Here is a 144179-nt window from a genome sequence, read left to right on the forward strand (position 1 = left end):
CCTCAGGAAAGCCTTCCTCCATCCTCTGCCCTAAAGCTGTCATCCAAACGCCACTTGCTGCTAATCATGGTTTTTAACTCACCACGGGGCACCCATCACTCCCTGATCATTCTTTTAGTTATTTTCAATGTGCTTATTTTTCTGTTGTTTTTCCCCAAGAAGAACCTAAGCTTGAAGATAACTAAAGTCTTATTAGTATTTTTCACCACTGTATCCCTCATACCAGAACAGTGTCCAGAAGATAGTAGGTGCTCAATGAGTATGTGTTAAGTGAATGAAGGAGACATATTTATAAAGGAAAAGAGACAGACATGTTAAATATCACATACCAATAAGTGAACTTATGTATATTTATGTGTCTATTTATCTGTATATACACAAATAAATACAAGCATATATATTCATATGAAATGAAGGAGAAAGTGAAGAGGAAGACAAGAAAAAAGAACAATCCAGACAGAGAAAAAAACATACTTCAGACAGTGAGATGTACACAGATTTGAGGCAGTGTATCATACATAGGAGATAGAAATAGTTACACACTGAATTTTGGTCAACAACACACCACATGAATGATGGTTCCACAAGATTATAACAGAGGTGAAATTTTCTTGTTGCTGGTGACATCACAGCAATGCTAATACTCACCTGCCTGTGGCAATGCTGGGGTAAACACACCTACTATGCAGCCAGCTGGTTAAAAGTTTAGTGTGCACAATTTACAATGCATAGCATTTGAATATGATAAAAATGACTGAATTATTCATTTATGTATTTGCTACACTACAATTCATCATGTTTATTTTAGTGTGCTCCTACTTATTGTAAAAAAAAATTGACATGCAGCCTGCTACATGTCACATTGACCATATCTTAGGAGAGCATCAAGAGGCCACGTGGAGTGAAAGACCCACACTGTCCCAGTGTGTGTTAGTGCACCCCATGGTGTCCGTGCAATGATGAAATCACCTACAATGCACTTCTCTGAATGAATCCCTGTCATTAAACATGAGTGTACTTCAATACTGCCAAAGTTGGGACCAGAGGATAGAGGATATTTTGAGGGGTAGAGGAATGATGAATGTGGGACATGAGGCTGGGCAAGTGGAGAGAGGTCAGGTCTTTAAGAGAGAAATATAAAATATTAAAGAGCTGAGTCTTCTCCCTTTTATGACCAGGTGTCACTGGAGATTTCAGGTAGAGAACTTAGATTTTCTCTTTATAATTCCCTCTGGGAAAAGCAGTGAGGACAGACAATAGTGCAAAGAGACCAGAAGCAAGAAGAGAGGTGAGCAGCTCTGCAGGGAGTCCAGATGGAAGAGGTTCTAGGCATGAAATTCAAGGTAAGGGAGAGATTGAGCAAGAGGTAGCTGGTGACAGCGAAATGGAGGAAGCAGAAAAAGCATAGGCTTCCACTAGACCAGGTGGATGAGAGAGAGCAAAAGGTCAAATATGAGTCCCAGGGGACAGGCAAAATCATGCTACCATCTCCCAAGGCAAGGTTTATGGATCAGGGAGAAGATAAGAAATCTTCTCTGGGGGGAGGTGAGTTTGGGGTACCTATGGGATAACAAGAGGTGTAAATCTAGTAAGTGTTTGGATTTGCAGTTGGACCTTGCCAGAGACACAATTTGGGCACCACTGCTGTTCAGATGATCCTTAAAACCACTAATGCACATCACTTTCCTTGAGGAGATGAACTGGATCTGCCACTCGGAAACTGCTTACCCAGTCTAGGTTGTGAGACTGAGTTTTAACCAAGGTTGTAAAGAGCATTCATTCATTTCAAGGCAGTCTGAGCTGCAAACCAAAGTTACCTTGACATTGGAGTTCAGTCTCCTCACTAGATGTGTACCATGTGGTCTCAAGCACAGTTTCAGTACCTTTGATTACCACCAGACTAAACCATATGTTTCATTAGGCTTCATATGCTGGCATAAAATTCCATGAGAAACTGCTACCTCCACCTGCAATGTGCACGTTCTAAACCACTACTAAGCTTCAGAAAGCAGCCATGCAATTAATTCTTAGCAGAGATGCACTATTAGCAGCCCATCATGGGTAGCAGGCCTGAAAGGCACACATTTTACATTTGCCAGAGAGAACATATTGCTGTCCATATTTTAATCATCTGTCTTCAGAGGATTAGAAAATTTTGTAAGTTATTTAAGGCAGAAATGTGATTTAAATTTGTTCATGACTGGAATGGTTCACATGACCCTAGAATCATCTGCTTTTTAAAAACCATTGGCTGTTTATCCACTGATGGTCATTTATTGCCCAGAGACTGGGACACCAAAAGACAGAGTTGGGCAACTTCTTTTTTGTTTTATGTTGAGCTTAGCTCTCATGCAGGAGTTCAATGAGAAAAATTTGGAATAGATGGTCATTTCTGTCATTTTAAGACAAAGCAAGCAACTACTAATACTTACTATGCATTTGCATTGGGCCAAAAACCAGTGCCAAACACTGCATGCACGTCTCATTGAATTAACCCAAATCTTATGGGTAGCTCTTCTTGTCTCATTTTACAGATGGTGAGACTTGTTCAACCTAGCTTAAAATATTCAGACAATTGAATTTTTCCAGTTATATTTATTTTGAGAGAACTAAACCCATGCTTCCTCCATGATTAGTTTCATAATAGTCCTAAAATGGTACATAAGGTGCAGAACACTGTAATAACAATCTAATATCTTTCCCTTGTATTTTTAAGCTGCCCCCTTTTTGGTCAAATAGCTCTTCTCATTCAGGAGCATGCCCTTTCCACTCCATATGATACCAGGTGAGGTATCAGCTAACTAATTTACCTAATTTCTCCCCATAGGTCTGGGCACAGGTGCTAACCTGCTTGGTCAGAAATCCCTATCCCTGAAACCAAGAATTGGCCCAGGACAAGTCTGTTACCCAAGAGAGACAGATAGATCTTGTGAATAGTGACATTGTCAAAAGCCATCCATGGACTATGAATGGAACTTTCCAGCATTGGAGCCAGCATTGGGATAGATCTGGTATTTGGGAACTTATAGTGGCAATCCCACTATTAAGACCACCCTTTACATATGAATTTGCTCTGCTCAAAAAGGTCCCAACACAGCTCCAAAAATGGGGTGACCCACTGCAGCCATATAGCCACACAGTCTCTCAGAGATGGAAGTATCCTGCCAAGATGCTAATCAAATTGTTGACTGCAAGACATTATGAAGCAAGACTCTTCCCCTGAAATCTTATCTCTGCCTTTGACGTACCACTTAAATAAACCACCGGAGCCATTTTTAAACTGTTCAGCTCCATTTCCTATGTGGGCTGGACCTATCAGATGCTCTGCTTTAAAAACTTATTCTCTGATTCTGTTGCTCATTTCTTCATTAATTATTTCAGACTTTAATTCTCTCATGTGACCACACCCTCTTGGGCAGGAAAAATGACCCCTGGCGAGTTGCTGGCCACTTCATGATAACACATGAAGAGAGTCCTGTTTATTGACCTGCCTTCACCATTTCTGAGGACAAGTGACCCTAGAATGTTTTGGGGGGAAAGAATATGCCAGAGACTAAAGTCAACACAGCAACATAGAGAAAAGCAGATTCGAGGGGCATCAGAGCCTAAGAAACAGTTCTGACACCACCATTCAAGGTCTGCCATCCAGCCTCCCCTGGGACTCCCCAGCTACGTGAGTCATAAGTTCCCCTTTTTGCTAATGCTGGTGATTTGAGTCAGTCTCTGTTGCTTAAATCCATAAAAACAGATTTGTCAGAAAATAAAATGCTAAAGATCTACAAAACATGGTCTGAAAGAGTTATGGTCATTGACTTCACACTTCACCCACTGAAAGAGATACATTTGTAAATTAGACATTAACTAAAAAAAAACTAGTAATGAAATTATTTCAGATATACTCATTGGAAAGCTACAGTTTATAAGAAAGTTATAGAATTTTAGGAAGATTTTAGCTACTGAATGCAATATAATAATGACATAATGACATAACCAGTTCCTAGAAACTTTCTTACAGTTAGCTTACTTTAGACAAACCACAAAGCCAAATGACACTAATAATCAGTTCTACCCTCTACCCAAACATCCAGGGCCTCTGCCCTAGGCCTAATACTAAGATTACTCCACTCTGAATACAATCTTTTAGATAGCTACATCCTGGGTTACCATATCATTATTATCCTCTAAATCTCCACAGTTTGTAATAACATTTTTTTTTCAAATTTATGAATTAATCATTATGAAATGCAGGGTAAGAATCTTATATTCTGCACAATTTATCTGAGGCATCTTGGGCCATTAACTTCTCTGGATCCAAGTTCATCATGTAACAAAATGACAGAATACCTGGCCTGCCGGCAGGGTTGAGAACATCTGCTATTTCAAGAGACACAAAGCAACCTAGTATGGTGGCAAACCCCTATAATCCCAGCAACTCAGGAGGCTGAGGCAGGAGGATCACAAGTTCAAAACCAGCCTCAGCAGCTTAGAAAGGCACTTAGCAACTCATCGAGATCCACCTCTAAATAAATTATGATAAAAGAGGTGGGGATGTGTAATCCAGTGGTTAAGTGTCTCTTGGTTCAATCCCTGGTAGCAAAAATGAAAGAAAAGAAAAGAAAAGAAAAGAAAGAAAGAAAGAAAGAAAGAAAGAAAGAAAGAGTCAAAGCACTTTGAAAAATATAAAAATTACTAATATTAACTCAAAAACAAGATTTATCAAGATAGAAATCAATGTTATTCTATGTCTTTTGTCATTTGGAATCTGACAAGATCCACTAAAAACTCCAAAGAGAGTCTGGTCAAATATAGAGGAAAATTAGATTAAAGTAATAAAACTAAAGAACATGCTCATACCCCACCTGCTTTCAGACCTTGCAACCATTTGTCATCAACAGGAAATCTGTCCAAACCAGTAAACTCTTCATCTTCCAAATAGTCCAAAATCTGATGTAACAACCATGCTCCTTACCTTAATTCTGCTCTTTTGACACCTCCATCCTCCAACTCCTTACCTATGCTTCAAGAATCTCTTTCTGGTTGTGGCTCAGTGGTAGAGCACTTGGGTTGCATGTGTGAGGCACTGGGTTCAATCCTCAGTACCACATATAAATAAATAAAGGTATTGTGTTCATCTACAACTAAAATAATAATAATAATAATAATAATAATAATAATAATAATAATAATAATAAAGAACCCCTTTCTCAATTCTGAGTATGCTCCAAGGCTCACTTGATTACAGTTGTCATGTGATCCTCTGCATTGTCTCTACTTTTCTAATTGAAAGGAGTGGAATTATAGTTCCCATCTACCTCCATCTTCTCTGTCCAATTAAATCATACAAGTTGGTGACTGGCTTGTATATTTTTTATATGGAACAGATATTAGATGGATGGATCTAATTAACAGCAAATATGTGTTAATTAGAAAGGAAAATGTCCAAATGAGGAAAATGACTGAGGAAAAGAGAATTTGCTTTTAGTTTTTTTTTCTTTTTTTTTCCTGGCACAGGGCATTGAATGCAAGGCCTTCTGAAAGTTAGGCAAATGTTCTACCACTTCCTAGCCTTCCCAGTCACCTTCCCAGGCCAGAATGAAAATTATGATGAAGCAAAATGATGGAGATAAAGTTATACAACAGAAAGTTATCAAATGGACACTTTTAAAAATAGACCAGGCAGCTAGTATATTCAAAATAAGCTTAAAAGTAAGAAATAGAATTTTCACAATGGAAAGCACCTTCAGAGTCATCTAGTTCACATACTTAATTCATTACAAATAATCACCCACTAGTTTCTCTAATTTGTGAATTGGAGTTTTTACATATTAAATTTCCCTATTGTAAAACACAACTATTGGCAACGTCCTAGAAGCACAGTCAAAAAAAAAAAAAAAAAAGAGAGAGAGATACCTAATAAAATGCAACAAGTCCTTTATGAATATAAAACAATTTCTATGCACCAGAATCAAACCAGACATCTTGACCTAGACTTGTGGTATCGTTTTTAGTTTACCCTTCAATATAGAAAATAATAGGTGATAAACAGGAAGACAGTATTATCTAACTAGAAACCTAGAAAATGCAAAATGGCTCAGAGTTGAGGGTCATCCAAAGTGCTAGGGGGTCCTGGGAATTAAGCACTTGAGTTTTGACATGTAGCAGGAAAAATATTGGCCTGGCACTCAGAGAACCATTTTGAGACATCAATTTCAGCCATAACCATTGACATATTTCCAAATTCTGATATCTATTTTTTTTACTTAAAAATAAGTCCTGGAAGGAATTACATTAGTTAATGTATGTAAAGACACTCTATTTACAGAAAAGCATAATTTGCATTATTATCTAGCTAGCTGACTTAAATTAGAAGCTATTTTAATCTAGCTGTCCCAAAGATCTGTGTTTTGAGAATCTAAGAAATAAAAAGGCATAACCACCTTAGTAGCTCCTTAACTCTGCAATATCCACTCTGGATTTAAAGAAATGAGCAAGAAATCCTGAGCCCTAGGACACTTCAGTCCTTGCAGTTTGCCGAAACACATGTGATTTCAACAAGTGACACACAACCAAGAGCTTCCTACTCTGGGATTAGTCACATCCAGCTGAGGGCTCCCTACACCATAGTGAATACACTGGTATCTTCTTTTGCCTCAGATTCCTACTATGATGTGGGATGAGGGCTGTTTGGGGGCATGTGAGACCATCTCCATCTTCTCTTTAAGTCCACCATTCATTGGTCATTGGGGGACCCCACCTTGCTCTTCAGGCCCATTGCTACTCTCTACAAACAAACATAAGGTCCTCCCACCTTGAAGGGGTCAAGACATGCTCTTAGCCCAACCTTCCCAGATGACCCAAACCCAGCTTGGAAAGATACCTTAGGCACCATTCAAAGGTCACCAGTTCCCTACAATAGGACTCTTGACAGCAGAGCCTGAAAAAACCATGATCATCCATTTAGTTAATAGCATGAAATATACTCACCCTGGCAGAAGAGCCATATGGGCCAGATAAATCCCACCATTCTGAAGACATTGCTGGTCACATGGTAGGTTGGAAATTCAGACAAAATTCTGAATGAGAGTTCAAGTTGGCTACCAGGAGCCCTTTTCTAGACAGCATTCTTCAACATCATAAATTGTGTTCCACAATATAAAAGGGACCCTAGAGATTAGTACAACCCTCTCAGCAAGTGGCAGAACTGAGGCAGAGAGAGGGAGTGACCTACACAAGATGACCCAACAAGTGGCAAAGCTGGAGACAGAACACAGGGCTCTCCAAACCTCCAGACTCTGTGGCCACTTCCAGAACCACACAAACATATTTTTCCTAGCATTATTTCTGAATTAAATATAACTTTGGCTCTGCCTCCTTATCCAAAACCAAGGGGCATGGCTAGATGATCTTCCCCATTTGTCTTCAGAATAAGGACTCCATAGTACAAAAACATAATTACAACTAGCCTACCAGGTATTGACTCCCCCCCAAATGTACTTTGTGAGATCTGGCTCGCTATTACAACACACTACTTTCTCCAGTGAGCTCGATAAATGCTGAGAACTGATCAGCTGATTAATGAGCTTAATAAATAATAATGTTTACAATTTCCTTCCTGAACTCACAGCCAAAGTAGTTCCACTAAATGGCTTTTTTCCTCTTTTCTTTTCTCTTCCACTTGCTTATAAATTTTGAGACCCATCATGCAATGTGTCAGGGAAGCAATTACCTTGGGGTTTACCCTTTAAAAAGAACACCAAAGTCCATAGGGGAAAATTTTCGCAAACCAAACATGAACCAGAAAAATGTACAGTGCCTCCAATTACACACGTTGCTCCAGGGTGCTCTCATCTAATGGTCAGTCCGTGTCAAGAGCCACCTCTCCAGCTTCCAAGAGAGAGGAGAACCCCATCCTTTAATCCAAGCAGGAGTTGAGTTCTAGGGAGACATCTCAGGGCAGAGGCCACTGATAAATGAAGGATAAGATCATAGTGGCAGAAACCACCAGCACAGCAACCATAATATTCGGGAGCTTGAGGCAGTTAGAGACAAGCAGGCCCAACTCTTTCTGGAGCTATTTTTCAAGAAAACTTTTCCTTTATATGAACGTCCTGGATACCATGTAGGTGCATGAATGCACATCAGTGCAGTGCACATAACCCAGACTTCCAAGACCCTATCAGTCCCTGCTTCTCACAAATAGTACATTTGAAGTGAGTAGGCTGTAGAAGATAAGGTGTCTCGACAGCAGTGTTAGTGAGGAAGAAAGATGGATAAAGAGCAAACTCCAGAAAATGACTCTTATTCTTTCTACTTCTCCCCAAGTGAAACCCAAAGGCTCATACAATTTCAACAATTCAAATGCCTCTGTGGGCCAAATGACATTCTGAGTAACAGCATCAGGATATCTGTTCCTCTTAAGTGGCTCATTCCCTGCAAGGCAGGCTCCCCACTGCCTGCTCCTCCAAGTCACCCTAATAAACTCATCAGGCCTCACCAAGCTGAATTTCCCTTCTCAGTTAGAAAACAGATCAATAAGCCCAGCAGAAGCACTTTCTATAGTCTCTTGTGTAAATGTTGGGAGCATTCCTGTGCCAAGCTGATGCATGCTACTTTCAGCAACATTTTACCCTGACCTGTGAGCTACATGGCAGAGCAGGAGAGAGAGAGCAAAATGACAGCAAAAGCAAACTCTTAGCCTTGGGTCAGGCAAAAGAAAAAGCCAATCAGATTAGAACCAGATGATGCCCTGGTCTGTTTTTGATTTAAAATGCTAAGAGCCAAGGCTTCCTTAACATGATGGAAATCATGCTGGGGGAAGTGAAGTAGGTCAGTGGTTCACACACATATAAATGTCTAGGCACGTCAGCCAACACCTCCTGTCAATCATAGATGGAAGAGGAGTTTCCTCCAACTCCGTAGCCCAAGTGTCACAAGGGCAACAGTGAACCTCTTCAGGTTCTGCTGGGAAATCTGAGAAGACACATGGGCCCCTGGAGGGAAGAGACTATACAATCACTCTGTGGAAAAAATTCCACAGCTTTCATGAGAAGAAAACAAACAAACAACAAACAAACAAACAAAGTTCTCCAGATTTTAATTTAGAAGACCAGGGGCAAAGGATACAGGAGCCCCACGGGGAGACACCCTAGTGATCTATTTTGAGGGGCTCTTAGCACCTGTTTGCAAGCCAGTCTCTCAAAATAGCATTCAGCAACAATTTTCTAAAATGGCAAACCCACTGCATCTTTTCCCTGGGAATGCTTATTCATGCTGATACTCTGACCAAGAAATCATTTCAAAAGAGGCTGCAGGATAAAGCAGAGCAATGTTTGACCTGTCCACAGCCATTGCAGCAACTGCAGCAGTGGCCACCAGTGCAGGCAGGGGAGACTGGAGTTGGAGCTGCCTGAGCCCCACCTCCTCCCCAGCACACTCATCATCAGCAGGCTGAGAGCAGAGTACAGCACCAGCTGCACTGCCCTGATCTCGGATGCCAGATGCTGATTCCCATGCACAAACACTCCTGCTGAGTCAGTCCACCTGGGCCAGGGCAGCTGCAGAGTATCCACAAACACCTACAGTAAACCAGCCGGGAATCCAGACTTAGGGTGCAAAAGGCTCAAGGTGAAACTGGGCCACATTTCCCATGGGGTGGGAGGAGTGCAGGGGGATGTTGAGAGGATGGGGTGGGAGCTGGGGAGCTGTGCTTAGGGAGGGAGGGAGAGAGAGAGAGAGAGAGAGAGAGAGAGAGAGAGAGAGAGAGAGAGAGAGAGAAATAGGAAGCTGCAGGTTTTTTAAAAGTGAGCCCTTGCTAGCTTCTCTAAACTGCACAAACACCGAAACCACATCAAACACAAATGTAAAAGCTCAGAGCACAGAATTTTTTACTGCTACCTTAGCCTCAGCAACAATTCTTTTTTTAACTGACAATTAAAATAAAACATTCCCTATTGCAGATAAATCAGCCAGCCCAAGCATACACACACACAACCCTGCATCTCCCAGCAATTCTGTTGCATAAACATGCTGAATCTCACAACCTACCACTTGCAATCTGGTAAGTGTCTTCTTTCCTGCAGATAGGTGTGTCCCTTTCACAAAATCAAGTATCTGGGAGGGACAGAGTCCAATCTGACCAGGAGGTACCAGACAGTCACTGGAGATCAGCAAAGGCTCTTATCATAGCTAAGGAAGAAGTCACTTTATGAACTGATCCCTTCCACCTTCCCCAAATATACTTTTCCTTTCCAAGTAGACTGGCCATCACAGTTCCCCACAGGGCTAACATACTTACTAGAAACATAGAATTACATTGCCTTTAAATTAGTGTTCTGATCTCCCTGCCTGTACCACATGTATGTAGCATAGACACCTTCTACCTCTCCCTCCCTCCTTCTTCCCTCCTTCCTCCCTCACTTTCCTCCCTCCCTTCCATCTCTCCACAGGGCTGTCAGTTAGGGATTTTGAAGGATCCTCTCTAGCTCAGGGAAGGGAGGGCATAGGAAGCTAATTTGTAGTAATGAACACTGCGAAGACAAAAAGGCAAATTAGCCTTGAAAGTCATATTGTGTAGCATTTTCCCTGGAAGATGTCAATGGAAAGAAGAAGAAGAAGAAAAAAAGAAAGGCTGCCCAATCTTTTCATATATATGAGTGGTTCAAAAGGCTGCCCAGAGATTGAAGTAAATCCAGACATCTTTTTTATGAACACGGCTGAACATGTTGTGTTCTTATGGAGTCCACATACTCAACTAAAATGGTGATAATGGATATTTCTGGAAAGAGTTTTCATGTCCTTCTCTGATTTCTTCCTTCACTCACTTGTTATAATGACTCCAAAGTTTCTTAAAATTAACTGGACAGTGTTAAAGGTAGGAACCAGAAAATCGACTTTCTAAATGAGAAACTGGGGGAAGAAATCAACAACCTTTAAATCTTTCTTGGCACAGTACAGTTGTTGTCCCTGTAAACTTTATACTTTTAAAAATATTTATTTGATCATCACAGTGCTTGACAGAGTAAGTGCTAGAAAATGTTTGACCTTGAACCTTTTTACCATGTGATCTGATTGGATTCTACTACTACTAACCTCGGGAACCTTAGAGCATATCACTTCCTGATATCAGGTGCCTGGAGATTCAAAATCAAGTTGCCTGTGTGTCACTTTGCACAAAGCTGTGGGCACATTCCACACAGGTGGGTGGGTGTCATATTAATATTCAAAAAGCAATACTGATGTTCATATTTTATAAATCATAAGGGTGGTTTAATGCACATGTCTATGATACTTCCTTAAGGAACCCAAGCCTAACTCAACCTTACAGGTAGATCTCTAAATGTAACCTTCTGACTTCTGTAGAGCATCTACATTGTCCCTCCAACATCAAGGGACTTTTAATACAGTTTCCGTGATGAGAAGGCTACAAGAATCATGTGTGATACAAGATGTGACAAACGCTATAATGTGACTTAAAAACCAAACCCTTACGGTGGCACAGAGACAGGAGAGTCTACTTTGACTTTCAGAACTTCATAATTCTTGAGCTGAATCTTGAGGAAGAGCAGGACAGGTTTGTATGTTTTTATGACTTTTTGTTTTCTGATTTTATATGCACTGTGTAACTAGAAAGTACGGAAAGCCTAAGGAAAATAAACTGTGGGAGAGCTATTGCAAGGGATGACTACTGTGGGCAGAGGGTGGGCATATCTTTCAGAGAGACAGACAGGTCAGGTGTGGAGCAGGTTGCAGGGGTCAGCCTGAGAGATTCTGAGTTGACCACAACTCCAGTTTTTCTAAATTTCTCTTGACACAGGGTCTCACTAAGTTGCTTGGGGGCCTCAATAAATTGCTAAGGCTGACTCGGAACTTGTGATCCTCCTACCTCAGCCTCCCAAGCCTCTGGGATGATAAGGATGTGTCACTGTGCCCAGCTCATGCTTTCTTTTTGCTTGGAAAACCTAACTCCACATGTGTGTGAAACATAGCCACAATTACCTCAAAACTCAGGCCTTCAGCAAATCTCTTGTAGAAAGACCTCAGTTTCCACCTTGAGGACAAAAGGGAGGTGAGGCAGGATGGCACCAGGGCAGGCAGGAGGAGCTCAGTCATGAGCAATGGCTTCCAGACAGGTGTGGAACCTCCCCTCATAGGATGACCCATCATGGAGAGGAAATCAGCAGCCCACTACCAAGAGACCACTGCTGCCCACTTGGTGACCAGTGTTGGTCAAATCAACTCTATATGACACTCAATCCCTGGTGCTCAAGGCTATTACCAACTCCTTTTGGTAGCCAAGAAAAGCACAGCATCTGGGCCGAGAAGTGGAGGCAGAGACCACAGGCTTTGTGAGTCTGGGCACTGGAGTGCTAAGGCTGTTCCCCCAGTGTGCCCATGGAAATCATCCCAAGGCTGGCCACACTGGTGGAAGCTGGAACATCCATCAGTGGCTGGAGTTGAAATGACAGCAACTGAACTACACGAGGACTCCATCTCACTTCAGTCAGAATGGCAGTTACAATGAATACAAGTAACAATAAATGTTGGCAAAGATGTGGGGAAAATGTACTCTCACAGATTGCTGGTGGGACTGAAAATTGGTGCACCCCCTCTGAAAATCAGTTTGGAGATTTCTCAGAACTTGGAATGGAACCATCATTTGACCCAGTTATCCCACTCCTTGATATATACCCAAAGGTCTTAAAATTAGCATACTATAGTGATGCAGTCCCATCAATGTTTACAGCAGCTCAATTCACAATAGCTAAAGTATGTAACCAGACTAGGTGTCCTTCAACAGAGGAACTGATAAAGAAAATGTGGTATACATACACAATGGAATATTATTCAGCTGTAAAGAAGATGAAATTATGGCATTTTCTGGTAAATGGATAGAACTGGAGACTATCATACTAAGTGAGATAACCCAGTCCCAAAAACAAAGGCCAAATATTCTAATATGTGGATGCTAACACACAATAAGGGAGGTTGGAGGGAAGAAAAGTAGTTCATTGGATTGGAAAAAGGGGAATGAAGGGAAGGGAAGTAGGTGAAAATAGGAAAGACAGTAGAATGCATCGGACATCACCTTCCTATGTTCATACGTGAATACATTACCAGGGAAATTCCACATCATGTTCAACCACAAAAATGGGATTCTAGTTAGGATAAATTATACCCCATATGTGCATAATATGTCCAAATGCATTCTGCTGTCATGTCGATATAAAAATGATTTTTAACAAAAGAAATGACACCAACTGGGATCCCCAAGAATCAAGTAGCAAGAGGAGCCAAGTAAATCTGGAAAGTAAATCAACTGAGTTTGATAAAAGCATATGTGTTGTTTGTGTAACTTTCAATGTCAAAAGTTATGTACTTCAAGAAATGTTTCCCTAATTTTTCAATTTGAGCATTCATATTTGCTTTGTTGGTAAAACTTTTTTTAATATTTATTTTTTAGAAGTAGTTGGACACAATAGCTTAATTTTGTTTATTTATTTTTATGTGGTGCTGAGGATCGAACCCAGGGCCTCACATGTGCAAGTGAGCGCTCTACTGCTGAGCCACAATCCCAGCCCCTGTTGGTACAACTTTTAAGTTATTTTTAAATAATTATGGTTACTCCCTTTTCTCTATTATTCCCCTTCTGGAGAGGAATGACTGGATGTTAGAACTAGGTAAGCTGATGTCTCTGTTTACACCTGCAGCTCTAAGCATCCAGCACTAGCAGCAGCAGGTACAGGAGGAGGAGGAGGAGGAGGAGGAGGAGGAGGAGGGGGAGGAGAAGGAGGAGGAGGAGGAGGAGAAGGAGGAGAGCCTAGAATTCAAGTGGAGTTAGTTATGATCAAAGAAGTCAAGCTGCAAGAAATCATAGGGCAGTGTGTGGAAAAGAGGAAGGAATGAATTTATATAAATAGACCCCTATTCAAAAGCAATAAAACATGAATTATCTGCACCCTTTCACAAACTTATTCAAAAGCAAATAAGGTCACAGAAGGTAGAAGGTGTGGGTGATGCAATCCATTCCTCTTAGCAACTAAGTTCCATTCTTGGTTAGTTTTATATTTCAAAAAACCTGCACACATAATTCATTTCAGTTAGTTCTTCCTGCAACTCCTCAAATGAAGGGTAGTCAAATATCACACCCATCAAAAACCATTACAAAGAATAATCATTGCATACTTCTTGTGTATTTGGCATGAGGCTGTTGTTAAGAATCCGTCCTAGGATCACTACCTATGTAAATTGCCCCGTGGAAGAGATTAGTCACAGAATGTAGCACACCCAAATGTCTGTCCTCCTGAGGTGACCGGTATGAGGAGAGCTTTGGCCTCAAAATTCCTGCTGTACCATTTTAGTCTTGGAAATCTGAATCTGTATCCTGTCCTTTGCTTTCTGATCCAGGGCAAGTATCACGAGAATGAGAAAACATTATATGCTATACCTTGTGTTAAGCTGCACATGGTAGATGTTAGGGTTGACAAGAAGAGTTTCCTAAAAGCTTCTGTGTGAGATAATGCAAGAAAGTTTAGAGGTGAAATGATTAGAATATGAGAGCCTACACCTAATCTGTGTAATAATCCAGTGGATTAACTGTATGGTAACTGTAGGCAGGTATCTGTAGGCATAGGAAAGTGGATAGGGGGGCCTTTGGGGTATATATTTTTATCCCTGGTGAGCTGAACTCTCTCTGCTTACTGGTACCATTCCTGAGCTGCTTTCCTCCTCTACACCCTTCTGCCCTGAATAATCTGCCTTAACTCAGGCCAAGAGTTACAGTCATCCATCTATAACTATGACCTCTGAAACTTGTGAGCCAAAACTTTCTTCCTCTAAAGTGGTTCTTGTAAAGTCTTTTCATCACAGCAGTGAAAAATCTAACTAAAAAAGTAAGCTTTCAATATCAGTCCCCTTTGCATTCTGAGGAGAATAATGTGACTAATCACAATTGGCACAGCTGATGGCCAGAATGCTCGAAGCCTAGATTTACCTTCACTTACAGTAGATATTAGCATCATTGGCATTATTGTTATTCTCAGTTTGTCTTAACATTTTTTCCTTTTAATTCATATTGCATTACTCTTATTTAGCAGGCTTTTTTGTCAGTAAGCCATCAGAAATTCTGTGCTGAAAAGAGAGCATGAATCATTCTTTAATATATGAGCTGGTCTTCAGTAAAATCTGGCACACTTAAAATATTTTTCAAGATATTAAAATGGCAATTATGAAGCTTTTTAGAAATATGGGAAATGTCTGAAATGTAATGTTTATAAGACCATAAAATGAGGCATATATACTAATTGCAACCACATAAATATGTGTATTTCAAGAGGATATAGGGTCAAGATTTACCCTGCCACATGAAATAAACAAAAAATGCATAAAATAAATGTAACAATACTTTTCAAGATAAAGGCTGTAAGATAACAAAGTATAACAATGCCTAAGAGGTAAAAGTAAATGAGACTTACCTCTCAGTTGTCCCAACTGAATTACAATTATTCCCAGGCTACAGAAGAGAGGGGAATCAGATAGAGTAAGTGGTCTTCCTAAATCAAGAACAGAGATTAGAGTCAGGGAAGACCAAGATGGACAGAATTCACAAAAGAGTGCCAACGAGGAGACTGGTAGATAGAACTTTAGAGACCTTCAACGGGTTCCCTTGGGCATTCAGTTGAGTACCTGATCTCCATATGCATGTGAGGAAAACTACACAGGGTTTGGATGGCAAGTGTCCCACAAAGGTCTGAGTGTAAAGGTCTGGTCCCCAGGGTGGCCAACTAGGAGGTGCTGCAGGCCTTTAAGAGGCGGGGCCTACTGGCAGGTCCTGGGATTATTGGAGGGGGGTAGGAAAGAGGACTGTGGGATCCAAGCCTTTTTTTCCCCTCTCTCTCCCCAACAAACTCTCTGGCAATTCAAGATATGACTGTTCCTGCATTAGCTTCCACCATGATGTGCCACCACCTGTTTTCTCAGCAGAGGCCAAACAAATGGTGCCGCTGATCTTGATTTGAACCTCTCAAATTGTGAGATAAACAAACAGCTCTTAACTTCAGATAGAAATTAAGTATGACCTGCATCAGGTATTTCATTATTAGTGATGGAAAGCTGACTAATACGATGGGCTCGGTTGGGGGAAGAACTGTGTACAAGGCCCAGAAGGACTATGAGCAGGGCTTACACTGGGCAAGAATGGTGCCTGTTCTCACCAGACAGACTGTGAAACCTCATAAATCATGACCCATCAGAACACTCAGAAGCCTCCAGCCTCATTTGTAAGGAATCAATAACTAGAGATTGTTCACTTTTCTGAATCTAACAAATCTGACAAATAAAGACCTAAAAGGATTAACTGTCTCCACACAACTTAGCTGCTTTCCAAAACAAACTTAAAGAATATTTATAAAAATACAAAAATATTCAGCACCCTACAAAGATAAAATTTACTATGGCTGGCACCTAATAAAAATGACCAGGTATGAAAAGAAACAGGAAAATATGATCACCAAAAAGAAAACAATCAAAATTACCCAGATCTAATGTACATGTTAAGACTAGCAAAAATGCCATTAAAATAGTTATTATAATTGTATTCAACATGTTAAAAACATATGACATGAAAGATCAAAAAATTTTTAATGCTGAAGAATAATCAAATTTCCCCAAATTTTATGTATAATGAAGAATCTCTAAGCATAATAAAAAAAAACAAACATGAAGAAAATGAGACAAAGGCACATCATCAGTTTGCTCAATAGTGATGATGAAGAGAATATTCTGCAAGCAACCAGAAGAAGAAACACATATGTCACATACAGGAGAACAAAGATAAGGATGAGAGCAGATTTTTTGTTGAAAGTAATATAAACAAGATTATAGTGCAGGAACATCTTTTAAAATTTGTAAGAAAAGCTATCAATATAGGATTCTATGCACTACAAAAATGTTTCAAAAGTGAAAAACAACTAGAGACTTTTCAAAGCCCTACAAACTTAGCAAAAGGCAAACAGATTGGAAAGAAGTAAAATTTCCCACAAAGAAGACTCCAGGCTTTGATGGCTTCACTGGTAAAGTAAATCCTAGCAAATATTTAAGGAAGAAATAATATCAATTTTATGTAAATCCCTTGAAAATACTGGAGAAGAAAACTATATTTCTGAATACATTTGGCAAAACCCTTCACCGAAGAGTAAAACTTAATGTGATAAAGAGCCAATACTCACCAAATGAACCTGTGGATTTAACAGAATCCTGATCACTATCTTGATCTGAGTGGTTATTTATTTATGTTTGTAGAAATTAGTGAGCTGATTCTACATTTAAATGGGAATGAAAAGGAAATATAGAAGCCAAGTAACCTTGAAAAAGAAAAATTTGGATTATTAATACTAAGTTCAAGATATTCTAGTTAATAGGGTACATATTGTGAAGATAGACACATAGTTCAACAAACCCAACTGAGAGTTCAGAAGGAGACTGCACATATACTGACAAGTGGAAAGCAGTCTTTTTAACAAATGTTGCAGGGACAACAGGACATTCATATGCAAATGCATGAACTTCATCCATATGCTGTAACACATCACAGAACTGCAAAACCTAGGGCCTTAAAACTGTGTAGATGAAAACATGAGAGAGAAAATCCTGTGACTTTAAGAAAAGCAAAAATTCTTATATATAGCATCCAAATCACATTTAATTAACAATTAATTAAAATTTCTGTATTGTGAAAAACACTTTTAAGAGAATAAAAGTACAGCCCTAACCCTAACACTCATTCTAACCCCTAACCCTAACCCTAACCCTAACCCTAACCCTAACCCTAGCCCTAGCCCTAGCCCTAGCCCTAGCCCTAACACTAACACTAACCCTAACCCTAACCCATAAAATAGCAAATATTTGCAAAGCTTTCATTTGATACAGGTATTGTATCCGGAATAAAGAACTCTCACTTGATAATAAGAAAATAAATGACCTAATGAAAAATGCAGATTTAAGTAAGCACTTCACCAATTTTTTATCTATATGTGTTTATATAGATATAAAATATATATTATGTATAGCAGATAAGTATATAAAAAGGTGTAAACATCATTGATCATTAGAAAAAGTGTAAATTAAAATCATAAAAGGATACCACAGCACAACTATTAGATAGCTACAATTAAAATGATCACTCATACTAAGTGTCAGTATGTGGGAATATAAAACAACATACAGTATCCACCTTGCTGCCTTTGTTACAGTGCTTCAGCAATGACTTTCCCCTTCCCTGGATTTATTTTTTGTGAACTTTCAAGTATAAAAATAAGGCTGGGCAAAGTATTAAATAAAAATATCCACCTTATCCTTGATAACCTTATATTTACTCAGCATCAATTAACAAGTTTGGGAAACTAAATAACTTCTGTATGAGTATATTCTCCATATTTAGAAAACGTCAATTATCCATGATATTACTTCCATGAATTAGCTATGCACTAGCAAAGCCTGATAGTAAATAGCAGTTGGTGACACCAAAGATTCTTTAAGGAACATTAGAAATAATATTTCTCCTTTCCATACATTGCAGGGTGTAGTTATTTTTAATGCATTCTGGTTTTTCCTTTTTTCTACATTTACATTAGTTGTCTTGGATATTATTCATTTAGATAACTTTCAAGAAATATAGAAGTCTAAGTTTCCATTACCCATTAGAAGATATTGCATTATATTGTTTTGATTTTTACTGGGCAAAATATTTTACCCCAAAGAAGGTAGGTAGTACTCAAGAGAAATTGAGAATTGGGGACCAGGCTGTGTGGATTTAAATTTTGGCAATGACCTCCACTAGTTGTGTGATGTAGGGCAGTTTCTCTCTACTTCATTTCCTTATGTATAATGCATGTACTAATTTTAGATGGTTGTTGTGAGGATTAAATGAGATAGATAACCTGTGCAATGTGTAGCTCATTAGCTAGTGAAAGACAGCATGACTTCTTCATCTACCAACCTTCAAACAGGCTCCCAATTAGGGAGCCTTTCCAAGTAGGCCACTGTATGCTTATTCCATGTGCCTAGGTATTCAGTAGCTTTTTCTTTAAAATAAAAGAAGACCTTGGGAGTTCAAACCCACAAAAGGAAATCTGAAAATATTTGTGTGTGATTTAAGAAATTTATGGAAATCATGAAAGAACAGTTCTGTGATTCCCTTTCATGTCTGACTTCCAAAAAAATAACTGTCTATTGTATGATGTCTGGTCTGGGATGTTTATATGAGTTTCTTTTTAGTTTCATTTGTTTCATTCTGTCCTTGAAATATAGATTCAGAAACCAGCAGGGTTTATGTTGTGTTGCCCTTAGATACTATTAGCACTGGAACTGTGTCTTGGCCTTTAACCAGGCTTCAGAGGAGTTCAGTGCTTCACTGTAATACTGGGATACAGGATTTTTAGAATACACATTCAAGGGGAAGTTTAAAAAATATTACTTGTTGGAAATACTGTTAATTTATGTATTTTATGATAGTGTAAGTAATGATATAGATCAATCTTGTAAAATACAATTGATTCAAATTGTTATTTTCTGAGAAAATGCTATTAAAAATTGTCCAAAGAGCTGTTTTCATAAAATCTGCCATGTCCTATGATAGATGCCACCACTTTTGTCCATGTATACCATGTATGCCATTTCTTATTCCATGTTTGAATAACCAGTTACCTTATTTACAATTAGTGCTTATTTTAGTGCCAGGGTAGCCAAGCCACATCCACACTTATTAGCATCACATCCCACCCTACTCTTATCCTCATTTAACTTGGAGGGTTAAACATTGACTCTGGAAAGCTGCGTCTTCCCTTGCAAAACTTACAGGTTGATCGAGAAGAAGGAATAGAAATACCTGAAGCTTTTCTAGTAAGCCAGAAAACAACATCCTTTGTTTATGGACAATTCCAAGGCAGCATAGAGTGGTGGAATGTTCTAACTGTGAGTTAGAATGATGAGCTGTTTGGTGTTTCATTATGGTGGTCAGCATCATGAATTCTATAAGAGATTGGAGAGCATATGTCAATGAGAAGAAGAGAATCAGACACATGCAGGTGGCAAGGATTGTCAGGCTGATTATCAGGAACTAGAAGCACATTGAGCTGATGAAATCACACACATGTGGCAGTCAGGAAGGGGAGAAGTGCGTTATTGATGACAGGAACCAGTAATCCTGAAGAGAGATTTTCTATATTTAATTTAGGGCACATTGAGAAATGGAATCCTTTTAGTCATCAAAGGAAACTCTTGCTGAAGACGCAATGGGTTTTAAAGGAAAAAATACTGGCTTTGGAACTAAATAGGGTCATATTTTTTCTCTGCTGATTGCTGGTATTAACTCTGACGGTTGGCAACCATTATGAATATTGTTTCTTTCATTGGTAAAATCAGTGAAAAAATATAAAGCCCACAGGTTCCCTTGAGAGGACACATTGGAGTCTGTTGAACAGGTTTGCTTTCTTGAAGCCTTTCAGTCCATGAGCTGTGAGACCTCATTATTTGGCTTATACATTCTTATGTCCTTGTTTCCTGCTCATCCTAAAAATTTGTTTCCCAGGATTTTGCTTTTTGTCCTTCTTCCTTCTACGGTGATTTTTCTCCCTGACTTTAAATACCCTCTGATGTTCATGGCTTCGTGTTCCATCTCTCCATCTGAGCGCTCTCTTTGTGCACATCTTTCTCATACTTCTTCCTGTCCCTTGCATGATCTCTGTGTGATATTCTTCCACAGAGATTTCAAGCAAAGGATGTCTGAAAAGGAAACTAACTACCTTTTCCTTCACTCTCATTTGCCCACCTTCATTCCTTCTTGACATCTTTCTCAGTGAATGTCACTGATGTCTGTCTGCTCAGTCCCAAGAAACAAATGAACCAGTAGGTAATTGAACCCCTCCTCAAGTCCTGCCAACCCTTTCCACACACAAACACGAATACCAACTACTTGACTAGTTCAGTAGAGTTTGTCTCAGGAATATTTCTGAATTTGTCTCAGAATCCCTTCTATTTTATCCTCTTGTATTTCATTTGCTCATTGCCTCACATCTACATGGGTAGTAGAGTTTTCCACCTGCCTAGCATACCAATCTGTTCTTAATTTATTTCTGACTTAATCCACCCTCCTCCCTTTTAGGAAAACTGACATTTTCATTAAACAAATATATGCTCGTCACTCACCTATACTCTTGTCTCCTCCTAGCAAACTCCTATTTATCCCTCAAGACTAAGTTGAAACATTCTTTCCTATGATGTTTTCTTTGGTGTATTGATTTCCTTACCCTGCTCCTAAAGCACTTCATTGTAGCCTGTTAATAGTATTTAAGTTTCATTGCAATAAAATATTTGCCTCTCTGTTTTCCTTTCCTAGAACATTAGGGATCATACCTTATTTATCTTTAGCATCCAATGCTTGGTGCATAGAAGAGGTATTCAGTAAGTGTTTGTTAATTAAATGCTCAGTAAATATGTGCTGAATGAAGGGATGGATAAAAGAACAAGTAAGATTATATGTGGGATAGCTAAGAAGGTCAGGTAATAAGAATTAAAATTATTATTAAATAATTAAAGTTCTGGAAGAAAGAATATTACCAACACCAGAGACACTGAATGGAAAATAGAAACAACTTGAGAAGAAGGCATAAATACTTCAGATAATTCAGAACCCCTCAAAATTTGTTTTTTCAGATACTCAGGGGATGCTAAAAATTATCAAGTGTCCTGGAACTTAAATAGCAAAAAGTAGTAATGGGTATTTGCATCTTGTTAACACATTTTTTAACATGTGTTCTCTTAAAACATTATATAGATCAACTAAAATCTAAAATCATTTACTATTGTACAAAGTGCAGCTATGTCTAGAATGTGCCTTAGAAATCAAGCGCTTGACCTAAAAACGACACACTGCCCAATTATATAAACCATTTTCTGCTATTACTACTGTTTCCATGTCTTCCTGAGACCTGTTGGCAGACATCTGGGAGAGTTGATGGCTGGATGTGTTTACTCTCATCTCAAATGTGGGTGAGGATATGGGCAGAAGCTTGGCAGGACTGTATTCCAAATGTGAACAAAATACCACTGAAGGCCTCTCCTTTTGCTAAACAACCGGAGGCTGTGAACCCAGTGGTACTTTCAATGTGCAGTGTGTGATGAGGCAAACAGTGGCTTGGTTCCAGTGTGTCCCTTGCATTCTTTCTAAGGCCATGCTTAAAATTGGAAATTGGGTTTTTTCCTTATGTGTTTCATAGCACATAATTCCAGAAACTTAACATGGGGCAGCCTTGTTTTTTGAACAGGGTAATGCTAATCTGGGATGTACAAATGATGTGCAAAAGTCTCTAGCTGTGGGTTGCTGTTTGCTATCATAAATCTCTTATTTGCCCTCAGCAACATATATCTAAAATAAATGCAGATGAACACGTGATGGCTTTAGACTCATTGACCCATAACTCGGTGTTTACACATTTCTTACTCTAAAATAGTATCCTCAGTTTATCACAATGAAAGTTTCATTGTAATTCTTGATTCCTAATGCAATAGTTTTCTGTGAATAGTGCTTCTCCGGTTATTTTCAAAATTTAAATATTGTTAACTTTATGCAGTACCTACATGCACTTAAAGGTACATGAAATCTCCTTTATGTTTCATATAATATTATTATTTAAAGTAACTAAAATATCTTTATTCTAAATTTAAAATAGCTTTTTTTAATATATATACCAGGATTGAACTCAGGGGCACTTGATAACTGAGCCACATTCCCAGACCTATTTTGTATTTTATTTAGAGATGGGTCTGAGTTGCTCAGTACCTTGCTTTTTGCTGAGGCTGGCTTTGAACTCACCATCCTCCTGTCTCAGCCTCCTAAGCCACGGGATTACACACATGCGCCACCATATCCACATGAAATAGCTTCTTTGATTTTCCCAAAGTGTTATTTCACTTCAGTAATGCTTAAAATAATAAAACATATATATATATATATATATATATATATATATATTTAAGGAAAATAATATTTTGATTTAAGTATCTTCACTTACAAGATTTTAAAGTTTATGAAAATTGTATTTGAAAAATGCATTGACACTTTAAATTTTTTTTTCTTTGGAAATTGCTATTGCTTGTAGAAATAAAGTGACCTTATAGCCCAGTTCTACTGAACTTTATAATAACTGTAGAGGAATTCCCTGGAGTTCTGGGAGTTACTAAATGTAAGCAACTGAAGTAGGGCTTTAGACAGGCAAGACATGGCATGGAGTTACAATGAAATAATCAGAGTTAGAAGAATACCACAAAATTCTGCAATTGCAATAATATTAATTCTTTTGTTCAATATATGTTGGTGTTTACCATGCACTGTTTGAGGCCCAGCACTGAGCCCAGCAAGTGTTCTTCCTAGCAAGGAATAGATGTGAAGCCCCTGAGTGTGAATATCAACAAGGTTCCAAACGGAAATTAAAAGTTTATATTAATTACAGCAGATTCTTAGAGTCTTGTTATTCTTAGAGTAATAGGAAGAAGAAAACATTTATTAAGATCTAGTATGTGTCAAATAATATGTTAGACGGTTTGCTGATAAAATTTTGAGATCCTTTTATACTCAGATATTTGTTTCTCAGGAAACAAATGATACATTAATATGTGCTCTACAGAAAAAGAATAATAAAGAGAGGTCTATAGGCAGAGTGTGGACTGGGTTAAGGTGAGAGATGTACAGGAGATGGTTGAATGTCCAGCCTTGAGTGGTGGAGCCACAACCTAATGGGACTGAAACCTGGAACCTGGAACACCATCACCACGGACAGGCAGAGAGGAGAGGACTCAGAAGGCATAATCAGTACTTAAATTGCCCTGATTTGTCATCCGTGTCTTCCATTGACCAAAAACAACCAGAAGCCAGAGAGCCTGAGGGGACTCTAGGTAGTTGAGCCTTTTGAAGCATAGTACATGACATCGGGGGCTGAGATGACTGTATGGGGACAAATGAAGAATAACATAAAGTTTATTTCTCAGGTTTTCAGAATAAGACTTTGGAAAGCTGTATGTGCATATTTACCATCATGATAGTCATTGTTTTAAATGTCAGGAAGAGGATGGTGTAGGCATATTCCCCAGTAAAGTGAAGAATCTGATAGAAATGCTATTGTTATTAAAATAACTTTCAGCTTCTTAGCAGTCAAGAAAACAGAAGACATAGAGTTTGCATGGCTTTCTCTTGAAGCATAGCAACCTGTCATTCCTGAGGCAAGAATCTTTGATAATAACACAGAATTCTCAATACAGTGAGACAGGTAAAATGAATAGTGTTATACTGGAGTTTCAAAATATGTAACATGCATTTAATGTTTCTTATATTAGTCATTGATTTAAGTGGGAAATTTGATGTTAAATTGTAGTGTCTGTTTCTATCTGTCCAACTTTTTCTTTTACAAAATTGTCATGTTAATGTTTGGTTTTAAAGTAGGCATCTCTAAGTGCAGTAAATTGAAGCAAGTTTTAATTAGTTTCAAACCCTGTTACTATTATTTTGATATTAAAATATAAAATATATGAAATATTAAAAACTGAATACTGAGGTCTCCTCAGATCTTGAGAGCTTAGTCCTGAAGAGTAAACGACTCTTCTCTTTACATGACAATGAACAGAGTAATGGCATTACTGTAGCCTTTATCAGAAAGTCTATAAAAAGTTATGACATTTACAGAGAAATTCAACTTCAACTGATAGGGACTTACCCTTATGTAACGGACGTCCTTCCACCTAAATTTAAATCATCATGTACGTCTGAGGCTGGGAACTTAGGTTCTTGTATATCTGACCTAAGTTATTGCCCAGTCTCAGGCACATAGGTGCCATGGAAAAAAAGTATAAGGCACAAATTTTGAGTTAAAATTCTGGTTTGGTAAGACTCAAAGCAATAGAGAGAATTAGGAGAATATGTAGTGTGGTAGACAGCTTTTCATTCATGTGATAAATATTTGAGAAAATCAACTGACAGGAGGAAAAATTTATATTGGCTCATGGTTTCAGAGGATTCAGGCCATTGTGTGCTGACTCCAGTGCAAAAACATCATGGTGAAAGGAAAACTGTTCAGCTAGCTCATGGTGGCCATGAAGCAGAGAGCAAGAGAGTGAAAGAGACAGATAGACAGTGATAGGAAAAAAAGAGAGTGTGTGAGAGGGCGTGGGAAAAGGGGACACGAGACATGATATACCCTTCCAGGACATGTCCACACTGACCTACTTCCTCCTACTAGGCTTCATTTTCTATACAGTTTCCACCACACCACCTCCCAATAAAACCTTCAAATTATGAATCTGTCAATAAATTAATCCACTGGTGAGATGAGAGCCTTCACAATCCTGTCCTATCTCCAGACATCCACTATTGAATGTTGCTTCATGGGGACCATGCCTATAATACATGCGCCTTGGGGGACACTTGAGATCTAAACCACAGCACATACAAGCCATAACATATAGTAATAGGTAACTTATATGTTTAAAAAAGATTCAGAGGAGGGTGAGATAAAGGGAGTTTTGTGGTTGCAGTTGGTTCCAAGAGAAGGGACTTTCCAAGAGGAAAAAGGATAAGGTTTAAGTAGTTAAGGAAGATAGAGAGAACAGTCCTGTTGAAGATAACCTGTGGTTATCTCTGGTGTGACCAAGAAATATGAATGGACAGGTGTTAGAACCTTACTACTGAAAGCATGGATTCTCAGCACGGTCCTGGCACCAGGTGAGACTTAGCATTTCTCTCCTGACCAACTGAGTCAGAATCTATATTTTGACAGAATTCCCTAGTGGTTTCTAAGCATGGTTATCTAAGGCTGGGAACTCAGGTTCTGGTACATCTGACCTAAGCTATTGCTCAGTCCCAGGCCAAATGTGAGACTAGAAATAATCAATAAGTGTTTATTTGTGATCTATTCTAAGCCAAATTTTATATTTGGAGCCATCGTAAAAGTTTATTAGAGCAGCTGTAAAGGGCCCATGTTGAGAATGGTTGAGCCACAAGGGCCTCAATGGTACAATGAGATGAGGTTAATTAATAGAAATGCTGGACAAAATGTAATGTAAGTGTTGTTTCAGATTAATGGCTCTATTGCACCATGAGGAAAGTCTGCCCTATATTATGCATCTGTTATAATATTAAATATAGTACCTGTGGACCCAGTGGTATGTGCCTATAATCCAAGTGGCTCAGGATGCTGAGGCAGGATGGTGAGTTCAAAGCCAGCCTCAGCAAAAGCAGGGTGCTAAGCAACTCAGTGAGACTCTGTCTCTAAATAAAATACAAAATCGAGCTGGAGATGTGGCTCAATGGTCAAGTGTCCCTGAGTTCAATCCCCTGATAACTCCCCCTCCCCCCAGAAAAAATATATGTATATGTATAGTATTAGTATAATATTAAAACATGGGTGTTTAATTGGAATTCAGATTTCCATATCAGAAATTAATTAATTTTAGGCATCTCTCTCAGGGGTTACATACTTTTCTTTTAGTGATGTGGCTTTGTTTTAGAGTCAATTTTAAAGGAACCTTGCCTGGCCTGCCTCACAGTCTCTGCAGTTTCCTGGAGACCTTAGTGTGTGCATGGCCTTGAGGTGATCCTTCTCTCTTAGAAGCTGGCAGTGCCTCTGTGCTGGTGTCTTAAGTGCTTCCTTTGAAACCTGAGCCTTGTGCATTTTCCCCACAACTATAAAGTCTTCTCAGGACAGGTGAAACAGAGCAGTTGAATACCTGCAGTAACCTCAAATGGCCAGGGGCACATTGCGGCTCTTTTCCATAGTGCTTTTTAATACCAGGTGACTCGCTAACTAAAATATCAGATGCCTTTTCAGCACAGAATTATTTATTTATTTATTTCGCTGATGTCTGTTTGGAAGAAAAGAAAGTTGCCTTGAAGACTTAGAATGAAGAGTTGTATTTGGAATTTGAATACAGTGACTTTTAAACTGTCTGATGTTGCTTCCATAGAATAATGAATTGTTGGGATATCTGGGTGATCCAGTTAAAGAAAGGATCACATGGACAACACATTTCATCAGATTATTTTTATTGCAGTTTCTGATTTAAATAAGAAAAAACAAGTGATTTGAGGAGGTATTTAATTTTTGAAGTAAGATGATTAATTTAAGAACCTGCCTTTTAGAAGTGGTGAGATATCAAAAATAATCTTGTAAAGGTGTTATTATAAAAGATAATTATATATATATATAATATTATATATATATATGTATTTAAATTACTTTGATATTCATGAGTTGACACAAAAATCACTGTGTTCCTGTTAACTTTCAGAAAAATTACACAAAGAGGACTGTGCCTTATTTCAAATATATTACCATTGTGTTTTCAGAACAAGGCTAAAGAGAGGCCTGGTTTTAACTTCTTGATTAAAAATATCTTCTTACTCCCTTAATTGGAAATTCGTACCTTTTGTTATATATATCTATTTTGAACAGTGTTAATACAAGTGGCTCAGAAACCATTGAGCTCTGCTTTAATAATTACTCATAATTAGAACATCTGAAGTCTACTTGATTATGTGATCTTGGAAGTCACAAAACTGCTTTTGCCCCTTAGTTAAGAGAATCTCTTTATTGTCAGCAGAAGTATTATTTTACTGTTATTATGTTCTTATGGGTGCTGCAAAGTACTACAGGGCATTTACAAGGGAACATAAGTCCAAATAATAGCATTTAAAGCTAAAAGGAAGGAAAAAAATATTTTCCATTTCTCTGATGTTACAGATAAGAAAAACAGAAACCAAACTTGACATAATCAAAGGGATAGAGATGAAAAGCTACAATTTTAATAGTATTTGTTTTATGGGGTATTTAATTACCTATGGTTGAGTAGTTTTTACCTTGGTCTCAGCCTATACAATAAAATGGGAGGAAAGTGTGTTACTCATGCCCTTGAGGTATTTGTCCAGAACACGGAGCCCTCAGGAAGGGACATTTTAGCCTCACAGAAAGCTGCTCTCATTGATTCATATGGAAAAATAAAAGACCCAGAATAGCAAAAGCAAGTCTAAGCAGGAAGTGTGAATCAGGCAGTATAGCAATACCAGATTTCAAAGTATACTACAGAGCAATAGTAACAAAAACATCATGGTAATGGTACCAAAACAGTCGGGTGGACCAATGGTACAGAATAGAGGACACAGAGACCAATCCACAAAATTACAACTTTCTTATATTTAATAAAGGGGCTAAAGGCATGCAATGGAGGAAGGATAGCATCTTCAACAAATGGTGCTGGGAAAACTGGAAATCCATATGCAACAAAATGAAACTGAATCCCTTTTTCTCGCCATGAACAAAAGTTAACTCAAAATGGATCAAAGAGCTTGATATCAAATCAGAGACTCTGCATCTGATAGAAGAAAAAGTTGGCTCCAAATTCCTTAATGGACCAAGCTGTTCTTGATCTCCATCTCTGTGTTGTCTCTCCACATTGTCTTTCCAGCTATCTCTTTGCTCTCGCTCAACTTTTAAATTATTGGCTCAGGTATTCAAGATGTTTCTTAAAATTGAAAATAAATATAAACCAAAAGCAGATCGAAGCTCTGTTTCCCAACCTAGCCTTAAAAGTCTTACAACCTCATTCTGTTTATTAGAAGTCACTATGCAGCTCAGACTGAAGGAGAGAGGGGGGAATTCATCTATACCTTGTGTGGGGAGAGCATTTTAAAACATCACTAGGCATTTTTTTCCTAGCCATATGTATCTGTGTGTGATCTTCCTCCAATTCCTGTCTGTTCCTGACAGGAGGTTGCTGGACTGGACACCTTAGGATAAGTGTAGTTTTGTGGTATGACTTAACAAGATGCAAGTCCCTGATTTCCAACATTGTGGACAATTTGTCCCTTAAGGAGAACATATTTCTTAGTTCTACTTGGAAACATGAGAGGTGATTATTTCTTCAACATTCTAGAAACAAAAGGAAAATCAGCATTTTGCCCATTTTCTGGGACTTTAGCCGAATTCGTTAGTTTTAACCTAAATTTTGTTTAGACAGATAACTATAGCAACTTGCATTATATTTTCATATAATAGATAAAATATGTAATTATAAAGTTAAGTCAAACAAATTAATTAGTAGTTACAAGTTAATGAATAGTATGCCCATATTAGCAAAGAGTACATCTCTGATAGATATTTATTTGTAGCATGCATTTCTCATATTTGTCATAAAACTGGTTATCTTGAATATTTGACATTAATTAACAGTAAAATTTAAGTTTTTATGAAAGTCTTACAGCTCCTAAGATTTTAGTTGCATGTAAACATATGTCCCTGTGTATTTTTCTGGTTAATAAAAGTGTTCAATAATAGGAATATACTTATTCTAACTTTGATTATATTTTACTTTGTGACTTTGAAAACATGATTTTCTTTATGTTTTCATAACATAAAGGGAGGAATTATTATCTAGGGAAATTATATGAATGAATTATGAGACTGTTCCTCACACTGCTGTGTGTGTGTGTTTGTGTGTGTCTGTCTGTCTGTCTATCTGTCTCCATGGTTTCTTTCATTTTTTAAAATCAAAGTAACAAATTCTCCCCACACCCTGGCATCCTCCCTTCTTCAACTTCTACCTCACCTCTCTTCCTTCTGTGCAAAGAATTAATTCACCCATACTTGCTTTTCCCCACTTTCTTTCCACTTAACTTATTAAGATTTCTCCCCATCACTGATCTGAAATTGCTCTTAATCCTGAATGGGTACTTAGCAAACCTCATATTTCTCAACCTTTATATGGCACTGGGCCTCATTGCCCATTTGTGATTCCTTAAATCTCTTGTTCTGTCATTCCTGTAATCTAGTCCTTTTTAGATTCTCTCAATTTTCTGATCATTTTTCTGTCACAATGTACAATCTTAATTGTTCTTCCTCCCTTTTGATTTTGGTAACCCTATAATTTTTTTTAATTATGCTTATCATTCTACATCATTTTTCCTGAATAAATCAATCTTTGGGTGAATAACTGCATAATTCTTCACATAGAACTCCAGAACTCCAATTATATATTTCTGTGCTCTAATTGGCAGATATATAGTCCTTGTACTGCCTGCTGAGATTCTGCCAGGGAAATCCACAGACACATACTTCTATTTCTCTTTCCCTTTTTTCCTTTCTCATAACATGTCAGTCTTCACCTTTTCTTTTTCTTTACCATTTACTTTCAGTCTCCCATCAACTTTGAGGAATTTAGATTCCTAAATGTCATTTCAGTTCATCTACTCTCTGAAATCTCCTTGCTAGTCCTTTAGTTGTGCTCATGTTCTCTTCCCTGAACTCTTTCCCTGTCTTCATAACACTGAAGTGGTAGTGCCAAGATCAAACCCCTTTCTACCTGAATTAGTTCCTTTACTATCATGTTTAGCACACTGCCTATTTTTCAAATTAATACCAAGTTGAATTCTAAACCCAGAGCTTGAAAAGTTATTTCTGTAATCATTTTATAATTTTAATAATTTCCTTATAGATTATTTTTAAATGAATTGGTTGTCATTTAATTTAATGTATAAAAATCATATATATTTTATAGGAATCAAATTCATTATTCATTCATGTTTTCAACCAGCATTTATTGACAGACTCAGAAAATGCATGAGGTAAACTGCCTTGTGACAACTTTATGTCTCAGGAAAATGATCAGACATGCAATTAGACATTAATACTATAGTGTCATAGGTGCTAAATAAAGAGTCTTTGAGAGCTTCAATTTCTAAAAGAATTGAAAAGGTATCACAGAGACTGTGTTATGTAAGGTAGGATAGGAAAAAAAGAGTAGGGGTGCATATGACCAATAACTGAAATTTAAGGCAAAGGAAACAATACGAGCAAGGAATAGCATGTCATCATAAGGAACAAAGACCATGGGTTTTATGTGTATGGGAATTTATTGGGTGTGTTTAAGCAGAAAAATGTATTTGTGATCACTTTGGTAGCTCTCAACATTTGTAAGACAAATTGGCTGGAGGAAATACATAGTCAAGGAGATTAATTAGATGACTAATACAAAAGTCTAGATAAGAAAATCAAGATGATAAGACCAAGATGTTGACTTTGTAGAGAAGGAAGAAATCCTAAGGACTAAATAACGAATGTTATAAGCCTAAGAAATGTCCACACTCTCTATATGCACACTGTATTCTTGTAACTTTATTTTATTTCTGTTTTGAATTGTAGACATGGGATGTGGAGCTGGAAAGATCTGCAGAATCCTGGGCTGAAACTTGTTTGTGGGAGCACGGACCTGCAAGCCTGCTGCCATCCATCGGACAAAACTTGGGAGCACATTGGGGAAGGTAGCTTAAAAATGTGAATTTTTGTTTTCAAAAACATAAGTGCTAGAAATGAAATACTTATTTATTTATCATTGCAGACTTTCAAAGCCTTGATGCTTAAAAGAATAAAATATCATAAAATAAATAACAAAAATGAAATATCATACCAGAATTGTCAGCAGGTTTTTAGGCTTGTTTTAAATAATTGATACAATATAATGGACAGAAGTGCTTAAAATGTGCAACTTACACAGAACTATCTTTCTACCAAGTTTTATATATCTATTTTGCCATATTTTGTTTTGAAATTTTTCCAACTTTACTTATTATTTGTGGCTATTTGCTTCTAATAGGTATAGACCCCCAATGTTTCATGTGCAAGCATGGTATGATGAAGTGAGAGACTTTAGCTACCCATATGAACATGAATATAACCCGTATTGTCCATTCAGATGTTCTGGCCCTGTATTTACTCATTATACGCAGGTATGTTTGGGGTATGTTTCTCTCTATTTTTTTCAAATTTAATTAAGCAACAGGAGGAGAACAAAGTTTACTGAGTATGTGTCTTTATTATGTTATTTGAAATGGTTATTGTTTTAAAAACTCACATCATTACTGATTACATGAAACAGCCTTATAAATTTCTTTAAATAATAAAACTAACTATCACAAAAAGTCCAAAAGACTTAAAAAGACATTATTTCCATGATTTTTCATATGAAACATCTTTTAATATGGCCTTAATAAATGCATATGGGGAACAGTTTACTATCTTTAATGTCAAAGTTTTACTCTAAAGTATAAAACTTTAGTTTTATTTACCAGTAACAATTCATTTTATAGGTTTATAGAATTTATGTATATTTTTTATATTTTATGTTCATATTTGGTATTGAATGTGTTCTAAACTTCTAAATAAAATAATAGGCATATTTGACTAGACAAAACTCACCACTGATTTCAGTTTCTAGAATTCCTACAATCTATTATCAGTGAGACTAATAATCTACCAGTGAGATGAAACCTATACGTCTTTGCCATGTGATAAGATTTAAGATCAACCTGGAACTTCCTAATTACCAGTGGCACAATGAAAAGATCCTGTCGTATAAGAAATCTCAACACTTCAATTTTTTTCTGAGTGCTTTCTGTTTAAGATCTAAAATTCAGTTCATAGACATGTTAATATGGCAGACAGGTTTGTGAAGATATTAAATTTTGAATTATTTAGTAAGTTTATATTTCATAAATGCTGACATTTTATTCAAGAAAGAATAATTTACCTTAAGATTCCTTTTAAAAGTTTAATTCAGCAGAAACCAAAGTCTTGGGGAAAATACACTTTTTGATATTGTCTCATTTCATGTTGGTTGATAAATATTGGTTTCTCCAGTTCAATTTTATTCATTTTTCTCCTGGATATGTCGTCTTAGTCCATCTTAGCCTGCTTTTTCTGAATCTTTCTTTTCTCTAATGTAGGTGGTGTGGGCAACCACTAACAGAATAGGCTGTGCCATTAATTTGTGCCATAACATGAACATCTGGGGGCAGAAATGGCCCAAAGCTGTCTACTTGATGTGCAATTATTCCCCAAAGTGAGTAGACAAAACATTACCTTTAGATGTAAATTTTTCTAAGAACATGAAAATAATTTATATTTGTGATTTTTTTCTCATTTTCAGTATATATTGAGTAAATCACATTGTTTTAATTCACTTTACCTAATATAACAGTGATTATAGTTGCATAGGTCATAAAATAAGTTCTTAAAGTGTTTATGAAAATTAAAAATATGATCTTTGTGAAGTCAGGAATCATATATTTATGTCTTCAGTTTCACTCATTGAACTATTCTGTTCCATAGATGTTTAGAATTTTGATTAGAGAAAATGTATTTTTATCTTTATAAAGACCATTTGAACATACTCTAAAAAATTCCACAATCATTCTTAGGGACAAATTTAAATTTGTGAGCTATTTTGATTAAAGCATATGGGACATAGGTGAATATTCCATTATAATATTTAGTTTTCAGTAAAAAAATTTAAATTTTTAACAGTATTATAGTAAATTACTTTGATAATTTTCAGAATAATGAGGTAGAAATCTTTATTTAAACCTAGTAAACAAAAGGACTACTTACCAAAATATATACATGTAACACATCAAGATCATTACTTGGAAGATTCATATAGGGTGATATGTTGCAATGTCTTAGAAATCATGCTGTTAGACTACCTCTTAATGGAGTGTATCATATCTTTAAGGGGAAACTGGTGGGGCCATGCCCCTTACAAACATGGACGACCCTCTTCTGCTTGCCCACCTAGTTTTGGAGGGGGCTGTAGAGAAAATCTGTGCTACAAAGGTAAGTGCTATTTTTTTTGTAATATTCACTTTGATTTATATTTTAATTCAGTCTGCATTAATTTGTACTAAAAAAAAGTAGGGCTAGGAGTATAGCTCAGGGTAGAATCCTTACTTAGCATGCATGAGGCTCTGGGTTCATTCCACAGCACCACACACATTAAAATAATAATAATAAATTTAAAATGCACTTAATTACACAAAAGTACACTTAGTTTCCATAGCTGTTTTTGGATATATTGTTGACTAGAGTTTTTCCATAATTGCTTTAATTTTTTAAGGTTTTGATAATTTAAGTTTATTTTTAGTGAATTTAGAGTTTTTGCAAAACTCTCCATGTACCTTATATACAATGAATCATATTGATTCTACACTTTCCACTGTAGGCTGTACAATTCTTTATGCCAAAATATCCCAAAACATATATAATGGTACTATAAAACTGTTATAATATTAATGCATTTGTTGTACTACAAAACAATTATAATATTAGTACACTCAAATGCATTTGAAATCTTAAAAAGTAAATATAAATATGGTGTCACATTTATAGTACACAGAGAAAAATTATATTTAACAGAGCTTTGTGAAAGTCATGCTTTTGAGGATCCAAGGGGATGCTTTTTATTGCCTTGTACATTCTTCTTAATGATGATTGGTTGATATGTCTTACTTTCTCTTGATGAATAAATGCTCATTTGCTATAATGAGCAGTCAAGAAGTACCCATCTATGTCAGATTATTTTTAAATTCCCAGAAGCATTTGCACCATCTTATCACTGTGAGTGTGTGTGGCGGGGGGCGGGGGTTGTTGGTTTGTTTGGTTTAGTTTTTGTTTTTTATACTCTACCCATGAACCTGCTATGTCTCTGCCCTTTACCAAGGATCATTTTTCTTAAAGTTGGCTTTCCTCTGCCTTCAGACTTCATTTTTCCTAGGTTTTGAGTTCTGGGACACACATGAAAATAATATACTGCTCTATAACATGCCACTGATAAGCCCTTGATATAGGACAGTCTGAGAAAAAAAATTATATTTAAAGCTTGAAACTATCTCCCATTGTCAAGATGAAATTTTTGAACACTGAATTCCTTCTTAAAAAATATTTTCCATGGAAATGGATATTGTAGTAAATAACAAGGGCACATCAATCCTTCTTTAGGCACATCAATCCTTCTTGTGGGAGAATTCTAAATATGATCCTGCTGAAAATTCTAAAAATATGATTTCATTTGGGAAAGCAAAACTTACATTTCCTAATACCTAGCATTATTAAATCACTATGCATATTTTCTGATGTCATTATGAAAACCAAACACTGATAACATACTGAAATACAAGCAGAGTTTAGAAATGACTCGACTGAATATTAGCCAGATACTCACACAGATGAATCAAGGGCTCAAAGTCCTGTATGTGTATTTCATTTACTTTAGTGTAGTACATAACATTATGGCTTTAAGATAAAATCTGTGCCAAAATAGTACTGATTTTTGTAGTTTTAAATACTAAACATTGTATACAGGCATTTCATTATTTAGTAACTTTTGCTCATGTAAACTGGGATTAATTTTTCTCAAATATCTCTTTCTTTCTGACAGAAGGGTCAGATAGCTATTATCCTCCTCAAGAAGAGGAAACCAATGAAATTGAGCGACAGCAGGCACAAGTTCATGATACCCAGGTCCAGACAAGATCGGATGACAGCAATAGAAATGATGTCATTAGCATACAGCAAATGTGTAAGACCTCTGCATCACTATAAGAATTTAAAATTTGTCCTAGATGGCCAGGCCATGTAGATTTTGTTAATTTGGTTCATTTGGGAATGAATCCAAACTTGTCATTGTATTATACATAACAAATGTAGCAGCTTTTACATTATCTAGATGATTTTGGTGTTTTCTTTTATTTTCCTTTTTAGCCCAGATTGTTTCTTGTGAAGTAAGATTACGAGACGAGTGCAAAGGGACAACCTGTAATAGGTAATACTTACTATCATTCTCAAAATCAACTGACAATATATAAGAAATCTTTTTATTTCAAACTGGTGTACAGAGAAGCTAAATTTTGTTTCCATTACTTTCATTTAGGTATGAATGTCCTGCTGGCTGTTTGGATAGTAAAGCTAAAGTCATTGGCAGTGTACATTATAGAATAGTAGGTATCAAAAATGTTAATTTTATGGAAATAGAATCCTTCCCTATAATTTTTAAGATTTGCATGTGGGATATAGCAACTTATATTAAGTATATTTTTCTTAGACATATTTATTTAATTTAAAGTCATATCAGTAGCAAGTAGTTTTGTCTTAGGCAGAGATTAAATATTTTAACATCATGGTGTCTCCTCTTTCTTCCTTCAAGCAATCCAGCATCTGTAGAGCTTCAATTCATTATGGTATCATAGACAATGAGGGTGGTTGGGTTGATATCACCAGACAAGGAAGAAAACATTATTTCATCAAATCCAATAGAAACGGTGTTCAAACAATAGGGAAAGTACCCAGATGATTTTAAATTGTAAAAATGAACTAAAACATTTTTTTAGGGCAAAGTGTAGAAGCATTTAATTAATGAAGAGAGAAGTTGGTAATTTTCAAGATGTGTTTTAGCTACTTAATGTCCATAGATTAGAAGAAGAAAAAGGATCTAAATTCAAAGTTGAAACCTTTTTGCTTATAAAGGGCATGATCTGAATTTTCAAGAGTTTCATTAAGAATGTGTAAATTTACAGTTTAATATAAAGCAATGAATTTTTTAGCTATGGCAAGTGATACCCCAGAGAAGACTAATTAATTTGCATATTCTTTCTGCTCTGTTTAAGGAAAATGGTTTATTTTATGCAACAGCAATTTTTTAATAAATTAAATCAGATTACTTGGTAAAGAACATTTAGCTAAGTCTATAATATACTATATTGTCTTCCATTGTCAGTCTAAATACAATTCAATACCATAAGAAGCACTGATTACTGTTTTCAATGTTTCTCATGTTATACACACTAAGTACTTTATTCTAAAACACTACAGTTTTGTTCATTTTTCTATAGGAAATAGAAATAATATTTTGACATATTTTTGTGTAGTGTCTTTTGAACCTCAGAAGAATTGTTGAGCCTCAGAAGAATGTTTTTCTTAGCAAATGTAATTTCCTTTCTTTGTAACTATGCAATTTAATCTAATCAAGCTCCATAATAGGGTTAAGCTGGAATACATAGTTATAGAAAATAAATTATTAAAATTTGCAAAATGAACTTTAATGTATACAGTTTTTTTCAGAGGCTTGATATGTAGGTTTTAGCTACTTGCAAAACTCTCTTTAGTAAAATATATTTGTAGAAATATTTATTAGCTAATTCATTCAGCAAAATTTTATAAATTACATCAATAAATAATTACTAGTTATTATCTTTATTAAGCCAAGCTCTGCATATTGTATTAAAGAACATTTATATTTTCTCTTAAGTTTAAGTTTTGCTTGTCTATTGTAGAAATTCTCTTGAAATATTAAGTGTACTACATTTGATAGGTTATATATATACTTTGTGACTCAAATAATGTTATTGGGAGGGATGTCACATTGCAGATGATAAATATTAAATATTAAATTTGAAACTGAAATAAAAGATTGTTAAGATTTGCACCTTCAATACTGAGCTAACATGTTCAGAGGGTGAACACATCATATCCATGCTAAAAATACCATCACATGGCTGGGTGTGGTGGTGCACCTGTAATCCCAGCAACTTGGGAGGCTGAGGCAGGAAGATCTTGAGTTCAAAGCCAGCCTCAGCAAAAGTGAGGAGCTAAGCAACTCAGTGAGACCCTGTTTCTAAATAAAATACAAAATAGGGCTGGGGATGTGACTCAGTGGCCGAGTGGCCTTGAGTTCAATCCTCAGTACCAAATATATATATATATTCACACACACCCACAGACATACACACACATACCATCACAAAAATCTTTACCTTCTGCAACAGGTATTTATCTCAAAATCTGGACATGCATAAGCAATTAAAATTTTGACATACAATGGTGTACCTAACTTTATGTTCCTATTTTTAATAATTCATATAATGAGGCGAGATTCATTCATGTGCTATAGACACTTCACTAGATATGAGGATAAATAAAAATTGATTAATGCATACTCCTTTAAGGGACATATTATTTTTAGGCTTTATACAACATTGTCTTGTGTTTATCTCTGTGGATTCCATAGAAACTGGGAATTTTAAATTTGATATGTAACCAATGTGTAGATAGTATGTACATTGTTTGTGTTATTATCTATTTTTGAGATTAATAATGAAAAGAAACCACCCTCTAATGTTAAGAAGTGAAGGTAGTATGGATTTAGCCTAGGTGATGTATTCTTATATCTCTACTTTCATGGGTATACTTATATCTCTACTTACATTTTAATGAAAAATATTTTAAAAATACAGTGTGCATGGATCTGAAAGGCCCTAGCAGTTACACTTATGATGATGCCTAAAAGCAAGTGATTGATATTACTGTCTTTTTATCTTTAGCAAATATCAGTCTGCTAATTCCTTCACAGTCTCTAAAGTAACAGGTGACACTTTTTTTTAAAATCTCATTTCCTTATTACTGTGTGTTGGGTTTTTATTTCTAACAGAGTCACTTATTGTTTTGTGCTTTTATTCTTCAGTTCAGGCTGTGACTTGTGAAACTACTGTGGAACAGCTCTGTCCATTTCATAAGCCTGCTTCACATTGCCCAAGGTAATGTTTTCTAAATTTTCTTATGTGTGTATGTAGATGTGCATATGTATGTTTGTGTTTGTGTGTGTGTGTGTGTGTGTGTGTGTGTGTATGGCTTTAGTCTGTTTTTACATGAAATTCTATGTCTCCAGGATTCAAATTATAGTGGAATTTATTGACTATAAAAAAAGATCATATACATATGATCTTGAACTGCTAAGCAGTAAAAAGTGATAGGACTTCACAAACTTCACACACTCCTGGCCCTCCTAGTATGTCTTCTCCAAATTCCAGAGTACTTACTGCTATTCTTTAGCAACAAGGATGGTACATGTGATTTGTATGTTCATATTTGCTACAAAAGAGTTCTTTATCAGTCTGCTTGGGCTACTATAATAAAATGCCATAGACCAGATGGTATAAACAACAAAAATGTTTTCCTCACAGTTCTAGAGGTTTGGGATGTCCAAAATCAAGTTGCCGTATGATTTGGTTACTTATTGGGACTCTTCCTAACTGTCAGGCAGCATCAAGTATTTTGTGTCCTCACATGGTGGCTGGAGAAAGGGCTTACTCCCTTGTATCTCTTCTTGGAAGGTCACTAATTCTTATGTTTGGTAAAGGGCCCTCCCTTTTGTCATGTTGTAACCTTAATTCCCTTCAAAGAGGTCCTATCATATGAATTTTGAGATACAGAAACATTCTTTCTACAAAATGTTCCTCCATAGACACTGAAATGATGTAGTTTTAGCATTGCTATTCAGTTTCTAAATTAGATTAATCTAATTGCAACTCATAAGTCAAAAGGCCTATGTCTGCTTTTCTTTTAGTTTTTAATATGTTCTTAAAAATTATAATGAAATTTATCTACTATAAAATAATGAAGAAAAAGTCTTCACTTTTCTGAACCAAGCTAAGATGAACACTATTAGAGGAACAGTACATCCACAAGCCATCATCAACACAGAAGAAAAGTAAACTATGTGCCTACACATACTGTCTTAATCATAGACATGCTACTTCCCAAACTCATAATGAGATTTAGAGAAATAATGGTAGTTTGATGACAGAGGTTGAGGTAGGATGATCATGAGTTCAAATCTAGCCTCAGCAAAAGTGAGGCACTAAGCAACTCAGTGAGACTCTATCTCTAAATAAAATACAAAATAAGGCTGGGGAATGTGGCTCAGTGGTCAAGCATTCCTGAGTTCAATTCCTGCTAACCCCACCCCCCCAGCCAAAAAAAGATTAAGGAATCTAATTATATGGTAAAATGTATTTACTTAGGAAAACCCTTTTAAAACTGAAGTAATATCTCAGTTAAAGAATGAGCTTGTTGTTGACAAAGTAACAGAAGACTATGTGGTTGATACAGGAAAGCAAATACTTCATCTGTCAGAAGGAAGATTCTCAATTATTGATGTGATTTAAGGTATCAATTCTTTTGCACAGGAATATCTAACCTGTTTCCTTTTGAACACCAAATCCTTTTATTTCTACTCTAATGCAAGAATACTGTTGTAATGTTTTTGGTCAGCTAACTTGGTGCATACTGATTTGAGACTTCTGGATTCTTCAGCACATATGTGTTTTATTGAAGTCAGCAGATTACAAAATGGATGGAATACTTTGAGGATCCCTTACTGTATGAAATTCTTTGTATACTTTTTCACCATCTGACCACAAATGAACTATATGTTAAACATTTTTTATATTTTTATTTTTTGGGGTACTGGAGGTTGAACTCAGGGGCACTTGACCACTGAGCCACATCCCCAGCCTTATTTTATATTTTATTTAGAGACAGGGTCCTACTGAGTTGCTGAGCACCTCAATTTTGCTGAGGATGGCTTTGAACTCATGATCCTCCTGTGTTAACCTCCCAATCCAGTGAGATTATAGGCATGTGCTACTTGTTGCCTGGCTATGTTAAAAATTTGTTATAATAATATAATCTTCTGTTTCTAGAGCTTCACCAGTTATGCTATTACAAAGCCTACTGATTTGATTAAGTCATTATGTAATTTTAGAAAATTTTGCAGGATTTTTTTCAGACTAGTCCTGTATTTACAGATTATATGTTTATAGGGAGAAGTAGAGATATATTGATAGGTGAAGTTGATGAATTTTAGCATCAAAATTCCACATTTATAAATATTTATTATTCAATATATGCCAGTACTATGCTAGGGCCCATGCAGCTAAATGAGTAGGAATAAATAATAAGCATAATCTCCATGAAGCATAGACTATAAAGTCTTTCTTAAGTAAATACTCAACAAATGGTAATTCTGTCTCTCTCACAGTATGTATAAAAATATTTTTCCCATAGAGAAAAATCATTCAAGTAAAATATTAATTAATGACTTTCCTACTTCTTGTCTTATTCCAGGAAGGGAAGCATCCAAAAAAGGAAAATGATATAAATTTTTAAATTTCAATTTTATTATGTTTTCACCAAATAATAAAACCATAGAGTTAATAATTTATACATGATTTTTACGTTATGTAGTTTGGAAAGTACCTCCTTATACACTTTTTAACTTTTTGTTTTATTGAATAGTGAAACCAAGATTATCTTTTCTCATGTAAAATTTTTAATAGCTCATAAATTAGGTCATAATTGTATCACTGATATAATAGTTTATAACTTTTAGGGAACTATATGATTGATATATCTACCTTAGAGTTTTATTTCACTTAAGGGTATATCCTGGAGAACAATGGCAAGGATAATATAAATAAAGTAGCTAATGAAGGATATGAAGGACTGCTTGCATAGTCATGTCCTTGGGAGGTTTCATAGCTACAGAATAACCTAAAATAAACTGTAGAATTTGTGTGTGTGTGTGTGCGTGTGTGTGTGTGTGTGTGTGTGTGTGTATGCACGTGTGTGGGCATGCACATTTGTATTACTAGAAATCTTATCCTGCTTTACATTTATCTATAAATAATTAGGTCTTTAAAGTTATTAAATACTTAAGATGTAAAAGTGTCATTAAAATGTGTTAGCATTTTAATTCAAGGCTTACAGGCACAATATAGATAATGGAATGTTTACTAGATCACTGCCTACCTTCTCTGTAGAACGTAACGAGATGTTAAAAATAGATATAGGATATAAGCAAAAAAGTTGCCCTGTCTTTTCTGCTTTTACCTGAACTTAACTAAGTAGATATTAACTCACCTCAAAGCTATTGACCTTGGCCTTCTGTAAACCAAGTGTTAATATAAGTAAGGTAGAGTTCACACAGCATGACTTTAAGGGCATAGCAGGTAGTTTTACAACCAGTGGGAGGGCAGTGAATGTCCAACAGTTCCCAAATATAGTCAGCTCATTTTCCAGTCTATGGGACACCCTTTGTTCTTTAAAACCCCAGACAATTTATTTTTTTGGGGGGGGAGATGGGGCTACCAGTTTTGAGCTCAGGGACACTCCACCACTGAGCCATATCCCCAGCTCTATTTTATATTTTACTTAGAGACAGGGTCTCACTGAGTTGCTTAGGGCCTCTATAAGTTACTGAGTCTGGCTCAGCTCTATAGCTACTGGGATTGCAGGCATGTGCCATTGTGCCCCGCAACACTCTCTTTTATAATGGTCAATTTTTAAATTCAAAGTTATAAAACACTCAGATTTATTTCTTATTGTTTAAATAGTTCTGGTTTAGATATTGAAATATGAAATATGTACAGTCTGAAGTATACAGTGTTATGCATATTTTAGAAATAAGAACTAGAGCTATTTTTAAAAGCTATCCTGAGGAAGAGCTGCTTAATTGGTTAAGGTAGTTTCAATGAAAATTTTGAAAATCATTGATACCACCATCCACAGTGATTTTCATGTAGTTGTTATATTGAGAATCTCATTTAATATGAAAAACTTAATTTTAGTTTTTCCAATGTTGGTTTATATTTCCTTTTAGTGCATGAATATGTGTTGGCACGCATGCTTGCATGCATGTGCATGTGTGTACACTAGATAGGGGGAGAGAATAAACTAAGAAGAGCAATTGATCTTTAAAAATGTGCTATATGACAGTTTCTTTAACTCTAGGAGTAGATTTGAAAATATTTTTGATTAAACACTGATAATTGAACTTTATATTTAAATAAAGTTTTGGGAAATTTGTTTTACATGAACTAATCCAGTCAGATAACAAGCAATAGGATATCTAGAGAAAGAACTTTTTATGCAAAGAAGAATATGATTATGTCCCAATGTCCCAAGGCAGAATCACATTGTGTTTAAGAAATATCATGTCAAACCATCATGACTGGGGTAGAGTGAGGAAGGAAAAGAGGAGTGTTTAGCTCAGAAAGTTAATGGTGTACTGAATATGCAGGGCTTATTGGACATTCTAAGCATCTTGTCATTTCTTTGAATGAAATGGAAAGCCCCTGGAGTATTTGAAGAAGAGAAATGATGTGTTTGGACTTATACATATGGATATAGATTGGAGAGAACCAGTAATGAACAAGATCATCCCTGGAGAGCCTGTTGCGGTCAATTTGACAGTAGATGATAGAATCCAGAGTCACTGAGCTTGAGATGCTTAGGGATTCTCTGATCTTAGATATATCCTAAGGTGTAGCCAATAGAAATGGCTGGGTTGAATGTAAGGTGTGAGATAAAGAAAGGGACCATGGGTAGAATAAAGATTTTGGCTGAGACTCCTATAATAATGAAAATACCATGTATTGTGATGGGAATCCTACAAAGAAATAGATTTGGGGAGTAGAGATTAGGAATTTTTATTCATACAAAATAAATTTGAGATATTTATTAGACCTCAAACTAACAGGAGGGTTGAATAAATGGCAGGAGATATATATATATATATATAGAGAGAGAGAGAGAGAGCCTTGCTTTTGCTGAGGCTGGCATTGAACTTGACTCAGCCTCCTGAGCCTCTGGGATTATAGAGGCTGAGCCACCTCACCCAACTATAATTTTTGAATAAAAGAAGTCCCAACTGCAGATACAAATTTGGAAATCAGGTGTTTGTAAAAGATAATTAAAGCCATGAATTGAATATAAGACAAAATATGTAAACAGAAAAGGAACTATGAGATGTTATGACAGTGACTCAGATTTTCCTAGTTGTCTGTTGACTACATTTTTCTACCAACACAATGAGTAGCAGATTCCCCACTGCATAAAGGTGCTTTTGATGTTTTCTTCTGCTTTGAATCCCCAAGTTAAATGTCTTCCTGACTAAATTTAAGATCTCACATTTGTGCTGAAACTTAGATGTGGATAAAATAAACAGAAGCAATTGTGCCGATTGCCTGCTTGTACTATTGACCTACTTCAGGAGAGAAAAAAATAATAGGGTTTACAATGTTGAGTTTGGTTCTGTGTATGAATGCGTATGTCCTTATTAATAAGAATGACTGATGTAAACCACTTACATTACATGAGTTTTTTTTTTTCAGAGTATATTGTCCTCATAACTGTATGCAGGCAAATCCACATTATGCTCGTGTAATTGGATCTCGAATTTACTCTGATGTAAGTATCTTAATTAATACAGATCTCAATATTCATGCTTATATAAAAATATATACATGTATTTAAATGTATATATGTGCCTTTATGTAGAGAATAAGAAAAGTTTCTTTACCCAGAGACTTACTCTTGGAACACTCAATAATATCACTGAAAAATGAATATATTCATGTGCAAATATGAGTGTAAAATAGTTTATTTTGCATAAGTTGTTATTTATATCTTTCCAGTATGTCTTTTCACCACAGTTTTTGTTATTGCATTATAGTTATACATAATGATTGGATTTGTTGTTACATATTCCTACATACACACAATATGACAATATGATTTGGCCCATATCACTCCCTAGCATATATCTTTTTCATGTATTTTATATCAGGCACTTAAAGGAATAACCTTGGAGGCATTATTGGGAAGGAAAATGCATTTTTATTTTTTCTTCCTTTTAATTCATCCACATCTGAAGTATAAATTGGATGACTACGAATTTGCTAAACATATAGAATTTGCTAAATGCATAGAAAGTATTCTAGTGGTTACATGACTATATGTTTGACAAAGTCACTGAAGTGTATGCCTTTTTAGAAAAGGTTGAATTGGTAAATTTTATTCTATGTAAATTATTCCTTAATAAACTTAGTTGAAAAATTTAAAAAGATCTACTTGAGAAGTAGCTTAGAATACAAATCAGGTCATTCCCTAAAGTACAAAAGGAAACTAATTGCATGTATGCTGTAAGTAGATGACTTAAGAGGGTTTAACAATGAATATTAACCATGATGGTTTCCTTATGGATAAATGTACTTTGAGCAAGGTTTAAAGTGTTGGTTGGTAGAGGAGATTATGGAACATTCTGGGTGGTTTGCATGATATCTACAAATACATGGATTAAATATGTTGCTCATAGCCATACCTTGAACATTGGAGCTAAGAAAGGCCACAGCCAAATTAGTCTGAAAGAGAGAAGAATCTAGGTGAAGACGCTGAAAGTCATGCTGATGAGTTTAGATTTCATGCTGTAGACATGTATAAACCATCACAGATTTCTAAGCCAAAAAGTTACAAAAACAAATTTAAGAATCTTCTTGTTTTGATTTTTTAGTTTGCTCTAATTAGTTATACATGATAGTAGAATGCATTTTGACACATTGTACACAAATGGAGCACAACTTTTCATTCTTCTGGCTGTACAGAGTATAGGGTCACACCAATAGTGTAGTTATGCATGTATATAGGGTAATAGTATCCATCTCATTCTACTGTCTTTTGCATTGCCAACCCCCCCTCCTCTCACTCCCCTCTACACAATCCAAAGTAAGAGTGTACTTATTCAATAGAATACCACAAGAATCTGATTGTGTAAAGAAGCCTGAAATATGCATATTACCACCTTGTCTCTTTTGAAACATTTATTTGAGTCCAAGGTTTTCCCAAATTCAGCTTTGAAATTATTCTCCCATTCTAAGCGTTACAAGCTTTAGATTTGCAATTTGCATTATTACTGTCAGCAGCTTAAATGTCCTACAGATACCTGGAATTTGCTAGCCCTCACATTTGTGTTTATATTCTTATCTCTTTGAAATACACCCTTTTTGAAATTTTTCTGTCAAAATCATGGCTGTTTCTTATATTCCAAATTATTGCTACTTTCTCTGTGAGGTACCTTGCTGGCCCTCCTAATTCAAGCATGAATTCATCCTGCTTTCATCTCCTATTGTGTTGCCTTTACCACTTTACCTATTTTGTTAGGTATCCTGTTGGTTACCCTGTCTGTCTTATTAGTTTGTGAGTTCCTCAAGGGCAGCAGCTGTGCTATCCATCATTTCTTCATCACTTCTTCGATATCTGCCAAGTTATGCTTGTTCCTGCTCTGACAGAACCTAGAGCACACAGTGGCATCAGACACTAAGCAAATATCTTACACATAAATATTTGCTGAACACAACTAATGAATGTGTAGGAATGTGTCTATCTGGACTCTTCAGAGACTTCCAGAAGCATTGTTTCTTCTGATTTTCCCATTAAGCATCAGAATTTTTAATTTTAGTCATGCCTGTAAAGAAGTCTTTCAGAATAGTCCATTCAATTCTATACCTTGAAGCCACCATTTTCTAGAATTAGTTTGTTAGATCTTGTATCCTGAGATCATTTTATCTTCCTATCTCAGTGAAGTGGGTAGATAATATGTATCATTATTTGGTTCTTTAGGGAATAAGTTGGCAATATAAAAATTACAGTCACATGGGGAGTGCAGAGTCAGATTAAACCAATAATTTCCAGGGTTCCCAGCTCCTACAATATATATAATCCCTTTAAATAAGGTTGATATGGAAAGATGAGCATGAGTCAACCAAATTGCCTCCCTCTGGATTTCTCTTTCTCTCCGCCCTCTCCTACTTTACACTGTAGAGTTAGAACGTGCACATTTTACTGCATTGAATTTTTATTTGTAGTTTATTACAGATTGTTAATTTCACATTCATTACAAAATTCCACTATATGCATGGAGAAAATTCTTATTTCTTTCAAATAATATATTCTTACAAAGTATGGATATGAAAAAAAAAAAAAACTTCTGACTTTTGAACTCAGCTGGAATGCCTGCTGACTGCAGAGCTGTAAGCTAAACAATAGTCAAACATAGTAAAAGTGTTTGGATTTAGTGAATGTTATCATCTAAGCACTTTTGTTGCCTTGGGGGGAAAAATGCTGATATTACCCTTTTAACAGAAGAGCAAAAATATATGTACAGAACTGTTTCTATTTCCATGTGTTATGAACTGTATTTGGATACGATTATGAATTCAGTGTGGGCCTTTCATATGGTCAATAAAATGCCTCCTTAGAGTCTGGACACAAGGTTTTAGATGTGTGGTATTTTTGTGAGATAGGAAAAGCCTGAGAAGGATTAAACAGCCTGGCTGCAGGCTCTTTGAGCTAATAAATACTGACTGATGGCACAGAGTTCAGAGCACAGCGAGAAAGCAAGGTCACGTAAGATATACACGCTTATGTGAACTTTAAAAAAGCATATTCAATCACCCACATGTGCAGAGAGATAAGAACAGAACATGCCAATGAGACTGGGAAAGACCCATGGGGATTTGAGGTGGGTGGCTCTATACTGAAACAGTTCAGGCATTTCCTCTTATGGGATTTCCTTAGGCTGCACTCAGCTATCGACAAATTTTAGTAGAACATTTGGCTTAAAGCCAATGGTAAAATCTAGGAAAGACTGTGATAGGCCAAAAGAAATTATTTGACTTTTAGAATTCATTTAAAAATTTTGAAAGTATTAGACTTGAAACAGTAATTTTCTCCTTCATAGAAATTTTATTAAATTCAGATTATGTAACTGGTACATTGTAAACAAAGCCATTTTTCTAATACTCATGTCAGGTCCTTCAAACCAGAGTAATAATAACTGTTGCAAATCTAAGTAGAAGCTATAATTTTTTCTTTTTTGTCATAAATATTTTATTAGTGCATTATAATTACACATAATAGTGGAATTCATTGCTAAATATTTGTAAATGCACACAATATAACAGTGTAGTCTGTAATCTGGTCACTTTGTGTTATTCTGTAGGGCAAAACATTTCTGCATAGAATTTTATTATGTAATAGGAAAAAAATCCCCATTTAATATATGCCTATATTTTGGCAAATGGACCATAGAGATATGGTTATATGGAAGTCAAAAGGGAACATGAATGAGGCACAGATAATCCAACCTATGAACATTTCAGCAGACTGATTTCAGTATGCATCAGCAAAGGGTAAAATTTAATAATGACACATAGGACCCTGAGGAGATAAAAGGACCTAATTTGCTTTTTTATTTCTTTGACTATAAAAGCCTGTTTTTTGTACAGCACTAGTGTTTGTAGATTAGATGGTGGAAGGGTGTTACCATGGCAGCCACCCTCAACATCTTCCTTCAGACTTTCTCAGGATTGGCTTTGACTTTGTGCCTTTTGAAACATTCCTTTATATGCCAAACATTGTCCAGGAACTCTTAAATGGCTGCATAGACAGATGTCAGAAGTAGAAGAATAAGCTGTGCAAGTTCCGCAGTACTTTCCTAATAGTGGCACATTTTTCTCCTTGCCTCCTCAGCTGTCCAGTATCTGCGGAGCAGCAGTACATGCTGGAGTGGTTCAAAATCATGGTGGTTATGTTGATGTTATGCCTGTGGACAAAAGGAAGACTTACACGGCTTCTTTTCAGAATGGAATCTTCTCAGAAAGGTAAAAACAAGCATGTGTGTATGTGTATGTGTAGTGTGTGCAATTGTTTTCATGTACCTACCTTGTGATGTATGGTTGCTTCACAGCAGACCCACTTGCACATGATTTCATTAGGCGACCCAGCTTGGGTGTTTCCTTTACATACTTGTGTAACGACTGGTTTTCCAGGGGTGGGAGAATCTGCAGTACCAGAGGTGCCTGTCTCCTGCAGGCTTATAAAAATCAACATGAAAATCGGATTACAAGTCAGAACCACTCTTTTGTTAATTGCTCTTATAATTAAGAAATTTCTTTCATCCTCTTTTGGATTTTCTAGATTAGGTTTTATACTTAATTCTTTCTCGATGAACAAGGCACTGAATATTTCTCTAATCCAGTTATCTGACAAAGTATTTGACAAAAATAATGAGTCTGATTTTCCCTAGAACCAAATTCTCTTTTGCACTGGAACTTGGATGCCTTGTATGTTGTAAATGAACTCATTCAGGTCCTATCATGGTATTTAGCTCATTAGTATTATATATACTTGGGGATTTGAGAAAAATTCATGTGGCTCACCTTATCAAGTGTTAATAAATAATAAGATAAATGAACCCTCAATGATTTTTTGAAATTATCGGTACTTTGGAAGTAATGTTATGTCCCACTTATTTGTATAGACACAGAATAAAATCCCTAACTTTTAGGTGTTTCCTGGGATTTCCAAAATTACCAATGGAGGATTCGTATATCAACTAGTTACTCTAAAGAACACCACAGGATATGCCATGCAGGATATCTAGATTGTCTTTCACATAACCTTCTGGGTATCAGCCTCATAAAAAGACAAATCTGCATTTAGTATCTATATTCAGATGAGATCATATCAAGAGGCCATTATTGAGAGGGGGATTTCTCAATAACTTGCCTCCTGGCCTTGAGAATCAGATATGATATGCAAAGTGAATTCTTGAGTCTATAGAATCTGATATTTCCATTATAAGCTAACCTGAGTGATATGATTCCATTCACTGCTTATATTTCTTAAATTCATCTTGAAGCTATAAAATGGCATTCTAACAAAATTGAGAATAATAATTTTGGAGTATCTGATATGAATATTCCAGACACTAGGCACTACCATACTCTAAGTATTTTCTCTCAACTTCACCAAAAGCCCCATAATGTCTATTCAGTTCTGTCAACTCTGATGTATATACATGTTAACTGATGTTCCAAGTTGGTTAAATAATTGACGTGCCCAAGGTCACATAACTTAATAATCCCTGAACTCAGACTCCACACTAAGGCTATGGGCTCAGAGATAAACCTTGAACTTGACCATTTGCTTGTGTGAAAAACTTGGTGCATGTGTGTCCATCCATATATTTTGTGTGTGTATGCACATTTGTGGTTTCTGCATCATTTTTCTCACTTTAAAATTCTCTTCCAGGGCTGGGGATGTGGCTCAAGCAGTAGTGCGCTCGCCTGGCATGCAGGCGGCCCGGGATCGATCCTCAGCACCACATACAAACAAAGATGTTGTGCCTGCCGAAAACTAAAAAATAAATATTAAAAAAAATTTTTAAAAAACTCCTAAAATTCTTCCTTTTATTACATATATATAAAGAAATACATGAAAGCACTTACACTTTATCTCTTTCTTAGCATTCATTGTATTGATCGTTTATTGCCTTTAAAATCTTTTAAAATTATTAAGCCAATAGAATTATGTAAAAAAGCAAAAACTTCAAAAGCTTCTAGTTGAAAGATGAAATAATGATTAATGGTCTTATCAATATGTTTTAATTTCTAGAAATTTAAGCAAAATGTAGTTTAATCATTGATGCCAAATAAAAAATAAACAATTTAATAAAGAATAGAATTTATGGTTCTCATTACTTTTAACTCTGTTTTAAAAGTACCTCCAAAATAACACTGCATGCTTTGTGTGTGTGTGTGTGTGTGTGTGTGTGTGTGTGTGTGTGTGTGTTTTCCCATTTTGGTGAAGAAATTTTTGAATCTTTTCAGACTTCACCATTAAATTTTCCTGCTAATATTTCCTTGAGAATGTGGATGTTATGAAGAATTAATCTATGCAATAGCGATATAATTTAAATTCTGTCAGAAATGATACTGACCTAGTACTCCACAATATTGCTTAAGTATCAGACATCTTTTTGACTTGGAGTTAACTTTTGTCTATAAAAATCAATTGTAAACTGAGTCTCCGCATTACCTCAAAAAAGTGGAGTGATGAGTGCCTAGCTCTGTTTTATTAGAATCAAAGGAAATAAAATATGAAAACTTGATACAGACTTTGTGACATTTTCTAGAGACTACTATTACTCCTATTGCACATCTTCAATTTCTTTAATGAACTTTCAGTCTAGCGTACAACCAAAATTTAAAGAATTATGTCATCCTCACTCACACATTCCAATAGCTACAAATTATAGTGGCCTTAGAAAGTTAATCGTCTGGATTCATATAACTGTCATAAGACAGCATGATTTATTAGAAGGATTATGTTTAGAGATGACATCAATATGTTTTTTTCATTTCTGCAGTTTACAGAGTCCTCCAGGAGGAAAGGCATTCAGAGTATTTGCTGTTGTGTGAAATGGAACACTTGGAAGGGGATCATAAAGACTATTCCAAATGTCATATTTCTGTAGTTTGTATAAAACTGTAACATTACTGTACCGAAGATAGCAGCTATTTTCAGCCCCCCAAAAGTGCCAACTGCATAAAAATTGATAGACAAAATGTATAAAATAAAACATGGGACATTAACTTTGAAAAAAGTAATGAATATGTAATGGTTTTAGAAATCCTGTGTTAAATATTGCTATATTTTCTTAGCAGTTATTTCTACAGTTAATTACATAGTCATGATTGTTCTACATTATATATGTTATATTATATGGTGCTTTGTATATGCTACTAATAAAACAAATCTCAACATTGAATGTGAATGGTCCTCAGAAAATTATCTGGTGCATTTAAAAATAATCAATTCTAAAATGAAAAGAAATCTTTTTATCACATTTTCCTCAGCTATTGTTACCTGCACTAAATCTCAAGTTTGTTTTCCATTGAATACCTGAATAGTTTTTTTTTTCTTTTGTTAAGTTTAGGAATATAGAATAGTAAATCATGTTATAACACTCGCCATTTTGTATAAAATAATTCTTTAATATTCAGATGAATCTATTAAAATGTTTGGTTTCTTGGGAATGGCTTTAATAGTAAATGGAATAAGGCAAATAACAAATGTTCAAGATTCATTGATAATAACTAGGATCTACCAGAAAACTGAAATTGCCAGAGCATTTACATTCTGAAATTAGAAGACCAAAGTCATCTTCTTCAACTACTAAAAAATTTCTCTTTTGGGGAAGAAAAATGTTCTCACTGCAAAGCCAGGCTCATTAAGTAAACTCCAAGCTAAACCTTTATGAGAAGAATTCACAATGCTAGAAGAGATGTTCTTTTTGTGTAAAGAGGCTGACCACAGTGGGAGGGTCAAGGGAGGGTTCAGAACTCCCTCCTAGAGCACTGGGAGGGAAAGGCATGTTTCCTTTCTAGCAGTCAGAGCAGAAGCCACCATGAAGATCACCAAGAAGAGCGGACAGAGGCTTGCTAGAATGTGAGGTGGTCCTAGGTGGGTCAGGTCTCGCCTGCCTGAGTTAATGTCTAAGGTAGCAACGGAATGTGCCCCCGGAACACGTGCCTGGAGAGCTCTGGCTAGCTCAAGCTACCAAGGTGTTAAACTCTAAATAACCCCGTGACCCTAGGACCTCTGTGAGCCCAGGCAGTTATGGAGATGCGCACCACCCTCTGTGGCTCCCCGAAAGAACCAAAGGGGAGGAAGGAAAAGAAAACACTTGTGGTGAGACTTACTGAATTGGCTTCTTTTTCCAAAGGGCACGAATCGTTGCTTGCTGGATTCTTTGGTATAGCAAGTTCAGACTTCTTAGCTTTTGGCTCAGCTTTGCTTTCTTTGGCAACTGGTTTTGTCACAGGTTTGGGGGGACTCCACTTGTTAGGTGATGGATTGTGCACCAGTGCTGAGGAAGACGGTGCACTTCATCATCATCCTTCATGTGTTCTGGAGGGTGCTGGGGGGCGTTCAGTTTCACATAGTAGCTGTGATACTGAGAATGCAGCTCCCCATTACTGGAGTTGGGGATGTGGTGGCCGCCAGAGTACTTGGACTGGGACACCATGGCTCCGACCTCCTTTGAGGGAGCCTTTGACATCAAGGGCTTATTAACGACAGTTGTCACCTGCTCGTCAGCCATACTCCTTTTATCTTGATTGAGTCTGGCCCCGGAGCTGGGGTTTTGCTTCTTCATGGACTTTGGGGAGGGAGGTTGGGGAGAGTGGCTCTGTTTGGGACTTGCCTCAGGAGACCTCAGGGGTGTCGTGCCTTTCCGATAAAAATGAGGAGATTCCTTTGGGGTAGGTGGCTTTTCTGGTACCTTTTCTTCTGGGTTTTCTTTAGCATCTACACCTTCCTGCAATCTCTGTTTGATGTAATCGGGGCCTGGGAAAAAAGAAAAAAAGAAAAATAAGATGTAAAGTCTTGTATATCAGGTTTCTCTATAGTTTTTTTTTTTTTTTTTGCTAAAGGAGATTAACTTTTTCCCCTTTAAATCTGTTTTCAAGGCTTTGACTAAGCATGAACACATTTCATTTTCCAGGAAAAGATACTGTTTATTACTGAAAGGGTACTTTTATGACAATACATTCTGTTAATTGTCCTATTTTGATAGCCATAACAATCAATCAACTCTGACTTCCCTAATTGTATTATTCTTCTGTACCTGCAGAACATAGAGGTGAAATTCATGTTGGTAGAGGAACACCATAATTAACCTATTTATCCAAATTAGTACTGTACACTTAAAACACAGAAAGCACATTCTTTATATATAAAGAAGTGACTCTTGTATTTGAAAATGTAATAATGTATCAATATTGTAAGGCAAACTCTGCAGATAACATATTGGTAATGATCTGTCATCAAAGAATCATTAAAACTTTCTAGTTGGGTGCTGAGGTTGTGGCTCAGGGGGACATCGCTCACCTAGCATGCATGAAGCACCCTCAGCACCATATAAAAATAAAATAAAGATATTGTGTCCACCTAAAACTACAAAATAAATATTCAAAAATCCCCCAAACCAAAAACTTTCTAGTTGGGACAACTCCTGTAGTTTAGGATGTGCTGTACAAATCCTTTCCAGGTTGTCCACTCACAGCTGTGACAAACAGATGTTCTGCAGGTGTCCAAGTCAAGACAAGGCAGTTGTCTTTGAGGCTGCAGCCTCAGGATTTTTAGCCTCAGGATTTTGATTTACTTTATATACTTCATGATGTTTGTAACAATCATGTTATTTTCTAGGAATAGAAAAATGTTCAGTTTTTAAAAAGTGCATTTTTACCAGGAATAAGTTATAAAGAAGCAGAGTGCATCAAAAGATGGCACAGGCTGACAGCACTTAAGGATGCCTGTGGTCCTGACAGGGGCAACTTGGGGGACCTGGGACAGTTCTCCAAGGCAGCATCCTCCTTTTAGGCACTTTAGGTCTCTGCCTCACCCCAGGACCTAGTCCTGTGCACACTTTGGCCACCACTCCTCCCAGCTGCTTTCCATTACCAAGATATGAAGTCAAGGTCACACACAATGTGGTTGGCCACCTTTGTAAATGAGCAGGAGCTGACAAACCATCTCTCAAGTCTACGGTGAGGAAGCCATCCTCTCTTACTTGCTGCGAGATCACTGACCAGCACCAAAACAGACTGGTAGACCAATGGTACAGAATAGACGCCACATAGACTAACCCACAAAATTACAACTATCTTATATTAGACGAAGGTACCAAAAACATGCACTGGAGAAAAGATAGCATCTTCAACAAATGGTGCTGGGAAAACTGCAAATCCATTTGCAACAAAATGAAATTAAACCCCTGTCTCTCACCATGCATAAAACTTAACTCAATGTGGATCAAGGACCTAGGAATAAAACCAGAGACCCTGTGACTAATAAAAAAAAACTAGACCCTAATCTCCATCATGTGGGATTAGGCTCCAACTTCCTTAATAAGACTCCTTTGGCACAAAAATTAAAACCAAGAATCAATAAATGAGATGGAATCAAACTAAAAAGTTTCTTCTCAGTTAAAGAGACAATCTTTGAGGTGAATAGAAAGCCTACATTTGGGGAGAAAATCTTTACCCCTCACACATCAGATAGAGCACTAATCTCTAGGGTACATAAAGAACTCAAAAAGCTAAGCACCAAACAACAACAACAACAACAAAACAACAACAACAACAACAAATAACCCAGTCAATAAATGGGCCAAGGACCTGAACAGACACTTCTCAGAAGAGGATAAACAATCAATCAATGGATATATGAAAAAATGTTCATCATCGCTAGCAATTAGAGAAATACAAATCAAAACTAAGATTTCATCTCACTCCAGTCAGAATGGCAGCTATCATGAAGACAAACAACAATAAGTGTTGGTGAGGATGTGGGGGAAAAGGCACACTCATACACTGCTGGTGGGACTACAAATTGGTGCAGCCAATATGGAAAGCAGTACGGAGATTCCTTAGAAAATTGGAAATGAAACCACCATTTGATCCAGCTATCCTTTCTATACCCAAAGGACTTAAAAACAGCATACTACAGGGACACAGCCACATCAATGTTTATGGCAACACATTTCACAATAGCTAAACTGTGGAACCAACCTAGATGCCCTTCAGTAGATGAATAGATAAAAAATGTGGTATATATACACGATGGAATATTACTCAGCAATAAAAGAGAATAAAATCATGGCATTTGCAGGTAAATGGATGGCATTGGAGAAGGTAATGCTAAATGAAGTTAGCCAATCCCACAAAACCAAATTCCAAGTGTTTTCTCTGATATAAGGAGGCTGATTCATAGTGGGGTAGGGAGGGGAAATGTGGGAGGAATAGATGAACCCTATTAGATAGGGCAGAAGGGAGGGAGGGGAAGAGGGAAGGTATGGGTTTAGAAATGATGGTGGGATGTGATGGACATTATCTAAAGTACATGTATGAAGACATGAATTGGTGTGAATATACTTTGTATACAACCAGAGATACGAAAAATTGTGCTCTCTATGTGTAATAAGATTTGTAATGCATTCCAGTATCATAAATACATAAAAATTAATAAAAAATAATTGATATTTCCTTTCCTAATTTGGTAAGCATCCTTCTCACTGTCTTTTGTGATGCTCTACAACTGAGCCACATCCCCAACCCTTTTTATTTTGAGACAGGGTTACCCAGGCTGGTCTTGAATTTTTCATCCTCCTGTCTCAACCTTCCAAACCACTGGGATTACAGGTACATACCACCAGCCTCAGCCAAGTGCCCTCTTTTCAAAATAGGCTACTTTCTTTCAACTCCTCCATCAAAGATGGTGGTACGATTTCCTGGCCCAGCAAGAGGCATTGCTCAGATGAAGAAGAGGGGCAAACGCAATATGTGCAAAAGATGACATCTTTGTTTCTGAATTCTTCCTTGGTGCTATGTGCTGGGTACTGAGGGAAGAAGGAAGCACAAAAGGTGATTATGTTTCCCATCAGCAGACTCAGTCCTGCTTTTTACATTTGTTCATTTATTTTTGACGCCTGAAATCAAATCCAGGACCTCACCCATGCTAAGCACCAGGTCTACCACTGAGCTGCACTCCCAACCTTTGTCCCTACTCTTTAAAGTCCAAAATGTCTTTCATACTGGTCCTCTGGGGAGAAGCCCCTTGTGATTCTATTGCAGATTTACTTTTACAACCCCTCCTTTTCTTCTGTGGTAAAGTATACTTTCCTGAGAGTCTGACACATATCCTAAAATATGTCACCCCTTTGTCTAAAATGCCATCAGAGTTGGCTTTATTTGTGTTTTACTGTCATTTGATTTTATAGCTTTGCTGAACCTACCCATCTAGGTCTGGAAGGGAATGTATGGAGCAAAGACAATTAAGATAGTCCAGACTCTTGGAGCTGATGGAATTTTAATGTAAACCACATAACACTGAACCAATTACACAAATGACTAAGTTCTTCTAATGTCCTTAAAGGATAAGTGCAAAAGTTATATTTGCAAAAAAATCACCAGTATCTATCTCAAGATTAAGGAACATTAAATGCTCATGTTTAACTTAATTACACACAGAGAAAAATGTGGAGAAAATAATATACTCTGGCAAACATGATTAGCTATGTATTTTTAAAATTGGAAGATAAAAGTAGAGAGATGCTGAATGGTGAGAGAGATGATAAAAGGCCCATGTGTTTCATTTTGAAAATGGGACTGTGACAGTGCAGCTTACAAATTCAGGATTAATCCCAGTGACACTTGGCCTCACCTGCATTTACTGTGGAAAGAATACAAACAGCAGAAATGGGAGTTGCTTCCACAGATTCCCAACCAAAGGGATAGCTGTCAGCTGAGGTGGAGACTGAGGAAAAGCTGACCAGTACAAGATGCTGTTTGCTGGGAGAGACTTAGGCAACTCAATTACACTGGTTCAAGGAAAATTAATTTTGTAAGACAGCACTTTAGGATATACTTTAATTATTGGAAAATTCCTATAAAACTTGAATATTATACATTATGTATTTTGTAGGTATGTGACTTAGCTTTTGCATCAGTGTGACCAAAATTCCTGTCATGAACAACTTAGAGGGAAAGTATTTGGGGCTAATGGTTTCAGAGGTCTCAGTCCATAGACAGCCAACTCTATTGCTCTGGGCCCAAGGTGAGACAACACATCAGGGCGAAAGGAGGAGGCCCAGTGAAAGAAAACCGTTCCGTTCATGGAGGAATCAGGAAGCAGAGAGAGGGCAAGAGAAAGGGGCCATAGGGAAGATGCACCTTTCCAGGGCACACCGCCAGTGACCTACCTGCTCCATCCACATACCATCTGCGCACAGTTACCACCTAGTATTCAAACTAGGATGGACTGATTAAGTCAGAGTTTTCATAATCCAACCACTTTACTTCTGAACATTCATGCATTAACACAAGGGCTTCTGGGGAGACTCCTCATACCCAATCCATAAACATGCTTTTATAAAGAGTAAAGAGAATCCTTCCCACTTTTTAACTTACACTGTATTATTAGTAACAGGTCAAGTTGAAGATAATTTGTCCATTAAAGGAATTTTTATTAATGGGTTTATAAAGCTAAATTTTGGACTCCTTTGAATTCATTTTTTTAAAATGATTTTTTAGTTGTCAATGGACTTTATTTTTATTTATTTATATGCAGTGTTGCGAATCAAACCCAGTGCCTCACACATACACATACTAGGCAAGCACTCTACCACTGAGCCACAACCCCTGCCTTCATTTCTTTTTTTTTAAACATATTTTTTTAGTTGTAGGTGGACACAATATTTTTATGTATGTTTTATGTGGTGCAGAGGAGTGAACCCAGTGGCCCACATGTGCTAGGCAAGCACTCTACCAACTGAGCCACAGCCTGAGCTCCTGAATTCATTTCTTATCATGTTTTTTAATTCTCAAATACAAGTCTAATCACTCTTTCAATTTCAGAAGTCTGGTGTGGCACAGGTTTTTCTCCCCAAGTGCATGAGGAAAAGCATGTCTTACATAATTGCTTTTGCCTACTCTTCTAAGATGAGTTTTTCCAGGTATATCCACCCAGATTCATCAACAGGGCTTTTATGATACTCCAAATCTGTTGAGCTCAAAGAATTGACTAGAGCCGGGTGTGATGGCACACACCTATAATCCCACACCAGTAATCTCAGGAGGCTAGGGCAGGAATGTTCCAAGTTTGAGGCCAATCTGGGCAACTTAGACCCTGTCTCAAAATAAAATCACAATGGCTGTAGGTGTAGTTTAGAGGTAGCACACTTCTGGGTTCAATCCATGATGCCATCACCACCACCACAACAAAAAAGAATTTACTAGAACAATGAAAGTATATTTTAGCACCAAAGTTTAGATTTTAAAAAAATGCCTAGCTTTATTATGCTTTTGAAAATGGCTGGCTAAAGATATACACACAATCCCATCGGGAACTATTCTTGCAGCCAGTCCTCAGCCAAATCTGAGGTGCTATCCCCAGAGATTTTTATTTAGTAAGTACAAATCAAAGCCCTAGAAATCTTAATGTTCATCTAATGCTCCAGATGATCCTAGTATACACCAAATCACAGGTGTTTGAAAGCACGCAAAAAAATGCACATGTTGACTGGATGTGGTCCTCATATCAGCCTCATATGACTACATCCAGTTGGAAACGGTTCCAAAGTAGCATAATCATATGACAGCTGGCCAAACAATAAGGATATACAGCTAGCTTTTCCATAGTAAGATGGAATGATTTTTAAACAAGACATTTAATATAATGCAGAGGACAGAAGTTTTTTCCTGGAAGGCTTTCTCTTGGAAGGCACATGCTGTGCCCCCTACTTGTCCTGTGTGGTTGTGTGTATTAGCAGTGTGGTGCCAGCAACATAAAGCTGATGAGATGCAGCAGTTCATTAAGAGGACTAGCCAGAACGCTGCCAGGGAGGGAAATTATGACATGTGCTGATACAGTCAGCATTTTTAAGTCAGTCGTGTTTTTATAGACACCATTTATGAATTCTAAGGGCTTTGTCCCCACTGGGGATTCAAACTGGGAAGTAGTCAGATGCAGGTCACCTGCTCAGTGACATGCCACACGATATGAAGTAAGTCAGCACACCACCCACTGACACTGGAAGCTAAGTCTTCATGGTTGGCACAAAGGTTGTTGTTGGCAGATGTTGGCAGCAGGGAATCCAGTTTGAACTTCAGAGGTGAGCCACCATGGGCTGGTTATGGGCAGAAGGAGCACCATGAACAGTCCCCCAAACAAATTTCTAGAAGGGCAGTACCCATAGCAAATGCTTCGTAGTGACAGTAGAAGTCATGAAGCAGAAATTAGGCATTTTCTCAGGAGACTGCCAATCAATCAATGAGGACCAGATTGAACAACTCTAAAAGCATGATTTAATCAGTAGCAGGACCACTTTCAAGTCCCCTCCTTTCCTCTAGGACCTTACAGTCCCATCTGTAACCATGCCACACCGTCTGTGACCACAACCGTAGCACTTGCCTGAGATCTGTGGGACATCTATTCCGGTGCCCAGCCCTGGGCCAGCACTCAGTACATATTTGGTGAAACTGAATACATGGGAATGAATATATGGTGAGAATAACCAGAAAACTTAAGAATTACTAATTTCATGTGTGCTAGTGGATTATTTGCTTTCCCTTCTTCATTTAAAAAAAATGTATTTTAGGTTTGGAAGGAGAGCTTAACAGCCATCTGTTTCTGGATGCTTCATTTTTCTTAACCCAAAGTAGGACAGATTAAGGAGAGGCATAGGCAATTATGTTTTTACAGACTTATAACTCCTGTCAGAAATGCAAGCTTAGTTAACTCTAGTCCATAATAATCTACACCCGAGACTTCACTTTCACCTTTGATAATGAGTGTACTCTGTGTGTGAGCACAACCTACTTAAACAGGGCAATAAGCATGTTGCCTAAGGAAGTGGGCTGCCTGTCTCCCAAAGGGGTTCAGACTCATAAATTCACCACATTCTGGGACAGTGTTTCAATTTCTTTAGCCCATGGCCAGCTCCACTGATAAATAAAACCATCTTTACATCCTATTTAACATAACTTGCAATTAAGAACAAAACAAGAATCTTGATAGGGAACAAACTGAAACTATAGGACAAAGAATCCTGTGTATAATTTCCCAGTTGTCCTTGTTCTCCAACCCCTTCATCTTCTTGGTGATCACCCTCCGAACCTTCATCTCAGCCCTCCTGGCTTAGGAACACAATTTTACCAGCACAACCATGGCTTGGGGTAGACTCACATGACCACAGCTCACAAGACTGATGTATGATACCGAAAAGCCAATTCATTAGTTGACAGCAAGCTCTCCCTCTTGACAGATCTTCGTGGAAAGCCTGATCATAAAATTAGTTACTGGTGAATGTGGCATGGGGACAAGGAGCATGAGATGAATCAACTACCTAATGGCATGAAGCTGAGCTGGCCTGATGCAGTCATTTCCTAGGTCAGGATGATCTTGCCAAGACAGCCATACACACCGCTGGCTATACTTTCCTGCCTCCTACTCCCCAACATTCTTGCCAGTGCAACTACAATGATCCCAGGTTTGGCTCAGGCTTCTCTGGTCAGGGTTTGGATGAACACTGCCAATCTTTGCCTCTGTGACTCACTTATCTTCTATACTTCCTCGGGTTGCTGATTCTTTCTGGAGGTGTTGTCCTACACCCAGTCATGTTACGAGGAAATCCTGCAGTTCTTGCAGCCACACTATCACCGCAGATCATCTGACCTCTCTCTGTGCAGTGTCATGGCTCATTTTCAAGTTTAACCTTCAGAGGGCAAACTTCTTCTGAGTTCTTGGGAGTGACTCACTATGTCATTCACACTGCTAACAATTCAACTGTCTCTATGTAATCATCTATACACACACTCACATACATCCATTTGTATGCTCTTTCATTATGGGAACTTAACTCTCTGAGAACAGCCCATATGGCTGTTTTTTCCTGTATTTTTAACTCAACTATAGAATCATTTCTTTTTTTTTTTTGAAGTACGGCCATAAGATTTAATTAAGATGGTATATACCTGAAAATACCACCAGCTCCTAAAAAATCGATTTACCATGAAAATGTCCAAAATGTAAGCTTATGACATCCTTTTTCTCAGTGCTTGCAGCGTTTAGGCATGGCACAGGCATGGAAAACAATGGAGATATTTATGTCTGATATATGTAAACTCAATGAGCAGCCTGACTTAGAAGAATTCCTTGAAAGCCCTGTTAGCAAATGTCTATGTGATATGATCAACCTGTAAATGCAGAGTGGAAAGCATGAGTTAAGGCCCTTGAGAAGACCTGTGATGCTCCCTACAGAAAGGGCCTTCTCTCCAGTGGCTACAGGAAATGCTGGCTGTGGGTGCAGCCTTTCTGGGAGCTCCAGCTGCCAACAGACCCACTGTCATATCATGCTCCTGGGATGGATTCATTACTGATGGACCCCTTGCTTATAGGTGATTGTTTTAGCTAAGAAGGGGTGGAATTACATTTTCCCACAATATTTATTTCCCCTCAAATGCTTTTACACCATAAAAGCCCTTTAAAGCCATTCAGTCTGGAAAACTGGGATGACCTTCCATATCATTTCCCTCTTGCTCACACCTAATAGAAGTCTCGAGGGACCCCACTTCCCAGCAGGACTTGGCGTCTGCAGACAACAATAGTAAGTTTGTTTGCTGTCAAAGCAGCCCAAGCCCAGTGTCTCCTCACTGTCCAGCTTCTTTCTACCATGGCAGCTCCCTGGAGAGCCCAGGAACACCTACTAGGTTTGCTGAACACCTCCTAGAACAGCTAATTCACCAAAGTACTTACACACTGGGGAAGTGTGAACAAAACAGGTGATTCCAGTACTATCTATCAGTACCGGAAGAGGAAATCAAAGGAATCCTTTTGCAACAAAATATAAATATGTATACAGGATTCAAAACTACCCACCAGCTTTCAAGAGATGTACATGAGAGAAAACACCCATATCAGTGATTGCCTCTGTGTTGGTCTTGGACTCTTAGAGAGTTCACTCCATGAGAGCAGTATCTAACATCTCAGCATCCAACTGGGCCCCTTATATAAAAACAAAAACTGAGTCTTTTTTTAACCTAGCCCTTTTCTGTCTTTCTTTGCAAGAAACAATAATGAAATAAAACAGAAAACAAAAAAAGGGGCTAGGGTTGTGGCTCAGTGGCAGAGTGCTCGCTTAGTACATTCGAGGTCCTGGGTTTGATCCTCAGAACCACATAAAAATAAATAAAATAAAGATATTGTGTCCAACTAAAAACTAAATGTTAAAAACAAAAACAAAAAAGAAGCATAACCCCCAAATCAGCAGGTCAATTTTTTTTTTGCATTACTCCATCCTTTATTAAAGCCAAGTTTCTAGATTTTCTATGGCTCTTGCCATTCTGTTCACATTCACTTACCCTGTACATCGGGACTCAGAGATGCCCCTGGTTCTTATGTTGTCTTACCCTCAGCAGAACCAGAAGCAAACCAAACACCCACACCACTCAGGGTGCTGGGAGGTATGGGGTAATATGCAGCTTGACCAATTTAATAAAAATCAATGGGTGGAAATTATTTACCATGAAATACAAACTTTAATATAAATTTAGAACATTTTGATCTCTTTACCTAAAAATCTGTTTATCTCTGTAAATAATCACTAGAAAGATGTTGCATATAGAACAACGGAGACACATACATTCAAAGGTATAGCTATTTTGAAAACAAAAATCCTGTTAGTATATCCCAGAAAGAAATGAAAACAGCTTACTGGGAAACTACTAGGAAGTGAGTTAAATTTAAACTTCCTGCAAGTATTTGTTGGTGGCTATTTTTTGATATTTGAGAGACAGGTGATCAAGGTGACTTTTTTTTTGAGGTTGTCACTTTCCATTTCTTCCATTATGACATGCATTTCCCTCTTCATCTCTTACGGTTAATCTGTCTTCAAGTAGTTTCCAACTAACAACATACCTCTGAGCTTCAGTTTAGGTACATAAAAAAACAAACGAAGTAACCCCACAGTACTTACTAGTTCTTCTCCTATTGCTGATGCCATTATCGTATGGTGTAAAAGCATTTGAGGGGAAAGAAATATTGTGGGAAAATGTAATTCCACTGCTTCTTAACTAAAACAGTCTCTCATAAGCAAGGGGTCCATCGGTAATCTGAATCGGGACATTTGTGATGGAATGTGCAACTAACACAATTTTTCATAAGTCAGATACTTTTAGATTCCTGACTTGTTTAGAGCTCTTGGCTCAAAGCTGGGGGGATATGTGGCTGGGAGTACAGAGGCAGACAGGGAGAACCCCCCAATTCTCCATTGCTGACAAACTTGAGGGGATATTTTGTTACTTAATATACACTCCCACTGATCTTGTAGTATTACTGAGTCATGAACAGGAACCTTTATGCGAGAAAGGAAATAAAAGATAACCAAAGGCAGTGCTCCAATATTTCCCATCAAAGGAGAAGGGTTTTACCTGGTTGGTAGAAATCAGGTGACAGCTCCCTGGCTACAGCTCTCGCGATGTCGCACTACTGGCGGGTGGCCAGTGCAGCCTGGTCAGCAGCGTCAGCTTTCGCTCTTGCGTGTGCAGTCCTACATGGGGCATGAAAGGGCCAGTCAGCAAAGGTAGCACCTTATTAACTACATGTGGACAAGCAAACGTCCATCTAAGAAAAGAACTGTTCATTAGGATCATGGCCTAATACCTGCAGTACTAAGCTTTAGTGTCCTATGACAGTGGGATTTCAATAAAAAGAGATGAAGCTACCTGTAAATCACCTCAGTCATTTAAGGGGAAAATGAAGAGGATGAGTGGGGCCTGTGTAGCCTGATGCTGAGTCTGGCTGTCGAAACTTATTGGACCAAATCTGTTGGCTGTGGTTGGTATTACCCACCCTGAAACTATGGAGAGAGCATATTATTTCATATAGTGTTTATAGACTGAATTCCTATGGTAGAATCAATGTAAAAGTTTGATCAAGCAACCTCTGTTACAGTGGCTTTGGGGGTGGGGATTAGCAAAACTGTCATTGGTACTCTTTATCAATGCCCATGGCTTAAAAACTCTCACATGGGCAATTTCTGGGTGACCAGCATAATGCTACAAGGGATGTTGCTGGGAAATGTACATTACTGTCTCCTACCTGCCTGCTCAGGAGGGTTACCTAAGAGCCTACTTAGTTCACTTTTAAGCAATATTTTTTTTGTATAAAATAAAAATGAAAAGGGGGCAGAGCTGACACAGACAAAATGGATCTCTTGGTCTTCCACCTCTTCCCTGGCCTATTTGTATTCCCTGAAATCTCTACTACTTCCAAAGGGCTAGGGGCAGGGGAGAAAGAGGCAGGGAAAGCCTTAGGCTTCTTAGGACAACTCAGGAGAATGGACATCACCAGTCCCAGCAGAGAGGATGTGGAGGTTAGGCAGAGAACCATGGGTTATCCACTTCTGAAGCAGGCAAACCTTCTCTAGTTAGTCTTTAGGTGGAAATGATGGGTATCTAATTTTTCTAACTGCTTAAATTTTCTATCATTTTATTAGCAGTAGGCAGGGCTATAAGTAGCTAATAGTAAAAGCTGAATGGAAGTCTGACAGAAGTACATGCACATCTCCCAGAGACAACAGAGAAGGGAAGAGTTGGGAAATGGCACTGTGTAGCTGGTCTTCAGGGAGAAACACAACTGACAGCTGGATGATGCCAACAGATCCAACCCACAGAGGTACACGGTCAGAAAGAAAAATAGGAAGATGGGGCTGGCCTGAGACCACTGGTAGGAGGCTCCATGCTCAACCTACTTTCTCCAACCCCCTCTTCTCACCCTGTGCTCTCATGGTGCCCATTTGTCTTCTTAGGACCCAGCCAAGCCTGGAGGCTTGATGGAAAGCTTCACGAAGATTTGAAGCTTCACAAAGAGTGGGAGTTTGGATGTTTGATCCTCTGCTATAAATCCCAATGCAATTCACAGAACACTACCTGGGCACACTACTGGGGGGCCACTTTATGAATCAAGAAATGAATGACACTTCCTCAGAACAGCTGGACAGTTAACTTACAAATAAATGGAATGACAAAACCATACAGACAATAAAGGAACAGTGGGTGCCAGGAGTTCAGAGTACAAGTGGGAAAAGGGGGAATGAATGGAGCTGAGGGATGCTCCTTAGGCATTTGTCAACATCCACAGACTCCCCAACACAGAGCGTGGACCCTAATGCAAATGACAGCCTTGAATGTTAATGTATCAATAGTGGCTCGTCAAGTTATATCAAATGCACTCACTGATGCAAGATGAAGGAAGCTGCACATGGGACTTGGGTGGGGAGAAGAGGCAGATGGGAACTCTTTGTGCTTTCTGGTCAATTTTTCTAGTAACTTAAAAACTGGTCTAAAAAATAGACTATTAATTAAAAATGAATGAATTAACTTCGAAATTTTTTTTTCTGAATCATGCAGGATATTTCCGATTACTTCTGTCTACAGGGTATCCTAAAATATGAAATGGACACAAAACCAAGAGGCTAAGAGAACATATTCCTAAGCAACTGCTGTAGAAGCTGGTTGCGTGGTGCCATCCTTGATGGTGGAGGAGGCTTTGTTCTGTGTCTGAGAATCAGGAGATGCCCTCTATTAATGCTCTTTCAGTTTCTCAGAATCTTTCCCAGAATGATCTTCCATTTTATCTGCTATTCTTAGCTAGAGCCTAATTATGTCTAGGTATCATAATTAATGAAGCCATAAGAGTACAGTGGCACTGCCTTATCATGTAGTCTGCTAGCCCTTCGATGATAAATCTACAAAACTCCACAAATAAATCACTTACTGATACAACTGCAATATGCCATCATATACACTCAAATAAAATGGTAGTATTATCTCCACCACTTTTGACAATAGGCTAAACTGGAGAACAGATAAATACAGCTTACTCTTCTGCAGATACATTTTGAAAGCACAGTGTTATGGGAGCTTCATTTGCCACTTTTTTACTTAACTCTTTACTTTTTTATTTAACTCTTTACTTTTTTACTTACTCTTTCCTGTAATACTAAACCGAGGGAGAGGACTTCCTTGTCTAGCCCAGCTCCATGCTGAACAGAGTACTGCTGCATGGCTGGTCAAAACCACATCCAAACTGGTCTAAATCACATCCAAATTTGAACCCAGAAGTCTGCTCAGAAGCTTTTGGTGAACCCAATCTTGAGATGTGGAACAGAACAGGAGCTCTGAGTTTGCTGTTACCATCAGTCACATGTGCCCACGGCTACTGGAATGTCTAGCTTTTGCCCAGGAATAATCTGGACTTGCCTCTGGCTCATGTTAGTGAATTCATGTGTTCAAATCCCAGGCCCAGTTCCAGAGCTGCACACGACCCCTTTAATCAGCTAGCTGGTACAGGCATGCCATTGTTCCTGGGGTGCAGCATCAGGCTGGGCAGTCTGCAGAGATCAGCTGAAACCACTCAGCAGGATGCCTTGCTGCTGCAGCTTGTCACAAAAAAAAAACATATGTGCACAGAAGGAGCATAGTACCCAGGACACATTTCATTCATTCAAAAGCTTGCTGACATTTACAAGTCTTTTAGGCCTTTTAAGAAACTCCACATACCATTATCACATATGCTTCCCCCACTGAATGCAGTAAAAATAACCAGGAAGCATCTCCTTTTAATGAGGCATCAGTGGCTGACTTTTAGGGCTCTCATTTTACAATAATCCAAAGTTTTAACTTGTGGAGAGTTTTGATGTGGGCAAAGCCATGAGAATGGTGCTGATATACAGAGAGACCTCGAAGCCTGATAATTTTTTCCCAGACACCAGCCCTGCAGAGGTCAGCTGTGAACAGACACAGCAGGAACCAAAACTTCTTAATGCCAGGCAGAACTTGGGAGTTAAGAATGTAACTACAAATTATTTTTTGAATCAGTCACCTTATGAGTATCTAAGGTTTTTTTCTTTAAGGACCAAAACAGTGCTTCATAACCTATCAGGGCACCTTAGTTGGAAAACAATAATGGAGTTTTCCCAATTTTTTTCACTTTCCTCCTTAATTGACACATTCAATTTTTATTAGATATAACAATGCTTTTATAAAAAGCATATTCAACTCTACACTGAACATTCTCTACCTACACTCCTCCTCTGGCCAACGAACATGCTGCTCAGGATCCTTAAATGTCTACTCTTGACTTCTAGCTTTTGATAGCTCCTATGTCTACCCCTGACACAGCTGATAAAGGTTTTAATCTAGAATCTACCACAATTCTGCTAATGGTGAAATTGATACTTACAAAATTTGCTATTTCTACTTTTTATACATTCTTTTCTCAACAATAAACTGCTTCAAAAGTATGCTGATTTGGAGGCTGGAGGTTTAGCTCAGTGGTAGAATTCTTGCCTAACATCCATGTGGCTCTGAGTTCAATCTCCAGTCTCTTTCTCTAACACACATATATATTCTGCTGTCCTTTAAAAATGTATTATATGTATTAAGTCAGAGTTATTTTACTGATCCAACCCTTAAAACTTGATGTCAAAGGCTATACTCTAATTGGTTCAGTGTCTGCTCTTGTGATTTGCTTTGACAACCAAGTATTTAAAGATAATTATTAGGAGAATTTAAAAATAAGAGCAATTGGTAGATAGCTTGAGAAAACCCAAATCTCAGCTGATGGCAATACCGCACTTGCAGTTGCTCAAGCCAAACTCTCTGAGCCATCCCTGATCCCACCCTTTCTTGCACATGCCCCATCAATTGTCAGCAAATCCAGTTGGCACCACCTTCAAAATACATCCTCAATCCAATTGTTGCTTCTGCCCTGGTTGCAGCATTAACATCTCACCAGGGTTACTACAAAGGCAGAGCCCATCTCATTGACATTTTATTTCCCTCTGGTTCTCTTGAAAATGCCTGACAATAACCAGAAATTCTTTCCTGGGTTATGGCATCATGGGGGATAAAATGCAAAAAAAAAAAATATGACCTGTGAGCCTTCCTTTTGGACTGTGACATTACTCATTTATGTGAGACCTAGATTTCAGAAAACCAATTATCTTGTGCAGACAGTTGCAGCCCTTTTAAAGAAGAAATTAGTCTGTTGAGCAAGGAATACTCCCTGATAGGAGAAGAAGCAACTGGCTCCTGAAATCGCAATTGAAAATCAGAGCCATGATTTCTATGTGACTAGCACTTGGTAAGAAACTGGTCCTTCAATCTGGATTTGGTTCTTGGATAAGACAAACCCAGTGAGGCTCAGCACATGCTCCTGATGCTCAGCAATGCACAGAGCCCTTAGATGTCTTCCACTTTCTAATCTCAATCTTTCACACAGTGATTGACTGACAGCTGGTGAAGATTTTAATCTAGAATAGACAATGATTCTGCTATCACTCCATTCTCAGGATCTGATTTGGGAAGACTACATCTTAGGGGTCCCCATCTATTCCATCTATTGGTTCTTGAATGTTAATTTTCTCCATAAATTATCATTTTTTTAAAAAAGAAATAAAAGACCAGACCTGAAGTAGTAACTTCAAGAAACAAGAATTCTTAGATTCTGGTTTAAAACATGTTATATCATCAGTGAATAGTTCGTCCTATTTGCTAATGCAGGAGATCATGTCTTCCTTTCCTCTGAAATATAGCCAGTACAAAAGGTAAACTAAGGGGCAGAATATTGCTATTAAGTTAGGTATTTGATACTTACAGGTCTAAATTTTTGCACATGTATTAGAAAACAGGCTTTGGAAGTATTGTTAATCAGAGATCAGGTCAAGGCCCATCTGAACCACAAATGGTTCTAGTTGAAGAGATCAAAAGTTAAACCACATTACTTTATCACAGAAATGTCTCTGCAGAACTGCAGTCAGTATCAGTCCCTGGCTTTCTGTCAAGGGCAGAGAAGAATGTTTCTATACCTTTCATGAAATATTGTCCATTATGTCTATTGTTGTCATGTTTATTGAGATTTAGGTGACGCAATCCTCTCATTGTTCAGTGCCAGGAAAAAAATTGGTCTCTGGTGATAAACTGGTTTGCTTCCTTGTACCATACAATGTGGACTACACAATCTGTTGTTTCTCTTCTCCTTAAGGCCACCAGAAAACCTAGAGTTAAAGCAGCCTCCATATAAGCACGTAGCTATCTAACCACACACTCTGATGCTAGACTCCCACCATCAGGGATGCTATCATGAATGTGACAGATGAGAGGGCCCTGAAAGCACTTTCTGGAAACCAGCAGGATATTTACACAAAACAAAAAGCCAATTCTCGGATCAATAAATTCTTGTTATACTGGTTTCTTGAGCTCCAGCCCCTGTCAGTGTGCTAATACTCAGGGGACAGGTGTATTGACTTGGGAACAGCAGTGTTTACTACTCAGTCTCCTTTTATAAGATGTTCTCTAGGTTGTAACATTTTCACACTTACAAAAATCAGTCCTCACTCTTCAGTACTTTAGCGAGTTTATTCCCTTTCATCTGATCAACAACTTAATAAGCTTAAAGGCTACAAAGTCACATTTTTACTTCTTCTTTGGAATATGCCAAGTAAAAAGTAATTCCACTTTATCTTTTTTTTTTTTTGGTTGCTTCTGGAGATGAAACTCAAGCTATCTTACATGCTAGGCAAGTATTCTACCACTGACCTACACGCCCAGCCCCTACATTTTATTTGACAACAATAAATTTTTATTTTATAAAAATTATCTGAGATTTACCTCCCAATGTTATTTATATCAGATGAGAAAAAAATGTGATATTAAAAAAAACTTAAGGCTTGTTTTATTCTTGAAATAATCTTTGGAGAAAAGTCCTTTTTAATGAGGGTCATTTTAAAGTTCAAGCACATTATCATTAAATAATATTAAAACATCTATTTCAAGCTTAAGCACCTGCAACCCAGTAAATGGGTGAAAATACTTGCCAATCACATATCTGAAAGGGGGTTAGTATCCAGGATATATAAAACATTCCTACAATTCAACAACAAAACCTTATCAAAACATAAGCCAAAAACCTGAATAGGCATTTCTCCAAAAAAGATACACAAATGGCCGTGAGAACATGAAGAGATGCTCAGCATCACTAAACACCAGGGGAATGCAAATCAAAACAATGAGATCCTATCTGACACCCATCAGGATGGCTAGTACCCCAAACCAGAAAAGTTACAAGAATGTGCAGAAACCAGAACCCCCTGCACTGCTGGCGGGAAGGTGAAGTGGCTGCTGCTCTTCTGGAACATACTATGGCAGCTCCTCAGAAAATTTAAAGTAGAATTGTCACATGGTCTGCCAATTGGATTTTGGATATAGACACAGAAGTAAAGGAAAGCAGGGTATTAAAGAGACATTTGCACACCAAATTCATAGCAGCATTATAATAGCCAAAAGTTTGAAGCAACCCAAGTGTCAATAGATGAATAAACAAAAAAATTGGTAGATGTAAACATATTATTCAAGCTTTAAAAAGGAAATTTAGATACATGTTACAACATGGATAAACCTTGCTGACATTATGCTAAGTGGAGTGGGCCAGTCACAAAAAGACAAATATTGTATAGGGTAGCTAGGGTCATCAAATTTATAGAGAAAAAAAGAATTGTGGTTGCCAGGGGCTGGAGGGAGACTTTGGAAAGATGGTTAGTTGGTACAGCACTTCAGTTTTGCAAGATGAAAAACTTCTGAGGGATCAGTCATAAAAGTAAAGGAATAACCGCTGGACATTTTTGGAAAAATGTCAGAACTTTCAAACATGCGGAGAGTTTTCCTGTCTGTTTTGCTACCATAAAAACCTGCCATAGAAGCCGTCTTCAAAAATCCTAGTGGAAGGGATAAATGGGTGAGGAGGAGAGAAGCATGAGGGATAACCCCAAGATTCCAATTAGGTATTCAGATGCCTGGTCTCACAGCAGATAGCAACTGTGTAGGCCCTACTCCAGTTTGGAGGTGATGACACACAGTTTTACACAAGTAGGAGTTTATGTGATAGGCATTTATAGTTGGGAATATAGGGCTATGATGCAAACTAGAGGACATGGCAATAAACAGAAGTGTGAACATCATGATGCGTTCAAGGAAAGTTGGCTGAACTTGTCAAAAAGCAAAGAACTGAGTATTGAAACCAGAGTGTCCTGGGGACTGGGTGGAGGAAATAGCAAAATAACCTGAGAGAAGGAAGCATACACAGAATCCCTTTAAGTTCTTGGGTGAATCTTGGGCTCCTTTTGGAGTTAAGTGGGTCACATCAGAATCTGTCTTTCCTCTGGGGTAGCTGCATTTTTTCTCAGCCTGACTGGCTGATTTATGATTTATGGCAGCCACTAGCAATGCGGTGAGGATCTGAGGAAGGGACAGTCTGTCAATCCCCCTGTGCTTAGCAAAGTGAAGGCCGAGTCAAGGCGGCTGAATTTGTTGAGACCTATTTGAGGGAGCAGTTGGAATAAGAAGGCCACGGCTGAAGCCCGATGGAAGGGAGTTGGTGAGGAACTGGGCAGAGGAAGTGGAGGAAGCAGGTGTGGGGCACATGCTGGAGACTTTTGACCCAGAAAGGAAGAAGGAAATTTGGACAGTAACCAGAAGAATTAGCTGGGTCAAGGGAAAAGACATTTTACTTGCATTTTAAGTAAATGAGAACTGATACTAGTGGAAGGTGGGAAGGAAGATGCCCAAAGAATAGGAGTTTTGAGAAGATGACTATTGTTGGAGCCACATCCTAGATGAGGTGAGAGAAACAAAACAGGAAAAAATATTTTTAAAAAGGGATGAGTTGATCCAATGTTTTAAGGTTATTCAAAGGATAGTAAGTTTGAAAGAGAACAAGAGTTTCATGGGGCTTTGGAACCAGAAAGACCTGGGCTGTCACCCCAGTTCATCATGTTGACTGTGCCCCCAATTTTCTTACTGTAAAATGGGGGCAATATTAATGTGTAGAGTTAGACTGAGATCAGGATTGATTTATATGAAGTGCTTAGTATTAACTTAGGGTACTTATTGGATAAATGCCCATTATCTGTCTTCTGCAGAAATTAAGAGACAGTGGGGAGATTCTGAGGGCTTAAAAGAGGTGAAGATGAAGAATCATCACTATCAAAGTTCTAAGGAATGGAAGAAAAGTATATTAGAAATGCTCAGTGGCCCAGGAGAACCTGACCTGGGTTTCTATGACTGTGCATCTTTCTCTAGCAGCGTTCTTCTCTGGGAGAAGCAGAGGAGGTAGAATGTGGCTATGACACAGAGGCAAAGACCCGGATCAAGGAGGATGGGGAGCAACATAGAATCACCTGGAGCTGTGGGCAGGGAGGAAGAGTCCACCACCAAAGGTGGTCATTGGGTCAGATGAAATATAAGGAGCTAAGTTAAGATTGGGTGAAAAATGTGAGGGTAATCAGACAAGTGTAAAGTCATTATCAAAGTAGATTTTATGGTTTTAGGTATTTTTTAGCTGATTAAAATAAGATCTGTCTTTCCTAATGAGAAATTATATAGATAGTGTATTATTTTGACTGAATCTGGCTTGCTATTAAATAATATATCTGTAGGTCAATTTTTTTTGGGGGGTGCTAGTAGGCCTTTGGCAACACTAGGTAGACCAAATTATTTTAAAGTAGATGCATATTCTATAATATGGAGCTAGACATAATCACAAGTACATTTTTTCTTGGGCACTGTCACAGAGACACCTGGATGTGTCTAAGAACTCTGCAGCTTCAGGATCTGAGAATTACTTCTGGATAATGATAAAAATTAAAATGCCAATACTGTTTTTATTTTATCTTCAGTATTAGGTTTCATGTCTTTTGCCAAGGGTCTGTTATAGGTACAAATTAAATTACGGCTAAGAATTAGAGCAATTTAAGACCGCGTAATGTTTAGAACACATGATGGCAGCTCGAGGTCTTCAGTTAAAGAACAGACAGATCATTTATTATGGATCATAAACTGGCCTAATCCGCACTTGCTACTGCAAATGTCCATTAAATGCATACCCCTGGTGCTTAAATAATTCCATTTTATAAATACTTATATATTTAAAAAAAATTAAGCAATCACCATTCACTCCTTAAAAATGACACAAGGCCTTTAGACCTTCTTCTTGAACTCAAGTTGAAAAACAATCGCTAAGGTAATAAGATATCCATCTTCTATCATCCGAAATGGCTCTTAAGATCCCAAAGCTGCCCCTTCACTTTGTTCTGCCCAGATGAGCCTAACCAGTGAGCAGTAGAAGGACCCATTCCTCTATTGGGTTTCTGACGCTAACCAGTACAAACACGAACTTGCTTGGGAGTAGCTATCATCTTGAGCTCTTACCACTTTAGAGGTACACATTTTGAAGCTATAGTTTGGGAAAGAACAACTCTGGGAGAAATACTAAAGTGTCAGGGGTGTGGTTATTCTCTCAGCAAATTAGTTTTCATCATTTCACATTTCCTGGTAGGAACTGTGGTTCCATTACTCCAGTTACCTCATGCCTTGTCTGGGACCAGAAAGCATTCAATAGTTCAATCAAGGAGTCCTCAACTATTTTTACTTTAAATTTCCAGCCTTTTCTGCAACATACTACAAGCATGAAGGTACTGCTCTGATACATGCTAAGCCTCTGGATTTTAAGAAGTGACTCTTCAATCTTCTGCTTTACCAGACATATTAAAAACACAGTTGTAACTTGGAAAGTCTCTTGAGAATTCTGTGGTTCCCTCCCTGATGGTCAGGCAATTTTTTTTCCTTCTGTAGAGGTCTGAGACTCAGAGAGACTCAGAAACATATTCAAAGTCACACAGCTATCTTGTGGAATGAATGGATGGAACCCAAGTCTCTTACCCTTTGTGATAACGGCAAGCAAGTATGTTCTGAGAAAGACTTCTGTATTACTTTAGAAAACATTCTAGTATGTAATTATTTCATTTTTCTTTCTGCTCTAAAAATCCCCTCATTTTCATAGTTCATGCTTTCTCTTTGAATCTGTTACTGCTCTCTTTAATCAATCTTTATTTTAAATAGACTAATGCCGCTATTGAAAAATGCAAATATTCAGCTTTCTTCTCCTACACATTTTTTTTTAAAACCAATTTTGGCTGACTTTCAAATGAAATAACACAGCTTAGAAAACATCTTACTAAAGACTACAGGGCAGATTTGCTTCTCATCAAGGTTATTCTTTAGAAGGAGCATTTTTAGGTGGTGTTAAAAATACTACAGATTCATCCAACTCAGAGTTGCCTTCCCCAAATCACCAAATTAGTAATTAATGCCTCCAAGTTTAAAAGGATATATCAGAGGATCATGTAGTTCCCCCTGAATTCTTAAAAAAGTTTTCTTCTTTTTCCTCATGAGAATCTCAAAAAATTATGTCATATTTCCCTATTTTCAGCATTTGCTATGTTAAACTGAGAATAGGAAATTTTCATTTTAAAACTCGATAAAATAGCAGTTTATCCAAGGATTCTGAGGAAAATAGAAGTGGAAACAAACGTGTAAACCAGGGCTTCTGGTTTTCTCTTTAGCACCTTTAAGTAACAATTGGTGTAATGGAGGGGCAAAGACAGTTTTAAAGATGAATGCATGAACACTGAGATACTAGTATACCAATACTTAGAGATGGTAGAAACGCAAGGCAGGATTCAAATCAGGTCAGTCCAAGAATCTTGCTCAAAGAATAGGAATCTTTTCCTCTGGTCCTGATAGATGGTTATATTAATATTCTTATAGTATTTTGAATATTCTTGACCAGATGTCTCCTGTCTGCCTATGCATTGACTCTAGAAACATTCTAATGAACTTTTAAATTTTATTTATTTTCATGGTGGGACTGACTGAATCCGGGGCTTGCTAGTTAGCTGGATTGACCCTGTTGCAGCCACTGAAGGGCCTACTTTCCTCAACTCACTGCCTTAGTGACAGATGTATTAACACAAATGAAACCACTCCTCCCCAACAGGAGGATCAGCCCAAGTCCAAAGACACTCAAGAAGAATTCCAGGCACTAAGGGGATGTTATACAACCCAAGGCCGAGGGTTGGGGAGGGGCACAGAGGATGCCATTCCCACCAAGGTAGGGATTTCCCTTCAAGTCCAAGAATTCAGGATCTTCTGTCATCTTGTGATTGTGGTAAGGGCAGGCTGAACTCCAAGGGGCAGGAGAGTTGCTACCTTAGTATTAATATCCGAGCTTCTACTGCCTGGCTGGTATCTGATGGTGGCTCTAGCTGGGTCTCCAGTTGGCCCCAGAGCATCCAGCCATCCTTTCAGGTTAGAATTGTTCAATGTGCCAAGTTTTGGCCAGCGATGAGTACTGGAAATAGGTCTTGCCTCTGAAATGACAACAGATTCAGTGACAAAGGACATGCCCCTGCTTTATCAGCTAACTGTCCTCTCTGAACCATGAATGTGAAAAGCCCCCTTGTCTTTAAGGTGGAGAACACGTAGCCATGATAGGAATCCAGGATTCCAGTGGAAACTTATAAACTATATTTATAATTTTGGACCCAGAAAATACTGCAAGAGGTGTGTTGGAAGACAGGTTCATATTCTATGCTTTGTCTTGTCATGAAGGAAATGGGGGCACAGAAAGCCCTGTTATCGTGTCATATAGGTCCCTGGGGTCAACCAGTTACCCGAACACATGAAAGTCACTGAGGAAAGGGGAGGCTGTGAGAATCAGCCATGATGTCCAGAAGAGGCCCACCCTGAAGGGACCTCCCTTCCATTAGGGACAGGTATAGAACCCACAGCTCTAGTAGACAGGCCTTTTTCCAAGGAGGACCTGGAATACTCTGGTAGTGGCATTTGTTCCAGAGTCAGGAGGAGAGCTAAGAAGCCTCTGTGTACCCATGACAAGGACACAGTGTTAGAAGCTGGAGGCTGCTCACTGCTGCCTTCTGTGCTGTTAGGAGCTCTCCTGGACCTCACGAACACTCCCCATTCCTTGTTATTCCTATGGATGCATGTTCAGGTTTCAGATCGCTTTTTTTTTTTACATGTTTTTCCTTAGTTTTAGGTGGACATAATACCTGTATTTTTATGTGGTGCTGAGGATCAAACACAGTGCCTCCTCACACATGCCAGGCAAGTGCTGTACCATTGAGCTACAACCCCAGCCCCTCAGAGCACGTTTGAATTTGTGTTCCTGAGAATAATCACCCTGGCCTGTCTTTCTTGATACCAAATCCTTATTTCATGATAATCTACTGCTATTTTCTACCTCAAACAAAACCTCAACATACAAATGCCTAGATCTACAAATGCCTAGAAATGCTTCTGCATAATTATTTGCCATTCTGGGCACACAGGCAACTTTGCTAATTCTACATATACACTCACTTTTCTCTCCATACTCACTATATATGCCATAGTCCCTCCTTATGGGGAATGGCTATTTTAGTGGATGCCGGAAACTACAGACAGTACTGAACACTAGATGTACTGTATTTTCCTATATGTATATAACTGTGGTAAAGTTTAATTTATAAATTAGGCACAGCAGCGAATTACCAATAATAAAAAGATAGAACAATAAATAAAAAGAGTAACAATATACTATAATAAAACTTATAAATCGTGGGATTTCCAGAACTTTCCATTTAATATCTGTGGACCACGGCTGGCTGCAGGTAACAGGAACCACAGAAAGCAATGATGATTGCCTGCATCATCATTATCCAGCTCCAGCCCCTCTGAAATTCTGCATGTGAAATGAAAGCTGCTTTCCCCTTAATTTTCTCTCTGGCAGATGAAGACTGCTGGCAAGTCAATTTCAAATGAGAATTTCTCTGTAATGTTTTTCTGAGATGTCAGTCATAGCAGCTCAAATGATCTTGTTTGGCAGAGTGAGATGAACAAAGTTCTGATATTGGTCTGAGGGGGTGCTGCTGCATGGCCTGAGTGCTGAGACAGACAGACACAGAGACACACACACATACACATACATACACACACACACACACACACACACACACACAGACACACACGTCACCACGAGTGACACTAGTATGACAAATAGCTTCTTGCAAATTACTCGTTAAAGTATAAGGTGGAGAATTCCAGAAGGCAGTTTGTCTTCCTTGCTTCTGTAATTCCAAATTTAATTTCTGAAGCACGATCTTTTCCACTCTAAATTAGAAGAATTATTTTATTTTTAAATCTGCTTTGTAATCTTAACTATCACCTTAACCACGTCAACCATAACTATGAATTTAAATGCTATAAGATGATGAGTCCTTTGTATTATTAAAAACATCTAAAGAAGTATTAAATGTATGCTTGGTAGGCTTACTCTTGACAGTGAATTTGGAGTGAATACATAAATAAATGTAAATATGCATAATATATGCACATTTTTAATATTTATATTTGGAATATTATCTGCAGCAACCAATGTTAAACACTTAGGACTACTTGAAGGTTTTTTGGTTTGTTTTCGCTTGGAGCTAATACTTAACTGTATTTATTATCTTTTAATAAAACTATTTTTGGTTTTATTTTGAAAAAACTGAAAATCTACCAACCAACCCAACAAAAAACTTCAGGAACAAACAGTTTAACCCTCTTGTACTGACTACTAACTCTGCCTTGGCAACTTGTTAAATTAGGGCTGCTCATAGTTTTTAATTATAATTTCATTATGTACAATACCAGCCTCCTTTGTCAAATGAGGTTTTATTACAGGGCTATTATGTAATTCAATTCATGGTTAAAGTCTCCTCTGCCTGGAAAACACAATTGCAATGGCACTGACCCTGATGCTTGATGAGAATCATCGAACCAGAGAATTCAGAAACCAGATTTTATTTTTTAAAATAATGTAGCCCATTTTACTCAGTTTTTGAAATGGGCTTCTACTCTCCTAGGTGTCGAACTAGTGTTCTCATCCATGCTCTGAGAACGTGCACTCACCTGAAATGTAAGCCACACTGCGGGATCACAGGGTATTCCATCTCCTGTCATTATTTTGAGCCCTATGGTCTAGCTCAAAAGCCCATTTTTCCCGGACCTTAGCCATCTCCTGGCAAAGAGCCCTAGTCCCTGCCATTTGCCACTTGTTCTGTGCTATTTTAATTCTGGACAAGTTGTGGTAGTAGGCTATATTTAAATTGGCCTGCACTGTGAAGAAACACAGCGAACACACGTGGCACCTTTGACATAATCCAATTGTGCTCTGGCTTGGTATCAGGATGTGTGGGATTCTGCTGCACTATATGCCCCACCATGCACGGGGCTGGACTCCTACTCCCCAAGTGTTCAGCAGAATCTTCTGGGGAGGATGAACTGTGGCAGAGACCGACGGAAATGCCACCAAAAACTTCCAAGAGTCGACTGAGAAAACATGGACAATAATCAAAGGAGAAGAAAAGAGGCCCTCGCCCCTGGCTGAGGACCACTGGAATATTTGTAGAATAATTTTCCAAAGACCCATTTACAGGTAGGAATTTATAAAGTACAACATATCTATGGAGAGAGCCTCAGAGGAAATTCCATGCACACATAAAGCTAGCCTTCTCAGGTCTCTGAGCTTTTAGAAGTGGACTGTGAGAAACACTTGCTTCTAACTGATTCTTTCCCATCTGCCCCTCCACTTCCACAGCCATCAGCTGTAAACACTTGTGTGCCAGACACAAGGCTGAGCTCCTACCTGGAGTTATGCTGTTACTTTATAGAAGAAAAATGGGCTGGAAATGCCCTTAAATCATTAAAATTAAGAAAAATGTAAAAAGCAGCTTTCTCCGGAATAGGTGCTGAGGTCTTACAAATACTCCCAGCTCAAAGCTAGCCTAAAGCCAGATTTATCACTCTGTCCAGCAAATCAGAAAATGGTTAACTTTTCAGGAACTTAGAAGTCAAGGATTTTTGCCTGGGGTACTTATGTATGTGGTGCTGATGCTCCCATTTTGCTAGCTGCAGAGTGAAAATCCAGCCTATGTATGTGATCATATTCTTGCTGCAGATCTAGAAGTGCTTAGATCTAGAAACCAGAGTTTCTTTCTATTTAGTTTGCAGATATTTCCTTGGACTGCTTGGAATATTTCTTGCTGTCAACCAAATCTCTCTATTTGGTTTCTTTGCTTAATAAACTTTACTATCCAAGTAGGTAGTAAATAATAGACCTGACTTTTGTTTTCTGGAATAAGTAGAAAAACCATCTTAGAAATGTTATGTTGAAGTATATTTGCCCACATAGACTAGTCAGTTAACATGAAACCATTTTTAAATGTCCTTAACAAAAGAGCCATTAGCAGACTATTTGGTTACATGTAGTCAGGGATACAGACTTTTAAACTGATCTACATAGTGGCCACACAGAGGTGCATGTATCAAAACAGAGGTGTCTCTTTTTACTGGAAGGCATACATGTGGCACTGAATATAATTATGCTTTGAATAGCATCAAAACATGACTCAAAAATAAATCCCATACTACCTTTAGTGCTCTGAGCTTTCGGAGAGCTAATTCTATATTTCAATAAATAAGATTCCACCTTATTTCCTGAATGCATTCCAGGCTCCCTAACAATGATAAGAATAATGATAATGTTTTGTGGTACTTGGGGACTGAATCCAGGAGTATTCTAACGCTAAGTTACACCTCCAGTCCCTCTCTCCCTTTAAACTTTTATTTTGGTGGTGCTGTAGGAGCTAAGTCAATGTTATACATGCTAGGCAAGCTCTGTGCCACTGAGCTCCATCCTCAGCCCTTTCTAAAGATTTTTATTTTGAGATGATCTCAACTGAGCTCCAAGGCTGGCTCTGAACTTGCAATCCTCCTGCCTCAGCTCCTGGGGATTACAGGCATGCATCACTGTGCCCAGCTCCAGGCTCATTCTTTTTTTTTTTTTAAAGAGAGAGTGAGAGAGGAGAGAGAGAGAGAGAATTTTTAGTATTTATTTTTTAGTTCTCGGCGGACACAACATCTTTGTTGGTATGTGGTGCTGAGGATCGAACCCGGGCCGCACGCATGCCAGGCGAGCGCGCTACGGCTTGAGCCACATCCCCAGCCCTCCAGGCTCATTCTTAAAAACAGCATGACAATGAAAAATGTGTGAGATTCTTCCACATAAATATGTGTATCAATAAGTCATGTATTTACTATCTGGATCAAGAATCTGCCACGTGGATGCTGCCAAGGAGACATAATTGTGGCCACATCACAACAGATAATGGGAACATAAGGCCCCTCATAGCACTTTACTGTAACTACTCCAAAAAGCATCACCTTTTCTTCCAAAAGCAAAGCTATGAAGTCATCCTTCCCCATTCTTTGTTTTGAGAAAAAGAAAGATTTCTGAAAAATTCATCTTACTTAGGTTAGAATCAAGACAGGGAACTAACAGAGGCCAATTTTGGTCTTAATAAAAAAATGGAAATGAGTGTTATTAGAGGTTCTAAACATATTTCTTTCTTTTTAAAATTAATGCATTTTGGCTGGGGATATAGCTCAGTTGGTAGAGTGCTTGCCTCGCATGCACAAGGTCCTGGGTTCAATCCCCAGAATCACCACAAAAATAAATAAGTAATAAATATAAAAAAAATAAAATTAATGCATTTTAATTATACAGAACATACATGCATATAAAATACTTTGATCATATCCACCTCCCATGCCCCTTCTGAATCTGCTGTTCTAAAAATCTCCCCTAAAGATATACTTCTAAAAATTCCTAAATATTTCCAATTTTTGCTGTTCTGTGTATTTCCCTGTAATTATTAGCAATTAACACACATATATAGATCACAATACTCCCAAGATTAAAATGAATTATGGTCTTGGAGAAGACAAATTATTCCACAGTTCTTAAGGAGGCCAGGAAAGGACATACCACTAAACAAATGAGTTCCAAGTACAGAAGCCAGAAATAAGGGAGGTGAAGCCAAATTTCTTGTTTTTAGGGAAAAGAGGGATGAATGGATAAGACAGGTCCCCAGGGGCCTTGGGCTCATGCTCCACTTATCCTGAGCAAGAGGTTTATTCAAAGTTGTGAAGGCGTGAGCTGGGAGAGGACTTGTGAACTCTGCCCTCTGTGAAGAGGAGGTCAGTTTGGCCAAGTTGGTAGAAGTAATAGGACAATATACAAAGGACCCTTCCTGGTCAGTGACTTGCAATCTATAAAGTATTATTGATGGAAAGTCAAATACACAGGAATCATGATTGTACTAAGTTAAGCAAGCCAGTATTGATGATGATGATAATGATGATTATGGTTAACATTTACTGAGTGCTGATTATGTGCCAGGGTTAATTTACATTAATTAGAAATTTACAAGGAGTATCTTCCATAATCCACACTAGGTTATCAGCTAGTTGGTGGTTCCCACAACTAGCTGGTGTGAACTGAAGATGAGAATTTTTCCTGTACACATACACGTCCACACCGACCATCTAGTCAAGCTTAAAATTCTCTGATGGTGGTCTTTCTTTCCACTCTGTCAATGCTTTCCCTCATTAACCAAATTACTGTGAGATGACCATTTTCTTCCAGATAGAATTTTTAAAAATTTTCTTAACATATCCATTTCCCTGTGTTGATTCTTGGATATAATGACCTTTCAGGAATAAATAATTCTTAGTATGATGGACAATATCAATGAATAAATGATCGTCAGCTGCACTTAATTCTTCAAATGATTTTACTCCAACATAAGGAATGTGTCAAGTGGTAGCATCTCTTGTTGGCCTGGTGGGATGCTGAGATGCTGCTAGTGTGTGAGCTGCTGAGCTGGGTCAGCGTCTTTGTTACTGGGATTCGGAGGTGACACTGCCAAACCCTCCACGGCAGGCACTTCATGCCCTACGGGTGGTATATGAAGCCTCCTGCCTGCCAGGCCACCCTGAGGCCACACTTGCATCTCATCCTGGTCACTGCTGTGCTCTGGCCATCTGGAGGCTCTGGCTGTTTCCTCCCCACCTACTGCCCTGGGAATGTCCTCAGGTGTCTTTGCACTTGTAATATTTGGCTCTGAAAACCAGCCCACTTCAATCCACAGCATATTGTTACAAACACAGCATAAATGTAATCCTTGGATTAGATTAGCATAATGGGAATTTCACGGTCTCTCTGGATTTGCTCCAGAGATATAGACACATTATTTAGGATTCATGAACTTCAAAAGCTCCAAACTAAAAATACCTCTTACATCATATCAGAATGCACTCAAAGTCGAGTTTCTTGCTGTTGGTCTAATCCATTCCTATAGTGGTTAAAAGCAGAGTTTTAGAATCAATCTGGCTAGATGTGAGTTCTCACAATCATGAGCCTGAAACACAGGGCTAGCTACTCATCCTGGCTATGCCTCAGTTTCTTCACCTGGTAACATAAATAATGGTGAAACCTAACTTTCAGGTTTAAATACGGACCACAGAAAACACGTGTAAAGTCCTAACACAGATCACATAGACAAAGCCAGGCACAGAATAAGCACTTAAATTCATATATAGAATATTTACTCATTTGATTAAATAACATTAAAACAAGTTTCTAGATAAGCAGTAGATTCACATGGGTCAAGAATATATTACAAAATAATGGATGTCAGGCCCAGTGGCTCAGGTAGGAGGATTACAAAGTTCAAAGCCAGCCTCAGTAACTTAGCGAGGCCCTAAGTAACTCAGCTAGACCCTGTCTCAAAATAAAAATAAATAAATAAATAAAAGGGATGAGGATGTGAGGATGTGGCTCAGTGGTTAAGTGCCCCTGGGTTCAATCTCTGGTACTGCGCACCCCCCCCATCTCCAAGAAAGGAACAAATCTCCCATTCATCCCAATAGTAACCAAGCCACACCCAACCAGTGTTGTCTTTTTAAAAAAGGATTTTCCCAGAGTTTAAGTAAACATAAGAAAATATGACTATAAAATCCTATTTCCTCCTTTTCTAAGCAGACGGAAGCAGTCTATGCAATACTTCTGTATCTTTATAAACTGAAACCAGAAAACAGTGACCAAGTACAGCATAAGGCAATGTATTGTCCTACCCCTTTACCTTGGAGAGGGACAGCAGTGAATGGAACCACCCAGATGACACAAGGCAGCAGGAGGTGAGGGGGTGGTATGCAGAAAGCCTGGATTTGGGTTCTGTTCTGCCTGTGGCAAGCTGTCTGACACTGGGCAGACTACTTAAATCTTGCAGGTGTAGAAGTGGTACAGTCAGCATGCTTGTTGTGGGGACATAATGAAGTATGTATGCAAGAGTTTTGCAAATAGTGAAACAAGACAAATGGGTTCACAGTGTTATTACAGTGTTATTACCAGTTAGAAGTTATTACAGTCCACAAGTCCACTCTTTCTACTCTGGAAGTACCAATAGTGGCAATGGAAAACACAAAGTCCCTATTTCTGACTCAAGAGTTGGCTGGCCTAAGGACATTTCCTGTCTAGGGTCACTGGATCCACTTTCCTTGAGCAACAAAGACCTGCTATGAGGTGCACTCTGCCTTCAAATGACCATGTTCAAAGTTTCAACATGGATGCAGTTTTTTGGGAGCTGATATAAATTTCTGTCAACAGTAATTCTTACCTGACATTGGGCTTAAAGTTTGAAAATAAAACAGGTAAACAGAAACAGAGTAAAAGTCATATCAAAGACTTTCAGTTTTCTTATCCTCAGAAGCACCAAAATGAGTGCTCTAAAAACATGGCTGGCAGGCCCATCCTTCTCCTTGTCCCCTTCCTGAGGCAGGCAGCAGCTGGGAGCTTGCTGGGGGGACTGGCTGAGGGGAAGCTCTGCATGGGTGTTCCAGAGATTTAGATTTGGGTTCCTTCTATTGCCCATGTCTTCCTTCTCATTTATAGCCAGAGGGCTTTTACCATATCTGCAATGGATTGGTTTCTTTGTCTGACAAATTAGGTTGTTATAACAATTCTATTTCTTATAAGAAATTTAACACTTTCTCTCCCTTTCCTATGGAAAGAGACAGAAGTGCATGTTCTGGCTTACAGGTGCCTATCTCCCACCTCCTCAGCTTTCTCCTGGCTCCTACCAACAGCTGCTCTGTAAGACCTGCGAAGTCTAAGGAACACACTTTGAAAAACCACTGGAAAACTGAAGAGTTCTAAAATTCCCTTCAGCTTGAATAATCAATAATTGCTGCAGCTACACTTTCATTTCTAGGGAAATTCATTTATTATAAATAAATAAAAATAAATAAAAGTAGACATCTGCTTTTTCTAAGAGATGACAATCTTCCCAGTAAATCAAATGAATTATTTTGCTTTGGTAAAATAAAGTTAGAGGTATTAGATTCAGGTGGGAAGAGGCATATATACCTTCTAAAATTATTATTTGAATGACAAAGAATGCTAAATAACGGGCCTATCCACGAAATTATTGTATTTTGTAACTACAGATTGAAAAGTCTAGCAATAGACGTATGCGAACAGCTGATTATTTTAGTAAGTGGATCTCGAATGGTAGCCAAAATCTTTATCCTGTAGCCAGCCACGTCAACCCAGCACTACTATTATGTTAATACATTTTACAGAAATTCAGATCTCAGAGCTGATTTCATTCCAACAGATTTATGTAGACCAGGAAGCCAGGCCTAGTCAGTTAGTGGCACCCCTGCTCCACCATCATGTGTGTATCCCAAGTGTTTGCATGACATGCAATCTATATAATTATACAGGCATTATGATCCTAGCCTGTTCAGTTCCAGGAGGCATCAGAACAGACACACGCAAGATACAACGCACAAAGACTGCTAATGGGTTGGCCAAAAGGTATCACTTCTTTATCCATAGGTGGTGAAACTCCGGTAGGGGGTGACCTGCCACCCTCATGGCCTGTAAGGTCATCATGTTCAGGGAGGGCAGAGAACTGGGCTACTGCCAAGAACTGGACTACTCTTCAGCAAAGCCAATATTTGTTTTTATTCTTGGTTATACTATCAATGCACTTGCCTTGCTTGTTAGTCATGAAGTGAATGGAGGTAGGAAGGAGGAAAACCAGCAAGGATCAGCGGAGACAAAGGTGGATGATTGGGAAATTGAGGAGAGAGAGTAAGACATCATTTCCTGTGGGTTTCGCCTGGCCAAGAGCACCTAACCATTCTAGAGTTAAATTAATTCAAGGAGCTATTTTAATTAAGATCCTGAGAGGAATGTGAAAATTAAAATTTTAATTTTGATTTATAACTATAACATGCATATAGATACATATACCCTATTGGTATGAAAATATGTAATACTGTCCGATTATTGAGTATTACATCCTCAACACTCTGCTGAATACTTTATGAACAAAATAATTAGGTTGAATTGCATTTGGAGACTGAACCTAGTGGTGCTCTATCACTGAGTTACATCTCTAGTCCTTTTAATTTATTTTTTATTTTGAGTCAGGATCTTGCTAAGTCACTAAGGCTGGCCTTAAACTTGCCATCCTCCTGCCTCAGCCTCCCAAGTAGCTGGGATTACAGGCATGTGCTGCTGTACCTGGCCAAAATTATTAAACATTCACAACAACACAATAAAGTTATTATTCTGTCCATTTCATGTATAATAATACATGTTTGGATACAATAGATCCTGGTCTAAAGTACACACCATTGGACAGCAGAACTAGCAGTGATGTAGGCCATGTTTAATGATAAACCCTAGGCACTTTCCCCCACACCATTCTGCCTGTCAGCTGGGGAGATTAGAACACTATGGGGAAAATCTGCCAACTTGAGATGCCCATTTGCTTATCATAATGGTTTTTGTATTTAAGTCTCAAACATCTTAAACTTTGTATTTAAAAGTGAACTCTCACAACATTGATTGTTGTGATAAAGGGGATTTGCATCAATTCTGTGAGCTACAGATAAAATCAATCACTGGCTGGAAATTAGCTAGCATTGCTAAACTCACTCTGTCTACCATGAACCTCCCTGGATCAGAATGTCACCAGTGGTCACTTGGGCATGTAAGGCTTGCCTTAATATAGTAGGAACAAAAGCCCTACTGATCCCTCAGCCAGCCACTTTGGTTAAGGGAGCTGAAAATACTAAGTGGGCAGATGTGTTTATCCAATTATTTCACTCCAACCGACCCAACCTTGGTATCTAACACACTGAAATGACCCCACACTTGTTTGGAAGCCAGTGTCTATGGACAACTTTCTGATTGAAAGTTTGACAAGAACATTCTTGTTAGTGAGAGTCTATATATATTTAAAAAAATGCTGAAAGTTGTGATTGCTGGGAATCCAAGTACCAAGTCCCAGATTCACAGCCACAGGTAGATTTGTTTTCATCTGTCCTGTGTGGTTAGCGGGAGCTGCCCCAAACCCGACCCAACTCATTCCACACTCATCCCCTCACATCCAGACTTCTGTGATCTGAGGTCATGGCATAAATCTTCTTGGATTTCCCCCTCCCACTCCCTGCCCTTTTCTTCTAAACACTGGTACCACCCACCATCAGCCTCCTCCTTCCAGGAGAGAGCTGAAGAGCAGCCACCTTTGACATTGTAGCAGATGCGAGGCTGGGGTGTGGCTGCGTCGAGTGACCAAGGACCTCAGAAACATACTTGTGAAGCTGTCTAATCCAACCCAAGGCTGGGAGATCTTCCCTAGCTGCCCCTTTATTGAAGGCTCAGTACAGGTTGGACATTACACAAAATCCAGGTCATACACGGACTCATTTAATCCTTTTGATTTCCCTATGAGGAGGGCTCTGTAAGTCTCCTAATAAAGACACCAAAGGTAACACAAGTTAAAATAACTTGCTCTAGGTGGAGCCAAGACTTTGCCTGACTGAAAGCATGTGTCCTTCCCACATTCTACGACCTTAGATTATGGAGTCAATCAGACGAGTCCCCCTTGTGTGCCTACCATCCTTAGAATCTTCCATCAACCTTTCCCTATCAAAGTTCCAAACTATTATTAGAGAAGATGTATGAATAGTTTATTTTAAAACAGAACACCCAACCACAAAATGCATTCCACATTCCATCAGAAATATTACATCTTTTTCTGGGCCGTCAGGCCAGAGTGGTTCACAATACTATGCTGTGGTGGGCACCAACAGTCATTGTAGGAAAACAAGTTAAGAACTTGAGAGTGTTTATTTGAATTGAAACAGGTACCCCATTGTTTTACTAGAGGCATTTTAATAAATGGCATTTTGGGTTTTTTTTAATATTTAATACAATGATTATTATACTGCTTGTAATAAGGCAAATGCGGTGTATGTACACTTTTGAATACTATGAAAGGCAGGATCAACAGAGTAGATGTGACACATGGATCAATTTCAAAACACAGCAGAAAAAAATATATATGTATAAATATAAATGCATATAAAACTGAAAAATGTAATATTACAAGATGAAAAAGATTCTAAATAAAAGGAAATGAGCTGTGTGGCATGGTGTCATTTGTGTAAACCCCAAAAATAGAATAATGCCATGTTTTTCAATTTATACATCATCAATGACATGTAATGGACACACGTTACTCAATGTGTTATACAGGGAATGAGCCTGGGAAAGGAGAAAATGAGAGGGGCTTTCCTCGGCTGGTTGCCTATGAGAAGGTAGAGCTGAGGATTGGGAATACTTTACCCTTCTATGCTGAAGGGCTAAGGTGCGAAGGAGGGAAGATGGACAGATACCCAGATCATCAGAGGATGGACACATGTTACCAACCCAGCTCAGAGCTCTGATCCCACACATTTGTTTTTATCTTTTGGTTTTATTTTTACTTGATAGTGGCACATTATAATCATCAGTTTCAGAAACTTCTTTAACCACGTGCCTGTGCATACACAGAAACTCCTCTCAAGCCCTGCTCAGAAGCCCAGGTTGTCCCGTGAGCACTAACATAGCACTGAAAATAGTTACCTGCTGGCCACTAAAATGAACCTTGGATTTAATCCTACAAAAAATTGTTCCATTTTCTTTTCACAAATATATAAACTGGCAGAAAATATAAAGGACACAGAGGTGAAGAAAAAGAAAAGCACAGTGGTGTGCTAGTGGATTTACACATGACCCTTCCTCTCCCCACTCCTGCACCTACTGAGTCCAAGGGGTGGCAGTGATCGCAAACTTCCCTCCCTTGGACCCCCACCTCTGTCCCTGAGCCTCAGGCCAGCTGGGGAGGCACTGTGGTGCTTGGGGAAAAGACCTTCAGGAGCCAGGGCTGGTGAACCAACTCCTAAACAAACTCTCCACTGACACATCACTAAAAATAAGTATGCTTACATGCATAACACATTTTTGGAACAGTAAACCGAACTCTCCCCTTTATCCTCTCTAGAGACTTAGGTGCCATTCTTAATCAACTTTATACGAAATACATGCAGGTGCAACAACTCCGAGCATTATAGGCAGTAACTTTTGATGTGATAAGTACACATCTTCCAAGAAGCGAAGGAATGGCAGAGCCACTGTACAGGCACTGGGTATCAGCTGCTAGCCCATATTCCGGTCAAACGCTGATAAGGCTCACTTGGGCATTGCCTTATTTAGTCAGACTTCTCCGTCCAAACACCGGTGCATGGTGACAACTGTGCATGCTATTACAAGTCTTTCTCCTTTCAGTCATCTGCTGACACACCAATTAAATAAAGTGTCACCACTATTGAAGCAGCCTATTGCCTTGCCTACTAGTGATTTGCCTGCAGAGAATAATGATAATATATTACAAATAAACCTGAATATGTTATTTTAGCAAAGGGCTAAATTTTTTTCCTTCTCATAAGGAATACAAATTAAGTTAAAGGCTCCCCCCATAACAATGAACAAATTAATATTGCATAGTATTACTACTGGCTCAGGTAAATTGCACAATTTCCCCCATAGTTTCAGTAGAGAAACTATATCTGAAAATATTTTTTCCAGCACACATTATGGTATTAATGAGCCTTATATTAGAAATCAGTGACTTGATCTAGATATGTGACGCTAGTAAAAGGACCAATATGAGTCATACAGATACATAAAAAATAGCTGAAATACATATGGTGATTTAACAAGTCTAGCATGTGAGTTAGTTTTAACTGCTTATAGAATAGGGAAGCTCTTTGTGTGAGAACATGGGATGAATTCCAATATATATTGTTAAACAACGACAACAAAAACCAAGCAAAAAAGCCCGCAAAAAAAAAGTAACAAAAATCTAGGGTGTAGATGGTGCATATTACAAACTATGATCCTTTATCTGCATTTAATTTCAAAATCTAAAAAGCTTTAAAAATACCCAAATCTCTCTTTTTTATAAGTTTAGTGCGAAAACTTGACAGTAACACCTGGATGCAACTGACAGGCATTTATGGTTCATTATTTTTTATTCTTAGTGTGAGTATTCAGTTTCCCTGGAGAAATAATGTGTTTGATTACCAGGTGCTGCTCAGACCCCCTGAGGATATCATGTAATTTATGCTATATGCACTATATTCCTTTTCTAAAATCCAGTAAGTTCTGAATTCTAAAACATATCTGGACCCAAAAGGTTTTGGAAAGTAACTAAATATGTGGTATGTGAACATCTGCATCAAGGGGGATAAACTTACATTTGGATATATAAATATTAGGAAAAAATTTATAACAATACTAATAACATTTGCTGCCTTCAGGAAAGGTTCCTGGTTAGCTGGAGTTAGGAGTGGGGGAGAGATTTAAACTTGGTCTAAACCATCTTGTAATTTTCAAATTTTGAACAACTGAACATGAATCATCAATAAATAAAATTAAAATTTAAAAAAATACAAGTTGTAAACATATGGCCAGAGCCTGATCCATTTAAAATACATCCTGTTAACAAGTTTTCAGAAGGCAATGCTGCACTCCCACAGTTGGTGGGTGGGTACCTTTGACCAACCCTTCCTGGTCATAAGTTCCAGTTTGTTTCTCTTGACTCTCGTTTTAAGCGTGCCAAGTCTTTCCAAGGCAGCCCCCTCTTCTTCTAAAACACTGTTTACAATCCATTTCTTAAATGAAACCTCTCTCTCTAATCCACCTGTGCTTATTTCAACTATGTAACCCTATAAAACAAACATACTTACTTAGTTCTATCTTCTCCATAACACTAGAAGTTCATGGAAACAGGGATGAAATAATTTGCTTTTGAAATTTTTACTGGGCAGTTTTCTTACATTGATGGTTAATTTACACTGTGTGCATATTTGGTCTTCCTAATAAGCCTTCCAGGGACTGCCCAAAAACTAAGTGATAAATATTTGCCAAACTGAATTATGCTTATAAAACAAGACTTTCCCATTAAGTGTTTATAATGAAAATCAAATGGAAAATATAATCGAGTTAAAAGACTCAAAAAGTGTCTGGAATAACAAGTGCATGTGTGTGGGACAGAGCCCTGGGTGGGCAGAATGCTGCTCTGAATTTACCACCAGACTATTGATACATGCACTTACGGTGGAGAGACCCCAGTTACATTCCAGAGTGCTTACTTATATATGAGAAATGACCTACTAAGAAATACTGAGGGTAAAAAACTCTATTTGTTCCCCATAATGTTAAAGAAAAAAATTACGTACAGATGTTATTAATAGTCCCCAGGAATAAAAAAAAATACTTAAAAAACATGGGCTACAAAATTTAGAGACAACTCAAATGCTTATCTTTCTTACAATCCTTGAAATCACTTCAAAACGATCACTAAATTGTACTGGTATACATTGGCAGCTTAACAATTAGTTGACATGGTATTCACATGCAATTTAACAATCAGTTAACTATTTTTGCCTAGTATACTAATTGAACAACAAACTATTGAGTCAGTTTCTTTTTATTTTTTTTCCTTTCTTTTTTAAAGGCAAACATCAGAGACTTTTGAAGAAGGATAAATTCCATCCAGCAATATAAATTTTCCCTCTGACTATACATTTCATTCAAATCCACTGTTTTGGTGTTGGCATTCAAAAAGGGGGAAGTGGGCAAAGAAATACAAATGAGGAACTGGGAGGCAGATATAAGTAGAGAGCAAATAAAACAAGAGGATAGTTAAGGAGCACACAAAAAGCCAAGGACACACTGCAGTACAAAGGTGAAACCCAAAGAATGTTAAGCCCTTAGTCTCTCCAAAGATGAATGGGTGCATCCTCTTTAGAGGGCACAAAACCATAGATTCACATAATTTTAATGACAGCCTTAAGTGATTTGGAGAATCTTTTGTTCACATATTTCAGACAAAAGCTAGTCAGTATTTGAACTGTGTAGAGCTGACTCACTTTATGATGACTCTCAAATTACACACTCCTTTTGCGCACGGAATGAAGATTTTACCAGAGAGTTTATGGCTGGGCAACCACAGGCTCATCCACACGTGAAGCCAAAGGCATGGGAGAGCTGCTGTGTAAACTGAGGGACACCAGCAAACTAGTCCAAAGAAATACATCTACACGAAAAACTCAGGACCCACTAAACCAAGCAAACTTTAATAATGGGGAAAAAACTTTTTCTATAGAAATCGTCCTGAGAAAATGGAGCAATAGTTCACATGGGTCTGATTTTCATTTCTTTACATAGGATTGAAAGGAAATGACCAAGGTGGCCTAACCTAACTGCAGGAGCAGCAATGACGATATCCATCACAGACATGCCACTAGCTGCTGAGAAAGATGATAATGCAAATCTGCTTAGCAAGAACAGCAGGATGGTCTAACAGATTAATAATGGTAATTAAAGCTTTAGATGCTAAAAAAGAGAGTGACAATCCCAAGGATATTTAATTGAAAAATGCACGATAATCATAACCCGTCCACCGCACACCAGGAGCTGGGTATGTTCCAAGAAGGCCCTCAGATACCCACTGTGCTGCCCTTGCCACCCACAGCCACTTGGAACCCTTTTTTTCCACACTCTGTGTAGAACAAACCCTTCTCATGGTTCAGGATCCAACTCTAACCATCTTTCCTCCTATGAGGTCTTTCCTGAAGCTTCCACATGGATAAGTCCCTCTGCTCCTCTAAGCTTTATCCAGCACTTAAATGATTCTGAAAAACACAGTGGATTCTGTCATGTCCCCTACTCTTCTTCTTATGTCACAGTGAGGGAACCCACAGCTCCCTCCAGAACTCCTTCTATACCCCGAAGTGTTTGCTCACAGTCACGTTGACAAGCACGTGTTAATAAAAAAGAGTGGTCTAAGTTTTCATGCCACAAAACCCAGGGTGACTGGGTCTGGAGGACTGACTTATAGGCTCCCATTTTAAATTAATTCTTCCAGTGTCATTTTATAGACTATAAATCTACCCTACTGTATATACAGAGAGAAACTGCTTTTCACTTATTTCCCCAAAGCCTACACAGACACACTTAGATAAGGATAAAATGAAGATGTTCTAATAAGCTTAAGACAGACATTTCACACTGTGAAATGCAGACTAGTCTAAGAATTTCCTCATATTTTAAAATCTGGCTGTTTCTTCTGAACAGGCTGACTAAAGTAATGCAGGTAGCAATACAAAAACGCAGGTGTGTAGGTTGGTAGTTGTGTTGAGAACTCCAATCAAGTCCTGCTCAGCAAGGTGAGACCCAGAACAAAGCAGCCCATGTTCAGCCCACAGCTGTTTAAACTTTTGTAGCAGATGCACCCAGTGGAGAATCAGGTCAGACTGAGTTTCAGAAGGGAAACCTGCAGTACAAGTATCTGTCTCTATAGCCACAGTTTGCATACACCCTGGATCAGCTTCAGGAACTTAAACAGAGGTGCAGCCTGGGCTTTCTTCTTCTTCTTTTTATTTTTTTTTCAGATGTGTATGTAATGTACTTAAAACTATTTACCCTAAACTGGAATTTGGATGAGAATTTCTGCAGTGAGACTTATGAGCACCAACAGTCCCACTGGGTACAGTGCCTCAGAAGCAGTATCCTATATCCAGTGTGACAGCAGAACAACTCTTGATGTGCCCCATTAAGGGGTAAGAGAGCTCACAGATGCTGAGCAGCATTTCAAATGCTTACGGCATAGCAAATCATCGAGCGTGCACACTAACCCTGTGGGTTCTATCAACAATCACCCTCACTTTACAGATGAGGGAAACAAGGCATGGAGATGCAAAGTCAATTGCTTGTGAGGCCACTCAAAGCAACAGAGCCAGTTTTCTGGTTCTCAAGTCTGTGTTCTTAACCACTACCCCATACTGCAGAAATAATTCAAAATAATTCCCTAAAACTCTCTGAGGAAAAAAGAAAATCAGGCCCTCATGTTAAAGATGAATCATTTCGCCTTTCTCCCCTCTGAATTTCTTGGTGATGTAGCTCACGTTCACTTCTTTTCTGATTTTAGGAATCACAATCGAAATGAGAGCCAGCTTGAGCTGGCTAATTGCCTCTCCTTCCCAGGACCACACTGACTAAAATGAGGGAGGGTCCTTTATAAGAGGTGAAACTACAGAGCTGTGCCAGGATAGGCTGGAGACCTGTGTTAGAAGACCTGGGGACCAAGACGCCCATCTCTCACCTGCAGTTCCTGGAGAGGAAGGACTATCCTACTGCATGAAGACCAGGGTTCCTCAGTATTGCCTTCATCTCAGACTCACCTTCCAAATTATAGCACAGGCTCATTCTGGTCTGTCTTGTGGGATGGGATTGGGGTGACAACCCTGCAAATCTGAGTGAGCTCCTTTGAAGGAGGGAGCTGGTGGAGCCATGCAACCTGCAGCCACTAAACACAAGCGACCCAAGGGGCGTGAAGGGGAATCCTGCGAATGAGCTCCTGCGCCCAGGGCCTAGGGACTCTCTGTAACTTGACTTCTCCCTGCTGAAGATCAACTTTCCCAGCTCCTGCTCTCTGTGTACCTCTCTCAGCCTATTGAGTGATTAACCTGACCACAGACCTATCTCATTCATGTCTCCAGTCTCAGTTCTAATGGAGGCCTGTGAACACTGTAAGGAAGACAGAAAAGCCAAGGCAATGTCAGTTACCTCGACTCAGACAGGCCAACAAATGGCAGGCCGGGATAGATCTGCCCCGAGTCACACAGGCCAAGGCACAGTAGGCTAAAACCAGCACTGGGTACCAATTCTATACCCAAATCTCTTTTCCTAGGAATTCCTTCTCTTCCTTCTAACAACTGTTTTGGGTGTTGCTCCCACACGTTGCCCGGCTTCCATGTAGCTCTTGCATTGCTAGTTGTTTCCATATCCACCTCTGTCACTTGGTCATACAACTTCCTGGATGACAGGGACATCTTTTTCATCCTGGTTTCTCCCAAGGTACCAACTGTGCTTGGTTTACTTGGAGTAGGCATTTGAGACGTGTTGGTTAAAATGGTTACAAAATTCACTCTAACATAAATATTTGGTGTCTACCTGCCAATTCAAGTTTAATGCACATAACAGTCTGCCAAGCATCTACCACTCTTCTACTCTGCAGATGAAGGACTGTGAGATATGCCAAGGTTAAGCCAGGTGTCCCACTCCCATAGCCAGCAGCACAGAGTCTGAGCCAACTCTCCAGCTGCAGAGTAAGTCTTGTTAACCAGTATCCACACACACCGCCTCTCTGAGCCCTGGAACCACACAGGTATAAATGACAACAGCATGTTCATTTTTTCAGGGAAGAAATAATGAAATCTCTTAATCCTCCAGGATTTTGCCCATGCAGATCCCTGTGCTTGGAAAGTTATTCCTTCCCTTTCTACCTTATGAAATTCCATGTTCCCTCAAGACCCTGCTCAAGATGAACTCTTGAAAGTCTCTTAGTGTCTCCAAGTGGTTAGGGACCCTCTGCTGGGCTCTTACATATATTGTCCTTTGCTCTGTCACTGCTTACAAGATCTTAGATGACCTGTGCGAGATTTCTTCTCAATCTCTTGCCTCAGACTATGAGATCTCTGAGGGCAAGGGCTGCCTTTCATGATACTTGGCATGGAAACATTTAATAATTGTTGGTTGTAAGGATTTATTAAGCACCTATTAAATATTCACCTGATCTTATTTAATTCTTCCAATCTCCTACAACTAGGTGCCAAATTGTCCTGTTTTTTGGATAAGAAAGCTAAGGTGTCATAGGTCTCAGATTCTACCTGAATACTGCATATTCTAAATCTCTAAAGAACACCTCTAATTCAAAGAAGATAAACCAATCACAACCAACTATTTAGAGTACCTACAGTGTCTTGACATCTGTGTTAAGTTCCATGCAAAGTATAAAAACTGAATTTTTATATCCTACCTCAGCTCAGTCTAAGGTCCCAGAGTCTTTCTGGCATCCTTGTACCAAAACACAGGTTGGAGCCAGTACCCTGGGCAGAGCAGGATGTTCTCATGAAGTTTGCCTGCAGGTGGATTTCTTGGGTTCTTGTTCCTGGGACCTGATCTGAGACCTGTGAAAAGAGTAGGTACAGTCTCCAGGTCATGGGCCAGTGGGACCTCTAAAGCTGCAACTCCTTCATTTGCTCATCTCATTTCATTTATGTGTACTTCAGCTGAGCCCAAGGAAATCGGTGTCACTAGCCACAAAAGAACTTCATGTCTACTTAACTGAACAACTTGTATGCAACAACCTCGGTAAGACTTAAAAAATGCATATGTAATATAGCAGTGTCGAGTTGAAATATGAACTGTCAGAAACCTGATTAAACCTTAGCCTGTACTGCATATTCTAAATCTCTAAAGAACACCTCTAATTCAAAGAAGATAAACCAATCACAACCAACTATTTAGAGTACCTACAGTGTCTTGACATCTGTGTTAAGTTCCATGCAAAGTATAAAAACTGAATTTTTATTATCTATGTGGTATAGATTAATAAGCATGAAGTAGGCCTCTAAAGTCTAAAAATAACCTACTCACAATTATCACTTTCCTTCCCAGTACCGTATGAGTAAACATTTTATTCTGGTACAGACCCCAGAGTTACTTCTTATTAAAAGCCATCATATCTTGCTTTAGATTTATGTTTAGTTATTAGGAGAATCTTTTAGTAATTCTATCTGACTTTATAGCTCAGTAGTTATTATTTATTAATTAAGACTTATGAAAGTTATTTAGAATTCAAGTGAGAATTTCACACTAATAAAGATGCAAAGGGTGCGGGGGGAAATTCCTGAAAATGTCATGAGAAAATCCAGTAATAGAGCTATTTTCTTTTTTTAATTTATTTTTCAATTTTCAGTGGACATAATATCTTTAGTTTTATATTTTATATGGTGCTGAGGATTGAACCCAGCGCCCTGCACATGCCAGGCAAGCACTTTACCACTTGAGTCACATCCCCAGCCCCGAGAGCCTATTTTCAATTCCCAAAGTTATTTATACCTATTTGGTGCATCTCCTGCAAAGATAGCAACTTGCCTAAAAATTCCATTTAACCCATCAGAAAATGCCTTTCCTAACCACCCTTACAGCCTTATTAAAGTATAATTGATAAGTAAAACTCACATATGTTTACAGCGTATAATTTTCATATATGAATGTTTTCATATATGAATAAATTCTGGAATGATTAAATTGACCTAATTAACATATCCAAGCAATCCCTTCTTCTCTTCTGTGGATTGAAAACAAACATTTTATGTTTCTTGCTAACTCAAAGTCCTCATACAGACCAGGAGTATAAAGAACCACTCAATGCAATCCATGATTGTGCAAGAGCAACGAGCACGGCTCTGGCTGCAGTGTGTGCCCTGGAACACCAGGAGTATGAATGACAACGGCATTTTCATTTTAACAGGGAAAAAACAAACAAATCTCTCATTCCTCCAGGCTTTTTTAGCCATGTTGGCACATGTGGAAAGTTCTTCTTCCCCTGTCTACTTCTTGAAGCTGGAAGAATTTATGAAGTGTTTGTGATGCAAACAATTATATTTTGACTCATTTATTAATAAGAGTAAAAATATTTTTTTCATAATTTCCTGTTTTATAACCCTTAAGGAATACTGTTAGTGAACTAGAGTAGAATATTCTGTAATGACATTTTCCTAATAGAGAAATGAGACTGCCTGTCAGGGACCCCTTCACTTTGCTGACCCCACCACACCTTCCTGCTTCCCTTCAGAGGGGTAGCAGACTGAGATGAGCTGGGGGCCTGCTCAAGTAAGGACTTGACCACCACCAAGAAGGCTGGACTATGCTCCAGGATAGCTCTCAGGCCCTCCATGGATTCTTCATCCTGATCCAGAGACGAAGGTCAAACAAAGCAACCCTACCAGAAGGCAGAGTAGGGACCAGGGAAAGAAAAGATATAGATGGTACTGGGTCATGAACAAAGAACAGGCCCTTAGCTCCCCTTAATTTTGTTCCTACTCTGAACTCAAATTGTTCTTTGCAGAACTCCTAACTCACTCTTCATCCTACCTCCTTCATGTAGTTAAACTATCTGGCAATGTCAAACATTAGCCACTGCAAGTTTTCACACTCTAACTGGTAAGACAAATATCTTTACACAAGACACTGTGCTTATCCTTTTGTTGTGTTTTGCACACAAAGAACTAATAAAAGATGAAAAATGCCTTTTGTGAGGCAAAGAAAGTCACAGGTATTAATTTCATCCTTTTATACAGACTGAGTCAAAGACAACTAGCAGCATGCAGAGTTAGCTAAAGCTCATGATAACATCACGGTGGACTAGTTAGTGTGAAAACTACTATATGGATTATGTCTTCACTAATTTGATTAGATTTTAGATGATGGAATTACGCTAATGTATTACATTTCAAACCACAATCAAACCTTGTTTGGTATCTTATTATAAAATCATCTTTGCTTTTTCCTTAGAGATCTCTCTTCCCTAAGCCCCTTCTTAACAACTGTTTATAATAAATGTCAATCAATCTTTGATTTTTTTCATTTCCTCAGGAAGTCCTTAAACATTCAAAGATCTATAGCTCCAAATATGAGACTCATGTATCTTATTCCACCTTGAATGCCCAAGCAAGATTCCTTCTTGTCTTCCCCCAAGTGTCTCAACAATACTCACAGTTCCACAGGTGCTTTTAGCTAACTGTATTAGCATCTTTAGAGTTCTAGCTGCCTCGTACACAACTAGCTGCATCTGAGATGATTTTCCCTTTATAAAGTTCAAGGGTCTAGTTTTCTTTGCCTGAATTGATTTATTCATGTCCTTGATGTCTTCTTTCCTGTCTCCAACTTCTGTGGCTTGCAATCTGCTGTGTGCACAGCAGCTAAGATCACTCTCCTCAGATGTTGTTTTGCTCATGTTACTAACTTCCTCGAAACTTGGAGATGGTTTCCATTTGTATGTTGCATAATACCTGATTAGTGCTTTTAAGAGTCTTTCATAGTCAGGCACCTCATATCTAATTGTCCTCTGCTCTTTCCATGACCCAGCTGTGCTCTACACCACAGCAATCCAATGGATCTCTTGGATTATACACCCAACAGGGTGGTGCAGAATTCAGAAGGGTTTTTGAGTACATTTTTTGTACTCACATTTGTGAATAAGACTCCTCAGAGGATGAAGCTCCAGAGTCTAAATATGACAGCAGGGTTGTATTGAGCTTCTCCAGCCTCCTACTTTCCTGTTTTTTTTTCTTTCTTCTTCTTTTAAATTCTTAGCTACCAGAAACACTAATTTTCAGGAATTTTGGGAGTAGCACCACTACTGCTCTCCATAAGTTTATGAACTTTCTGGATTGCATTTTTCCTAGTGGTAGGATGAAGACAAGAGGAAGCTGTCTGCATGGGGAAAATCCTTGTCTTCTAGTTCTAGTGACCACAAGAGTCATGCAGGAACATCAACACAGAATGTCAAGAGGTCAATGAGGCCCAGATCAGACCTTCTCCAGCAGACTCTGGAATGGCACTGCCCACAGACAAGGAGCACTGGTGGTCTTTACTGCCAGAGTGGGCTTCCTTCTCCTCAAGTTGTTCAGTCATGAGACACATTATCCTTCCCCACCTGGCAATACCTCCACTCACCTCTGCCAATCATGTCTCAGCCTCCTTTGAAAACATTGCTCACTGATCAAATTCAAGTCACTCCAGACCAACTCTACCTGGCACCCAATGTGAAAATTATATCAGATCTCCTTTATTCATGCCATCTAATTTTTCTGCCTTTGGTTGTTAACTCATTGCCTCTTAATGATCAGCATGTGCTCACACATACACTCACATGTTTACGTGAACACTGTGGGGAGTGGGAGGCCCATTTTCTTTTCTTTGTTGGCCTATTTCTTCTGTTTCCCTTGAAGCACCTTTAAAGATCTTATTATTGGGCACTGAATGCAGTGGTGGCTCTGTAACTGTGACCAATATGGCAACTGCAATTTAAACTTTCAAATACAATAATAGTTAGTAACTTTGACACTGCAAAAATAACACATCACTGAAGATTCTAGGGTAAAAAAAAAAAGAAAAAGAAAAACCCGTTTACATACGCTTTTCTTACCCTTGTTTTAATTTTTGGAATTAATCATTAGCAACTGTCTGTTTGCTAATCAGATTTCAAGAATTCCAATGGGCTGAAAGTTATTGTGAACTAGTGAAGTGTAAGAAGGATAACTTTCAAAATTCTTTTAATGTCTAATTCATATGGTAATATGAGGGGAAAAGAAAACATTACCAGGATATGAGGCCAAATTAAAAACAGTCATTGGAACTGCTTTATGAATAAGCCAATTAATCATTTTTAATTCCTCTAAGCCCAACTATTATGACATTTACATAAACTGTCCTGAAACCTTCGTGGAATGAGCAGGACGGTATTCAACAGTGCTGGCTGAATTGTTTTTGCACTATTTTTAACTACTTCCTGCCTGTATGTGTTACCTCTGTCAGACTCTAAGCCAGTGATGGGGTCAGGCCCACACTCCAGCATGGTATGAAGTGTGTATTTGATAATACTTCTGAGATGAACAAAAGAATGATCAGCATTCAAGTAATGATCCTGGGTACTTCTAAAATGTTTTTAATTTTGATCTTCCTAATTATACTTTCATTCCTAATGGTTTACACCATAGGAATGTTTCCCTTTCAATCCACCAATCCTCTGACCGAGGACAAATGTGGAGTTGGAAAAGTGAAAATGTCAGTGATATCTCACTTTTTTCTGAGTAATTTCTATAAGAAGCATCGTTGGTTTTGGTATGTAAAGTCAGGTCCAAAAACAGGCAGAAAAGGGAAAATTCACACAGTAATGAGATCCCAGGCTCAGGTTTTCTGTAATAATTTGGAAAAGTTTCCCACTTCTTGCATTCATTTTATTGATTGAGACTCATAAAGAAGGGTTTTTTTTTTATATGTTTGAAATAAATCATCCATATTCTGGGAATGAATGAACCTTTCCGTTAAACTCATGGGCAACACACAACATCTTACACTTGCTTCTGCTCCTCACCCACTATTTCCAGTACACCAAGTCCTGCTGATTTTATCCCATGGCTCCTGCCCTTGACCAGAATCTTTACCAAAATCTCCTCCCAGACCAGGCCTCCAGTCTTGGTCCCCCTGAATGCCTTCTCCATGAAGACATCAGACCTCCCATCTCAAAGGCAGATGGCTCTCTGTTCAAATCCCTTTGAAGACCTCCTAAAGCCAACAGTCAAAAATGCAGCTTCCAAATCTAGATCTTGTTGCCTATCATGTCCCAGTCTCTACCTACCAAACCTCAGAATACACTCTGGGAAGCTTATAAAATGCAAATGTCTGGGCCTCATCCTAAGAAATGTTAAATTCGATACTGGATAGAAAAGCAGGAACCTTGTTTTTTAAAAAAATATTTTTTAGTTGTTGATGGACCTTTATTTTATTTATTAATATGTGTGGTACTGAGAATCGAACCCAGTGCCTCCCACATGCTAGGCAAGTGCTCTGCCACTGAGCTATAGCTACAGCCCCAAGAGCAGGAACTTTTGAGCACTCCTTGTGATTGCCATGGGTGGATAAATGGTGTCCATCCTGGAGGGCACCACTTGCCCTAGAGAAACATTGTTCTTCCAGGCCCATCTGCTTGCACGAACTTAGGCTGTACATACAATTTCATTTCATTGTGTCTCTGCTCTGATGTTTCCTTCCTTCTGTAACATCCCTGCCATTTGCTTCTGGCCTAAACTCCCCTCCTTTTCACAGCTCAAGCTCAGCCTCATTCCATTAAGCCCCATGTGCCTTCAGGGTCCTTCTTCTTTTGCATTTGCATAGCATTTTTTCTTAGAATTTACTCTATTATACTGACATTATCTGTTCATGCTTGGCCTGTAAATTTTGTGGAAGTTGAAGAATAACATCTTTTCAATGACACAATGATAAATCAAAGTTTGTGACTAAATAATACCATCCCCTGACAGCTTGACCTTTATGAACTGAAGAAAAGTACATGGGTTCAAGAAAACATTCCTAACCCAATTCTCTAAACCCAGAGATGAAAAGCCTGTTTTGCTACCTGTGACTCAGACTAGAGCCATCAATTTTCTACAGACACACAGGGTCGTGATGAAGATTAGAGGAGATAATAATGTCAAGGTCACACCACAAATCCAGGCACCAGATAACCACTCAAAGAGCTGTTGGCTGTCTACGTGGCCCAAAGGTTTCACCCAACTCAGTATCTTCAGACCAAAATGGGAAGGGCACAGGTACTAGCATATGATTCCCTTACAAAAATGTTGAGCAATGTCTACATGACTTCCTTATCTGGAAACACTGCCAAAAAAAATTAATTCACTACCAAACAACTTTGATGTCTCTGGATCGAAATATTGCTAACAGGATTCCTCTATCACACCTAATCATATTTCTACAGACTCTACGCAGGAATCATTTGATTCTCTAAACTTTTAAAAAGAAACCACTAATCACTTTCCCTTTTGCATTATGAAATTTGTAGACATTTTATGTATTTCCTGTTCAAAGTGTTCCTATTATCAGGGGCAAGATTGCTTATTTGAAGAGACATTTTCTGAGACTGAGTCATTGAGCCTGCTATGGACCTTAAACATAATCACAACTAAGAGAAGTTAGACAAAGTGAGCTGGCCTGGAGTGAGGACATTGTTGACAGAGAGTGCTCCTTGTGCAGAGATCCTAGAGAAGTGTCTGTGATGAGCCTGCCCAGGCTGCCTCCTGGGGTGGAGGTCCCTCCAACCTGCAGCCCTGCAGCATCTGCCAGCTGTGTAAGACCACCACAAACTGAGCTGGGTATTTGCTTTTAACGGCAGGTTTCTTATTAATCTCTGTATTCCCGGGGCCTAGTGCCATGTCTGGACAGAGCTGGCACTAAATAAATGTTTGCCAAATGATGTTTCTTTAGAATAATAATTTATGAGAGTGGTATTTTGTTCCAGGATGTTGCCAAGGGGGAAAAATAATCCAACAGATCTTAGCTGCTCACTGGGTAGTTTCCCTAGTCAGAAATCTTAGAAAGCATAATTTTGTAAATTCAGGACAGAAATTTTGATACCTGAATTGCACTGTCATCAGTCAATGGATTCCTACTCATTTAAGGCGAGAGCTGCTGACCTTTACCTCTTAAAAAGAGTTGTGTCTAGTATCACACACACAGGATTCCTCTTCCTCTGTAAGTCCCCTAAACATCTTTGTTTCTTAGAGTTGGGATCTGAACTGAACCCTGTGGCAGATCACAAGTCCAGTGCTAATTTCTCACAGTCCCAGGCCCATGTTCTCTGTAATCATTTGGGATTGCATTTCAAAATATAAGAAGTGAAAAATCCAAATTCATCTTTCTCCGCAAGTTTCCTGTCTGAGTAAACAGGGCCACCATCCATCCAGCTGGCCAAGCCAGGAGCTCAGGAGTCACTCTGACACTTCCCACACCTACTCAGTACCTGGTCAGTCCTAGTGGGTCTGCAGGGGTGGGGGGCTCTCATCCATGCATTTGCTTCTTTCCATCTCCACTGCCACTGCTTAGCTCAACCTGTGGGCTCTTACCCAGATTACTAGTTACCAGGTGACTACTTAAAATTGTCTCCAGTTTTACTGCCCCTTACCTTCTCCAATCCCTCTGCTACCTGCAGCCACAGTGGTCTTTCCGTTATTATTCATCTCTCAGACCTCCCCACCCCCCACAACTACCATTCCCTTTTCCGACGACATTCCACATTTTGTCATGCCCTCAAATATATAAGGGCTATTGTCCTTTGCACCCTCCTGTGTCTTCTGAAAAAAAAACATCCTGTGGTTGCCAGGCTGGATGCTGCCTGCAGAATCCTGCCTCCAGCCCCAGACTATGATTAAGCCCCTGCTATGTGCTACCTAAGCTCACAGCAACATTCCAATTATCTGATAGGTAACTGCTTTTTAAAATCTGCCTAACTCAAGTGGTAGCGCGCTCGCCTGGCATGCGTGCGGCCCGGGTTCGATCCTCAGCACCACATACCAACAAAGATGTTGTGTCTGCTGAGAACTAAAAAATAAATATTAAAATTCTCTCTCTCTCTCACTCTCTCTTTAAAAAAAAAATCTGCCTAACCAGACTCCATGAAGGGAAAGAACTAGGTCTTAATCATGATTTTACATTTACATGACAACCTATTAATACAATGAGAAAATGCATCCACAGCTCAAATGATTTTCAAATCACTGGGCCAAGCAGGAGTGAGGATGGAAACGAGTCACCAGGGTTGGTGGGAGGGTAGGTAACACTCCATCACCTGATGTGTCTCCATTCTTACCCCCGAACCCTAGATTTCTGGTTTCTGTGGTGTATCTCCTCAACATGTTCTGACTAACCATTCCCCTAATGCAAGAAAATACATTAAATCTAGAAATTCAAAAATCAAATTTGAAAATATCCCACATCTATGTAAAAAGTTAAACAGGAACTTTCAGACCCAAGCAACTGAGACCAAACCTTGACAGAGTAAAATCTGCCAAAAGGTTTAATCTTCTTTAGAATTTTTAAAAAATTAACAAAAAAGTATAACAGAAGTTATCTGTTGATCGTTGGCATAAAATCTATTGTTTTGCTAGAAAGTGAATAAATATATTTTAGTTGGCTTAAATGTTTCTTTTGGCCACATGGAAATTCTAAGAAGATTGACTTCAAAGTGTTACACTGTTTTGAAGGCAATTTTGATTCCTTACATATTAAATTTCTGAGAAAGAAGCTTATTTTTCATTTAGCATACTATACAAATAAATGTGAAACACCAATTAAAATAGAAGGGCAAAATTATGAAAAGCTGATTTTATTCTCAGGAGGCTCTTGTACTAAAGCTGAATGACTTGCATAAATACCTTTGGCATTTGCTGGACCCTGTTCCTAAACACAATGTTCATATTTCATCTATAATAAGAAAAGCATCTCAAAGATTTGCAAGGCACTAGTCTTGCAAGCATCCAGTCTAGTGTCTTGAGTAAAGTGAGATTGGCAAAGTCAGCTTAATCCATAATGGAAAATTGTGAGCAGGGTGCTTCGGCTGCCTGGCAGCTGCTGCTAGGAGCAGCCTCCCAGCTCTGTGAGCTTGTACACCAACTCTACCACTTGCCCCAAACAGAATTCTCCAGTCAATGCTGAAATCCAGAATATGAATGCTGTCACAATTTGGGGGACTTTCCAGAAATTATAATAGTAGGGTGTTTTCTGTTACAGATGAAGCTATACTAAAAACAATCTGCTGCTTTAATTCTTCAAACTTATACCACCAGGACAGTGTTATATTTCAGAGCTAAATGAGATGGAATCCGTTTAAATTTGAATGATTTAAGCAAACTCTAGAGTTAAAATAAGGTCAATATGTGTCCCCCAAACCTCGCTTGCCATCATCCTGGGTTTTTGGTTTTTTTTTTTTCTCTAGTATTCCCAGCCAGTTTTCACTAAGTAGATTTCTGCACAATTAAATATTATCTCATATCCCATTCATGGCACAGAAAAGCATCTTCTCCTGCCTGGCCTTCCTTGTTCAGTAATAAAAATAGAGAGACATGCCTACAAGACTTGAGTTTTAAAATGCATGTTTTTAATAACCTAAAAGTCTGGATTACTGTGTGATCTTTCCATTCATTATGGCCTGCAACTAATTCTCATTAAATTTGTATTCAATTGAACCTACTTATTAGTCATGGAAATGCATGCCTACCTCAATGCCTCCGAGTTTGTGAATGAGCCTGGACTTGTGGGGGTGTGGGACTGGAGGAAGAGGTTTTAAAAGAAAGATATTCAGAAGCAAAGTACCCAAAGAAGGTTTTACCAAGTTCTCCTAACACAATGTGTTCCCATGTTGTGCATAATGGCCTGTTAAACTCCAGGTGTTGTAACTGCAGAGCTGAAGGAGGGGTGCCCCCACTAGAGCTCCATGTCTCCTTTACACCTCCTAGTACTACTGCATCTAAGCCTAGACCTTCCTTGGGGGCAGGACACAGCTGCCCCCTGGGAGGTCATCTTTTAGGTTCCAGTTGCTCTCTCTGAACATCCACAGAGAATCCTTGGTGCATGCTTCTGTGTCCTGGATAGAGAAGCATTAGTTTCTTTAAACAGCATGGAGACAAACGTGAGGAAGTTAGATCAGGCTCCATGCTTTCTTCCCTTTGAGACAGGAATTCTTTGGTAAAGAGGAGAAACATGCATTTAAACCCTTACTGTACAATAAAAAATTATAATATGCATAAAAGGACCATAATGACCTACAGAAACATACTTAAACAATATGAAGGTAAAAATATTTTATTATCCTATATTGTCTTCAGAATAGTAGCCCAGCATAATTCAATAGAAATACATATGCCATTTCTTTTCAGTCTTTAAAAATATGTAACTGGCTGGGATCAGTGGCATATGCCTATAATCCCAGTGGCTCAGGAGGCTGTAACAGGAGGATCACAAGTTCAAAGACAGTTTCAGCAATTTAGCAATGCCCTAAGCAACTCAGTGAGACCCTTTCTTTAAATAAAATATAAAAAAGGGCTTGGAATATGGCTCAGTGGTTAAGCATTCCTGGGTTTAATTCCTGATATCAATTAAAAAAAAACAGAAAACCATTATATGTATACATATATAGATAGCTGGATGATTGCCTATTGACAAAAAAAAAATACATTGACTCCACACAGAACCCGGTGCTAGAGATGGAACCCAGAGTCATGTGCATGCTAAGTACACTCTCTGCAATCGACCCTCGGCCCTCCTCAGCAAATCTTGATATGTACTCACATCTATGTTCAGGCGGTGGGCTTGATGGGTTTTATCCCTTTTCTTTTGCTTACCGCTGCCTCCCAAGTCTTCTCTTCCTTCCCTTTTCTTCCTCACTCCATTTTACCTCCATCCCACTCTGGCTTCTTGGTCTTCTACCAACTTTTACTTTTGAAAATGGTACTATTAGGATTGAAATACTTCCCTGGACATTAACTGAATTCACTAATTGATCATTTACAAAGCCCTGTGACATTCTCTCTCATTCAATCTTCAAAACCATCCCACTGTGAAGGCAAGGTGAATATTAGCCTCTGCTTCCAGTAACTTTTGTGAGCCTCAGATGAGGGTTTTAACCAAACCTCTGGAACTTGTTCAGAGAAGTGCTGGTTATAATAGGTGGGAATGGGGTTGGGCAGCCAAGGTGCAGATATGAAATAAGACAGGCATCACCACTAAAGAAAATAATTACATAATGATCTTTTTTATTTTTAATATTGGGGGGGGGTTGTAGATGGACACAGTACCTTCATTTTATTTATTTATTTTTATGTGGTGCTGAGGATCAACCCAGTGCCTCACACGTGCCAGGCAAGCTCTCCACCACTGAGCTACAACCCCAGCTCCAAGTAATGTTCTTTTTAGCTGTAAATTCCTGTAAGTTGACCTGTCAAACAGTCTCCTCAAGAAATAAGTTTCAAGGCATTAGAAGGAATTCATCTTCCTACAATAATCATTGTGCTAACTAAAAATTAATCAGAGCCCCAGTCAAAAACAAAAGAAAAACAAAAAAGCCATGGAAAAGGTAATTTAAAGTTGATTTTTAGAAATATGACCACTAATATTACAGAAGAGAAACGATTAATTATGTAAATGATTAATTTTGATTTGTGAAAGAGAAAGGGTATCCTTTTGTGCAATAGAAATTAAAAATGTTAAAGTCCTGTCCTTTCATAATAACTTGGCAAAGAATGAATCTTTCCCTAAAAATCAATAGTATTCAGTTTAATTTGGATACATAACATATACTGACTCATGGCTGACATTGGGTTTAAATTACTCATGAGTGAAGTGTGAATCAAGTCAAGCAACCTTGCACAGCACAGTTCTATCTACCCCACCCAACCTGATGTATTCAACTGATATCATATTATTTGAACTTAAGAACAATGTTCCCCTCCCCGACCCCAAATGTCAGGACAAGAAAAATTTTTCAAAAGTAGTAAGGACAGCTGAATATTCAGCAGACTTTGAGTTTTAGAAGAAAATAAACTCCCATTTCCTGACTTAGAATATACTGCCATGATGTCAAATGTATATGGGATGAAACAATATTATTAGAGTAAGTTGACTTCCTGGAGTTGCCGTGTCTTAAGAGAAACATTCATATGTACCACTGATCAGCTCAATACCTGTGAAGAATGCAGAAAAGTTTGGCTTAACTTGAAGTTCTATTCTCTGGCCATGCCTTATAATGATAATAATGAAGTTGAAAGGGTACTTAAGACCCACACTTTTGCAATTTCTGCACTTTCTGGACTATTAGTATAGTATGAATTATTGGGGGCTAAGTTTCCTTACTTCCAGCTATAGTTCATAAATGCCCAGCAAAATCAAATTAGAAGGAGCACTCATACCCTAAGCGGTAAGAATTTAATTCTTCATTCATCATTACTAGAGCACTTACCTACGTCCGTGATCTAAGCTTATGATGAATACACAAAAGGGAGCAAACTGTCCTTTGGGATCAGTCCATCTTTCCCAATCCAGTTGTGGCAAGAGATATTCAACAAATGCACTGATGTGCAACAGTAATTTAGTGTAACTGGGGGGATTTAAATCTAGAGGATGGAAGTGGAATGGGAGGATGTGGGGTCCAGGAACCTGTGAGGAAAAGACTTTACGCCTAAATCTGAATGAGGACTGTGGAGTTGACCATGTAGAGGGAAGGGCTGAGCATCAACTCTCCTCCCCAGGTAAAGAAAGCTGTCACAGCTGAGTCACTTTGAGGGGAGTGTGGCATGAAACTGTATCTTTTAAATAGAAAGTATGGGAAAGAGTTGTTTTTTTTTAATCCTACAGGAAGAGCATGTATCATTTTTATTTTTAAGTCTAAAATTGGCAAACATGGAATCCAACCTCTAGTTCTGAGGACAGATGGAGTAGCAAGCTCACCCAGACTGGAGGCCCTTCACATTCTATCCAACTGATTCCATGCCTCATACAGCCACACCTGTGACAACCCCACACCTAGGGTTGGGGCTGAGGCTGGGCAGCAGGGAGAACAGTCTCCTTCCTAACATGACCTGTCTAGGTCATGACCTGTCTAGGTGCCACTGTTATCACCTGAAGTGGCACTAATGGTCGGAGAGAGGTTGGTGACAGCAGCAGCACAGTCCCACATGATTGGTGGGCCTGTCCCACTTACTGACCCTTCAGGGAAATGCTGGGAGATCAGCCAGCTATGTACCAGTGAGCTCCACTAGCTTGAGTGAAGCTGTCAGGTGAGGTGGGCAGAATGGAGTAGTTCTAACTACCTTTCTAACCCCCCACACACCTTCTGGTTTCTTCTCACAGGTCTGATATGGCCCGCTAGCATAAGCCAACACTTGGGGTTCTTAATTGCTTTAGGCAGCTGTCTCCCATCAGTCTTCCTGTGTATCTTCTATCCTCTAGCATGGCAACTACTTCCCCCACAGCTCAGAGCACACAAAGCACTGCTTCTGACTATACCCCTTCCTAAATGATCGAATTATCTATTTTTTTCCCTGTTTATGGTGCTGGGGATGAAACCCAGGGCCCTGCACATATTGGGCAAGTGCCCTACCACTGAGCTATACTCCAGTCCATACTCATTTCCACAGAAGTGCAGTTCCCCAAGGGTCATTTCTCATTTGCTCTCTTAATCAAATGCCTTCCCTTAAAGTTATTCCTTTAATCATCTTACTCAAGCAGCAGTAACTTCTTTAAAACATCTTTTTTTAAAAAAGTTGATTGGAATCAACAATAACCAGATGAAAAATGTGACTGAAGTGACAGGGATGGCAAGGAATTACTGCAGGTAAGAGGTGAGGAAATTCCAATGAACACCCAAGGAACTGTACGAAACTGGAATGATCAGTCTCTGCCTTGGAAATTAAGGTCCTTGGACCAGACAAGATTTCATGACTCTTCCAGATTGGAGATTAGGGGCTTTCAGTCTTCTCTACCAAAACACAGTCTGTCCATTATATTTTCTAGAAAGTATCAGGAGACCCATTTTAGTTACAATGCTCTAAACAGAATTCCAGTGATTCAAAAGGGTCCAACAAAACAGTCTGGGTAAATGTGGATGAAGGAAAGACTGAGAGGCCTGGGTGTGGATGCTGGCTCTCCCTGTCCTAAAGTCCCCCAGGGTAGTGTGTGCTTCTACAAAACAGGACAGGTGGCATTACAGGCAAAGAGTTGGCGTGTCAGCTACTGGCATAGAGCAGCTTCAGTAAAAGCCAGGCATGCTTAATTCTCCATATATTCCAAGTTGCTCTACCACCTCTTGAACATTTCTTTAAAAACAATGTTGAGATTTTTTTTAGTTAAGGGTAGTGATTTTTACTCTCAACCAAGACAAAAGGGGAAAATTTTTTGGTTAAATCTCATCAACACAGTACTTTTTGCATCGCAGCAGAAACCTAAAGAAATTTTCTAGGACTCAGCAAGTAATGAACATTCCTTCAGTTTTGACTCGCTAGTAAAGTACCTAGTCTACTGTGTGATGTCTTCTACCCACCATTATGTCATGCCCATCATGAGAATTATGCAGGGTGCACAACAATCCTGCAGAAACAAGCCTCCTACCTCCTATGTGTTGACTGGGAGAAACAGCACCCCCTCTCCCTTCACAGAAACAAAACAAAGTCTATAGATCCCAAAGGTACTTGGTTCTATGTCTCCTATCTCCCTTAGGGAACACTGTTAAAGGCTACAACTATTGTCCCTAAAAGTCAACTTTTATCTTCTGCTTAAGATAAAATGGGATGAGATAACATGGGGTAAAGGTACAAAGGCAGACATATTTTCTGGGATGTAAGAAACAAACAAAATCCTCTAACACATAAAAAATAACAGAATCAAGATCAATACCATCTGGGTGGACAAACTGAATGGCTGTTAACTATTAAGTGGTCATCTTCCTGTATTGCTACTGGTGAACTAGTGATTTCCATAGCAGTAAGCTCCAGAAGTCTTAGTTTCTAGTTCTTATTCTGACATGATTGGGCCGAGCTGGGGACAGGACAACCCATCATTTTATGTTCTTAATTTTTCAATATTTTTAAAAGCTAAAATATTGGACTGGCAGTGGAATTCAATGATAAAGTGTGTTCCTAGCATGAAGGAGGCACTGGATTCCATCCCAGCATTGGGGGGGAGCGGGACTCAAAACTCAACAGTAACAGCAACTGCAGAAGGACCAGGAAGGACTCTGCAAATATTTTGGCATTATAAAGAGCCACAGTTATTAATAACATAGCTAGAAGTTCCTCCTTCCAGGCAGCAATCTCTAAAACCTTAAGAAAATCTTCCATTAAAAAAAATTTAAAAAGACAGTAGAATTCTAATCTCAAGAGCTAATACATGGGGAATGTTAGTCCTTCAGCTACCCACTCCAAGAACAAGTTGCAAAACTCTATATCTGTAGTAGTAATTATAGCAAGAAATCTGAAAAGGACTAAAAAATTGAAATAAGCAAAATATAAAAGTTTAGTTTAATCTTTCTATTATGTCACCCAAATAGCAGTATTTTTTAAACTGGGGTAACACTTAACATGAGTCCTGCCCTCACCAAATTTTAAGTGCACAATCTGGTACTGTTAACTACGGGCACGGTGATGTATGGCAGATCTCTAGAATTATTCAACTTGCATAACTAACTTTCTATTCATCAGCAATAATTGCCCATTTCCCCCCTCCACTCCCTGACAACTACTGCTGTATTCAGTTTCTGAGTTTGACCATTCTGGATACCTCATGTATGTGGGATCATGCAGTATTTGTCCTTCCATGGCTGGTTTATTGCATTTAGCATGATGAGTTGAGTGTTTTTTAAATAGTTAAGTAAAATCTGCAGTAGTTAGCTGTCTGAAAGATTTTTAGGCTAAAGTTCTCCAGGTTATAACTATAAAATATAGTACTCACAAAGTATATGATCCTACCCTTAAAAGTCTTTCAAAAGAGAAAATGTGAATAGGACTTGGGTAAATGGGTTTTCATGAGACTAACATAATCAGAGATCATCTCTGTATCACAAGTAGCCCGCTTGTATCATGTAGTTTCCTCCAATTTAAACTAGTCATAAAAGTCAATAATAAGTCATTTGCTAGATTGTCTGTACCGGTTTATCATCTGTCAAGAATGAACTTGCCTTTAGTATACACTAGGTTGTAATGTGAAAATAAAATGGAAGAATCCAGGAATGCATTTAAAATTAGAGGCTTGGGCCTAGAAAAATGTATAAAGTTGCTCTGAAAATTAGCTGAGGGCCAGGGAAACCAGCAAGATTAGATGTGCCAAGTAGCCCAGCTGACAAGTAAACTGAAAGTAGACTTGCTGACCAGAGAGAACCATGATCTACAATAAAGGATGTTCGGGCTGGGATTCTGGCTCAGTGGTAGAGCAGTTGCCTCTCATGCAGGAGGCCCTGGGTTCGATTCTCAGCACCACATAAAAACAAATTAAAAAATAAAGATATTGTGTCCATCTACAACTAAAAAAAGTAATTTATATAAAAAGATGCTCTGTGGAGAAAATGGAAAAAATCCTTCATGAAAGTTTGCGTTGGTGAACAGGAAACATTCACTTTAAAATAGGATTCAGTTTGGGATGAAGAGGAAAACCTTGAGGAGTTTCAACATAATATCTATCTAAAAATAGTGAAAAAAAAAAGATGGCCTCTTTCACTTTCCAATTAGTGTTTGGGATGCTCAGAAGTAAATAGTGACCCTAAGATAGCATTAAAAATAAAATAGCAGCAGCAACAACAAACTCTCTAAGTCCAGAAGTATTAAGTTGAATCATATAAAACTGCCCATTTTTTGTACACAAAAAGTTAAGATATCAGAAATTTCATAAGGTTCAATTGAAAAGGGGGAGTTGTCCATTAACTCAATGCTAAGAATAAAAAGTTGAAGACATGCTAATACTTTGCAGTTTCAAAAAGAGGTAGAAGAGTTACTACTGAGGCAGAAACAGAATTTTTAACATTCTATGCCAAACTGATGCTTCAAGTCACACAAAACTACAGCCAGTAGGTATCTATCTAAATATACATCAAAATCTCCACATATAACCAACTTTTTCCTTTCTTTTTGTCTAACCTATGATACTCATACATAATAAAATTTTATTCCCAACATATTCCTCCAGCCCTCTTGCTGAATCCCCAAATCTAGATATTAATGGTAAACTTCAAGTACAAAGTCCTCCTGACCCTACCTCCCCATTATCAATCTATTATTCACTCTCAATCTCCCACTCCAGCCCTTCTCTACTGCTTTTTCTTCCAACCTTGGCACAGTGAGTGTCCCATCTGTCCATGTCAAGTTTCCCAGACCCCTTACCTTTTAATATACCAATGATCTAATCTTTCCTGCACAGAATGTGGACATTCTTACAAGCCTGAGTCTCTTTGCCTTTCTCATTCAGAGGAGCTCTGTTGTTTAAAACTAAACACACTAGATCTTATCTTAACTTTCTACTTTTGCCATATCTAGCAGATCTTCATGGCTTTCTTAAAACCAATTTCACCTATTAAGACTTCAATGAAGTTTGAATTAATGATAATTTTACAGATCTGTTCAACTCAAACATTAGAATAAAGGTACACATTAATACTGGGTATATTTCTATGTGGAGAGAGATTGTCTCTATTGCACACAAAACAGAGCTCTCTGTAGCAGTATTTCAGAGGTTTGTTCTTTTAAAAAGGTAACTTCCTGAATGAAGGAAGAGGTGCAAAGGTTCTGAGTGAACATCATCACGCTGTTAAATAAGTTAGAACAGGAAAGGAAGTATGATGAATCTTCAACATTTTGGGGTGATGTAAATTTTCAGAAAAGTGCAAGTACATCATCTCTGACTTTTATTCTACTGGGCTCATTTTTGGCAAGTGAAGAAACCTATTTGTGATGTCACCAGCAGACTGACAGACAAAATATTTTGAATGACCCTACTCAGCAAAACCACCCACCTTGCATTTACATACCTTGAATTAGCAATTTCCACTTTGGTTCTCGCCATGGCGGCTGCCCTTTGTGCGCCTTCTATTGCTCTGTCCACCTTCTCCCTAGTTTTTGTATTTCTTATTGGTATAAGCTGCTTCCTTATTCCACGGACCAGAATATTATTTTTGTATTTTCCCTCTTCTTTGGAGCGATCAGGGAACACGGTACAGCCATATCCATGCCTCTTGTTATTTGCCCACTCGCCTTCATACTTCATGCCGTCGGAGCGCTCGCTGATGCCGAAACCATTGCGCTTGTCGTTCTTCCACTCGCCCATGTAGGTTTCAGTGGTGGTGGCGTCCACGTGGTCTTCCACGGAGCAGAAATCACAATCGACGTCGCCAAAGCTGATGGTGGAGTTGGCATCACTAGAACTAATTCTGCTCATGGCTGCGTCGCTGGGGACGGAGCTCCGCTTGCTAGAGATGGAAGACTTGGACTCAGACTTGCGAAGTTTCATGCTTCCGAGAAGGGAGGGAGCCCCTGCGGAAGAGGCCGCCCTTTTTCTTGCCTCCAAGCTCGGCATCAGCGTGGAAGTTGAGCACGAAGCCTCCACGGGTGCCTGCCGGGCTGTCAGCTGCAGCCGCTGCATCGTGGAGCACGCTGCCATTGCTCTGCTCGCTGCGCAGGGAGGCCAGCAAGGTGCGCAGGGGTGAGCAGATCACCGTGGCCATGCCATAGGGCACATTCTGGCGCACACTGTAGCCGTGCCGCATGCCTCCAGCCCACTGGCCCTGGTAGGTACCTTGGAGAGATCGCAAGAAAGCACAGCATGAGTCAGGGGTACATGGGTGCGACGCCTGTGAGCACTGGGATAACTCAGAGCACAGGGCAGGTAGGCCCAAGGTCAGATAGGACACACTTCCAAGTCCACTCTAGGATATACTTTTCATCCAGTTATAAATTTCGGCCCTGCAATTTTGGCCTTATGACTTCAACTGTATAGGATTTTTCTAAAAGTTGGATAATTTTTGCTTCTAAATTTCATTAAATTTTTCTGAGTGAAAACCATTCCCTTCTAATACAAACAGAGCAAACATTAGGAAACAACTTTTTCTCTTTGAAATTAATATTTTAAAAATTCCTTAGGAAGGCAGTGCAACAGGAGATGAAATGAACTATTTGTAAATCTTATTCTAAATTATTAATTTAGCTGAAAATTTCTAAAAATGACTTATGTCTATGTTAGTATAATATTCCAACAAGCACAAAGGCTTAAAATGACTAGCAGTGATCTGAATGCCTGGGACATGGGTTGTCAAATGAATGGTCTTAGATTTTCTGTCACACTCAGCATCTTATTTTTAGGTTAGGGAAAACCATTTAATATATAAAATATACAATTTGGATTTGGGTGAACCTTTCTGAGCTGAGTGACTTGACAAATACAATATCCATCCTGAATATATCGAACCATCATGGGAAAAAAATGAGCAATTTGCTTAACATTTTGCCCTTCAAGTGAAAAGATGAAGTTTTGTACCATATTGTTTGCTAAACCTGTTTCTCCTGGCCTTTCTCTTTATAGATTTATCCAGCCTTTACCAGTGCAGTGTAAATCACATTACAGACTGGAAGCACCTTGAGGGAAGAAATTACTTCAAAAAGGATCACGAAATCCCCAAATTCTGGCTTATGTGTCCTGTGGAAGCTGGATGTTTGGTGACTATACAGCTACGGTGACTGAAAAGAATACTCTCATTAGCACTGGAAAAACTGAGATAAGGCCAGGCCAGAGGAAACCTATCTTGAGAAAAGATGTACTTGAGAGTATCCATTAAAACTGTTAGTACCAGATCAGTTTTTCAATGAATATTCGCTTTTTCAGAGAGAGAATAATCTGAAGTGTTTTCTACAGAATAATATGAAGTGTTTTTCTACTAAATAAGTACAAATGTCTAAATAACTTGGTACAGGTTTTTAAATAATTTTTTGAGGAAATGAAGGTTAAATTAAGGAATTTAGAATTCCCTTTTCAGTGCCAAGCCCATTTTCTTTAAACAAAGCAAAATTTTACACTATAGTATCCCCAAAAGCAGCTATCTGGAATTTTAAAATGTAATTACTTCTATGTTAATCATGACAATTTATGATGTCAGAAAATAAATCCTGGTTATGGTCTGTCTGCACCTTATTCTGTTTGAGTATGGAGATTTTTATCTTGCCCTTTGCATTTTATATTACCATGCACAGGTTTCTAATAGATAGGATACATGTTTTTAAATATACTGAGCAATAATGATATTGGTTTGTGTAAACAAAGGCTGATTATTTCATTGCATGTAAAAGCTAAAACTGTAATGATGCCAATTCCAAGACTACCTTCACTTTCTGACCATTCTGACATATTTCCATCATATAAACAGATAAACAGTAGAACAACAATGGAATACAAAGTGGGTCTGGTACTATGAATATTATATTCTTCATAGATGTGCTCTTAACCTGACATCTATGAACTTCTAAAGGGATGGGTGAACCATAGCTTTCTCAAAAGGATAAACCCAAAAGGATAGCTGTATAATAACATTTTAGGGTAAGAAGCTTCCTACTGAATATTTGCAATCACCAAACACTGCCACAACATGAAAGGGAACAGAATTATTAGAAAAGTTCAACTTTGACTTTGCCTATATAGATAAAATCTAAATTCTAGGATAAAAGTTATATAATCTGATACATGTACAGTAAAACAAACCACCTTATTTTAGTATTTAAAATCGCTATAATAATATTCTTTTAACTTTTCTACATGATGTTTGTTTTGCCAGGACAGTTTATAAAAATATTGTTTGATATCAATACATATTTACACTTCTTAAAACATAATCATCTTGGTAAATGTTTAACATTGATGGAAAATTAATAGCTAGTTTCCTCAAGTTAGTATCTCCAAAATAAGATCAGTATATGGAATTTCTAAAGAAGTATTCCTTGAAAATCTAGGCTGTTTAAAGCAAGAGCAATAATTAGAAAGTTTAAATCTTTGCTTAACTGTCAAATAGGGAGGGGGGCAGGAATAGCAGCATTGGCCACAATCCCCCCCCCTATTTTGTAAAATCACAGTAGGAAAGAATTCCTCCATGGCATTGCTAGAAACCATTTTACGGTCAAATTGCAAGTAGTTCATCTGAAATTTAAAATAGATTTAGTTTAGTCAATTAACCTAGAAAAAAGGGCCTATTTCTTTATAAAGCAGGTGGGTTCCAATTTCTTCCTGCTGCTCAAATAAAGTTGTAATTAGTTTCTCCTGATTCCTAAAATAGAGATGCAAATTTCACAAGCAAAAAAAATTATTTTTATGGGTTTTGTTTTAAATCCTGTTCACTTTGGAACTGATTTTTTAGATCTAGCTGTTTTTACTGCACACTCTTGTAGTGGAAAGCATCCAGTTCAGAACAAAATTCAGTCAAATTTGGACTGCTCCGTGCCAAACTTAAGTTTATATGCTACAAAGATAGTTAACAAAATAATGGTTATTCCTAAATATTTTCAATAGTCTTATGACAGGTGAAAAAAACAGTACAGTACATCAGAATATGCACAAAAAATTCCATGTACCTTAGATTTGGATTTCTGGAGTATGCTAATTTATTCTTAATTAACACTCAAGGGGTTTCTAGCTCAGCAATACTTCACACACAAATCACTAATAAATTGATAACTTTCAGATGGAATCACTACTTCCTTCTTAACCTTTAGTGCAATGTTACCATAAAATACATGGAATTAAATTTTCCCTAAATCTATAAGAAGATGTACAGGAATGAATATGTGGTGGTACAGAGAATGGAGGCAAAAATAACTCTTTAGAAGAATAGGGAAAGTGATAATTCCTACTTTGACCAAAAATAAGTTATAGCAATATGCTTCCATTTAGACCATTTTATTATTAAAGGATTTTTCTAATGAAGTGACATCTGAGGGAAAAAACAGTCAACAGCAGAGTGTTGTTGACATTCAAAAGTGATTTTTTAAGTTTTTTTTATTTTAATTTCTATTTGTAGCACATTAGGATTTTGGTGTTTTAGGTAGAAAACTACAGTACTATGGCAATATCAAATTTTAAGGCTAAATTAATAAACAGAAGACAGATTCACAAAGTCATTCTGAAGACTTATTTGGTTTCTATAACACATACATAGATAGAACACATACTGTGCTACATATATTTTGATTACCAGGTATAATGAATACTCTAAACCAAGAGATTTTGTTTAATGACTAGTAACTTAAAAAGGAGACTATTTTTAACCTAAAACTGAAGTGAGAGAACTATTCACAGTCTTCTAAAAGGGTTATAAAATAATGTCCACTTTTAAAAAGTAAATTTGGCAATCCACTTTTGAGCATGGAATTCAGTTATGAGCTAGGGCTTCCAATAAAAATCTAGTCACAAATTAACAAATATAGGGCTGTCAACCAAGGCATGTTATGTCCATTGAGAACATTTAAGGGGCCCCGATTAACTACTATGGAATTCAGGACTCATACAGCCCACAGAAAAGTATTAAAGTTTTTTGTTTTTTTTAAATCCATGAGAACCATATCTTTTATTTATACTGTAGGATGAAAAGATGTCCTTTTTAGCCAATCCTACCATTCTGCTGTTTTGCATTTGAAACACAGCCCAAGTATTCTGAGTAAGTGAAGTGTACAAATTGTATAAGCTTTTATATAAGCAATGGCATAACTGGAGTTGCAGTGGGCTGGAGAAACTTTTAATTGGATCCCTTTAATATCCTTTAACTCTGAGGGGCTTAATTCCAAAAGGTGATCGCCTCCACACAATCCTTTTCAATTAAATATGATCATGTTTATTATCAGAAAGTGTACCTTGCCAATGCATGACATTCATCTTTCTCAGTTTTGCATACAAATTCAACTTTTGACACCTGTTTCAATAATGTACACTTTTCCCAATTTAAAAAAGGAACTTCTGTCCTACTGTATACAAAATTTCTTTCCCAAATATTGTTAAATATTAAAATAAGGTGATTTTGATTCACAGTCAGGAATACTATTTAGGTCAACACCTTAATGCAAATCAGTTTTTAGTAATGACATTCTGAGAAGCAAAATTGTTGCTAACTTTGCAGCTATAGGAACACATCTTTCAATTTTTTTTTTAAATGGAAACTTCACTGCCCATTTCTAAACTATTTTCCCATTAATTTGTCCAATGGTCTGCAAAGATTACTTTTAAGGAAGCAAAAGAAATCTAGAAAGAAAAACATACACCACTTGAATCCCACCTGCATCAGGTGGCCTCTTTGCTCCCTTGATCAGGACGTTCCCAAATGCACCCTAAATAAGGTTCAATTCCCCAACATCCTAGTTATGGGGTTCTGGCTTCTATCTTTAGGCGACTAGAGGACCAAATGCGAAATAGGAGACTCCAGGTGAAACCAATCCGAGGAGCCGTTAGCACAGACTCGCAGCCTCACAAGCTCAGGGCCTTCGCTCTAACTCCACGGGAGTGGTGATTTCAAACCCGGCCAGGAGAGGGAGGGATCAGGAACTTAATGAGACGGGCTCAAGTGACAGCGTCCTCTCTCCAGCCCAACCTTCCCGGGCGGCGCTCCCTCCTGGTGTCAGTGCAGTGTCGGCACCCGCCAGGTATATTCACGCCTCACTCCCCCGGGTGTGGACACATCACCTGCTTCAAGAAGGGGGTCAGACTAACCCCTCACGCACCAGTCCCAACCCAAAGCACCCTCCCGGGGGAGGGAGGGCGCGGGAAGTGGGAGGGAGGCTTCCCCAGGTGTTTTGGCGGGTTTCTGGACATGTGCACTTCGCGTCCTCCCCGCTTCCCCGCAGCCTGGGCAATGCCCACCGCACCGTCTCCTGGAGCAGCTGAGCCGCCCGCGACGCCGCTCACCTCTGTCCCCGTAGGTCTCCACGCCGTACCCGTCCTGCAGCCCGTTACTCCAGGTACCCTCGTAGCGAGTGGGGGTGCCCGTGCCGCTTGCCCTGAGCCCAGTAGCCCTGGTAGGTGTTGCCGCTGGGCCAGGTGTAGCCTCCGACCACCTCGAAGCCGTGGGACCAGGAGCCCGAGTACAAGCCCTGGCCCTTGGGCCCCGTGCAGATGCCATGCCCGTGCGCCTTGCCCTCCTCCCAGCTGCCGCAGTTAGGTGCCGCCATCGTCGAAGTCGAACCTTCCGCCCGTCATTGGGGGGGCAGCCCCGGCGCGCTCCCCGCGGGGGCACGGACACGGGCAGAGCTAGGCACCGGGGGCACGGACACGGGCAGAGCTAGGCACCGCAGGGTGTAGCTCGGGGGTGAGGGCCCGGCGGGCGAGCTCCCGACTGCGCTTCGGGCAGCTAGCGCAGCTGCTTGGCTCCAGTCCGATGCCGCCCCCGTCCTCCCCTCCTCTTTCGCTGCCGCCACAGCCGCCCTTCTCCTCCTTCTCCGCCGCCGGCCAGGCCAGCGCCTCGCGCGAGAGGACAGCCCAGGCTCCCGAGCGGACCTTCAGCTGCTCCCGCCCGCCCACGTGAGCCGGGCGCCGCCCCGCGCCCCCCCCCGTCCCCTCTCCAGTCCCCTCTCCAGGCGCAGAGGCCGGGCCCCGCGGCGATCCCGCCCCACGGGGCCCTGCCCCCAGCCCCCGAGAGCCGCCGCTTCCCTGGCGGGCGGGCGCGCATGTGTTCGCGCAGTGGGATGCAGGTGGGAGGGCAATTGTACCCGGGGACGCGCGACAATCACGCCTCTAGATGAAGGCGCGGCTCCCTGTGTGGGGGCAGCTCGCGGCGCCGGAGCCGCCCGTGTTTGGGGTTTTTCAATTGTGCTTAAGCTCCTTGTAAGTGCGGCCAAGTGTGTGATGAGGGAAAACTCATTGTATGTGTTTGTCTGCATGGGGTTTGTAGTTGCATTTTTTCTAGCATTCCAACTTGTGTACTGTTGCATTTGTCATGCTCAGCTGTCATTGTGAATTAATGTCCTCCAAATATCTGTATGCATGTGATATAAATCTGAGGCAGCCTAGATATAATTGTGCAGAATGTTTTTTCACACCTACCCATTTCAAAGCACATGTGTTTGCGTTTCTTTAATGAAGATACTGAGGGAGAGCAGTGCAGTTTGAAAAAGCACAGGATAAATTGGTTAGTTTTTATTTGTAATAAAGAAGAGGTTTTAAAGCTGTCTTTGGAGGGGCACAGGATGCTTTCTTTTCCATTAGAGCCTGCTTACGTTAATGCCTCATTTGTTGTTCTTCACAACCTTAGAAATCCTTGATCCTGGAGCTGTGTATCCAACAGGCAGAAGACTCAGTCTGTATGTATTGTATATGTGCCTGAAATGTACACTTGACACATCTCCACTGGTATGCTCGATTTAAGAAAGTAAATAGAAGTTTTCAAGGATGAAAGGTAAGTAAAACAGTGCTCTAAACTAACAAAGAAGCTGTGACCTACAAAACCAGGGACAGGTGTCAGCTGATCCACTTTCCAGCTACAACACTGCCTTGTTGAATTCACTTTAGATACCTCTTCTAAACTTTCTGTGTGTATGTGTTTGAGGTGTGAGTGTGTGTAGGGGGTAGGGCTGGAACTCCAGGGCCTCATGTATATGAGGCAATGCTTTACCAATGAGCTGTCCCTCTAGCCCCAAAACTTTTAAAACGGTTTCATTATTTTCTGAATAGAAATAACTAGATTTGCTTTTTTAATGTTAGATAATAACTGGGTATACTGTGAGAGCAGTGCCCAGCCAAGAATTAGGGATTTGGTACTGGACAAGTTGAAGCAGTCAGTATTGCCTCTTTTAAGGAGACACTGATCTCAACCTCACCCTTAAAATACTCAGATTCACAGCCAAGGGTCTTAGGTTGGCCTCTCAGGAAAACTGCCTTGCAGGCAACTCTTGTTATTCCTTAGACTGAGAGGCTTTTGTCGGAGGACCAGAACACAGTCTGCCAAATACCTCTCACTAGGTATTTGATAAGCAGATAAAAAATGTAAGGACAGGTGTTGGGAAGCCAGCAGGGCAAAAGTAGACTTTCCTGCACAGAAAAGGAACTGAAATTGACCTTGATTGTGTCTCTCTTAGGACTGGAGCTGATCTTCCCTGCTTATCTGTCTGAAAGACTGAAAGAAAAATCTCAGTTTACACTGAGCCAAATCACCAAAGAGAATTAGAAACCCTCATCCATGGCACTGCCTGCAGAGTTGCCAGGAATAGTGCTTACCCTAGTGGCCTAAAATAATTAGGCATCTCGCTCAGCATCTTGTCCTGGACTGGGGATTGATTTAGGCCACTGGGAAAAAGAGGGCCCAGAGCTTTGCAGCTGAGCCATAATTTTATTTCCTGTTATGGCATACACCAGAATTGGGAGCTGGACACATTCCCATCTATTCTGAGGTTCTGTTTGATAGGAGAAACAGTGTGGTTGCTCAAGCTAATACATCTTTTTCCTCCCCTTTTTGAATGGGCTTTCTTCACAGTAGCTTTTGCCCTTTTGCTTTTTTGCCTGTTTGCTTTTGGCTCCACTCATGTGTGTTAGTAGGTTCTCTTTAGTTCTCACAGAAATGAGAATTCTTCTGGCATACATGGCATAGAGTAGGTTTCTGGCTTCTGAATGGATAACTCGTCCAGTTGTGGTAGAAGGGCAAAGGATGGCATTGCACACGCATCTGGGTAGAGCATGGAGATTTCAGTAGGATAATGGACCTGGTCATTCATTGGTTTCTTCCCATGGAAGGAACCTTAATTAAAAATGAGAACCTTCCACTGCATGTGTGCTATTAAATTTCAATTCTAACCTGACTCTGCCATTGAGTTTCTTCATGAAGGAAAGTTTTGGTATCCTGAACAATTTTTGGCAAAGTAACCATATAAGCCATGCTTCCATTCACCTACTACCACCACAGATGAAGTTTCTCCTGTCACACAGGTGTATTTGTTAACCCTAGTGTTCAGGTTCCATATCTTTGCTTGTAGAAGATTGGCAATGAGAACTAGGAAGAGGAAGCATTGAGAAAGACTGTGTAGCAGTAGAATAACGCTGCAGTTCAGTACTCAGGGTTAGTAATGTCCTTATTTTCCCTCTCATGCTGAACTTTTGCCCTGGATAAGGGGGAGTTGAATTTAGCTTTAAGAAGAGATTAGTAAAAAGAGAATGTGAATGTTGGTGTGACAGGTGGGATGGGGGAGGTCATTAAAGCCCAGGGGCCAACAACCACTCTAACAGTTTGTTTTCCTCCATGCTTAAAACCTAGCTGTTATGTTTTTACTCTAAAAACTTTTATAACAAATGGTGAGCCACTTAGAGTATAAATACGTGGAGTTAACAAAATGTTGAGAAAGGTGTTTTGCTTAGAATTTAATGATGTTTTATTTTTTAAATGAAGGTACATTGAAAAATTTGATTTTAATTTATATATTAGAACTAATTATTGATAATTTTAATAAAAAAATTACAAAGCAGATAATCTGTAGGTGTTTATTACCTTAAGGAGATGAATTAAAGTATAAAACACATACAGTTGAAATCACTTGATGTATTCAAAATTAATACTACTAGCTTGATTTATAAAATCAAATAAAAATATGTTGATTATTTGTAATCATCTAAGCATTTATAAAAATTCAAGAAATTTTTAATGAATTTAAAATTTAATGTTTAATAAATACAATAATTAAGAAATATGGCCATAAGCTTTGCAGGCAGAATGAGATCAGAAGAACAAACAGTATTCTAAAATTAGTGATCTTCAGATTGTTTTTTGTGGTGTTGGGGTTTGAACCCAGGGCCTTATGCATATGAGGCAAGCACTACTACCAACTGAGCTATATCCCCAGGTCCAGCTTTAGGTCTTTAATCCCTTCTTAAAGGCAACTGTTTGTCAGATATTATACTAAGTTCTTCACATGTATTAATTCATGTAAGTCTCATATTGGGTGCAGTGGTTCACACCTATTATCCCAGCATTTTGGGAAGCTGAGGCAGGAGGATCAGAGGTTCAAAGCCATCTTCAGCAACTTTGGAAAACCCTGTCTCAAAAAATAAGCCAGGTGTCATGGCACATGCTTGTAATCCCAGCAGCTTGGGAAAATCTGGAGTTCAAAGCCTCATGCAGCAATGGCGAGGTGCTAAGCAACTCAGTGAGACCCCTCTCTCTAAATAAAATACAAACTAGGGCTGGGGGTGTGACTTGGTGGTTGAGTACCTCTCTGTTCAATTCCTGGTACCAAAATAAATAAATAAATAAATAAATAAATAAATAAATAAATAAATAAATAAATAAATAAATAAAAAGGGGCTGAAGATGATGTAGCTCAGTAGTAGAACACACTTGGGTTCAATCTCCACTCCAAAAAATATCTCATAATAACTAAGAGAAAATAAGAAGACAAAGGGGTTAGGACATTTGTGTGCGTTGGATTATTCAAAGTGTAAATGATCAAACCTGAACCAGGAGCCTATGTACCCTGCAGGTGGTTCTTTGTTAGTCTTTTATTCTATTGGATGGAGGCTGAGAGCATGTTGCAAGCCTTAAGAGCAGGGAGGAGGAGCCTGGGTGGGAAGTGAGAAGGGGTGGTAAGGATGACTTTTATTTCTTAGGTTTTTCCAATAGCTGACTGGGCAAATGTCAATACTCCTGTCTAGAATTTTAAAAACAAAATGAAGATAGAAGAGGAATTACAGGGGTTGGAGAAGATGTATTTTTTTAGTAGAGGATGATTCCAAAATATTCACCAGGGCTGGGGTTATAGCTCAGTGGTAGAGCGCTTGCCTAGCATATGTAAGCCCTGGGTTTGATTCCCCCGTACTGAAGAAAAAGAAGAAGAAGAAGAAGAAGAAGAAGAAAGAAAACCCGGAAATATACACTTGAAGAGATGTTAAGTAGGCAACTGAATACTAGAGATCAAAAACTAAATAATAATAAGATACTAAATAAATAACTCTCATTTTTTCCCTTCTCAGTAGCACCTCCTTTTGCCACTTGAACTATGCACTCATGCCATTGGTGCCCTACTCTGATCAGCATCTTCTTTAGGCCATTCTCCCATGTTCTTCTATGATTCATTCTTTGTCCACTTGCCTTGCCTTGTCCTGGACAGCTTCATCTTGACTTCAGAACCACTGCCTTTTGCAGCTTCATGACCTTCAGCTTTAAAGTTCACTTCCCAGACCCAGCCTGGATCTTACTTTGACCCAGACATAGGGCAGTTCTGAGAATTGGAAGGTTATAATTCCACCCTTTGACAGCCTTCTCTTGTCTTTCCCACTGAACAAACACCATCGACTCTTATCAAAGCCTCCACTGTTTTTATGTCCTTGCTCCTCTCCTGGCTCTTCCCTTCCTTACTCTGCTTGGAGGCTCTTATGAGTCACTTCTGCCACACCACCCCTGGCACTCAGTTTCCTTTTCATAGTGGCCTTCTGGTGCATCTGTCTTCCCAGTCCCTAACCTTTAATTTTTTCCTTTTTAGTTATACATGACAGTAAAGTAGGACTGAGGCTGTAGCTCAGTGACAGAGCTCTTGCCTCACATGATAGAAGAGTAATTTTGACATATTTGTAAAAACATGAAGTGTGTCTTATTCTAATTAAGATCCCAGTCTTGTGGATGTATGTGTTGTGGAGATTCACTGTGGTGTATTCATATATGTACATACGTAAGTCATGTTAGATTCATTTTCCATCTCCTGCTCCTTGGAAGCCCTTCGGAGGTAAGTACATCATTTACCAGTTGCCACTGCAAACTGTGGTTGCAAGCATTGAGCACCTCCATCCTCCGTGGGAGATCTTTTCCTAGATGTTTAGTTTCCTAAACTTACAGATGTTTAACACTGTCCTGGAGACCCCCTAAGCCCCAGGCCTCTTACTGAGCATGAGACCTTATCTTTTCCTTACAGAGGAGGAAACATATAGGGAACACCCTTGCTTGCTTTCTTTTCAAAACTTAATGTCTATGTTGATCAACTTTTCTTCACTGTGTGACAGATTACCTGAGAAAATCATCTTCTATGTTTGGGGCTCACAGTTTCACAGGTTTCAGTACATGATTGCTTGGCCCTATTGTTTTTCTTCCCTTCTAGCCAGCAAGTGTGCTTTTGTGTCCTCCATATTAAAATAGCTCTAATTTCTTGGTCCCACTTGGTCCTTGTGTCCTTTGTCTAGTCTTGAAGCTGCAGACCTTCTTTACATTCCAGTGTTTACTTCTCCCCCTCTGATTCTTCCACCACTTGATTTGCATTATGTTATCGCTAGTCTAGTGAAGCTTCTCTAGCCTTTGGGGACCTCCTATTTGACAGATGCGGTGACGTCTCATCCGTTCCCATCCTGCTGGTGGCAGCTATGAATTTCATACTTGAGAGCGCTTATCTCTCAGGCTTCTGTGAAATCTTTGTCTCTTGCTTCTCTCCCTCTTCCTCTCCCACCACTTCAGGTGTTTCATTCCTATTTTTCTTTTTTGTATCCCTTTCTAGCTTTCTTAATTCTAGGCTACATACAGTGTTACAGCCAGGATGGTTCATGGTACCAGAATTTTATGTGATTGCTGGATACTTGTTGCCTGGTACAACAAGGCAATCCTGCTTTAGAGGCCAAGAGTCTAATTTAGAAATGGTCTAATTCCTATATAAAACACCAGCTGAGCCTTACTTAAATCTCAAGGGTAGTACTTTGGTTTCTTCCCATGACTAGTCCCCTGTGGCTCTCTGCCTATTCTCCCTAGTAGGGAAAGCTCCATGTAGACCTACATAGTATCCGTGTCTTGTGATGAAATTTACAGAGGGTTTCAGGAAAGTTCCAATAATTAAAAAAGTATTGACAGATTAAAGGGATACTTAATAAAGAGTAGTGAACTTGAGGATACAGTTTGGGCTGCAAATCTACTTTGAAGACCTAGTACCTGAAAAAAATCATAAAATGTATAAGTATGTGTGTATGTGTACACATGTGTGTATATATGATACATATTTTAGGTTGGGAGACACAGAAGTAAGGCATAGTCCTTGCTCTTTCTTTCTATCTCTACAGAGACAGGAGATTAAAAAGAAAAAAATAATAGAATTACAAGGGACTGCTATGGTTGATTGATTTTGGGGGAATCATGGGCATATTGCTTAGCCTTTAGATATAATGAAGGCGTATCCTTCCAGACATCATTATGCGATGATCTTGAGCCGAGACACCCGAGGGAGGGAAGGAATGAGGGGACCCCATATAAAAGTGTGAGAATAGAAGAGACCCTCTGGAAAAGGTGTGCCTGGTATCTGAGGGACAATACGATGAGTTCATCTCCCTCATGCTGCATTTAAAAATCACAGTGCTTTGTTCTGAAGATATGGCTGAAAGGCAAGTCGGTATTTGAAATAGCGCAAATGGGGGATGGCAAGGGAATAGATAGCATATTTGGGAATGTCAGTATTAAGATATTAAAAGTTGTGAAAATTAATCTGATAACCTTTTCATAAGGCAGCTGAATAAAGAGGGAAGACACAATATTGTTGAAAGTATGGCTATGGAGTAAATCAGCTAAGTGACTCATAGTGAAGGAAAGGGAAAAAATTAACTATTAGGCAGTTAAAGAAATGTAAATTATAATTGAGGAATGATGGGGTTCTTAGAGCTCTGGAACTGGAATTGAAACAATTGCCAACAGTAGTGAAGGCTTTCTTGTAACTACCTGATGGGGGGGGGTGTTCTGTTTGTGCCGAGTGTTGCAGCCTCAGTCTGTATAGCACCTCAGCACGCACATCTCAAAGCCCTTGTGGGATTCTTTGGATACTGATTGCATTCTATGTTCAGCCTACATTCCTCTTCCTTTCCTTCATCGTGCTGTAGCATTTTTGTCACCGCTTGCATTTCACTTATTACTTGCACATGGCAAGCACTTTTTAAAGCCTGCTGAGACATTAGAACCCTCCATGGGGAGGTCATGGAGGTACTAGATCTCCCTTCCAGAGAACCTGGAGTGAAGATGGAGCCTGACAAACAGCGTCCAGCTGCTGTGACTTCAGCTGTGCAGCAGTGCTCACATGAGGTCATGCTCTGCCCAGGACATACCCGCCCAAGTTTAAGAGGCAAATACTGCATCCTGTGACTCGTAAGTGCCAAAAAAAGAAGGAAGCAGAGCACCTGGTAAAGTTCTTGGGTTCTGGAAGCAACATGTGGCACCCTTCAAAACGGCTCCAGCCTTTATTGCTGGGTGACAGAAGAAAAGCTACCAGCTTTGAGAAGGCTTAGAGAAGGACAGGGTTTGCTTAGAGGTTCAAGCTGTGATGCAAGTATCCCTGCTTCTTAGGTCCTGTATGATCAAGCAGGTACTATGGTGTTGGAGGTTTGAGTGGTAAGAAAGACATGTGAAGATATGGCAAGCCCCAGTGGAAGAACTACAACATAGGTCTATGAGAACCTAAAGCAAGACAGTATTAACTGCAATAGAGAATTAAGTGTCTTTCTTTCTTGTTTTTTTTTTTTTGTGGTGTTGAGGATTGAACCCAGGGCCTCACGCCTGTGAGGCAAGCACTCTACAAACTGAGCTATATCCCCAGCCCCGCGGGGGAAAAAAATACTTCTTGGTAAGTTACTTGGCTTTGGAAGAAAAGAAATATTTGACAATGAGACCAAGTGCTATTTGTCCAATATTTCCCATTATAAACTGGATATGTTGAACCTGCCAAGACAAAGTTGAACAGATCTGAAGCAATCTAAGTTAGACATGGTACATCCAGGACCAGACTGGGCAGGACCAGAGGGCACAAGAATTCCAAGAACAGGTTGCCTAGTCCTCCGTGTCCTCCACCAGGGTTGCATTCCAGCTCTCTGGGCAGATTGGGATTCTATACAACCAGCTAAAGAAAGAGGAAAGACCATATATAGTTTCTGGATAGAAGCTTGGGGTATGAATTAGCTGGAAATGAGTTGGGATTGCATTACACCCACACTCAGGGAAAGCCTGTAGACAGGGAAAATCTTTCCAATGGGTACAGCTGTGAGCTGTGAACCATGACATATATTTTATGTGAAAGGAAAAATGGCCCAGTGTCTGAATATATGTATATTTCTGAGCAATGACCAACAGCCTGGTCATCATGTCAGGGACCTCTAAAGAAGAGAACTGGAAGAATGGAGACATAAAGGTCCAGGTAGAGGCATGTGGATGAAAGTATAGAAGTAGACAGAATGTGAAGGGTTCTGTTCTGAAGGCTAATGGCCTTCATGGAGGAGGCACTGAAAACCCAAGTAGACTACAGGGTTGTGCTACTTGATTTTAGTCAACTTCTTCATCAGCCATCCCACATCTGGAACCAGGGACACATAAATTTAGCAGCCTCAGTGACAAAGGTTCCGGTTAAACATGGGCAACAAGGACTCCCACCTATCAAGGCCAGTTTAGTGGCTGCTGCCTCTGACTATCTAAACTGCCAGCAGCAGAGACTATTCTATGAGGATACTAGTTACCTACTTGGTGGCAGGTTGACTGTATTGGGCTCCTTCCAGCCTGGAGGAGCAAGTGGTTCATCCTTACTAGGGATAGACAACTACTCTGGGTATAGATTGGCTTTTCTGTCCAGAGCCTCAGCCTCTGCCACCACAATCCAGGAGCTAATGGAGTGCCAGATCCATAGACATGGAATATCATACAACAAATGTCTGACCAGGTGACTCACTTCATAGTGAAGAATGTGCTGGAGTGGGCTCTGATCATGAGACCCACCCCTTATCCTATCACATACCACATTACCCCATATGTGTATTATCTATGAAGAGCTAACCTCATGGAATGGTAGAATGATCTCCTTAGAGGTACAGCAAAGTTGCAGTTTTCTGGTATAATCTGCAAAGATGCAGTTGCGTCTTTTGGGGTGCAATATATGCACTAAATAAGACTGCTCTATGACATTATCTCTAATAGGAAGAATATGTACACTAGGGAACTAAGAGATGGAAGCATCAGTACCTAGTTGGTCTTATCCAGTGACTTACTCAGGCTTTTTTATCTTTTCTGTGCCCGAAAAGGCAACATCTTCAAGAGTCCCATCTCCACCTGGCCACCTAGACTTCTGATAACCCATAGTGCTCATACAGGGCCAGGGCCCCAGAAGAAGCCTCACCAAACCCTGCCTGCAGCCAAGCAGAGGCAACTGGGCTTTTCTGGGTTCCCTAGAGAAGAATTTAGAGTAAAAAGCAGGAATTCATTTGAACCACAACCTATGTCTGCTGCCTGGCAGACTTCAGTGACTTATGCCCAGAGACCATCAGATGAAAAGAATAATCACCATACTGACAAGGATGATTTTTATATGATGGGGACAGAAGGGAGTATGTGCAGATCCCAACTAATGCACTAGATTGCTTCTTGGCTCTCTGCTGGTTCCTTGTTACTATGGATACACATATGAGAAGGGTGTGACGTACAAAGGGTTCATTCTTTCCTGAAATGAAGGTTTGGGTCACACCACCAGAGAAACCACCAGAACCTGCTGATGTCATACTTGGGGGTGAGAGGAATTTAGAATGGAGATGAGGGAGAAGATGAGAACCATTTGTAGCCTGAAAATCAACTACAGCAACAGGGGCTGCTATTGGCCTGTTAATTTCCCTTTTCAAAGCTTCTTTTCAGGAAGAGAGGCTCACGGGAGCTGCTTCCAAATATGTGGAGATGATCTTTGCAATGGTTTGGGGACCATGTGGTGGTCATGGATATGCACCATTTAGAGATCCTCCTCCAAGAGAATTTGCTGCAAGGAGTGAGGTTGATGAACAGTCTCAAGCTGCTGCAGGTTTGGATCCCCCACAGTATTCTTGGCAAGGCCACAGGCTACCCAAGCTGTTTTCAGCCAATAACTCGGCACAGTGGGATAACAGAAGTTGGGTCACTCCTTCTCAGCTCATGCCTCCTCTGATGGGTAATACTTTCTGATCTCCCTATTGAACTAGCTGAAACTTTCTTAGGGCTATTGCAGTCTGAGGCTCCTTGGCACAATTCTTCCTTCTCTCTTTCCCTTTCACCAGTTTCAGACCTGTATTATGACCCAGAGGCTTTCCCTATCTATCCATGTTTTCTATGGGTTCTGCCCTTCACATGTGTTCCCCCTGGTAAATCTCTTATCTTCCTAAATCTGTCCTGGTATTTGTTTCTTGGAGGTCTGAATTGATATGCCAATTAAAGATCTTAACTGATCTTTAAGAAACAAACACATAAGGGTCCTAGTCAGGAAGAGATGAAAAGTCTAATCCAGGACTTCATAGAATTTGAATTGAAATTTAGATTTCATGGTCTTTGAAGAAGAATGAGGAAATTTCCTATGTACCAATATGGAAAAATCCCCAAGATCTACTGGGTAGAAAAAAGCAAGGTACAAAACAAGGTATGTGTAATGCAATATTTTGCTGTATTGGTATGTGGTATTTAAACCTGTAAAGATACAAAGAAAAAGGGGATGGGAGTGGAAAACTTCACTAAAGAGTAATTTGCTTTGCTTTTATTTTGCACCTTGAAATTATACTGCTTATTGCTAATTAAATTGAAATCCGAAAAAATAAATTGAAATATAAATCTTTAGCTTCTGAGCATTTTATTATATTTCATGATTTAAAAATGATCCTGTATATGTGATTGATTAGCACTGTCAGTTAGCTGATGATGCAATAACAGGTGTGAAGCAATGCAGAGACAGACCCAGTGAATTTTAGGACCTTCCAAAACTTACTGTCCCAAATGAAAAAAGAATCCTTGCCTTCATGGGACTGAGATAATACGGGGCAGAGAAATAGGAAACAGGTAATGTTCCTTAATAAGCCAGTTCATCTGGGTGTGGGGTGCATACTTGTAACCCCAGTGACTCAGGAGGCTGAAGCAAAAGAATCAAAAACTGGAGGCTAGCCTCAGCAAGTTAGTAAGGTCCTAAGCAATTTAGTGAGACCTTGTCTCAATAAATAAATAAATAAATAAAAGGGCTGGTGATGTGGCTCAGTGGTTAAGCATCCCTGGGTTCAATGTAAGGGTTGATGGCAGGAAGCAAGGCCAGGTGTCTCTGGGTCATGCCAGCTTCTCTCCTCTCGAGCATTGCTCTCAGAGGGGAGCCCCTCTGCCCTTCCCTCACAAAAGCCCCTGTGCCCACATTAGGCCAGCCAATCCCTGCGTCTGGGTCCTGGAAGGAAAGATGGCCACTTTCAGAACTGGGGACACGTCTCTTCCCTGCCCATGGTGCTCTACCTGTTTGGAAGAGAGGTGTTGCCCTGGGAGGTGGCTCTGGGCAGGCCCTCATGTTGGTCCTGTGCTCTTTACCAACTTTCCTGGTCACAGAGCGACTGAGCTGCTAGGGGCCCTGATGCCAGAGAGACATGTGGGAAGACTGTGAATGAGGGGTCAGATGAGCCAACTCTAACCCCTGCCTGCCATTCACTCCCCAGCACACAAGGGGCAGGAGATGGATCACTATTGACATTGGTTGTCAGGAAAAGGGCGAATGCAATGATGGAGGAGAGACAACTTTGCAAATGGCAACTCTTCCAAACATTAGCATCTATTAGAGTCTGTCCTTGCATTTTCCCAGGTTCTTCCTTAAAGTGGGACTTGAGTAATTCTCTGTGGACTGAGTCCTTACTTTATGCAACACCCCTCTGGGTTCCTTGGCCCAGAGCACCTGGGTTCCCAATGCAGCTGGAGTGCAGACAGTCCAAAGCAGTGGGTGTTTCTCTGCAGACTTGACCCTTTCTTTGGATCTGCCATTTGCCTAGTTGTATGTCCTGGGCCACAAGTTTTTTTGGCTTCCTGAAGCTCAAGAAATATACAGCAATTTTTGTCCTCCCTCAAGATTTAATTGGGACAATTATTCCCAAGGCCAGATTCAGGAAGGATCTGGCAAAACAGGAAGGGGATTTCCCCAAAAGAGCCAGGCCTGGAGCCACCTGCCAACCATCCATTCTGTCGTGGCTCAGCATGGCCCCCAGATATGGGTTGAAATTCCCGAAAGTGTCACTGGAGCATGTTCCAGATATCCCTGCTCACTCCAGGGAGAGGCAAGATGAGGGTCATTCTCAGCCCTCACAGGGAGCACGAAGAGCAAGGGAGGGCAACTTGGAGAGGAGGCCAGATCCAGAGCTCAAGAGAGAAGAAGCCCCAGCCACTGAGAGACAGAGAAAGTCAAGAAATGGGGGGTGGATGTGGGGAGAAAAAAATGGCATGAGGTGTAAAGACAAGCAGAGACTGGGGGAGTTGGGAGACTGAGCAAGGGATCAAGGCAAGAGAAGGATAATATACTGATACGTGTGAGACAGAGAGATAGAGAGATGGGAACTCTGTGAGTCATTTGTCCCATGGGGAGTGAGCATGAGTGTGAATGTTCCTATAAACCAAAGGCTGAGCTCGGCACAGCTCTGCTCACCTGTAACCCCAGTGACTTGGGAGGTGGAGGCAGGAGGATCAAGAATTCCAGTCCGGCTTCCAGCCTGTGTCAAAATGAGAAAATAAAAGGGCAGGGGATGTAGCTTAGTGGCAAAGTGTCCCTGGGTTCCATTTCTTAGAAAAGACAAAACAAAACAAAGAGACAATGGAGTTAGAAAGCCATGATGATGATTCCTTTTGCCTGCCTCTCAGCGCAGGCCGGGAGCACAAGTTCTGGGAAGCAGGCCTGGACTGCACAGGGCAGGGCCAGGTGGTGTGAGGAGTTAGATGTGGCATGTTGAACACTCCAAAATGTCAGACTCCCTGGTCAAGAGAAGCCCCTGGGACATGGGGCTGCATCGGACCAATGCAGTGAAAGATGGAGAGGGTGCTGGAAGGAAAACAGAGGTTTAAAGTGGAAGAGCGTGTAGTTTGGCACAGGGAGAGGCCTCTGCAGGGTCAATTGCAGAGGTCCCTACCCCTCTGCTTGCAGGATGTTTTGCAGGGAATGGGACAATGGAGATTGAACCCATGGGTGCTTTACAATCAGACTGCATCCTTAATTCTTTTTTTTTTTTGAGACAGGATGTCAGTAAGGGTTGCACTAAAATGCTGAGGCTGGCCTCAAACATGTGATCCTCCTGCCTTAGCCTCCCCAGTGCCTGATTACGAGCTAGAGTCAGAGTGCCTGGTTCTGCTTGCAAGCTTTTTCAAGGTTGCTGGAAAGGGGTTGGGATCTGCTGCCAGTGAACCTGCAGCCCCTTTGGACAAGCTGAGGCTTCTTCTAGGCTTAGGGCTTAGCTTCTGTGGGGCACGGTTTCACCCCCTGATTGACCACTTGTCCTAGCCAAACTGACGTCAGTCACCAGGATCAGGGAAGATGTTTAGAGTTGGTGGTGATTGGCAGAGTGGGCCAGGTGGGAGAAGCCGACAGCTAAATCCAAGTCCTGTTGTCCTGCTGCCAAGGAGGCCTGGAGGATACCCCAGCAGCTGTCCCTGAGTGCTCCTGACCCAGGACAGAGGATCCAACACTCTTACTTTCCAGGTTCAGAAACGGAGGCCACAGAGAGATCCAGCCCCACTCTCGTCCTTGTCTTCATTTGGCAGGAGAAGGTAGTTATGGTTGGCCTGGGGCCCCACTCAAAGCATGCTTGTCCCCAGAGGCTTTGTTTCTAGATGGGTGCCGGCTCCTTCACCTTGGTTCTCCATCTCCCTTGAGGATCCAAAAGAAAAGTTGGTTCTGCAGCCAAGACCAAGACATATGGTAGTGCAGTGCCCAGCACGCAGGTGCAAACACTGCGTCTCAGGGCCCGGGGTGACTTGTGCACAGTCACACAGCCAGTGAGAGCTACAGCTGGGACAGAACCTCTGCGTGTGTCACTCCGAATCTGCCAGTTTTCTTGGTTGGTTGCTTTCTTTTGTTTCTTCATTTTTTTTTGAGGGACAGAGGAAATTTTAAAAGTAATGCACACTTTCTATAGAGATTACAAAACCACACACAAGAAAATAGAATCCAGAGTCCTACTAACCAGGGAAAGCCATTGGTGACTTTATATTCTTTTTATTGGTCTGGGTACTCAAGAGTGCACTACCATTGAGCCACATCCCCAGACCTTTTCATGTTGAGACAGGACTGTGCCAAGTTGCCCATATTGACCTTGGATTGGTGTTCCTCATGCCTCTGGAGTAGCTGTCATAACAGGCATGTGGCAATGCACCCAGCTTAACTTTTTTTTTTTTTTGTACTGCGGATGGAACCCAGGGGCACTTGACCACTGAGCCACATCCCCAGCCCTATTTTGTATTTTATTTAGAGACAGGGTGTCACTGAGTTGCTTAGGGCCTGGCTGTTGCTGAGGCTGGCTTTGAACTTGTGATCCTCCTGCCTCAGCCTCTAGAGCTGCTGGGATGACAGGCATGTGTCACTGCACCTGGCTAAAATCCTCCATCTTGCAGGACTGAAACTCTCTACCCATTACACAGCAGCTCTGCATTCTCCCTCTCTGCCAGTCCCAGCAGCCATCCTGTTCTCTGATTCTATGAATCTGACTATTTCACGTTCCTCATGTGAGTGGGATCCTGCAGGATTTGTACTGTGTGTGTGGCTTGTGAAACTATGTCCTCAAGGTTCACCCATGTTGGAGCATGTGACAGGATTTCCATCTATTTTAAAGTTGAATAAAATAATGTTGCATTGTGAATGTGTGTATGAGAGAGAGAGAGAGAGAGAGAGAGAGAGAGAGAGAGAGAGAGAGAGAGAGAGAGAGAGAGAGATTGATTCTGTTTCCACATCTAGGGTGTCAATATGTTTGGAGAAATCTCCAGAAGCAGGCTTGCTGGATCACCTGGTCATTGTATTTTTGTTTATGGAACCTCCATGCTGTTTCTGGGTGACTGCATCCTTGGATGTTCCCAGCCACAGCTCACCAGCCCTCACTTTTCTCCCCGTCCTCCCCAGCACTGGCCATCTTTTGCTCATTTTGAAGGTGGCCCTTGGAACAGGGGCAGGGTGGAATCTGATGGTGGTTTTCAATTATATTTCTCTTCCCATAGACCTGCAGGCCATTCGTTTCTTTTCTTTTGGACACCCCCTTTTGTAACCTGGTGTTCCCATATGCCATCCACCACAAACATTTCTCCACATATTCTTTGCTCTGTGGCCGGGCGCAGTGGTGCATGCTGGTGATCCCTGCAGCAGCTCGGGAGGCTGAGGCAGGAGGACAGCAAGTTTGAGACCAGCCTCAGCACCTTAGAGAGACTCTTTGTCTAAACAAAATATTTTAAAAAGGTGGAGCTGTGTATGGCTTAGTGCTTAAGCACCCCTGGGTACCAAAACACAAAACAAAACAAAAAACTAATACTGGTTCTATACAACCCTTTCCAGGAAATAGAAGAGGTAAGAACATTTCCCAATTCATTTTTGAAACTAAAATCCTGATTCTAAGATCAGACATACACAGAACAAAAAAATTGAAAAATAAAGAACAAAAATGCTGCCGGACACAGTGGTGCACACCTGTAATCCCAGCGGCTCAGGAGCCTGAGGCAGGAGGATTGCAGGTTTGAAGCCAGCCTCAGCAACTCAGTGAGGCTATAAGCAACCTAGTGAGACCCTGTCTCTAAATAACATTTAAAAAGGGCTTGGGATGAGGCTCAGTGGCTGAGTGCTCCTGAGTTTGATTCTCAGTACAAAAAAAAAAAAAAAACACATATTTTTTCTTTGCCCCTTCCTTCACCCTGAAGGCAGGGATGTGAACTTCGAGGGCCTAGAAGCCCTGCAATGCCTCTGTCAGTTTTGGCACATGGGCAGTGGTGTCAGGCTGCCAGGGTAGAGGTGGGAATCAATCCAAGGCAGTCTCTGGAGCACTCAAGCTGGGAGGATCAACCTTGGTGGCAGACAATCCGAGGTTCAAGTCCAGATTTTGCCACTTGCAGGCTGCCCGGCTTTGGGCCACTGAGTCCGCCTGTGACCCCTGGTTTCTCCATCTATAAGACAGAGACAGTGGTGCCCTCCGGTTCCTGGCCCCTGTGTGTGGCCTTGCTTTAGCTGGTGCATGCCACAACCTCGCCCACGGGGAGGCCCCGTGGAAGTCAGCTGTTCTCACTGTGGGAATGTCACGGCCTGGCCAGTGCCCACAGCTCTCTTGCCTCCTTTTCTTCACTCCTGCTGTTGTCATGAATGCGGTCTTTGAGGCCTGGTGTTCTCGAAATCTCCATGAACAGAGGCAGGAGGAGGACAGTTGCTGTGGACAGGGTGTTTCTGCCTGTCTCCCCAATCTGGGTGTTGAAACCTTCACTTCCAGTGTCATGAGGACAGTGTAACCCTCCTAAGAAGGGACCCCACACTAAGGAGCTGGCTTCCTCTCTGACATTGTCCATGCAAGGACACAATAAGAAGGCCATCTCCAGACCAGGAGGCAGGTTCTCAGCACACTGGGGCTGTCAGCTCCATGATCCTAGAGTCCCCAGCTTCCAGAACTGGAAGACATCAGTCCATTGATGGGAGAGAGCCATGGGCAGAAATGGAGGTGTGAGGCACACAGGGACCACCAGCTCCTCCTTCTCCTTGTGGGTCAGCCTTGCCTCCAGCAGCCCTTGACCCTGGGGTAGAGGCTCATCTAGGCTGTCATCCAGCTGGGACGTGGTGGGGCCTCTGGCCAGAGAAGGGCTAGGCTGAGCTACACTGCTCTAGAGAGCCATGCTGTGGGTCTGGGTCCCATCCATCAACACCCCGGGGAATGCAAGCATTGGAGTGTGGCACCTGTAGGGAGAGTTACAGGAAAGGAAGAGGCCGGGGCCCCTGAGGCTGGGATCAAGCAGAACTGAGTTGGCCTCACCCCATTTTAGAACCAGTTGCTGAACTTAGCTTTATAATGATAGAGGCAACATCTCGTAAGGGATTACTGCCAGCTCTGCTCATTATAGATGACAAAACTGAGCTCAGAGATGGCAAAACACTTCCCTAAGGTCACACAGCTAGTCAGTATCCACAAAGCTGCAGACAACCATCACAGTACTTCCAGGCAACAGGGTCATCCTCTTTGAGCTCACCTCTGTGAAGATCTTTCTGTTGTAACTGTGCCAAGGTCAGTCTTTGAAACTGGCCCTCCTCTGGCTTGCAAGAAGAACTTAAACATGGGAGAGTGTTTGGAATATGTTGAATCTAATTCTTCCCATTGTACAGTTAGAGACACTGAGGCCAGGAGAGGAGAAAGGATACATGTACATTGACCATCACTTCCATGTCACCAGGTAGGGCGCAAAGCTGAGTACTGGTCTAGCTTCTATGGAGATCACAGGTAGAACTAAAAGGTACATGGGATATAGGTCAGGTAAGAGGATGAACTTTCCTGCAAGTCTCTACGATCATACAACCTTAGCATGTCCCCGCAGAAAGGAACCAGAGGAAGATTCTAAGCCATAGGTTTGAAAACAAGTTGCAGTCACTGCATAACTTGAACCCTATGCAGGGAACCCCACTCCAGCATCATTATCAAATAGCCTGTCATGCACAGAAACTTAGAGCTATGGCTCTGAGTCCATGTCCCACAGGAAGCACTGATTAGCCCCTTTGGGTATCCTTCCTAAGTGCACTATGCCCTTTAGTTGATCCCCTTGGGTCTCCCCGCTGCTGACCTGCCAGCTCTCTGAGAAAAACTCTCCCACTGTCTTTAGCGTCTCCCTCTAGTCCCTGCATCTCCACATCCATTGCCAGAGTCTGCATGGACCATAGGTGGCCGGCCAGCGGGCAGGGGACAGGGAGGGCGCAGGCAGAGCCATGGCCAGGGTTTTGGCAGCTGTGGCCATCTGGAGACACAGATGGCTCCCCCTGCAGTCTGGTACTGTGCCCGGGGAACTGCCCTTTGTCTTTAGGCAATAAGATACACTAAGGCGGGGCATGTCAGTCCACACAGCCGCCACCTCTGGGGCTAGCGGACTCCTGCAGTCCCTGCACGTGGTGCTGGGAATTGTGACATGAACAGTGCAAGCAGAAGGCTGTTCATTCCTCATCAAGTTCATTCAATGGCTTTCCCTCCACCCCCCCCAGGGCATCGAACCTAGGACCCCACCTAGGGGACCATTTTGCATCACTCATTCTTGAGGCCCAAGAGTTCCTGGGCCCCTTTCTCTGGGTCACATTCCAAGCAGAGAAGGAGACTAAATTGGACAAACTGAGCACCTAGTATGTGCCGGGTTTTAGGTCAGGTGCTTCTCTTCTATGTTTCTCTTTCATCCTCAAACCCATGAGGCAGGTGTGATGTGATTTTCCCCTTTTACAGATGAATGACCCAAAGCCTACAGGGGTTGGACAGTATTGTCTAAGGGCACTTGGAGCACACAGCTGTCCTCAAGCCTTCCCCGACCTCCACCGCCCCCACCAAGCGGGAAGACCCAGCCAGCTGCCAGGGAGAAAGGGGAGTAGGAGGAACAGGCTGGGAAGATGCAGAGAGCTGCCCCCAGCCCCGAAACGGCCAGCTCGGCCTCCTGCCCAGAGGGGGATGGCTCTAGAGGGACCTTGTGGGAACAGAGAGAAATTCATTAGCATATGTGCATGTCCCCAAGTGATTAAAGATCGATACTCTGGGCTCCATCAGCCGGGGGTTTGTGTTTATTATCCGACTTGGCCCAAGGCCCCCCAGTCCCACCTCTCCATACTTCTTTCCCCTCCTTCTGAGATGCTCGGGCCCACTCCATCTGCCTCCTCCCAGGCCTCTCTTCAATCCACACAGCCTAGGCCAGTTCCCAGGACAGACACACTGGGGATGGAAGTGGTGGGGAAGGACAAGTGGCAGGGTGCCAGGATTACCTCCTGAACAGTAGGCTCATTTGCTAACCTGAGCTTTGTTCACTTCAGGGACAAAAGAGGACTTCATTTCCATTTTGGGATAGGGCAGAAGGAAAGAGAGTGTGGTACTACAGCAGGAAAGATAAAGGATGGATAATAAGAGGAACGTTCAGTTGCCTTCGAACTTTGATTCCTGGCCTGGGGTACACGTCCTTCTTGGCTGTGGGAAAAGGGCTGAAATGGAAATGACACAGGCTGGGCCTGTAGCCAATGGGACCTTCCCCATAGAATATGCCACTTAAAAGTGTCATTAAACCCTCAGGACTCTTAAAGTGGAGAATAAGGAAACTAGGAACACCCTGTAAAGTGATATGGAGAGTTCCCAAGAGACAGCCTTGTCTTTCTCGCTTCCCCTGCCTTGGGATGGAGACAGGTGGCTCCTGCGATGTCCCCCTCCCACCAGTTTCTTCTCTGTCTTCCAGCCCAGCCCTACCCACCCTGGGGCCTTGAGCCAACAAGTCCACGTTAATTCAGGGGCTTCTCTGGCTCCATCTGCCTTGGTTGGATTCTACCCATTGAGTGGTTTTGGGGGAAGAAAATAAAGCAGTAGGGACCATGGTCTTCCACCTCCAATCGGCAACTTCAACCTTGGGCTGGGAACATTCCTGGGTTCCATTCTCTCCAGACGAGTAGATTGGAAATTAGGTGCACTGCTACTCCCACCATCTTTGGAGCCAAAGGAGAAATGTCACCCCAGCCTCTCCTCACCTAGCTCTGATGTTACTTCCCCATCCATGGGGCTTCGGGCTCTTCAGTCCAGGAGACTTAGCTACCTGCCTCGGTGGTGAGTCCCACATTCTGGAAGTCTTTTTTGATGTTTGACCTGAAGCCTTCTTGCTGCAACCAGCTCATTTTTTTCTCCTCATTCTGTCCACAGAAGTGTCAGAGGGAGACTTCTTGTTGAAGGTCACCTGTGAATGGAACTGAGAAGACTGGGAAGCATAGGCTGGACTAGGAAGCCTAAAGAACTCAAGAGTCAGACTGGGGCTGTCGCTCAGTGGTAAAGCACTTGCCTAGCACGTGTGACGCAGTGAGTTCTGTCTTCAGGACCACATAACAATAAATAAAATAAAAGGATCGTGTCCATCTACAACTAAAAATAAAAGTTTAAAAAAATGAAGAGCAGAGTCTGCTAGAGTGGGAGCCTCTCCTTAGGTTAGTGACTTTGAACAATGCTACGCCTACGGTCTTCGGCATTGGCTCCGGGTTCATCATGCTGTCCCTCAACAGTCTCTCCTGCTACCATTAGTCCTGCCTGTTAGTCAATTATTCAGCCAAGGGCTGTGTGCTCCTCCCAACCCGTGGCACTACTGGGGGTAGGGTTGGCACTGTCAAGGAGGGGACCCATGCGGCCAGGCTGTACCCTTCAGGGGCTCCCAGCCTCACGGTCCTTGCTGGCCTCACCTCTTCCTCAACCCAGGCTGGAGGTGGGGGCGAGAGGTGCTTCCAGTGCAGCAGAATTGGGTCATTAAAATCACTCCTCTACCCCTGACAGATGACTTCCAAGGTCTGTTCCAGTCCTATGATTCCAGGATCCCAGCTGGGGGGATCCAGTTAACCCTTGTGATGCTTGGCTGGCGACATGGGCTACAGACTGGGAAGGGGTGGGGTGGACGAGGCCTGAGGAAGGCCACTCTCAGCACACACTAGCACACACTGTCCCCTTTCTCCCGTCCCTCCTCTTCTGCACCAGGCCCTGCCAGGGTGCTGTCCTGGAAATTCAAGTGCCAGTGGAAGGAAGGACAGCACTATCAGTGGTTGTGGGTCCAGGCCAGCTCTGGCCATGTGTGGGCTGGACCAGGCCTTTGGATCAGGCTCAGGCAGAGGGTTTCCCCAAAGCTTTGAAGAACAGAGATAGGAGGAGGTGGGGGCTTTGGAAGGAAAAGAGAGAGCAAGACCCCTGGCCAGTAAACAGGCCATCCAGGGGCCTGGCATTTTGGACCATGTGTCGCCACCCAAGAAGTGCGGGTGCCAGGTGGCTTTCTCCTGGTGGAACATTTGGCCAGTTCTCCAAAGGCATGACATTGGGCAAGTTTTGGACTCTGCTCAGGATGCTTATGGAGCTATCCGTGTGCCAATGGTCAGAGGTGAGGTGGGCCCCAGAGACGGCCATAAACAGGCACCTGGGCCACTTAGAACCTTCTGAGTGTCTCCTTTGGCTCCCATCATGCCTACATCAAGAACAAATGATGTGCCATCATTGAAAGGAGTTTTCTGCATAAAAATCCAGATTTATAACTTTGAAAATAAACTCTAACAATCTAGTAATCCTGGGCTCACACTCATAAGGCCATAGACAGCTGGGGCTGAGTGGCAGCTGTCCCTGGAGCCAGGGCACATACTCTCAGCTTCTCCATGGCCTTCACCTGCCTGAGTTGGCTTTTCCTGGGGATAATGGGGAGATCAAGGCCCACAGAGAAAGGAGGGCCCTCCCTGGAGATTACCCAGAGTTAGGGACAACATTACCCCTTCACCTTCCTCCCCAGAGCTTGGCCAGAGGCTACCAGGTCCCTCTGCCACCACCATCCCCCTCTGCTCTGGAGGACCGGCAGCCTCTGTGGCCAGGCTTTGCTGGCTGCCTTCCTGCATAGCCCCCTCAGCTGTCCGGGCCCCAGCCCAGGCCCCGGCCACCTGTGGGTGGAAGCAGAGGCGCTGCTGGGCCTCCACATCCCGACCTCCTCTCTCACAGCTTGGAACAAGAATGTCATGAAGTGCAGGGGGCGCCGCTGCCAGGCCTGGGGAGCCTGACCACAGAGCTGGGGCTTCCTTCTGCAAACAGCCCTGACTGGCCAAGCTGGGCAGCCCTGTGTCTGTGAGCCCAAGGGGCACTGCGGCCACCCATCCTGGCCCCACAGGCCTCTCTTGCTACCTCTGATTTCCTTGGCCCCTTCTTTCCTGTGGCCACCCCAGTCCTGTTTCTCTGTCTCTCTTCCCTCTGCTGCTCCTCCTTCTCTCTCTCAGCCAGGCTTGCTTTCTGCCTCTTTCTGTCTTGGTTTGGCCGTCCTCTCTGGCATGGCCCTTGCTCTTCTCAGGGTCCTGCCTGCTTGCTTGGTCTGTCTACTGCAACGCCATCTTGCTGACCTACAGGGGTGCCTGCCCGGCGTCTGTCTCTTGATCTCCATCTCTGAGCTGCACCGTTTCTCTCCAGCTCTGCTGTCTCTCTCCTGCACTGTGGGCCTCTGAGTCATCCATCTCTCCCTCACTCCAGCTCTCTGGCCTCCCTCAGTCTGTGTTCCTGAGGCCACCACAAGGAGGGCTTCTGGGGGGTTGGCTGTGCTGGATCAACATGGCCCCAGCAGCAGGATAGAAGGGATTCTGTTGATGGAGCTTTCCTCTGGGGCTGAGGAGGGGTAGTGTGAGCCAGCACCCAGGGGCCCAAGGAGAGGGCAGTGTCCTTTCCATGCCTGTGTCCCTTGCCCTAGCCAGCTCAGGGCATGTCCCCAGCTGAAGAGAAGGAACTGCCTCCATGGGGCTGCTCCCCACCATTGCTTCCTCACCACTGATGCCCCCCAGAATAGACACAGTGCACACACTCCACCAGCACCTTAGGTCCAGCACCAACAGGATGGAGTTCAGGGGTGTGTGGCTCCTGGCCTGGCCTGCCTTGGCCTCGATGGCAGGGGCTCTGGGGAAAGGAAACCACCCAGGGGCCCCTGAAGCAGACCATGGGCTACAAAGAACTCATGGCAGCTGACCCTCCTCTCCCAGATGACACCTGATCTTCACCACTCTTCTAGATTGAAAGGCTCTGCTCCTGAGGAGGAAAAGTGTGTGACTTCCCCTCTCACCTATATCTGAGGCCTGATCCTACTGTGGGGCAGCAGGTGCCTGAGCCACACTGAAATCCTTCCTGCTGAGGTTCAGGTGAACAGGGTGTGTGTGTGTGTGTGTGTGTGTGTGTGTGTGTGTGTGTGTGAGATGGGGGTGAGTCCATGTGCTTAGACAGTGTGAAAAAGCAATGGTCAGTGTGTGGGTGTGCAGCAGGGACACAGGGAACTCTGAGAAGAGACGATGGGTCCTGTGCACTGGGACTGAAGGGACAAGGCCTAGAATGGCAGGAACACCTGTGGACACAAATGCAGAGAGAGGAAGAGGATGGAGAAGAAGATGCCCAGTGACATAAGGCCAGGAAGTTTCCTGAAGAAGAATCAGGGAGATTTGTGGGGGGAGTCTTCTACACAGCAAAACACTGTAGGAGTCATGTGGGTGGGAGGGAGTCTTCAGAGACACACAGTGGAGCCTACTATTTGCATGACCAGTGTGTCCCAGTTTTCCAGAGACTGTCCAGATTGGAGAACTGAAGCTCTTATTTCCCAAGAAACCCCTCAGGCCCCAGTGACCTAGAATGACTGAGTCGCCCAAATCCCTGCCCACCCTACCCACCAGGCAGTGCACCCTAATGACAGCTCCTTTCCACCTCCACACAGCCCTGGGCCACGGCTCACAGTAGGCAGGCCCCGTTTGACAAAAAAGACCATGTGAGGACCTGGCTCTAACGTCATGTGGAGAGTGGCCGGTGTGAAGTCAAGGTCTGTGGTCTGTCTGCCTTGGACTTTTTATCATAGTCTTGGAGACCTTCAGGGACAAACTTAGGAACCTCCCTCCTCCCCCCCCCCACATCCCAACCTCAGCAGTTTCCAAGTCCTTCCATGAGGCACTGTCATCTGGACCCACTGCCCACATTCCCCTGGGCTGGGGCTGGGAAGGGGGTTGAGCTGGGACAAGGGGAGCCTGGGTCCCCTTCAGCCTGAGGCCTACAGGGCTTCACTGTGGACTCCACCTGTTGATTTTTTGGCTTCTCCCCCAGCTGCGGCAGGACCCGCTGCTGGGGAAGGGGTGAGTGTAGGAGGGGAAACTGGGGGGAGTGCTGAGGGGGGTGTCTCCAGGGTCTTGCTGGTTCCTGTGCTCCAGGTGGTGGGTTTGGGGAGGGCTGGCCAACCTCTGAGAGCAAACTGAGGGCTGGCCCCTGGAGTCCCATGCTGTTGTTCAGTGCCTCCGGTGTGCTGGGGTGTGAGGAAGGGGCTACAGAGCCAACAAACAGAGCCTGTGAGCACAGGAAGCCATCACGGAGCACCTGGCCTAGGCTGCTGAGGGGCCTGGAGTGGGGGCAGGCTGAGGCCAGCCTAGGAGGCCAGCTAGGGGTGGCCTGGGGCAAGGCCAGCAGAGCACGGGGACTAGGCTCGAAGCTGTTGAGAGTCTGGGGAGGCCGTAGCAGGTGTCCCCTGCTTGGGGACAAATCCCTTCTCCTTTGAAGCAACTCCAAGTAAGGGACAACCTTGGTGAACTTGGGATACTGGTTTCCTGTCAGGAGGCCTTGGTCCTAGGTCTACCATGGCATTCATGAGCTTTGGGGATTATCTGTTCT

At 40.1% G+C, this 144179-nt stretch overlaps 1 protein-coding gene, 1 non-coding gene and 1 pseudogene across 3 annotated transcripts; 2 read left to right on the forward strand and 1 right to left on the reverse strand.

Moving 5' to 3' along the window:
* The first annotated feature begins 31687 nt into the window (after nt 1–31687).
* On the forward strand, nt 31688–50887 carry LOC144373924 (cysteine-rich secretory protein LCCL domain-containing 1-like). Of its 2 annotated transcripts, none has more exons than XM_078036898.1 (11): nt 31688–31816; nt 33601–33701; nt 35302–35442; nt 35625–35685; nt 35794–35860; nt 36067–36196; nt 38239–38283; nt 38380–38452; nt 43871–43946; nt 48066–48196; nt 50746–50887. In XM_078036898.1, the coding sequence occupies exons 1-11, from the start codon at nt 31749–31751 to the stop codon at nt 50795–50797; spliced, it is 945 nt and encodes a 314-aa protein (XP_077893024.1). In that variant the 5' UTR covers nt 31688–31748; the 3' UTR covers nt 50798–50887. The 2 variants fall into 2 exon arrangements, with proteins under 2 accessions (XP_077893024.1, XP_077893023.1); XM_078036897.1 differs by lacking the exon at nt 31688–31816 and adding an exon at nt 32827–32928.
* LOC144373923 (junctophilin-1-like) lies at nt 47763–119598 on the reverse strand (annotated as a pseudogene).
* Nucleotides 80310–80382, forward strand: Trnaa-cgc (transfer RNA alanine (anticodon CGC)). The gene has a single exon. It is a non-coding gene; the product is annotated as a tRNA-Ala (tRNA).
* Nucleotides 119599–144179: the final 24581 nt, after the last annotated feature.

Source organism: Ictidomys tridecemlineatus, unplaced genomic scaffold (genome assembly GCF_052094955.1).
Source record: "Ictidomys tridecemlineatus isolate mIctTri1 unplaced genomic scaffold, mIctTri1.hap1 Scaffold_530, whole genome shotgun sequence".
Taxonomy (NCBI): domain Eukaryota; kingdom Metazoa; phylum Chordata; class Mammalia; order Rodentia; family Sciuridae; genus Ictidomys; species Ictidomys tridecemlineatus.

Bases quoted from the DNA above. Each gene is read 5' to 3' on its own strand.
- LOC144373924 (XM_078036898.1), top strand. From the start codon at position 31,749: ATGAACATGAATATAACCCGTATTGTCCATTCAGATGTTCTGGCCCTG. The intron at 31,817-33,600 runs GTATGTTTGGGG...CATATCTTTAAG, and splicing joins TATTTACTCATTATACGCAG to GGGAAACTGGTGGGGCCATG. The intron at 36,197-38,238 runs GGAAAGTACCCA...TTTTTATCTTTA, and splicing joins AAACGGTGTTCAAACAATAG to GCAAATATCAGTCTGCTAAT.